The sequence below is a fragment of the Panthera pardus genome, unplaced genomic scaffold (assembly GCF_024362965.1).
Source record: "Panthera pardus isolate Hobbes unplaced genomic scaffold, ASM2436296v1 HiC_scaffold_11, whole genome shotgun sequence".
In the NCBI taxonomy this organism is placed as follows: domain Eukaryota; kingdom Metazoa; phylum Chordata; class Mammalia; order Carnivora; family Felidae; genus Panthera; species Panthera pardus.
Genome location: NW_026526666.1, coordinates 76,670,729 through 76,790,096, shown reverse-complemented (window position 1 = coordinate 76,790,096; position 119,368 = coordinate 76,670,729). Strand labels below are relative to the sequence as shown.

The 119,368-nt window shown below is 43.4% G+C and overlaps 4 protein-coding genes and 1 long non-coding RNA gene across 12 annotated transcripts; 1 reads left to right on the top strand and 4 right to left on the bottom strand.

Moving 5' to 3' along the window:
- Positions 1 to 32,282: 32,282 nt before the first annotated feature.
- On the bottom strand, positions 32,283 to 47,144 carry RRAGC (Ras related GTP binding C). The gene is made up of 7 exons (XM_019430182.2): positions 46,799 to 47,144; positions 44,817 to 45,020; positions 43,626 to 43,825; positions 40,942 to 41,056; positions 39,812 to 39,954; positions 37,967 to 38,115; positions 32,283 to 33,820 (listed from the first exon to the last, which is right to left on the bottom strand). Exons 1-7 carry the CDS (start codon positions 47,033 to 47,035, stop codon positions 33,669 to 33,671), a joined length of 1,200 nt encoding a protein of 399 aa, XP_019285727.1. The 5' UTR covers positions 47,036 to 47,144; the 3' UTR covers positions 32,283 to 33,668.
- A 123-nt stretch (positions 47,145 to 47,267) lies between these two features.
- Positions 47,268 to 76,848, top strand: LOC109255465 (uncharacterized). Its single transcript, XR_002075249.2, has 3 exons — positions 47,268 to 47,612; positions 71,235 to 71,392; positions 74,800 to 76,848. It is a non-coding gene; the product is annotated as an uncharacterized LOC109255465 (long non-coding RNA).
- On the bottom strand, positions 50,296 to 57,970 carry MYCBP (MYC binding protein). Of its 2 annotated transcripts, XM_019430194.2 has the most exons (5): positions 57,847 to 57,970; positions 57,579 to 57,651; positions 53,127 to 53,175; positions 52,753 to 52,882; positions 50,296 to 51,522 (listed from the first exon to the last, which is right to left on the bottom strand). In XM_019430194.2, the coding sequence occupies exons 1-5, from the start codon at positions 57,928 to 57,930 to the stop codon at positions 51,478 to 51,480; spliced, it is 381 nt and encodes a 126-aa protein (XP_019285739.1). In that variant the 5' UTR covers positions 57,931 to 57,970; the 3' UTR covers positions 50,296 to 51,477. The 2 variants fall into 2 exon arrangements, with proteins under 2 accessions (XP_019285739.1, XP_053753245.1); XM_053897270.1 differs by lacking the exons at positions 53,127 to 53,175; positions 57,847 to 57,970 and having other exon boundaries at positions 57,579 to 57,815.
- On the bottom strand, positions 58,139 to 61,279 carry GJA9 (gap junction protein alpha 9). Its single transcript, XM_019430181.2, has one exon. It carries the CDS (start codon positions 60,717 to 60,719, stop codon positions 59,181 to 59,183), a length of 1,539 nt encoding a protein of 512 aa, XP_019285726.1. The 5' UTR covers positions 60,720 to 61,279; the 3' UTR covers positions 58,139 to 59,180.
- RHBDL2 (rhomboid like 2) lies at positions 66,807 to 119,137 on the bottom strand. 7 transcript variants are annotated; one of them, XM_019430186.2, is made up of 10 exons: positions 118,882 to 119,137; positions 114,915 to 115,008; positions 101,335 to 101,474; positions 95,436 to 95,702; positions 91,399 to 91,547; positions 87,957 to 88,069; positions 74,980 to 75,080; positions 72,420 to 72,480; positions 68,371 to 68,432; positions 66,807 to 67,365 (listed from the first exon to the last, which is right to left on the bottom strand). In XM_019430186.2, exons 4-10 carry the CDS (start codon positions 95,679 to 95,681, stop codon positions 67,186 to 67,188), a joined length of 912 nt encoding a protein of 303 aa, XP_019285731.1. In that variant the 5' UTR covers positions 95,682 to 95,702; positions 101,335 to 101,474; positions 114,915 to 115,008; positions 118,882 to 119,137; the 3' UTR covers positions 66,807 to 67,185. The 7 variants fall into 7 exon arrangements, with proteins under 7 accessions (XP_019285731.1, XP_019285730.1, XP_019285733.1 ...); XM_019430185.2 differs by lacking the exon at positions 101,335 to 101,474 and having other exon boundaries at positions 118,882 to 119,136; XM_019430188.2 differs by lacking the exons at positions 101,335 to 101,474; positions 114,915 to 115,008 and having other exon boundaries at positions 118,882 to 119,136.
- Positions 119,138 to 119,368: the final 231 nt, after the last annotated feature.

Here is a 119,368-nt window from a genome sequence, read left to right as displayed (position 1 = left end):
GAATTCAAAAGAGGAGGCTGGAGAAGGAGCCTGTGCTCCGGGTGGCACCTTTTAAGAAGAAGCTAAGGAGCCCTGAGGTTCGGGTGTATGCGTGCAGGCACCTGGTGTCCCAGCATCAGCGGGAATGACTGTCACTTTCTACCATTCATGCGCCATGTGTGTGCTGAGCACTGCAATTGCCTGGGGGTGACAGGAGAGAGGGGAGGGGGCCAAACGTACCACAAATCAAGTCAGTGTGACACTGGCATAAGGATAGACAGACAGATCAATGGAATAGAATCAGAAGTCCAGAATTAAGTGTTGACATTTGTGGCCAGTTGATGTTTGACAAAGGTGTCAAGATATCTCAGTGGGGAAAGACCACTTGTTTGAACAAAGGGTACTGGTACTACGGGGTAGCCACACCACGGTGTACAAAAGTTGACTGAAAAAGGATCGTAGGCCTAAATGTAAGAGCTGAAACTGTAGAACTCAGAAGAAAACATGGGAGTAAATAGTTGTGGCCTCGGGTTAGGCAGTGGTGTCTTAGATACAATACCAAAAGCTCATAAGCACAAAGAAGAGAAGTTGAATTGCTCCAAAATTAAAAGCCTCCATGCTGCAAAAAGGAAGGAAGGAAGGAAGGAAGGAAGGAAGGAAGGAAGGAAGGAGAGGGAAGGAGGGAGGAAGGAAGGAGAGAAAGAAAGGAAGAACAAAGAGAGAAGGGGAGAAAAAAAGAAAGAAAGAAAGAAAGAAAGAAAGAAAGAAAGAAAGAAAGAGGAAAGGAGAGAAGGAGAGGAAGGAAGGAAGGAAGGAAGGAAGGAAGGAAGGAGAGAGAGGGAAGGAGGGAGGAAAGAAGGAAGGAAAGAGAGAGAAAGAAAGAAAAGAAAGAAGCAAGAAAGAAAAAAGAGAAAGGAAGGAAAAAGAGGAAGGAGGGAGGAAGGAAGGAGAGAAAGAAAGGAAGAACAAAGAGGGGGGAGAAAGAAAGAAAGAAAGAAAGAAAAAGAAAGAAAGAGGAAGGGAGAGAAAGGGGAAGGAAGGAAGGAAAAGGGAGAAAGAAAAGAAGGAAAGAAAGAAAGAGAAAAAGAAAGAAAAGGAAGGAAGAAAAAGAAAGAAAGAATGAAAAAAGCAAGAAAGAAAAAAGAGAGAGGAAGGAAGAGAGGAAGGGAGGAGGAAAGAAGGAAAGACAATCCCCACAAATAGGGCAAAATATTTGCAAATTGCATATCTAGTATGGAACTTGTATCTACAATATATAAAGAACTCTTACAGCTCAATAACAAAAAGACAAATAACTGAATTTTCTAAATGGGTAAGGAATATAAACAGACATTTCTCCAAAAGAGGTATACAAATGCCTAATAAGCACATGAAAAGAAACTCACATCATTAGTCATTAGGGAAATGCAAATCAAAACCACAAGGAGATACCACTTCGCACCCACTAGGATGGCGATAACCAAACAGACCCACAGCACAGGCAGAAATTAGAGCCCTTGACACTGCCAGGAGGAACACAAAATGGTGCAGCCATTGGAAAACAGTTAAACAGAGTTACCATTGACCCAGCATCTCTACCTCTAGGTATCTATACTCAAGAGGACTGAACACATAGGTCCACACGAAGACTTGTATGCGAATGCTCACAGCAGCGTTTTTCACAATAGCCAAAGTGGACAAAAAAGTCCGTCAACTGATGAATTGGATAAATCAAATATGGATATCTGCACCGTGGAATATTATTCAGCCACAATAAGGAATCGAGTACTGACCCCCCACTACAACATGGAAGAATTTTGAAAACATGATGCTAAGTGGAAGAAGGCAGTCAGAAAAGCCCACGTATTGTATGATTCCATTTATATGAAATGTTCAGAAGAGACAAATCCATAAAGACAGAAAGATTAGTGGTCACCAGGAGTTGGGGAGAGGGCATTCGCTCAGATGGGGACAAGAACAGATAACAGGAAGTAACGTAATAAGTGCAAACTTTCTTTGGGGGAGTTGAGGGGGGGTGGTGGTGAAAATGTCCTGGAATTAGACAGTGGGGACAGTTCCACAACCTTGTAAATATATAAAAACTACTAAATGGTAGGCTTTAAAAGGGTGAGTTTTATGGTATGTGAATTATATCTAAATAAAACTATTTTTGAAAAGAGGAGGGATTCGAGCGTTACTTGTGCCAGTACAAATCATTTTCAAAGTTAGGCAGGTTGGGGGACAAGGAGGAAGTGAGTTCCAGGCACAGGGAACGGCACGTGTGAATCTAAGATCTGACGGCAAGAGAAGAGCCACATGGTGGGGGGGGGGGGGGGGGGGGGACATGGAGGAAGTCGGAAGGGCCGGAGAATAGCGTGCAAGGGGGACAGAGGCATGCACTTGCACAGACCCGGACTCACACCCTCCCATACCTTCTACCATCTGCAGCTGCCCATAACCTGGTCTCCCTCAGATCCCTCAACACACTACCCTCTCCTACCTCTACACGTGCTTTTCCTTCTGCCGGGACCTCCCATCATCCTTTCATCCACCTGGCTGATACCTTCCTGTGCCGCCACAGCCTCTGGAAACCAGCCCTCCAACCTCCCCACTGCCCCACCCACCCCCGGCCTGTTCCATCCTCCTCCAACTTAGCACATCTCCACCTCTGTCCTCCCAGAGCCCCAGAGCCATTGAGTCCCAGGGGCCATCGATGCCTGCCTGGCTTCCCTCTGGGGGCCGTGTGGCTAAGGTGGAGTGTGGCAGATACTCAGTGCAATCTTCAAACTCGAGTGTCCAAGGAGTATATGTCTTTTCTTTAAATAAGTTTAAGCCCAGCTCTGAAGGCCCAGCCCTCTAAGCCATGGGCGATGTTACCACTCACTTTTGGGGTTCTCCTTGCCCCAGGGTTGCTCTGGGTCTTGGGGTCTTGGGCCTCAGAGAAGCCCCCCGGTCACCAGCAGTCACCTGCCCTACTTGTTCCCAAGGACGTGCCTGGGAGGCCCAACCTCACAGCCCCACCAGCTCTGCTATCTCCAGGCCACACAGCCGGCCTTCTGAGGTCATGTTATCTCTCTTGGAAATGGGGCCCTGCAATTCTCTTGGAGGGACCCCCTGCTCTCTCCCTTTCTAGCTCCATGAAGTCTCCATCTTCTCTTGATGATTTCCAATGCAATCCCCACTCTGTGAGACACCATTTATTCAAGGAGCCTTGGCTTTTATTCTTGCTTTGCCCTGTGCAAGAATCCATGAGGCAGAGGAATTCTAAGGGCCAGGCTACTGGAGCACAGAGATTGGGGAATAGAAAAAAAATAAGCAAGATGCACTTATATGTCAAAAATAGATCATGCCACAAGCATGCACCAAAAAGCCTTAATAGGTTGTGAAGGGCCAAGCCTTGGGTAGAAGTTGGGTACAATGCCAAGGCCAGCCTGTGTGGGGCTTCGCCTACCTCCACGTGCAGATATCACTCGGGAAATTTCCGCCAAAGCAGGCCATTGACCAATAATAATTTGTGGAATGGATGAACGAACAGAAAGGTCTGACTTCTTCAGTCCCAAACAGCCAGCTTTCCTGATCGGCCAGCAAGCAGGGCTGACAAAATCCAACATTAGATGCTTAACACCCACCATCGGCCTCTGGCCCTGTCTGGTTTCTGTGTTGTTCTAGATCAAGGGCAGGATCTGCAGCCTAGATGCCAGTGCTGACCACCCCCAGTGGGGCTGCTACTGAAGAGAAAACACCTGGTTGAGCCATCTTGGGAACACCCGTGGTAGTACTCGCGTTGAGCGAGTGCTTCCTGAAGCCAGGAACCCCTCCTTGCGTCCACACTGTATTGCATTCAATCTGCACCTGAGTCCTGCTGCATTCTTCCTTTTGCACTGAGACAGCTATAGCACCGAGAGGTGGGTCCAACCTACACCTGTCTGTCTCCAACGCCTGTGCTCCTAACCACCCTTCCACCGACTGCCTCCAGTTGTTTTAAAAAAAGGTCTGGAAATTTACCCATGATGGAAGGAGCAAACTCAGTAGCTTTGCAGGGAGACAATTACTGGCTTCCAGCAGTTTGAGGGAAGGGGCCGCCCCGTCCGCCCGGCATAGGCCCACAGCCAAAACCAGCAGGGCCCTTGAGTAGGTGCCACTGCCCTTGACACCATCCTCACGTCTAAGACTGCCCTGTGGTTCTGGGGCTCAGCATACAAGGTCAAAATGCCCAAGACAGTCCTAACCACATCATCCCTCTGCCAAAACACCTTCAGTGCTCTCCCATCACCCCCGTAACAAGACCCTCCACCTTTCCCAACTCCCGTGGAATAAGCACCAGCCTAGCGGCTGGAGACCTGGCTTGGTTTTCCTCCTGGGTCCTCGGCTTCCCCAATGAGAGTTGCATCTCTCAGCCCTTGCCGCTCAGATGGCTTGACTCCGGGCACATCTCTGCAGCCTTATCTCCCAGCGAGTGCCCTCATACTCCACCCAAACTGCTTTCCTTCCTTTCCTCCTGCCCTCTCTCCCCTAGGTCTCTGTTCTCATTGTCCCTTCCCATAAAACCTCTTCCCTCTTATCTCTGCCCACCCACATTCTCCTCCCCCTCCCAGCTGTAGCCCAAACATCACTTTCCCCAAGAAGCCTGCTCTGATCCCAAGAGGAGTCATCTCATCCCGTCTGAGCCCTCCCAGCCCAATGTCCACCACCATCCCGAGGAACACAGCTCCCCTACCTTCTTTTTATGGGGCTTTATGCCCATACGAGGCAGGATATTGTTTGGGTTAAGGGCGAGATTTGGAGTCAAACAAACCTAGGTTCAAGCCCTAGTTCCCTCAAGTGCGATGATCTTGGGCAAGTGACTTAATGGTCCTGAACTTCACTTACCTCATGTGTAACATAGGAATAAAACAGCACCTCCCTTAGAGGGTTGTAGAGAAGGTTAAGTAAGACGATGCGTGTAAGAACTCAGGAAGTAGCTGGTAATACTATCGTCTGGTCTTTCTTTTTCTGCAAGCTCCTTGAGGGCAGACATACCGTCTTTCTCATCTCCTTACGGAAGCTGAGCACAGGGGCTTCCTGAACATGGTTAAACATTTTTACAATAAATGAAACAATCAGAAATAGTTTCAGGCTCTACACCTATGTTCATAGCAGCATTATTCACAACAACCAAAAGGTGGGAGTAACCCAAGTGTCCATCAGTGGATGAGTAGAAAAACAAAATGTGGCATAGTTATAAAACAGAATAGTAGTCAGCCTTAAAAAGGAAGGAAATTCTGACAGATGTATGGATGAACCCCAAGGACATTATGCTAAGTGAAATAAGCCAGTCACCTAAAAAAAAAAAAAAAAAAAATCTATGACTCCACTTATATGAGGTACCTTGAGTAGCCAAATTCATAGACATGAGAAGTGGAATGGGGGTTTCTTTTTTTTTTTTAATATGAAATTCATTGTCAAATTGGTGTCCATACAACACCCAGTGCTCATCCCAACAGGTGCCCCCCCCCCCCGCTCCAGTGCCCATCACCTGGGAAAGGGAGGTATGGGGAGCTGTTTAATGAGTACAGAGTTTCAGTTTTGCAAGATGAAAAGCATTCTGGCGATTGGTGGCACCCTGTGAATGTACTCACTGCTGACTGTACACTTACAAATGAGTAAGCGGCATTTGAGGGGGGTACCTGGGTGGCTCAGTCAGTGAAGCACCCGACTTTGGCTCAGGTCATGATCTCACAGCTTGTGAGTTCGAGCCCCGCATTGGGCTCTGTGCTGACAGCTCAGAGCCTAGAACCTGCTTGGGATTCTGTGTCTCCCTCTCTCTCTGCCCCTCTCCTACTCTCTCTCTCTCTTTTTCTCTCTCTCTCTCTCCCTCAAAAACAAATAAACATTAAAAAAAATTTTAATGTTTTAGTACAAATATTGTTTTAATGTCTGTGAGCCACCCATATATAGATACGCTCAAAACGAGCTCATTTTTCTTCTCCTTTCTGCTCCGAAGGGTGACATAGAGATCATCAGCACATGAGGGACCTGAGCGACCTCCTGATTACAGGATAATATTCATACAATGAGGTTAAAAGCACTGGCTGAAAAGTTCTTTCATAAAACCTGCTTCATGAGAAGAGAAAATAATTTATGAGAACATGAACAATTAGCACTTTGTAAAAAAGAAATAATGCACTTAACTTGATCCCTATATTTAACATCAATTAAAGATTATCCTCATGAATGAAACTCGACCTGGAAATTAACAAGGGATTTAAATTGCATTATGCAAGCGACAGAGAGAAGGGGGGGTGCACCAGTTCAGGGTTTCCAATATTCGGCTAAAATGGTATCTACACAATGAGGCCCTGGCCACTTCCTTGCATTTCTGCCAGCTGGAAGATATTGTTGCAACATACAGGAACATTTGTTTCAGCTCCCAAATCCCGTGATAAAAATCCCTAGGTAGCTGCAAGCAAAAGGTTGGCATCCTTCATTTTTAAAAATAACTTCTGGGTCATTTTTTTTTTAACCGATAAAACTAACCAAGAGATTCCCTTAAAAAAGCATGTCTGCACTGGTCCTAGATTTGAATCTGGATCATTTCCATAGAGCTATCCAAGCGAGTCTATAGGGCAAGGCTAGATCAGAAATTATATTCTGGGTCACCTGGTTCCAAGTCACAGAGCACTTTATTCCCTAAAATGAGCAGCTCAAAGGGTGTGAAATGGGTCTTAGAAAACAAGTGTGGACTATATTTATGTGTGTGTGTGTTTTTTTAAATAGTTACCATGTATTGAGCCAGACTCCATGCTAAGCAACCCAAAACCCATGAGGCCAGTCCAATTACCTCCATTTTACAATGAGAAGCCTGGGAGGCTCACATGGGCAGACGTGAAACTGAGACCTGGGCGCCTCTGTTTCCAGAGCTCACTGGTAATGGCTATCTGTCACGGTGGAGGGCAGATAGGGTGACAGAAGCACAGACCTTCAGAGGACAAGCACAGGACCCCTTCCCCAAATGCTCCAGAGCCTGTATCTAGAACCAGAGACTGAGCTCTCTCAGTCACAAAGCATCCTACTACTTCCCAGGGTTAGGGTTAGGGTTAGGGTGACATGTCAGGACCACAGCTCTGATGCTGATTGCTAAGAATTGCCCCACTGGGACGAAGCAGAGAGCTTCTTGCCATCTTCCAGACCCCCTGGAAGAAAGTCTTTTTCACAGCCCAGGAAGTGCCCCTGGGAGATTTGGCTTTGGTTTTGTTTTGGCTTACTGGTGTGTGTGTGTGTGTGTGTGTGTGTGTGTGTGTGTGTGTGTGTGTGTGTGTCCTATCACTGTCACTCTTGCCACATCCAAGTTTTCTGGTTATTGTTCCCAGTGTTGGATCTGGGGACAATTTACCTCTTCGCTGAGAAGGAAAGAGGGAAACTCAGCTCTCACAATCCTGGCTTAGTGTGTGTGCGTGCAGAGCACAGGTTCCCCCATTGTTATCTTGGGAAGAGAAAGCAGATGTTAACCACTACCCCTTGAGAATTCACCTTGCTACGCTGTAAAATTCTGCATTATTAACATTCCAAAATCCTTCCACTCTTGTACGCATTTTAGATGGGAGTGAATTTTTGAGAATTCAAAAATGTGGAAAGAATGGAGGTGGCAAGAGTTTATTAAATTGGCCCAGGGCAGTTTTGAAATTTGAAAGTTTCTCACTCTCCGTGGCTCTGGGCCAACTCTGCTGAGCAGTCCGTGCAGAGCCTCCTCATGGAGTAGCCCTCTGCATCCTCACAGAAGGTGAAAGGCAGGTACAATGTGGTACCAAGGGAGAAGAGATTTATCCGGGATCCTGGGGCACGCCAGGAAGAGAGGACGGTGGAAAAGGAAGACACTCCAGGTGACTTCACAGTAAGTGCACTAAATATTAGTTACATGAACGCATCATTTCTTAAGACAAATACTTCTAGGGCAACTTCTCTTTTATGTAAGCCAGCAGTGAAATGCAGCGGTTTCTTTCTCTAACCTGGCTGACCCATTGGAGAGTGACAGAATGGTTTTGGGTTTGCTTTTCAAACAAAGAGAAGCAGCAAAGCCAAATATCCACTCATTGCAAAACCGTAAAATAATTTTGAAGGGTATTTCCCAACATACAAATGTGCTTTGCAGCAAGATGACTCCAAGTTTCTGCAATAATAGAGGAGAGTAATTAAGTCCAAGGCTTTGAAGTCAGAACTTAGGCGGAGTTCTGCCTCTGTCCCTTTCCAGCTGTGTCACTTGAGGCAAGTTAATTAACCTCTCTGAGCTTCAGTTTCCTCCTCGACCAAGTGGGAAGAATGATAGCACCTACGTTCAAGGGTCTGCTCTGAAGATTAAGGAAGATAATGGAGATTAAATGCACAGTACCTGACACATACTAGGTGCCCAAGAAACGCTGGCTGCCCTGCATTATTATTTGCATCATCGTTGCTGTTAATGCATTTTTTAAAGCACTTTGGGCCCCAGGTGCAGTAGCATCTACCCATCCTGCCCTCAAGCCCCAGCTGGGGTTTGGTTTTGCATCATGAACTGGACCCAAGGATCCCCTGAATGAAGCAAACTGCAAAATAAAGGCCCCTTCCCACAGGAGAGGCTTCTCCCCAATCTACCCCTAAATCCAATCTACCCAAACTCCCCTCCCCACCCCAGGGTTTGATTTCAGAAGTCCCAACTACAGAAGATATACAAAGAACATTTGAGGGAGGGAGAGGAGAAAGACAAAATCGAATCGAAGTCCTACAATTAACTGATTAGCCACAGCCTCCGATTGATGGACTTTTTCGTGTACTCTCTTTTAAAGAAGAGAGGGACAAAAAGCCAGCCTCTGTGATCTGTCTCCCAGGAGGTAAGTTGTTCCCTAACCCAAACACAAAATGCCACCCAGAGAAAACTCGGGCGAGTCCCCGCCACCTCCTCCACGTCGGAGACGTGAGGAAGGAAAACCCACTGTGGGTCTGTTGTAAAAGGTTAGGCCCGAAACCCCGGAGCCCGGAAGACGGGATGGACGTTTGTGCAAGATTGCCACGGATTCGGATGGAACCAAAGACGACGGGTCTCATTAACGCACAACCACCGACCTAGGTAAGGGACCCCGGGCCCGGCCTCCGCGAGCGTTTGGGGCCGGGAGCCTGCGGCAGCCGCAGCGCCGGGGGTGGGAGGCCGAGCGCGGCTCCCTGCAGAGGAAGCTGTGCAAGCGCTCCCCCGCCTGAGTAGACAGCCATCCATCACTCCAGGAGAGGCAGCGGTGGGGACGTGAACTCGGTCACCTCCTCCCCCTCCCCCTCCCCCTCCCCTGCAGGCGCGGAGCGGCAGAGGCGGTGGCGGCCGCGCGGGGAACGGAACGCGCTGCAAACCGCTTGGCTACCCCCCTTTGCAAGACTGACGCCGCCGCCGACACAAGTTTTGCCATTCCCCACCCCCCCCCCCCCACAGCCTCTCCCGCTGCCAGTAAGGACGGCCGCTCTAGGTGCTTGCGCGCGGTCAAAGGGGACCCTGCCCGGCGGCCCCGGAGAGGCCCCTCTCCGCCCGAGCGCGCCCCGGGGCCTCGGGGACACTCGCCTTCCCCCCTCCGTGGCTGGCGGGCTCGCCGCGACCCCGCCGATTGCACGGCTGTGCGGAATAATTACCGAGTAATTTGACGGCGGGCCTGACAGGTGCCAGATCCGAGTCCCCTTCGAAATCGAAATTGGCCGCCTTCTGCCAAGGCACGGTTAACGCCTCGGATCCCCTTGGAGTCGCGGGGCTCTCGGTGGCGGGAGTGCTCTGAACCATTGCGGCCTGAGCCGACTTGACAGCCTCCATTAGAGAGCGTCTCCTTCATGGAAATTGTAATCTTAACAGAGGGGCAAGTGGTGGGTACTCCCTCCACCGCCAGGCAGGCCACCTTCCCCGGTGACAGGATCAGTGGACGTTCACACCACCATTCCCTAACTCCGAGGCCGGCCCTCCCTCATCAGACCTGGCCTGCAGGGCCCCACTGGGCCAGGCATGGCCTAGAGGCCCACAGGAGAGAGAACGAAGCCCATTGAATGCCTGACCCCGCTCCTAGGCCTAATGGTCCATTCGCTCTGGGACAAAGCCTCGATGCTTCTCAAATCAATGCAAACTGCAGAACTTGGCGAGGACTAAATAGAAAAGCCTTCTGAGCAAGACTTGCTGGCAGCAAGAATCCCAGACTGAAACACCTGGTTGCCCTGGAGTGACCTTGACAGAGGTGTTCCCCCTCTGGGCCTCAGTGTCCCCATGTCCAAGCCCCAAGGCAAGGCCCCCGTGTCCCAGAACCGGAAGCCGTGTCACCGACAGATGCATAAGAACAGCCACTAGGTCAAAACAAGTTCGGGTTGAGCCCCCTTCCTTCCTAGAAAGCACAAAAGCTACCTCCAGAGGAAGAATTTCCCTGGAGAAGGGAGGTGGGAGGTGTTTGCAGACCTCACCTGCCCAGGAGGCAGCTCCCAGCAGAGTAATGGAGGATCCTGGAAGGCAGACACCCTAAGAATTGGAGCCTGAAAGAAAAGGGGCAATAAAATCAATCCATACTTCCTATCATACTCTCTAGGGACAACAGGACTGACCCCAGCCCCCTGGGCCCCACCTTCTCTCTAATCTGGGAAAGGCAGCGTTTGCCCCACTGTCACCACCACCAGCACCAAGGCTGCCTCCTCTGCACAAACGGCCGCCTCTCTCCAGTGGCTGGACCGTGGGGAGGGGCAGGTATGACTCCATCTGCCATTGTGGCTCTTGGGTGGGAGGACCGTCGCTGTGGCTAAGAGGCCCGCGGTGACTAACCCCAGGTCGCTGCCCAGCTAGTGCGAGACTCCTCACAACCAAGTCTGGGGGAGAGAGCAGGGGGCAGGCTTAACCCCAGGCCACGTCTAAAGGGTCCGATCGGGTTAGGCCAGGTGACCTCCAGCCGCCTATTTCACCCCGCTTGGCCTCGAGGGCCGGCCCAACCAGGCCCTGGACTCGCGTCCCGCATTGCCCAGGGGGTCGCCCCGGGGCTGGAAGCGCCCGCCGCCCCGCAGCGCTCCCGGGGCCCTCGGACCCCGCGCAGCAAGCCCTCGCTCCAGCCCAGGCAGGGCTTTCCAGCAACTCTCTTCCTTTGGTCGCATGGACCCTGCAACCCCGGGCCTGGGTGCCAACTGAGGCGCCTCCCTTGGAGCAGCCCGCGAAGCCAACCGGTCCGGAGCGTGGCGGCGGCGCCCGCTGAGTCCCCTCGCGGCCCGCGCTGCGCGGCGGAGACCAAGGCTGCCATCTAGCGGGCGCCACGGGCCGGCGCCGCGGGGGGACTGGAGCCAGGCTGGGGCGGAGAGGGCTCCCGGCGTTTGCGGCAGCGAGGCTGGGCTTGGAGGCCAAGGACTCGGTTGCAAATTCAGCACGAGCTGTGTGACCTTGGACAAGTCTCCGGCCGTCTTGGAATCAAACCTCCTTTCCCGGTGATAAGGGAGAGGATAGGGCTTCTCCGCTCGGGGTCGTCGGGAAACGCGAGACCCCCAAAGTGGCGCACCTCAAGGCCACCCCCTCGGTGCGTCGGCTCCACACCCCACGCCGGTCCAAAATGAGCCTTGAGCTATAACGCCTTCCCCCAAAGACGAGAGAGGAAGGAGGCGCTGCGGGAAGGCAGCAAAGCAGGAATCCGCACTGAACAGCAGGATCCTTTTCTAGGAATTGTAAACCTAGAATTGTAAATAAAATGCTAATGATTTATTCGTGCTCAAACTCCGGGGGCTGCGTCGCAGCTTTTGAAGACAATTCCAAGAGAGGCTTTCCAGGAAGGCGGGCCTCCCCGCGGCGCCTTCCAGGGCTCTCGGGGGCTCCGGGCCGGTGGTTATCTTCTGAGAGCTCTGAGCCTTCCTTCACTGAGGCCTGGATGGGGTCAGAGGAGGACCCATCCTTCTCCTTCAATCCACAACTGAGCCAAACCCCTCAACACTCACCCATCATTCATTCAACAAATATTTACCCATCACCAAGTACCTATTAAGCCCTTCGCTGAATACTGGTGATCAAAACAGACCTGAGATTCACATCTGGTGGGGAAGGTTGATTTAGTGAACAATCGCACAAATAAATACATGCAAATCACAGTCAGTGCCTCAAAAAAAAAAAAAAAAAAAAAAAAAAAAAAAGTACAGATTTTTTTCGAACTTCCAGTATGGATACCATGAAAGTTCTGAGAGCTCCCGTGGGCCCTAAGGATGATGGCATAGGCATGATCCTGCAATAAGCCTTTAGTGTCCTAAATATTTTAAGGCATTTATTTAAATAATGAGCTTTTAAAAACAAAAATAATTCAAACAATATGCATATGTATCTGCAGCTGCCATGATGTCTGACCTGGCTGGGTAAAGCAGGCTCACTGAGCACCAGCTGGTGGGAATGTAAAGCAAAGAGAAACGAAGAGAAAGGGCAGACCATTCTCCAGCCAGCCCAACCCACCAAAGCAGCAGAGATGGCCTCACTTCCAGCTTCCTCTGCGGACTAAGCAGGAGGTGTGCAAGACCCTCCTAGAGGCTCAGAGCCACCCAGAGAAGCTTCACAGTGGCCACAAATCCTACCCTTCAGAAGGGGAGACCCAGAGCAGCCTCACCCAGCCGTCCAGCAGTAACCTGCAAATGCACATTACATACTGTTTTTAATGAGTATCTCTTCCCACACTCTCTTTCACGTGACTTATTGAAAACTGGTGAATCTCTGGGCAACGCTGACCTTTTTAAGGTCCTTTTGAATGTAAGACACAAATGTCCTAAGGGTGATCAGGATTCCTGCCTACACCATTAAGCTGGTTTCTTGCATTTGGGGGAATCTCTGTAAGTCCAACGAAATAGTTCCTTGGTCACTGGTCACCCAAGACCATGTTGTTGAGGAAATTCAGCCACCCTGCGAAGGGCCATTCTGAATGACGTTCATTCTTTCGTTATTGGACAAATATTTATTGATCTCCTGCTAGGGACTGACTCTTTACTGGGCTTTGGGGATATAAGAAGGATCAAAGAGCCTCTGCCCCCGGGGGGCTCACAGTGCAAGTGAAGCACCTCAATTTGCAAAGTGAGGAATTCTGGGGTTCCCTCCCCTGCCCAGCAGTGGATCCCAGCACAATCCTGTGAAGCTGAAATTAGTGTATGTTTTGAGGGAATTTATAAAACAAGTCCCGAAAACTATAAAAAGAGATCGGTATTTGGTCAGGGCAACCAGAACCAAAATATAAATAAAAAAATCAACCAACCAACCAACCAATCTCCTTGGGGTACCCTTGTCCCAAAACCCACCCCAAAGACTGAACTATATCAAAAATCACACTTTATTTCACAGGGCAGAGTTCCAGTGGTTTCTTTAAAATAATTTTCATGTAAAAAAAATTACTAGTAAAAAAAATGAATAAAATCCAGCTATGGGCAATAACACGGGCAAATGTCATAATGTTAAATCAAAGAAACAAGACAAAAAGACCACACACATCACAGGTGGTTCCATTTATATAAAGTTTTAAACTTTGCTTTTAAAGCAGGAGCTAGCAAGAAACTATTTGGGTTGAAAATTTATGAAGAAAAGCTAGTCAGTGGTCCTCATAGTCAAGATAAGGATTACTTCTACGAAAGAGGGGCTTTGAGATAAAGGAGGGGCACACAGTGGGCTTGTGGGGGGGGGGGGGCTCTGACAATACTCTATTTCTTGAACTGCATGGCGTTTGCAAAGGTATTTCCTCTATAAATGATTTGCCGGATTGTATCTGTGTCTTATAGACTTTTCTATGTCTGTGATATAAAAACATAAAAATACATATTAGAAAGCATAGTCACAAGAAAAACATATTCAAGGAAAGGAAGAAAAGGACTACCTGGCGTAGCTTTTAAATATATTATAATTTTTTCAAACTGAATTCTTCAGTTTGGGTGTCTATACCCTGCCTGAATTCTCTATAACCACTTGTATCAACGCTTTTCAGTCTTTCATGCAGCTGCGACAGATTCCTGACTCAGTCCTACAGACAGAGGGAAGGCAAAGAGCTTGGCCCAGGAGACTTGAATTCTAGTTCTGCAGTGTTTCCAATTCGCTGTGTGACCTTGGGCAAGTCCCTTCCCTCCCAGGGCCTGTTTCTTCTACTGCACAGCGAGGAGGTCCGAGATGATTCCCCAGGCCTGTAATTATGTGAGAGGTGCCCAGTATGTTGGGTGAGGTTTTCTCTGTTCTAGAACCCTCTTCCCACCTCCTGCAGGACCCACCCCCAGAGCCCAGAAAATCCTGCAGGGAGATCACACTGCAGAGCAAGCAAGAATCCCAAAAGCCAGGCCATCAAACAAACATCCAAGGTGGCAATCTGAAACTGCCTCAAAGGCTGTTCCCAGGGGGTGGGCACCCCACCTCTCACCACCTCCTAGAACCCGTACACAGAATCAGTTCCATCGCTTCGTTCCTCCCCTCTGCAGAGCCAAGAGCTGTCTTTGGGCCTGATGTCCCTTGGGGACGTGAGTGCCGCTAAAATCCCATTGATTAATCGGGTCCCACCCTTGGATCAATGGCTGGCATTAGGCAAGCTTAGCGCTGTTTTATTAGTCTGGCTGCCCTCTTGCAGCTGTTATAGATGAAGAAATAAAATGAGGAGGAGAGGGAAAAAGGACAAAATCATTAGTCTGAAAGGAGCAAAAGAGCATCTTCTCTGTTTTGTATTCAGATTCAGAGCTGCACTGGGAGCACACACAACAATCCATTTTTATGCTGTTTCCAGAAGTTCAGCTCAGCCTCCCGATTTCCCATTTTGCCAGATATCTGAGATCCCAGGAGTATTCTGTCCGAAGCAGCTACCAGCCCGGCCTCTGAAGCCACTTTCCAGGACCCCAAAAACACCTGAGGTTCCACTCATTGATTCATCTGTTTCTCACAAGGGCAGGAGGCTTCTGCCTGATGTAGGACAACAGGCCGGACTACCCCCCAGATAATCCGTCTCTCAAGTGTCATATTTGCTCTAAAGGGATTGGCCCTTCACAGGCCCTGCAGAGAAGCCTGCCACACGGTCCCCCACCCTGCCAAAGCTTTGGTTCCAACAGAGGAAACCCACAGCCTCTGCTCACTGAGGCTCTCCAGAGAGGCGCTTTGAATTAAGACCAGAAATGCTTTTAAAAGACTTGGGTCTCTGGCCTTCTAATGATGACCTCTTCCTTAATTTTGTGATGGCTTCATCTGCCTCCTTCAATCATCTAGGTAGCTATAAAAAGCTAAACACCTCCTACTAACCCCATTAGGATGAAAGCGGAGGGTTTTATTATTCATTTTTAACAGGAAGAAACTCAAACCCCCCAGGAAGTGTAAAAGGTAGGGTTTTGATGTATCTGGAATGGAGAGGTTGCGACAAAGCGGACCCCCGGACAATGGGAAAGAGTAGGGTGACCCGTCTCTGCAGAAGGGAAATGAGCTCGGGCAGCCCCGACCCACTCCTCCAAGGCTCCTGAGCTCCGCGGCGTGCACCGATTTCAGACCCTGCCTGGGAATCCAGGAATAACCCAAATCCCCTAGAACACCGTCTCCCGACAATTATCTGTTAAACATTTGCAACTCGCACACAAAGGTAACTAAACGGAATGGTTCCCTCCAGGACCGCACCGTTCGTAACAGTAATAAAGCCCCTGCCACAGACAGCGTCATTATCCAAACGCCATTAACATCAATATTCGTATCAAATGCCATCTGGCAAAAGAGCTTTTGCAGGCCTAAGCTCCTCCTACTCCGGGACTTGAAGTCTGGTGGGTGGGGAGAGGAGGGCAGGGGGCCCACTCAGCCTGTGCTCAGGGCCTGGCCCACAGGCTGGTTCCCAGAGGGCACCAAGGTGTATGGGGGGGAGGGGGGCGGACAAGGAGGGCGACAAAACTCCAAGCCTAATTTATTCACTGTCATTGACTTTTCTTCAAGTCTTAATTATGAGGATGCAACTAAGCGCTCCTTCACATTGTCATAATAGGAAACTGATTGAGTATTTATATAAAACCTCGGAGAGATCATTGTTTTGAAGAGAAACGGAACTTAACCTCCCGCCGGTCCTCAGAGCTGCCTGGCAGACAGCGTCACACACAGAACCCTATACTTAAGTTGAAAGAGATTTCTGCGGGGAGTAATTACCTGACCCCAGAACACTGGTTCTTCCTGGAGAGAGAGGCTGGGGGGCGCGGGGCACAGCTGAGCTCCTCCTCTGGGCCGGATCCTGCTGCCCCAGCCACTGAATCCGTGCCTCCCAGGTGGCCTCCTGAGAACCAGAGGCCGCCTAGCCATGTAGCCCGGCGTCCCTGAGCCTGAGTGTGTGCAAGAGAGAAGACAGAAGCCTTCTAGTGTTGGGGTTTCACAAAGTGGTGCTGGCCACAGGCAGGAAGAAATACAGGAGCAGGCTCCAGGGAGATCCTAACAAACCGTGAGCCTTGTCTTGCCCTGTCAGTTTCAGCTGTTACACTTATGAATATCTGTAAATAAATATGTGCTGCATGGGGTTAGGGTGAGATTCAGATGAAATAATAGTAACGATAGTAACAATAATAATAGCAGCTATCTAATGGGTTCAGGGCACGCCAGGTATGAGCCTGAGGGCTTTGCATTGTATCTTGTGGAATCCTCCCCACGACCATGTGAAGTTAAAAAGTATTTATCCCCTTTTCATACCAGATGAAACAGAGGTTCAGAGAAGTTAGGTAATCTACCCGAGCCAAGTAAACTAGTAAATGGAAGCTGGAGTTTGAGCCCAAATCTACCCAACCCCGGAGCCCAAGCTCTTGACCACCATCCTGCCCCACTACCAAAAGCATTTTGTAAGTTCTGATCAGCTGAGCACAGGATCTGGAGGTAGAAGGCCAGGGTTCTAGTCCTGGCTCCACTGCCTTCTAGCTGTGTGACCTTAGGTTAGTCACTTTGCCTCTCTGGGTCTCCGTTTATCTGGCTGCCTCCCAGAGAGGCAGTGATGCTCTTACGAGAAGAGGGCTGAGCCTGACTGCTCTTCCTAGTGGGTAAAGGCCTGCTCCGATGCAACGAGCTTCCCTATCAGGAGCAGAGTGGATCAGCCGCAAACAGCAGGGAAGTGGCAGCAGCAGAGAGGAGCGGCTTTGGAGAAACCCCAGGGAAGGAGGCTCTGCACAAGCCCAGGGTCTGGGGCAGCCAAAGATCAGAGTGACCATCTCCAGGCACTGGGGCTCTTTAGAGAGATGCTGCTTGGGCCGGGGGCTAAGGACACACCTCTGGCCCCACACAAGCCCACTTGGGGGGAACCACACCCTTGGTCAGAACCAGGGACCAGGGCAGTGGTAACAGGATACAATTACCCTTCACAGCAGCTGCAGTATCTTGCATCCTGAGACGTGATGGGCCACCAGCAGCACTTATCTACTCGGATTTGCACCCTCTCGGTGAACGTGAGGATGTTAGGAGGCAAGAAGCTCTCTCTACCCCGACTTTAAATCCTGCCAGAAAGACACAGGACTCAATAAACTCAAAAGAAAAATTTTAAGAGAGTTTCCTGGGGCACCTGGGTGGCTCAGGCAGTTGAGCGTCCAACTTCAGCTCAGGTCATGATCCCGCAGTTCGTGAGTTCGAGCCCCAGGTCAGGCTCTGTGCTGACAGCTCAGAACCTGGAGCCTGCTTTGGATTCTGTAACTCCCTCTCTCTTTGCCCCTCCCCTGCTCGTGCTCTGTCTGTCTCTCTCTAAGACAAATTAAACATTAAAAAAAAATTTTTTTTAAGTGAGCTTCCCAACACTGGAAGCATCCACACACCCGGCCAGGGATGTCCCAGGGAGGAATTCCAACATCGGGAGGGAGGCCTTCGGTCCTAGGACTTTGGTCCTAGAGCGGCTCTTTGTACTCACCCAGCACAAAGCCTCCTTACAGGAGATGGGGACCTGCTTGGAGAGGGGACAATGCTTTTCTCTGGGAAAATGGAAGTCTTAGACTCCGGTGCGGTACTGTTCACACTCTGTCCCCTATGATAATGTCAAACAGTCCCACACCCCATCCCCCTCCCTGCAGGCCCCCTGGGGCTGACATGGTGGATGGACCCTTGCCAAGGAGCCAGAACAGAGTAGATCCAGAGGCCAGGACAGAGCTGGGGTTCCCTGGTGTGGGAAAGCAAAAGGAAGGCAGAGTCAGAACACAGCTCAAAGAGTCCAGAGCAAGGAGTTGAGTCCAGCAAGGCAGTCCAGGATCTAATGGGAGGTCCGAATGCTTGCATCAAATGGCAGCCAGCATTTAGAACTCGCCTTGATGGCCAGTGAGGACATGACTCAGGGCTTGGTCTGCCTTGTTCAAAACACCCCGGGGAGGGTGGGTGCTTGGAGTGACTAAGAGCGGCTGTGGCCACCAAGTACCCTAGACTGCCCACAGAACCCTCTGTAAACCTCGGGCACATCTTCTCTGACTCCCGTCTACTAATAGCACAACCTCGGCAGAGGGAACTTTTTCCTTTTCTGCTTTTCCCTAATGCATTCAGGCAGAAGAGCCATTAATACTTAACAAAGACGGAAAAATCAAAGGAGGAAGACAATTTTTTACTGTATTTTTTAAACATTTGGGTAAGAAAAGTCAGATGTCAAAAAAAAATCCCCATTTACATCTTTTAAAATGTGAGCAATTAATATTTTCCATGGAGGTTCATGCTCCCTCTCTTCATTCTGTTTGCAGGGTATTGTTAAGCCATGCTTTGTAATTTGTTGCATGTTTAAATATTCAGTCTGTATTTCATTTGGGCTACACGTTTAATTCAGCCAACATGTTCATTTTAAGATCAATACTGTCATAACTATGTTGAAAAATTAAATTATTGTAACTTTATTTACATTTCTTAAAAGTACTGTGAAAATTATTCTTAACCAGGACCTAATCAATGTTAGAGTCTAAAAATATGCCACTCTGCATGAAGCTATAAAAAGATTAATGTACATTTTTTTACAAGAAATTAGTAGCTTAATGAAGTGGATAAAAACGCTGTCACAATTTTTATTGGATCTAAATTGCATAGTAGTGGAGGTACAGTAAGTGCCTTCCACATAATGACATAATGAGTCATGACTGGTGCTGGAAGGCTAATTTGCCCTTAACTGACACAAAACCAGAGAATTAACATCCCAGTCGCTCTACGCCAATAGCAGATGCATTATTTCATTGCACAGCAGGGTTTTTAACTAAACTCTTAACTGTAGAAATATTGATCTATTCTTCTGTGAAATGATGAAATTGAAATTTTTTAAAAGGACGTCTTAAATTATGGCTGCGGCAGTGACATTTGCTTTCAGAGTGCCATGCCTGTCGACAGATGCAACAAGAGAAACTTGGTGAGGCTCATACCTGTGCTTTAGAGGCTTTGATCAGAGCAGAGAGGAAGGGGGAGTTTTGTATCAGAGCAAATGCTGGCATTTGAGAGACTGACCGATCATCTGCAGGTGCCCAGGTTCTGGAGTGAATGCTCTTGGACATTGTCCTAGCCCCTAAATTGGTTTGCTTGGAAGACAAGATTTAGTGCTTGCAGGTTGTTTTGAGTAACACACTCACCAGAACGGTGGTACTCAACTCAAGTTCCAAGTACCAATTTCGTGGTGAAGAACAGAATAGGAAGTAGCTGGAGGAGCTAGAAACCCTTCTAAGAGACAAGTCTGAAGTTAAAGATGCTGTACTGCCCTGGTTTCCATTTTGTCATTTACCCATCCATTCATTCATTCATTCATCTTGTATTTATTGGGCACCTACCAAGTGCCAGAGATGGACAGAGTAACCCCCCTTTGGTGGCTGCTGATACTATCAAATAGTGCCGTGCAGCTTCTCTGTTTAACCAAATGAATCAAAGTTCATCTTGCTTTGAAATTTTCATAGTAAACCTGGGACTAACTGCAGGTGCTTTGAGCTATTACCACCCGGGAATTTAGAATTTAAAAAAAATGGTGTACTAACAGATAGACATCTTACACCTCTTGCGTGTCTCTGTTTGACCCCTTGGATTAGCATTAAAAAAAAGAGAGGAGGGGAGGGGCACCTGGATGGCTCAGCCGGTTGAGTGTTCTGACTCTTGGTTTCCATCACGAGTCGTGATCTCGTGGTTTGTGAGTTTGAGCCCCACATCGGGCTCTGCACAGACGGTGTGGAGCCTGCCTGGGATTCTCTCTCTCCCTCTCTCTCTCTCTCTCTGCTTCTCCCCACTGTCTCTCTCTCTCTTTCTCAAAATAAATCACTAAACATTTTTTAAAAAAGAGAGAGGGAGAAGCAGCAAAATCTGAATTCTTTATGCTGGAGGACCAAGGAAACCAGATCTATTTAACTCAATGCAACAAGCCTGTATCATATCACATGACCTAGGCCCAGGGACACAAAATAACTAGATGTAATTGGGTCCAGCCTATAGGCCAGTGGTTGGGTCCAGCATGTAGGCCAGTGGTTCTCAGCAACACTAATTAACATTAAATCACCGACAGCCTTATTTAACTGGTTTGGAACGGACCTGGTATCACTATTTCTCAGAATCATTCCAAGTGATTCTGGAGTATGGCTGGGGTGGAGAACCACCTCTCAGGAAGAGAGCCACAGACTGGGCCAAATGAGGATGCATAAAAGAAGGGCAATTGGTTACATTGGAAACTGCAGACGATAAATTTGCTCCCCTGCTCTGAGGCTAGGACCATGCTCTACTAAGAAACCAATAAAATCTCCTCCTCACCTTCTCTTCAATATTTATAGGATTTTTTAAAATGCATGTATGTATATTGTTAATTATAGAAAAGGATACATATTCATTGTAGAAAAAAATTGGAAAACACTGTTAAAAAGGTAGGGGGAAAAAGGGGCTTTTCAAATCCCTGTTCTTTTAAAGAGGTATAAAAATCAGTTTGAGGGGCTCCTGGGTGGCTCTTGGGCGTCCGACTTCGGCTCAGGTCATGATCTCGCGGTCCATGAGTTCGCGGTCTGTGAGTTTGAGCCCCACGCAGGGCTCTGTGCTGACAGCTCGGAGCCTGGTGCCCGCTTCAGATTCTGTGTCTCCCTCTCTCTCTGCCCCTCCCCCGCTCATGTTCTGTCTCTCACTCTCAAAAATGAATTAATTAAAAAAAAATCAATCGGTTTGAAACACCCTAAATTTGATTCTTAAAGCAGGAACGAAAGGTCCTGTTCTTGTACCCCCATCAACATTGAGTATCACCACTTAGAGAAATGTCCATTTGATAAAGAGAAAGGGAAGCCCGTTGCTATTTTAATTTGCATTTCTTCTCTTCCTTGTGGGGTTTTATCATTTTTCATATTTTTGGCTTCTTTGTACATACATGTCACACACTAATATCTTTTCCTTACTTTCTTTTGGAATGTGTTTCTTACTGATTTGTAAAACTGTATTAAAAACGTTAATTTTGGGGCACCAGGGAGGCTCAGTTGGTTAAGCCTCCGACTTCGGCTCAGGTCATGATCTTACTGTTGGTGAGTTCAAGCCCGGAGTCTGGCTCCTTGCTGACTATGTGGAGCCTACTTGGGATTCTCTCTCTCTCTGTCTCTCTCTCTCTCTCTCTCTCTGTCTCTCTCTCTCTCCCTCCGTCCCCCACACTCACACGCATGAGCTCTCGCACTCTCTCTCTCAAAATAAGTAAATAAACTTAAAAAAAAAATAACTTTGCAGATGTCTGGCTTATTCGGTTGGAAGAGCACACCTGACTCTTAATCTCGGGATCGTGAGTTCAAGCCCCAGGTTGGGTGTAGAGATTACTTAAATAAGTACATAAATAAATAAACTTTAAAAAAAAAAAAAGAATGTTGACTTTGTGTATTACACCTCAGCAAACAGGTTTGCCTAGTTTCTCCTGTTTTGTTTATAGTAGTCTATTTTGACATTAAAAAGTTTTCATTCTTTTTTTTTTTTTTTAAATGAGTCGAAAAGAAACTTGGATGATTAACTGACTGAGCCACCCAGGCGCCCCAAGAAGTTTTTCATTCTTATGTTAAAAAAAAAAAAAGGAACAATAAACAGAACTCTTCATTAAATTGCCTCTACTATCTTTCCTTTCTCTCTTCCCTACCCTCCTTAAGTCCTGACAAGCCCCTGGGACTTGGAGTCAGAAGATCAAGGTTCACTCTCCAGCTGTGTGATTTAGGGCACGCCCTTCACTTCCGGAGCCTCTCCTTTGCCCACCTGCATGCTAACTTTTGTCAGGATGAAATTCACCACTCTAATGGCGAGAACTTTGCTAGCTTATTCACTGATATATCCCCAGAACCTAGAACAGAGCCTTGCACCCATAGGCACTCAATATTTGTTGAATGAATAAGCATCTGGCTTGGACCCTAGCCAGAGCAGGCAGGCAGGCAGGCAGTAAATATCAGTCACCAACAGCAATCCCCGACTGCGCTGTTCCCAAGAGGTCCTCAAGGATCGGAAGCTGTATCTCCCAGTCCTGCTGCTTGTACTTTTCCTATGATGCCCCGCCACAGTGAAGTATGGACTGAGTGTGGAGTGCAAGGCCAGGCCTCTCCTGAGCACCCCTGATGGATACAAAAGAGGGCTAACACACAGACCCGGCTCTTCAGCCTGGCGATGGCCCTTGCCGGATTTCATTGTACATATAGAACAATTAAACAAGGGGAGGAGATGGGCCAGGAGATCAAGAAGGGAAAAGCAGGGGCACCTGGGTGGCTCAGTCGGTGAAGCATCCGACTCTTGATTTTGGCTCAGGTCTTCATGATCTCATGATTCGTGAGGTCAGGCTCCAAGCTGACAGTATGGAGCCTGCTCGGGATTCTCTTTCTCTCCCCTCTCTCTCTGCCCCTCCCCTACTCCATGCACAAGTACTCGCTCAAAACAAACAAACAAACAAAAATAAATAAATAAATAAATACATACATACATAAATACATAAATAAATTGGCTTAAAAAAAAAGGAAGGGAAAAGCAGGATCAGGGAAGGCGTGTTACAGAAGGAGGTGCCCACCAAGGGATTTGAAGGGCGAAGACACACAGGGGTCCCCCCTCATCCACGGTTTCTCTTTCCGAAGTTTCACTTCCTGCAGCATCCAGTTACAAGGCGGTGGCAGGGAGGGGAGCGGCGATTGTCAGCCATGGTCCCAAAGCAGATGATCCTCCTTGCGACGAATCCTCGGGTCAGTAGTAGCCTATGTCACAACACCTACATCATTTCACCCCTCTTCATCTCCTCACACAGGGATTTTATCATCTCACATCATCACAAGAAGGGTGAGTGTGGAACAGTAAGATATTTTGAGATCTCTACACCACATTCACACTACTTTTATTACATTATATTTTTATAGCTGTTCTATTTTATCATTAGTTATTGTTACTCTCCTGCTGTGCCTAGTTCGTAAATTACACTTTCTTATAGGTGTGTACAGATAGGAAAAGACATAGTAAGTGTAGAGGTGGGTATTATCTGTAGTTTCAGGCATCCACTGAGAGTCTCCTGTGGATAAGAAAAGCTATTGGTATAGGAGGGAGGAAGCTGGTAGGCCAGATGGTAAACCATGACCTAGGCTTACTTTTATTCCTTCTTGACCACAAGGCAATTATGTTTTATATTCATGATTTCCCTCATCCGGACGATTTAACTTGCTCATTGACACTTGTACCATATGCTAATGTATTGGGTTTAAGAAAATCTCTCCTTTTATACTTTTACATATACCAGGGGGAGAAATGGAAAACCCAGGAAAATGTGTGAAATCCAGAACATTCAGCCAAGTTGGGTTTTTAATTTCTGTTCTAAATAAGACTCCTAAGTGGTTTGTGTTCAGCTTACAACTGGTTCTTGACTGTTTTGAGTGCAGACCGCTTGGGGAATGAGGGGAAGGCCAGGTTCCCTTAGTTGGTACATGTGATTTTGCACACAAATTCAGGACTCTCCAAACACTTCCACTGACTCCCACGGTCATGCAATGAGCTTCCTGCATTAGAAGTTTGCCTTGGGGGCTCCTCCTGGGTGGCTCAGTAGGTTAAACGTCTAATTTTGGCTCAGGTCATGATTTTGTAGTTCGTGGGTTTGAGTCCCACGTCAGGCTCTGTGCTGATAGCTCAGAGCCTGGAGCCTGCTTCGGATTCTGTGTCTCCCTCTCTCTCTCTGCCAGTTCCCACTCGCACTCTGTCTCTCTCTCTCTCAAAAATAAACACTAAAAAACTTTTTTTAAAAAAAGAAGTTTGCCTTGAAGAATATCTAGCAAACCCCAGACTTCAAATTCTGTAATCATTATAATTTCCATGGCCTGAAAAACATTATTCTGTTGGCATTTCACAACTGGCTACAAAAACTGGATTTTTTTTTTAAGTTTATTTATATTTTTGAGAGAGAGAAAACGTGAGCTGGAGGGGGCAGAGAAATAAAAAGAGAGAATCCTAAGCAGGCTTCCCATTGTCAGCACAAAGCCCTATGCAGGGCTTGAACTCACAAACCATGAGATCATGACCTGAGCCAAATCCAAGAGTCAGATGCTTAACCAACTGAGCCACCCAGGAGCCCTGAAACTGGATCTTTCTAGTTCACTTCTTTCCAGACATTATTTGCCTTCTCACTCACTACCAAACGGAGCCCCGGCCAAGAATCATGACCTACGTAATGCATCGGTGTATATACATCAGGACAACACCAGCGGCTATAACACACAAAGCTCATAATCCCAAGACCTCACATCAGAGACGTTTATTCACTGCTTATGTAACATCTGATGCAAGTGCTTCTGGTCATCAGACGGCCCTTCCCAAAAGGGTGATCCAGGGATCCAGGATCCTTCCGTGTCGAGGCTCTGCATTTGTGACAGTGTTGTACTCATCGGCAGCAACCCGGCAGAAGGAGAAAGCATCGTCCCCCGAGGCTCATGCCTGAGAGGATTTTGATGGGCTAGGCCCGGAAGCGGACGTCACTTCCGCTTGCATTGTGCTGGCCAGAGCTTGGCCACCTGACCCTCCCTAATTGCAAGGGAGGCTGGAAATGTTTAACCGGGGTCCAAGGAGAAGAGACAGCCTGTTTGTTGAACAGGTGTCCTCCCTCTGCCACAAAGGGTGCCTACAGCTACTCTGAAAGAGCTCTGGGGAAAGCTGTTGAGAGTCCTCAAGTAGACATTTTCCTTCCTCCTTTTGTAGACTCAGCCTCTAAGGTGCTCTGCTACTACTAAGAAGGCAGACCTTTGCTCTGGCGTCAGACAGATGGGACTTCAAGCCCAAGCTCTACCGGTAACTAGCAATATGTCCCTACACGTTCCTTAGCCTCCCTGTGCCTCAGTTTTCTCACCTGTAAAACGGACGACAATAGCTCTAACTTCGGGACATCGGGTAGATTATATGAGAAGGCATAAGTAAAGCTCTTAGTACAACGGCTGGTGAGTTGTAAGCACTCAAATATTACAGTGCCAATGCTACTGCTAATAATTATAACAAAAAGAGTACTCCCATTCTTCTAGGCTTTGAAAACGAAGAAAAAAATCTGAGAGACAAACACAGATTCCTGTAAGAATTGAGATAAAATGTGGCAAGGGTCTGGCCTGGGGTAAAATTAAAAAAAAAAAAAAAAAAACAACCAGTTAAGCACTTTTATAACCATTCTCTTGAATCTGAAAGAAATCAAGAATAAATAATTTAAGGATCCAATAACACATTGCGAGAGCAGAGTCGAGGACCTACAAAAGCATAAAGTGGCCCAGATCTCCAGTTTGGAGGTTTTTCAAAGTCACCAATACCCCTAAGCAAAATTAAGGTCTCTTTATTCTCATCCTCAGGTATCTGCGCTGCATTTCGCATTTCACAGTCTACCTGGTTTTTTCTTGCTGCAAGGATTATTCTGACTTCTTTCCCAGCCATCCTCCTCCTGCTGATTGACCATGGCTTTCCCCAGGTTCTGCCCCCGCCCCCTCAGTATGCCAGCTCAGTCTTCATTCGGCTCAGCCTTCTTCCCCTCCATCCAGCTCCAGAGAACACTTGCCCTGAGATCCTGGGCCCCCTGACACCTGAATGAGTTCCTTTTTGCCAAATAGCTTGCCTTTCTCAATTACGCCGTTTCCATCAATAGACGGCCACTGGGGTCACATAGTGAGGAAACAGAGCCCAAAGAACCTTCGGTCTTAGACACCTAACCAGAAGGAGCTACAGTGCAGCACAAAAGCACCCTCCAAGTACAGAAATGGCAAACAGTTCCATTTCCAAAATCAAGACAGGTGTTAGGGAAATAGCCAGTGGGGCTGTAAGCTTACTTCTCAGTTCATCTTCCAAAGCTGTAAAGCCAATGCCTTTTCTGGGACAAAGCCCCAGAACAGAGAGTTCCAGCACAGCTTTTCAGAATAAGATAAGCCCAGTCTGCTCAAAACAATTAACACTCCCTTCTCAGCTGACTCGTTACCTGGAACACAAAGCTTGCTTGCCTATTTAAATAGAGAGAGGAGAGAGGACATGGAAGGAAAGGGAGTACTATTACCAAAGTGAATGTAACCAGCACTTGTCTTTAAAAATAACAAAGACAGGGGCGCCTGGGTAGTTCAGTCGGTTGGGCGTCAGATTTCAGCTCAGGTCATGATCTCACAGTTTGTGGGTTCGAGCCCCACATCGGGCTCTGTGCTGACAGCTCAGAGCCTGGACCCTGCTTCAGATTCTGTGTCTCCTCTCTCTCTGCCCCTCCCCCACTCATGCGCGATCTCTCTCTCTCTCAAAAATAAATAAACATTAAAAAACTTTTTTAATAACAACATTGTAGAAGATTAATATTCCATTTTAGTAGCCCAAGCTTTTTTGTTCTGCAGGTTATGTTGTTTTAAACCACATTAATTGGGGTGCCTGGGTGGCTCAGTCAGTTGAGCGGCCGACTTCAGCTCAGGTCATGATCTTGCAGTCCGTGAGTTCGAGCCCCACGTCGGGCTCTGTGCTGACAGCTCAGAGCCTGGAGCCTGTTTCAGATTCTGTGTCTCCCTCTCTCTGACCCTCCCCTGTTCATGCTCTGTCTCTCCCTGTCTCAAAAGTAAATAAAAACGTTAAAAAAATTTTTTTTAAATAAATAAACTAAATTAATTGCCGTGTGCCTTCTGATGTTTGGTCACTTTAGCTCAAAAGATGCTTTTCAAAGTGTAAGGGTCTTGGGGCGCCTGGGTGGCTCAGTCGGTTGAGCGTCCGACTCTTGATTTCGGCTCAGGTCATGATCCCAGGATCGGGGGGGGGGGGATGGAGCCCCGAGTCAGGCTCCATGCTGAGTGCGGAGCCTGCTTGGGATTTTCCCGCTCCCTCTCTCCCTCTGCCCCTTTCCTCCCACTCACACACACACACTCTCTCTCTCTCTCAAACAAATAAAAAACAAACAAATAAATAAAGTGTAAAGGTCTTAAAGTGGAAGTTATAACACTTGTGTAACAACATATTGGGAGTAACAGGCACTTTGAAGTGGGGTCTGGTCGGGGGGGTGGTTTCCTTCCACTATTTTCCTTCAGTTCAGTTCCTCATTATAACTGTCCTTTTGCAATTTTCACAATTATATTCTAAACAGTTCTGAAGATAAGTTGATGTATCTAGTTCTTTTTACATTAAAATCTGTCTTTGCAGGGGTGCCTGGGTGGCTCGGGGTTAAAGCATCTGACTTTTTGGCTCAGGTCATGACCTCACGGTCCGTGGGTTCAAGCTCTGCGTCGGGCTCTGTGCTGACGGCTCAGAGCCTGGAGCCTGCTTGGGATTCTGTGTCTCCCTCTCTCTCTGCCCCCAACCCCACTTGTGCTCTATCTCTCTCTCAAAAATAAACATTTTCTAAAAGTTTTTTTTTTTTAATCTGTCTTTCCAGAACAGGGTCACACCTGGGGATCGTAGAGAGATGCTATGGCCCCAGAAGAAAGAAAAACAAAGGCTGTGGAAGAATAATGTATTGCAGCCTTTTCCCTTGCAGTGTTTTAGCTCTCAAGAGTGAAATAATTACAACAGACCTCATTTGAGGCAAAGGAAACTGATGAAAGCAGGTAATTTAATTCAGATATGTGGCTTTTCCTTCCATGAGAGTTTTTTTTTTTTTCCATGAGAGTTTTTAAGAGCACACACATCCACGACAGATGGCTTAGGAAGCACGTAGTCCTGTCTGCTGTATGTGGAATGTGGAAAAAGCCGCCTTGTTAAAGCCCCTTTGTAACTCATAATCCCCCCGAAGTGAATGATGTTATGACCTCTGGCCTATCCCGCCCCTTGTTAAAAAGCTGATGGTAGGGGCGCCTGGGTGGCGCAGTCGGTTAAGCGTCCGACTTCAGCCAGGTCACGATCTCGCGGTCCGTGAGTTCGAGCCCCGCGTCAGGCTCTGGGCTGACGGCTTGGAGCCTGGAGCCTGTTTCCGATTCTGTGTCTCCCTCTCTCTCTGCCCCTCCCCCGTTCATGCTCTGTCTCTCTCTATCCCAAAAAAAAAAAAAAAAAAAAAGTTGAAAAAAAAAAAAAAAAGCTGATGGTAGTAGATACAAAAAGTGAAAAATCACAAACTGCTGCCCTTCTAAAATGTCTCAGATCAGTCCTGAATGTTATTTCAGGGGAAATAACTTCAGCAATTCTTTGGATCTCTAAGTTGGATGTACACCTGGGTGATCCAGACAGTTTAAACTTTCAGGCAGAGCAAAAATGTAGGAGCAGGAAAGCTAAACGCTGTGTTTAAATAGTACAACACCGCCACCTAGAGGTCAAACCCTCCGGGATTGGACACAAGGGCCAAACCAAGGGAAAAGTTAGGCATGTCGCTACGGGGACCAGAGAGGCAACCCCTCCTTCGCATCAAAGTGGCAATGAAAGGCGATTTAAATGAGCACAGGCTTTTTTTTTTTTTTTTTTTTTTTATGAGATATTGAGGAAGTGCTGCGTAGTAGAAAAATATGCCTCCCCCATCACAACGGACAACAGCAGGTGCTGAGCAAATCACCAAGAAAAGGGCGGGGAGCAGACAAGGTGCAGGGATGGGGGAGTAGATGAAAAGGCAGTGGTTAGAGTGCTTTTTACGGAGGATCTGGCATTACAGGTCACGGGAAGCTGATTCCAGGTTGAAAGAACCGCGATTGTGAAAATATACAGGCTTTACTCTCTTACACAACCAGGTCACCGAAGGTCGTATTAAGACACTTGGAAATGGACTCCTACTTACAAACCCACCGAAAACATTTCAGTAAAGTGCCCTTCAGTGTATTCATTACACACTGCTTGAGTAGGCATTCCTTTTTATTTTTCCTTCCCTTGAGAGAGGGTAAGAGCGAATGAGTGAGCAGGGGAGAGGGGCAGAGGGAGAGAGAGAGATAGAGAATCTTAAGCAGGCTCCACACTCAGTGCGGATCTGATGCAGGACTCGATCCCACAACCCTGAGATCATGACCTGAGCCAAAATCAACAGTTGGATATTCAACTGACCCATCCACCCAGGCACCCCGAGTAGGCATTTTTTTAGAGGGTCACGTAAGCTTAAGAACATGGGGTATAAACCAACGTAAGAAGCTTCTCTATTGCAGTGTTCTCAGAACCTTTAATATTTGACTGAAAATAGTCATTCTCCAAAAGACTACAGAATGTTACTTCCAAAATTTGACTATAGGATTCTTTTTCCCCAAAACATTCCCCTGGCAAACCCTGCCTCCCTGAGGGAAGCAAGGCCAAGTGGTGGTTTAGAGACGCAAGTTCTAGGGGCGCCTGGGAGGCTCAGTCGGTTGAGCATTTGACTTCGGCTTAGGTCATGATCTCGCGGTCCGTGAGTTCGAGCCCTGCGTCGGGCTCTGTGCTGACAGCTCAGAGCCTGGAGCCTGCTTCGGATTCTGTGTCTCTCTCTCTCTCTCTGCCCTTCCCCTGCTCATGCTCTGTCTCTCTCTCTCTGTCAAAAATAAATAAACATTAAAAAAAAATTAAAGACGCAAGTTCTAGAATCAAGCTGCATGGATTCCAATTCTAACTCCACCATGGAGTCCCTCTATGCCTTTTTTTCCACCCTCAAAATAGGAATATGGTACCTCCTTCACAAGGAATAGAGTACCTCCACGAAGTAATACACATATACCCCCTAAAATAATTGATAGGAGTGGCTACCCCTTCATGTCTCTCCTGGCAGCTCCTCATGTCCACAGGCTTCCAACTCTGGGCCAGCAGTTCAGGGAAAATGCTATTCACAGAAACACTCCAGCCAGGCCCAACTTCTGCCCAATTCCCTTTAGAAGCTATGTTCCTTTGGGGGTCTCTGGGGGACACAGGGGAGTGCTTTAAGTTACTTTACTAGCTTAGATGGAAAATAATGATGTTCACGAATAACCTCTTTTGGATAAACTAGAAAGGCTTTCAGCATTTGCAGAACAGGACAAATAGAGAACCTTAACAAAATCCACAAATCACAGGCATTGCTTTCCCCAACTATAAAGCTTGTAAATATCATAATTCTAGTTTTAAAATCATTTCTCTGTGAATGCACAGAACTCAACATGTAGGAGGTAGATTAACTGACAAATACCTTCAGCATCAATATTGGGACTTCATTGTGTGTGTGTGTGTGTGTGTGAGAGAGAGAGAGAGAGAGAGAGAGAGAGAGAGAGAGAGAGAGAGAGAGGTTGCAGTTCTCTCTGAGGTAGCCTGGAACAGATAAGCAGGCAACCCCTTCCTAATAGTTTTATAGGATTCTTCCATTTCCTTTCATCCTGAGTTGTCTCCCTCATTCACTGTCTCTATTTCACCCTTTTTCAACTTTTCTCCTTAGTCACTCCTGAATTTATAATTTTCCATAGCAGTAGGAGAAAATTTTTTCTTGGGCGCCTGTGGGCCATGGTGTACTCATCTTGAGGCATTATTTCTGTTTAACCGATAGAAGCCTGAGGCCGGAGACACGGGCAGGCAGCCCTGGGCCGTCACATCTGGAACGCAGGCCCCATGGCACACTAACTACATCGAGGACTTCGTTGGCCAACCTTGGTTTTCCAAGGCAGTGCCAGTTTACACCCATCACTCTGGCATAATTATTGATGGCATCCCTTCCACTCTCAACAGCATCCTGGGTTGGAGTTTAATTTATATGGTCATCCCATCTGTGATTCCAGACAAGGATTCTTTACTCCTCTGGACTTCAGTTTCCATAATTTGAAAAAGGATACAGGATGAGGTATTTTAGGAGGTCCTTTTTGTAATGTTTATGTGCTTTCCATTTCAAAGTCTTAAAACTGAATTCTAAAGTCATCTGATCATGAAAATTAAAAGATCTTTCAACTTCGGGGCGCCTGGGTGGATCAGTCGTTAAGTAGCCAACTTCGGCTCGGGTCATGATCTCACGACTCATGGATTTGAGCCCTGCGTCGGGCTCTGTGCTGACAGCTCAGGGCCTGGAGCCTGTTTCAGATTTTGTGTCTCCCTCTCTCTACCCCTCCCCCTCTTGCTTTCTCAAAAATAAACATTTTTTTTTTAAATCTTTCAACTTCTATCCATCTTCCTCCCTTCTATAAATGAATGTATACCCCAATCAGTTTAGATCCCACCTAACTAGATCAACATAACTGACATTTAAGCGTCAATAAGAGTATCCTAGGGGACACCTGGGTGGCTCAGTCAGTTAAGCATCTGACTCTTGATTTCAGCTCAGGTCATGATCTCACAGTGGTGAGATCAAGCCCCGCATTAGGCTCAGCATGGAATGTAGAGCCTGCTTAGGATTCTCTCTCCCTCCTCTCCCTGCTCCTCCCCCACTCGTGCTTGCACTCTCTCTCTCAAAATCAACAAACACTGAAAAAAATAAAAATTAAAAAATGAGTATCCAGAGCCACCTGGGTGGCTCAGTCAGTTGAATGTCCAACTCGTTTCTCCTCAGGTCATGATCCCAGGGTTGTGGGATCAAGTCCCATATCAGGCTCCACACTGAGTGTGGAGCCTGCTTGGGATGCTCTCTCTACTCCCCCATCTCCTGCTTTCCCCCCAACCCCCCCATCTCTAAAATTAAAAAAAAAAAAAAAAAAAAAAAAAAAAGAAAAGAAAAGAAAAAGAAGAGTATCCCAGTCACTAGAAGAAATGAACAAACTGGAATTGGCACAAATTTTGTATACGGCGTTGTACTTAATTCATCTCCTCACCCCTTCCTGGCTTTAGATATAACACATCAGTCGTGCCAACCCTGAATACTCCCCACCATGAGAGAAATCTGTTGGTATGAAACACAACCAAAAAACCACGTTCACGGAGGCCTAGACTTCCCCGCCCTAAGCAGAAAGGGGCCAGGAGAGAGGTCTGGACACAGGTATGAAATTCCTGCATCAGGACAGAGCTTGAAATCCTAAAACATATGGCATGTCAACCATACGTGGCAGCAAAAGAAATGGGTAAAATGAGACAACCCAATGCTCCATCACCCCACCGTCTTCGTGGCTGAGGCAAAATAAAAAACAGGTTTTGGAGTAAATACATTTATTGATACCCATTTTATATACTTCAGTGAAATAATCTATAAATATAAAAGCGTTTTCTTTTGGATATCGCCATGGTCCATGTAAATACTCAACAGTCAGAATCATCTGCAGGAAGCACTTCAAGTCACACTGTTAGGTTTACAGACCTGAATATACATATTTCATTAAACAGTGGCACTTATGTACTCAAGTGGTCCAGTGGCTTTGGATACAGGACTACTGGGCATGTCGAGTAAAAATAATGTGTAACTTTAAATCAACGGACAGGGTATCAACCATCAACAAAAAGAAACAATTACGAATTAATATCCTAAGTGAAGAAAGTACCACAGTTGACACTTGGTGTCAGAATACTGGAGACAAAGTATGTTTAATGACACATGTTGTGGCGCCATGTGCTCTCTCCGACTCCCAGTGGACGGCCCACCAGTGCCTTAGGGTCATTCATGGTTAACAAAACAGCAATTCTTAAAGAATCTCAACAGCTTAGAACAAAAGGTGTGTAGCGGCTGGTACCAAGTTTAAAGAAAAGGGAGCTAAGTATTTCAACGACATGATGAAATTTCTCCTCTGGGAGGAGGAGCTTGTGGGGAAAACAAATTTGTTCAATTCCCATTGTTACACCGACCATGATCACTTATCTAATGGAGGAGAAAGAACCCAGGTATCTGGTACCCAAAACACAGGTGCAGATCTGTCTTCTGTCTTAAAGTTTCTTCCTCAACACTCCCCAGAGAACTCATGCAGCAGCCACTGTGGAGCCTTGCTCTAGACCTGATGCAGCATAAAACCTTCTCATTTCTTCGGTAACAAGTACAGGAATGTCCTTTGCTGCGGTCAGACCATGTGTCTTCTGAGTTAGCAAGCAAATGCATTTAAAAGGTCTTAGGTGTGCAACGTCCAAACTTGAAATCTGAGAGGCAGTGTTAGAACTTAAGCAAGGCAGGATTTTTAGAGACTACTCAAATGAAAACCTAAGTGAAGCATATAAAAATTCAGTTCTTTCTATTATTTCCAACTGGTAATTGACAGCAACATTCTCCGGTAAGGATGGGTAAGTGGTGTTATCTCCAGGTCCAAAATATCCCAACTACTTAACACAGGACCCCAAAGAGGAGAATGACACACTTGAGTTCTGGGGTCTTTAGAATTCTTTCTTGCCATTTAAAAAAAAAAGAAATAGTAGCTTCAGCTGCACACCACTGGTTGAAGGGGTTTTCATCCAAATGAGAAACTCGACCCCTCGTCTCTAGTGGGACAGGCACCAGGATTCCCACAAGCGGCAACTCCCATGTCCTGTAGCACGTGGCATCTGACCCTGGAGTGAAGAGTAAGCTGGCACAGAGCCCCGACAGCTGGAATTCAGGCTAGATGGCATTTCGCGGCGTGCCATTGTGTGCCAATGCTTTCAGGCTGGGGGCACTGGTCTGGTGACCACAGCTCCTGTGAGAAGTCACACCCACCTCAAAAACCTCATGAATAGCTTTTCGGAAACAGTGGAAGTTGTAGTCTATTAAACCTGCAAGAGAGAAAAAGAAGATCAGGCCCCCTGAACGTCAATGGTGAAATTATCCATTAGGAAATATTTAGCGACAAAAGAAAATAATTGGTATGTATTTAAAAAAAAAAAACACATAGGAATTTTATGAGGAATTTTCTATGCTAAAGCATGTGCCCAAACTGTTAACACCCGTTACCTCTGGGGCCTGGGAATAAAGCAGGTCAATAAATAAAACAACCAGGAAGGTAAATGTGCTAAGAAAGCTTACAATAAAATCTAAAGTGAAAGTAACACATTTTTCAAATTATCAGGCTTTGCCTTTTACAAGTCTTTCGGGTAGCCAACGAAGGGCTGAAGGGGACGGCTCGGCGAGGCAACCTGGCACACTGCTCGGGAGAGGCCTGGGGTCTGGGAGGCACCAGAGAGGCCCGTCAGGCAGCCTCCACCTGCTCCTCAGCAAGGCAGCGCCTTCTGCATCTGTTTCCTGAATGGTTTCCAAACAAGATTTTGGTCAAACAGTTCTGTTTTGTGACAGAAAGGGCTAGTTACCTACCGAAAACCCATTCTTCCTTAGTAAAAGAAACCCAATTTTGGATGAGCACAGTGGTGCTCAGCTAAAACATTACATTTCCCAGCCTTCCCTGTAGTTATGTACAGCCACATGACCAATTCTGGCCACTGAGATAAGTGGAAGCATGTGGGACCTCTGTGAAATCTCCTTAGAAGGAAAAGGATGCATTCTTTCCCCAGCCCTGTTCCTCCTTATTGTGTGGAATACAGAGTTCCAGGAGCCATTGTGGACCATGAGGTGACCTTGAGCTGAGAACAGGAGCCAGTGAGAAGAACAGAGGTCAGAAGAAGCATCAATGCCCTTGAGGACACTGTGACATACAGACAACCACACAAGAAACCAGTCAAAACAACATGGTGTCAGGGGCGCCTGGGTGACTCAGCTGGTTGAGGGTCCAACTCTTGATCTCGTCTCAGGTCACGATCTCATGGTTTGTGGGTTCAAGCCCCGCAGCGGGCTTTGCGCTGACCACACAGAGCCTGCTTGGGATTCCCTCTCTCGGTACGTTTACTACTTCTCTCTCAGTACCTCCCCAACCCTCTCTCAAAATAAACAAACTGCTTAAAACACACACACACGATATGGTGTCAAAATGACTATAAATGTCAAAGAAGTCTAAAGGAGGGAGAGCCCAGTGCAGGGCAAAAGCAGCCAATGAAAAAGCCTCAGAGAGGAGGCAGAACTTTGGGGGTACAGGCAAGACTTAATTAAGCAGGAAAGAGGGGCAATATCACCAAAAAACCAGCAGGGAGCTGGCAGTGAGAAGACAGCACAGGTGGAAGACACTGGCATGACTGCAGACAGGGACAGAGAATCCTCACTGGGAAGCAGCTGGAATCAAGTATGAATAAGGAGATTACAGCCAAATCTGGAAGGTCTTTCAGACTCAGAAAAAAAAAAAAACAAAAACAAAAACTATAAAAGTTTTGATAAGTTCAATTACATTAAAATGGACTTCTGTGAAAATGGTAAAAAACTGACAATCAGGGAGACTTGAACACTAGCCAGAGATTTGGTGATATTATGAAACCACCGTTCATTTTTTTTTAATGTCTATTAATGTTACTGTTATGTTCTTAAAAGGACACTGTCTCTTAGAGATACCTGCTGAAATCTGTATAGACAAAATTATTTGATCAAGCCAGAGGTTTGTTCCAAAATTATCCAGTAGGAAAGAAGTACAGAAATGAAGTACAATTGGCTATGATTTTGATAATCATCCAATCTGGGGGATAAATAAAAGGGGTTCATTATGTTATCTTCACTACTTTTTTGACAGTTTCCACAACAAAAGAGTAAAAAATAATAATGATTTGGCTGGTAGGATAAACAGAAAAGCAGGAAGCAGGAAGATGGGCACATGGACATTCACTGTGTTATTCTACTTCTGTATATATTTGAAAGTTTCCATAACCAAAAAGTGGTTGTTTTTTAACTTTTTTTTTTGAAGTTTTCTTTAAGTAATCTCTACACCCAATGTGGGCTCCAACTCATGACCCCAAGATCAAGAGTCACACGCTCTTCTGACTGAGCCAGTCAGGCACCCCCTTTTTTCCAAGTTTGGCTGTTTTTTGTTTGGTTTTGTTTTTTAAGATTAGAATGGAGAAAAACGAAGAACTTATAAGAACTGGCATAAAAGCTACCTGCCATGAAGAAAATGTCTGCCCTAACTAGTAATTAAAGTAAAAATTAGAACCAAATAAGATACCATTTCACACCTACCAGATTGACAGGCATTATCAAGGACATGAAGTGACAAGAACTCCCACACAGTACTGCCAGGGGTGAAACCAGTAAAGCTACTTCGGAAGGCAATGTTTAATAAAGCTGAGGTTGTATGAATACATCTCTGTAAACTCCACTACTAAATACATCCTAAGAGAAATTCTCCACACGTGCAAAGGCAAATGTGTTCATTTGTCACACCTGCGTATTTGTTGCAAAACTGTATGTGATTTTAAAAATAATCTAAACGTCCAGCAAAAAAAAATAAATTGTGGTATATTCAATCCATATAGTATGGTGTGGAGAGAAAATGAATGAACTGAACATACATGTTATTGATACAAATAAATCTCAAAAAAGATCTTGAGTGAAAAGAACAAGCAAGCTGCCGAAGACCATTTACGTTTTTACATCATTTACACAAAGATACACAATACGAAGCTCTATGTTAAGGAAGATACAAAGTAAAGAATAAACCATACATAGGAAAACTAAATACTACATTCAACATAGTGCCAAGGAGACTTCAAGCGAGAAATACATAAAAGACAAGTATGTCTCTACCATGTTTTAGTTCTGAAGCTCATGAATACACACGTTTTTGTTTTACCCCAAAATGTTGTGTCTCTGATGTGGTTAGGAACATTAGTGAAATGATATTCATTCATTCAATATTAAATTACTACTAAAAATGCAGAAGGAGCAGGGACTTGTTACAGTGAACAGCAGAGAGCTATTATAGATCCATGAGAACTCAAACAACATGATGAAAGTCGTTTTCTGAAAGCTAGTCTGCCTTTGGAATAAAAGACAACACATACCAAAGCTCTGAAAACACATGCCAAGTGCATAACCTCAAACAGGACTTTACTGCAAGCACCACAGGCCTGGATTGGAGTCACTGACAGTAGAAACAGAAAGGAAACCCAAGAAACAAATAGTAAGATTGGGTGAAAATTCAATGTCAACAGTACAGGAAAAGAATAGAAAAAAGAGAACACAGAATACCTTCTGTGAAATGATGTGCAAGGGCCCCATCAGCAATGCCACCACACAGTTACCTGACTACAAGATATCTGAGCTTGGACACCAGAAACCGTCATAACTAGTAACAAAAGTAGGTAGCCAAGAGGGTCATGAAACAGAAGTGAAAGTATTCATCAGTTTTGACACCACGTACAATAATAGTCAAATGAAGTGAAAATGTCTTACTGACAGCTCCAAACGTGGAACTGGAATATGGGCCCAAGTCAGAGCTGGAGATGTGAATATTTCAATCAGCTACATAGAGAAAATTAACTGAAGCCACGGCTTGGATGCGCTGGCCAGGGGAGTAAGTGAAGGAGCGAGCAGAAAGACTTGGCTCTGAAGAATGCTCAGGCTGAGAAAAATGGCCGGAAGAAACTTGAGAGGTGGTCAGAGAAACAAATACATAAAATAACCTGGAGAGCTAAGCGTTAGGGAAGCACACAGAGAGGAAAACTTCCAGAAAGGAGGGACTGGCAGGGCCATATGCTTCCGAAGGCTGAAGAGGCTACAAAATGAAGAAAGGCCACTGTGCGTAGCAGGAAGGGACCTGGGAACCTGCCAAAGAAACCTCGGTGCACAGACTCGGGTGGAAGCCAAACAACAAGCACTTGGACATGTATTAAAACGACCCCAAATAAGAAAGGCTGGAACTAAACACTTGATTCAACATCAAAGATCGAAAGAAGGATAAAGTCTGGACTATACATGGAAAGGAAGGGACAAGAGTAGTTTGAGCTGATAATCCTCTAACACTGCAATATTATTTTCCCTTATTTCAAGAGCCTAACAAATGAGGACAAAGAAATTCCAATAAAAACAACCTTTTAAAATGCCATTACCTTTTCGTTCAAAACTTTCTTCCCTAAGAATGCAGACCAGTGCCAAAAATTTAGTCACTTCCTTTAAATAAAGGACAGTTGTATTATTCAGCTTGATAATTGCCATAGATTCTTTGTCATAAGCACTTCCACTTCCATCTTCCTTTAACCTGTTTTAAAAGAAAATACTCATTACAGGTTTCCCAGCGAGGTGTTCTGTCACATTTAATTTGCACAATGACGAGTCTTTCTACCCAGTTTCCCAAGTGTCTTTGGAGAAAAATTACTGGCTTAAATATGCCGGAACAGAGGTTCTCATTTAAGAAATACGGTTCCCAGACTAGGATGCAGTATTCCATGTGTTCACACCATCACCTTGTTTACCGAGGATACACGGAGTTCAACAGGTTTCAAGTCTTCCTCGGTCATAACTCATCTGCACTGACCGCATGCAAACAAAAAAGGCCCCAACATAAGAGGGCTGCCATCGGGGAAAAAGGAGGAAGCATAAAAACTAAAATGAAGAGAGTCTGTCAAACACACCATGGAATCCTAATCCTCGCTTACGAAGCGAGCCTTCAGGTCTGAAACCTATTTTATTTTACTAGAATTGTCAGAATTATACGTAGTTATCCTTCAAAAGATGTAAATCAAGAGTCAAGTAGGAAGCAAATATAATAATAAAACACACCAAAGTGCGTGCATGGATTGTATGAAGAACGGTAATGGAGATTTTCTCTTTTATAACATGCCTTATGATGTATAATGTATTTTACAATGTACTTTACACTGAAAAAAAAAAATTTTCTGCAACTAAATTTGATTTTCAAATCATAAAAAAAGGGGTTATTAAATTTTATTTTAAAGAAAAAGCAAATGTTCTATTTGTCCATTTTTAAAATTAGGAATGGGAACAAGAAACTTTCCTGAATAATATAATAAACAAAAATCACATTTTTACTATGGGGAAAAAAAAGAACAAAGGAGAGCCTGTAAGCACAACAGTGGAAAATAGAAATAGAAGACAGGTAAAGAACAGGTAAGAGAAATGCATTCTCCTCCTCAGAGGCAGCTGGAGAAAGACGCGGACAAATCAGGCTGAGAGACCAAGGTGAAGGGCAGGAACAGAGCAATGAAAAAAGAGTTCAGATCAGGTGGAGAGAGGAACAGATAAAGGACACAGGTACCAGAAAACAAAGGTAATGTCAGAGCGTCAGAAAGTGCCTTGAGAGTCCTGATGTTAATACGTGAGGGGGATCAGGGCTCTTATAAGCAACAGAGGCTGTTGGCTTTTGAAATAACAGTAATTCTCCAGAGTTTTCACTCATCCTCTGGACTATTCTATAAAGTCACACACTTTTTTAGACATTTATTTTGGAAACGTAGATGTGTGGGTCAAATTTTTCTATTTGCGAGTTCTGACATCCAAAATTCTGATTTCCTGTTTCTGAGCTCTATGAAAGATTAAGGATCCCTCATTCCCACAAAGCCTGAAGTTAAATTAGGAACCAGGACTTACTCTGTTATTCCAAATGTTTTTAATAAATAAATCTACTTTTTTGATCTAGCTAAGTCCCTAAGGGAGAAGACACAGTGCAAAGCCCCCAAATAATGGCAGAAACTTTCAGTGATAATGAAGTCTGGCATTAGCACACCTTTTCAACTGCTCTTATCCATCCTCTCTGAAGGAGTAAGATATAGCAGTCCATCTACAGAGAAATCACGTTCCAAGTTGAAGAACTATGGTCAGAACAATTCCACTCCACACAGTACCTGCTAGAAGCCTCAGAAATTAATCCCTCTGACAAACTGAACAGGTAGTTTTCCATCTGTCTGAGATCTTGCAAAAATATGTACGTAACTTACCCATATATACAAGATACATCAATTACAACATCAATCATGTCACAGCAAAGTTCATAAGATTGCATATCCACAGGTGAACTGTCTGTTGCAATGTAGATTTTGCTGACAACATCGAAGAGAAAAGCTTTTTCAATACCTGAATTCTTGGAAAAACAAAATTGGGCAAGTGTCAGTTTTAAGAATCAAAATTTGTAATTTACCTAATATCCTGAATAACACACAAGGACATTTTTAAATGTACAACCCCATACCAAAAAATCAAAAGGTATTTGGTTCAGAGACACTTCTATTATCCAAGGAATAAAAGTGGAATTATTTCTCTGCTCTGATTTACTAACTTGATTGCACTAAATCTGTTTCTTCTTCCTCCTTTACTTAAATGGATCATTTGCTAAGATGCCACCAAAAAAATTAAAAAAAAAAACCCTCCAAAAATCAAGCCATCCTACATTTTCAATAATCCTTTCTTGTTACAATAATCAATCTCTGATTTGAATGACCTTGCTACCAGAAAGGCTTTCCGTGGCAATTAGCAAAACATAAAAGAATTAATATTATGTCAACATCTAACATACCCCAAAGCCCAAAAGAACTGGGGATCACTACATGCTGAGTCCTTCAAAGTAATGTCTGGGAAATATAAAGGTTGAATGTTAAATTTATTGAAGGAATATCCTGTTTTATTAAGCTGAATCCTCAAAATAAGAAAGGTGAAATATGATACTAAGATTACAGTTAGCAAGGAAAGGAAAAGATCAATTTTTCAATGTGACCTCCAATAAAGCAGAGATTAAGCAGGCGTCAAATTCCCAAAACCCAGTCTTTTCCAGTTACTACTCCTCACGCAGGAAACAGATATTATGATTTTTTTCATGAAGATTTTTTATTAATTAAGAAATCATGAAGAAATTTTTCATTATCCATTTAAGACCAAAAGGGTGAGCACTAAAGTGCTCAGAAAATAACTCAAGCCATTTTTTTAATGTTCTTATGATTTATTTTACATGTTAAGTGTGTCATTAGTCTTTCGGCCTGATTCAGACTAATTCAAGCCAGTTTTTGGAGACGTTGATAACACAAATATATTCAAGAAAATGGAATCAGAGACTGTAGTGAATTAGCTCACTTACTGATATAAAGATATTTAATAGGTTTTCCAAAGTCGGCAGTTGTGGGATGAGTTTCTGCACCACCTTACTAAAGGCTTCAAATATTGAATGGTCATAGATACTAGTCAAATAAAAGCTGAAAAACACAACACAGTTTGATTATTTTGGAAAATAAAGTGACAATTATCATAAAATATAAAATTTTAAGTTTCTTATCATTTCATTTCAGGAAGTTGAGACAAAGCCTTTTTACACAAATGCAGCTTCCCCACTTGGCTTGTAACCATCCATCCCGTTACTGCATTTACACAGAGGGCAATTCCCTAGTACCCAGAAAAGCATTTCCAGATGCAGAAACCTGAATATTCACCTAATTCTTTGCAACCTGATCCAAACAGCTTGATTTCTTAAGCTAATAACGGGCAAAAACCAAGATAAAAACCAAAAGAGATGACAGAGAAGGGTGACATTTATTAAATAAGAATGTAATTCATGTCTCTACTAAAATGTCATCTCCTCAGAAAGCTCTTTCCTGACCCCCCCCCACCTAAAACAGCACCCCTTTCACCTAATTTAATTTTCTTCATAGCACTGTTAAGTACCTAAAATTACACTATACACTTATTTGTAAGTACTTTTGAGCTGTCTTATTCATCAGGATGCGGGCTTCATGAGGACAGAGATTTGACAGTCTTGCTCATAGCTATAACCCCAATGCCCTGAACAGTGCTCATAAATATTTGTTCAATACACAAATGAACACAATTGATGCTTAGAATTTATATAAATAACATATTTAGAAAGATAGGAGCTAGGGCCCTATTGAGAATGGAACAGGAATCTGGTAGCCTAAAAGGACATACAGCGGAGAAGTAATATCTATAGATTTAACAAAACACATGTGAGAAAGAGACACTTTTTAACATTTTAAACAATACAATTTCACCTGCTTTTTAGGTCAGGAAGTATACTTTTCATTACACAGTTGTTCTATTTATTTACAAGCTTATATTAAAGTCAGAAACACAGAACTGTGGATTTCACACTTTACGGGTAATTTAAAAATACTTTCAAGGAGCTGACCTAGGACCCTAACCCTACGCAAGATGGGGCTTGCCTTTAGATGTTAGAGCAATGAAAGAGAGAGACCAAGATGAGCCCCTAAAGGCACTAAGGACAAAAGAGCATTTTATTGTTTCCTGTAGGCAAGAAGGTTAGCAATATGAGAAGATCCTGCAAGGTCTGTGACACCTGGAGGTAGATGGGGACATGGAGAACCTGAGACACACAGGGCATTTAGTAAGCTGAGTTTCTAGTAACTGGAAATCAAATGAAGCCTAATCCACAGGTATACTAGTAATTAACAAAAGCTAGATGCAGAATTCTAGAGGTTAACAAGGCCTAAGGCCCTATAAGGAACTAGAGAAAGGGATGGCATGTACCACTGGGGTGGGCTGCCCCAGAAAGGGACACAGAAGTAGTGTAAAGATTAGAATTCCCATGGGCACTAGGGAACACAGGACAATCACGGCCTAAAATCCACTGTTAATAGTAGATTCCCAACAAGTAAGAGTGAGGAATTTAATAGGGATGCATTTTCATTTTCTCTTACAAATATTGAATAATTTTTTCAGTGTGACTTACTAATAAATATTTTAAAATTTTAATCCAGGCAAACTATAGACCAATGAGGTTTTTTTCTACAGGACCTCCTAGAAAAATAACTGAAAGACCTTGGAGCCTGAGACCCTAGGGAATATTAGGGATAGGGATGGGGACTGGCTTGAGCCTATAAGGAAGTCACTGTAACAGACCAGGGATAAGGAAATAGCTACACGTGTGTCTCCCCGCTTCCTCTTTAAGCTTTTACATCATCAAGAGAACATTTTCTTGGGTACTTTTTATCACTCGTATCTACCTATACCACCAAAAAATTACAAAATATAGAATATTCCTCATATACTTTCAGAAGACAAGCACATAAACCATCAATCCTATCTAGTAGGTGTTTTTTTAAGTAATAGTTTTTAATTATATTTAACTATGAATCAGTTCTTTAAACTTAACAGGAGCCCTAAACAGATTTATAGACTAAACTCACCTAACCCAAGCTTTAGAGATTCATAAAAGCATAAACTGGTTTTAAAAACATACAAAAGATACATTAGAGTCCAGATTTGAAACCATATCCTCTTTAAAAGACCCTTCCTACTGAAAAAAAAAAAAAAATATATATATATATATATGTATGTGTGTATATATATATATATATATATATATATATATATACTGTTAAGAATCAAGCTAGCAGAGTTCTACAACAAATGTGACAGAGAGTCTTTGAATGAAGGCAAAAAGAAAGAAAAGAAAAAAAAAAAAAAAGATGAAACCAAGAGAGGGAAGTCCCAAAGCAGATTTATGCCATGAGGAAACAGGCTGATCCCAGTCTCTTGAGATGAATTTCTACAAGCACCAACGAAAACACTTAACATGACTTCAATCTCCAGGAAAATGCAAAAAACCAGGAAAGTAACTTCTCAATAACATCAGGCTCCCAAAACTGAATTCGACATAGAAGAGATCAAGAACATTACAGCTTTGGGAAGGATATACCAGTAACAGAAAGCTACGTGTTTGTAATGACAGAGATGGGAATACATTTACACATTTTTCAGGGCTCTCATATCAAACACACATGTTGTTACCTAAGGTGGAGTTTTTCTAGCCCAGCATCTGCAAGGTCATCATTGGCCCTTTGATGAATGTCCCTCTGTGTTTCTATTTTGTGATCATCAGACAGACCATCAACTTTGTGAATAAAAACCTCAAAATTCATGTCTGGGTTAACTTTGTAGGCTTTAGAAACAGTAATGTGAAGTCTTGTTAAAGCCTCCATGTAGTCATCCTGTAAGTCAGAACAAAATATTTTTTTAAAAAGAAATCTTGTAAAAGTCAGTAACGAGTTAAGAAAGCCTCAAACCACCTCTTTCCCCAACCATAGAAAATATATTATCCTAATTATTCACAAATACTCAAAACATTCAAATACACTAACATACTTTAATCTCTCTAAATCTTTAATCTCTCCAGATAAAAAAATGTAATTACCAAGTTAAAGCTTGCAATTTTTAAATGTTGGTAATATAAGGAAATGGACATGTCTTCCCAAGAGAATTTTTTAAAAGTAATCCCAGCTCTGCCATTTATTAGATGTGTGACTTTAAGCAGGTTGCTTAAACTTGTGATCTGAGTTTTCTTCATAAAAATTGGCCTTACCATACCTACCTCACGGTATCGTGAAGAATAAATTAAATTGGACCAGGTATGTGGAAGCATCCATTACAAAGCCTGTCACTCAGAAAGCATTCCCGACTGATGTTTAAGCTTATATAAAGTAAGCTTCTTAAGGACAGGGACATGTCCCATCCTTCTCAGTGCCTTTCATGTGCTAGGCCCTCAATAAATGCTTGTTGAGCTAAACCCAATTTGGACAGCCAAGGAAACCAGTCACTTTAATATATACTCAGTTCTCCTCGTCCTCCTTATATTAAGGGCAAAGAGGAGATTTTTCCAGCGAGTGACATCACTATTATAATAGTTAATGAAGGACAGCAATATCCACTACGAACAAATAAAAGTGGAAACCTGCTCATTAACTGGAACTCAAAGATAATAAATAAGCCACTATCTCCTAATCACCTCTTATTCTGCACTCGCACAATGGCATGCCTGCTCCCAACACACCTCTGTGGCTGCATCTCTCGTACCGCAAAGACTTCTACAGGCAAAGAAATAAGCAGCAAGAAGCACATGATAAAAGAAGATAAACAACTTTCCTTTGTTTCTACATCTTTTGACAGCAGAAAAAAGAAGTAAACATCATTATTCCTAACTACCTGTGCATCAATGACATATATCAACGCTCCGGTTCCCCTGAAGATCATCTCGTAGTCAAAAGTTGGGTCAAAAAAGTCCATTTGCCCAGGAAAATCCCAGATCTGGAAATTCACAAAGGAGCTATTGGAAATGTCATCTTTATAGATCTTGTTGGTACTTTCCAAAAAGAGGGTCTCGTTGGGTGACATTTTATGAAACACCACCTGTTAAAAGAAAGAAAATAATTTTATAACTATTCAACTTTGTATTTCAAGGTCAAAGTTCCACTCTGAATTCACATATAAAAAACGTGATCCTACAGCAAAAATGTTTAAAGAGATAAAAAAGTGAATGGTGTATCCATCAGTACTCACTACCCTTTGGCTTCTGAGAGATGAGAAGACACCAAATTACTTTCCATCAGGCCTATTTTGGAGCTAAACTTTTCTGCTATTTTCTCTGCGCCATATTCAATCCTAGTTGTAGCAATGTCTCTCGTGTTAGTTTTGTTTTCTGTTAAACTTATTAATTCTGCCAAAATCTGCTTTAAGATTACAAACACTTACAGCTAAAGTTTAAGATTTTTGTTCATTGAAAACTTACTGGGATGCCTATATCAGGCTCTGGGAAATCATTAGAAATGTAACTGAGTAGACTCTGTCTTCACTGAGTTTGCAGTCTTGTGGAAGAAATAAAACAGACAGTAATTATACCAAGTAGAAAGTGATATATGGGGGGAAATAGTGATACATGGGGGGAGGGGAGGTGACAAGGAAAAACAGCTCCCATGAAACAAGAAATAGTAAAGGTAATGATTGAGAATCAGGATAATCACAATCCATACAATTCTAACATAAAGCTAATTTGTCCCTGTCACTTTCTAGAAAAGGAAAATAGGTGGTTACTCCCAAGGTCTAGTCAATGAGTAACAACTGAGAAGAATGAAATGCAGTTTGCTAAAGCCCTACCATAAACGTACTCAAATTTTGCTACAATAAGTGAGATGATAAATAAAACCCAGCAATCCAGTAAATTGGGAAGTAAACACAACACAGTAATCCAGTAATTTCGGAAGAAGGCTACTTTTTAAAGCCATCACGTTTACAAAATATCACAGATTTATTGTGGACAGACCTTTGCAACAGACTGGAAAGGGCAACAGACCGGGTATCTGGCGTTTTAATACCAGCTCACTTGTGTGTTGTGTGTGTGTGGGGGGGGGGGGGGGGGGGGGTGGCTAGGGGAGGTGGTCAATCTTGCCTCAATTTCCCCCTTACTAAGAAGGGTCTAGCCCTCCATCTGTTCCTGGCAGACCCGGAGTGAAAGCAAATGGGCTGACCTAGGTCTGCAAATACTCTCGAGGTCTCAGAAGATTTTTGTATCGGCACACATACGGGAGGACTTCACGAGTAACTACACTCGCCTGGCCACCAGTACTAAAATTGGAGGAATAACAGCCCCCGAGCCCCAGGAAAGTTAAATTCTCCTTCGTAGTAGTAAGAAGAGCAAGCATTAAAATGGCCAGTGACTTAGTCACAGCTCTTCCAGACGCTGCTCCCTGGGGCTCACCTGGGAAGCCCTGCAAACTCAGGCCACCTGAAGTGAGAGGAATACACAAAAACCGGGTAGGGGAGGGAGTCGGACAAGTTCTCCAAGTTGGGACCGGAGTGTACGTCCCAGTTTCGGAAAAGCACTCAGGGGCTGGGTCCCAGGGGGCGGAGGTCCCGGGTGGTGGCACCGGCACCTGCCTCCCTCCAGCCAGTCTCGCTTTCGGGGACCCGCTCGGCCTCAGCTGACTTGGGCGTGGACTCCCAGGTCGGGGTCCTCCGCGGGCCGTGCCTCTGGCCCCGCTCCCCAGAAGACAAGAAAACGCGCGGTGGGGTAGCCCCACCGGCCAGCCCGGCCGCCGCCCTCCTCGGGGCCCCCCACCCCCGCCCGGCGGCCACCCGAGCCCCCGGGAGGGGGAGAGAGGGCCTGGGGGACCCGGCGCGGCCCCACTCACCTTCTGGATGGAGGACTTGCCGCTGCGCCGGAGTCCCATGAGCAGAATCCTCGGCTTGGAGCTGTCAGCGCCCCCCGGGCCACAGCCTCCGCCGGCCCCCGCCCCAACCCCACCGGCCGCGGCTGCCGCCTCCTCTTCCTCCTCCTCCACGCCGTAGCCGAAGTCCTTCGGGAACGAATCCGCCGCGCCGTAACTGCCGGCCAGGGGCGTCTCCTCCGCCCCGTACTGCAGGGACATGGTGCTGGAGCCGCCGCCGCCCGCGCCCTGACAGGCCAGGCCAGGCCAAGCCAGGCCGCCGCCTCCCCACTCCGCCGCCGCCGCCGCCCCCGGCAGCCGCCACCGCCGCGCGGCCCGCCCCCTGGAACCCGGCTCTCATAGGCTCCGCGCCGAGACCCAGCCCCTCATTGGCCGCCCGAGCTGCCACTCGGGAGCAGCAGGGTAGGTGGTGCCCGTCACGTGCCCGGAATCACCTGACTTGGAGCCGTGGAGGGGGGAGGAGGAGTCACGAGGAGGGTGGCCCGGCCGGCCGAGCCCTCTGCCCTCCGCCCTAGCGAGCACCCCGGTCCTGCCCAGCCACGCGCGGTGCTCCTCGCCGCTCCCCTGCCTTCTTAGGAGCTCTGGAGGCCATCGCAACGAGAGATGCTCTCTGGGCATTTGGGGGAAGAACTAGTTGTGCTCCTACAATGGTACTCGCCCGACCAGTATTTATTGATGCCCGCGATGCCCTGGGGGGACAAGGGACACAAAACTGAAACCGACTCGGACCCTGCCCGCCCTCAAGTTGCTCGAAGATTGATAGAGATCGGATCTCTGCGTAAGTAGCTTCGGTACGAGGTATGAAATGGAAAGGTCAAAGGTGAAGATAACAATGTTCGGGAGTTGGGAGGGTGAGAAAGTCTGTAAGGAGGTGGTGTCTCAGCAGGTCTAGATGGATGGATCTGGTAGGTAGGGAGGAGGAGCCACTCTGAGTGAGGGTAAAGCCTCAACCAAAGGCAGAGTCAAGGGTGTGATGCAGTTCCTTCTAGCAGGTAGCGGGACCCTGAGAGGAGAGCAAATGCAGCCAAGCTAGAACTGCTTATCCTCCTTCAGCAAAACGGACAGTGGATACCACCACCACTTTAAACTCAATAGGACTCAATTTTCCCTCCTTCCCACCTAGTCAGTCTACTTTTCATGTAATTTACCCCCCGCCCCCAATAGAACATTGCATCTTCTATGACCTTCAGTTCACAAACCAAAGGAATGAATAATGAAAGCAAATTAAAGCCAATGCTTTCACCAAATACGTTTGAGATAGCTAGAGGAATTTTCATCCTTGTCAGGAGTTAGAATTGGAAATTTGACGAACCAAGATCCTCTTAAAATGGAGGTGGTGGTGGTGGCACTGAACTTCCAAAGAAACGAACTTCTAGATTGTGAAAGGAAAGCATGTTCTTGTAAGTCTGGGACTTGGCTACGTCTGAATCTGTAAGTGGAAGGTAGGACAGACACATCCTTAGAAGTCATCTAGTCCAATCTCTCGCCTAAAGAGAATCCACCCTATGACACCTGTGGCTGTTGATAATGCAACATGCACCTCAATAGTTCCAAGGGAGGAGAGCTCACTATCTCAAAAGGCAGCCGCTTCCACTGAGGTAGGATTTTGTTTGCAAGTCTCCTATTCAGACCAAAAATCACACTCCTTGGAGCTTAAAATGGATCACAGGAGTAGTCTTCATCTTTTTCATGACAGCCCTTCAAATATTAGATTGCAGTCTTCATTATCCACTAAATCTTCTCTGTCCCACATAAAACGTACTCTGTTCTTTCGACCATCGCTTCTATGGTGATGTCCGATAGAACTTTCTGTGAGGATAGAAATGTTCTGCAACGATGTAGAAGCCAGTGTGGCCTGAGCATTCGAAATGTTGCTACTGTGAGGAACTGAATTTTTTTTTTTAACTTTAATTGCCAGATGTGGCTAGCGGCTCCCATACTGGGCAGCACAACCTTATATTTTCAAATGCCCTCTCTCTATTGATCGCTCACTGTCTTTTACATGCATGTGAGTTTGTCAACATCTACCAAATGTCTGGCACCCACAATGCAAAATGACCGATACAGCCATCAGGATGACTGTTTAGCATCTGGACAATACTTCTATTATGCTTTACAGAATGGATTTTTTTAATATATATATCCAGAGTATATGTGGCTCATACTGATAATCACTAGAACTAGTATTTTGTCAGCAATCCTAGTGCCTAGACTTGTATTACTGCTTTTTTTTTTTTTTTTTAACCTAAACATAAGACTTGACACTTCAGCTTGTTGGTGCAGGCCCAGAATTTTGGGTACTCCAAGTTGTTCTTTTCAAGTTTGTTTCAATATAGTCCACTAACCAGCCAACTTTGTGGCATTTACAGATTTGGCATTACACCATGCGACCCATGTGTAGTCTTTTACAATTTACAAGGCGCTTTTCATCCATTATATTTAATTTGAACCTTACAACAACCCTGTGAGGTAGGCAAGATATGAAATCTACATTGTATGGACAAGGCAGCTAAAGTACAGCAGGAACTGAATGGATGAGATCCTTTTTCTACTCCACTGAGCAACTTCTTGTATAGTCTCTTCATCCAGATCCTTGATAGAAATGATGAAGAAGATCTCCAGAGGCCAGGCTGACTCTGAGTTCTTAAATAGCACTGACTGGTACAGCAGTTGAAGCAGGTCAGCTCCCCCCCCCCGCCCCGCCCTCCGTAAAAGTGCAGTTAACCAACCCACAGGTTGCCATTCTGTCCAAAAGGATAGTACAAGAGACAGTAACCTGAGTTACATAAATATTAATACTAGTCCCATGGGAAAAAAGCAAATGAGGGTTGGCTGCCAGGGAAAAAAAAAAATCTGCTTGTCTGTATTCCACAAAGGGGCTGTCATACCAGTTGCTTAAAGAAGCCAAGTCTCCCTCTCTTCCAAAATTCCCATGGGGCCATGTTTTATTATTCTTATGATTCTCAGCACTTCCTATCCCACATTGTAATTGCTTATGTATATGTCTTATAACTAATTTCAAGTCATTTATCTTTATAATACCCAGCACTCAGCCCACTGCTGAGCATGTAGGAGGCCCTCAAATTGGTAAAAGATAAACCAATTCCAGTGAATGTTCTTCCAGTAGTGTCTGGCCCCCCTCCAAAAACGAACTTGTGACTAAAAGAGACAGACCATTGCCACATTCTTGCCAACATGACTGATTAAAATGCCCTTACAATTAGCCTGGTCACAGTTTCCAGCAAGTGCTGACGCTTTTGCTAGTTAAATCAGCTGTCATCGGTTCGCTTTGTTTTCTACGTGTGTTTTGACCAAAGCGTAAAGACGGGTTCTCTAACAATAGGGTTAGAATATATGAAACAGGATTCTTAATAATGTCAGTCAGCAATAAGGAAAATAAGTGACCAATAAAATGAAACACCTGATTGTAGGTCTTCTAAAAGAAAGGAAAAAGACTAACAAACAAGAATATAGTGCTTTACCATTTACAGATCTTCACATACATTCCATTTGACCCTCACAACAACCCTGTGAGGTAGGCAGCACAGATACTATTCTCATTTAACATATGAGGAAAGTGAATCTCAGAGCAGTTGACTGATGTGCCCAAGGTTCTACAGTTAGTAAATAATTTGTATTAATATCAGTCTTTGGCCTAAAAATTCAGCACCCAACCTCCCCTCATACTTGCCCTACCTACTTCACAGGGATAATGAAGATAAAATGAATTCAAGGCTAGAAAAATACTTTGAGGGGGAAAAAGCACTGTATAATTATACCCGCAAACTATAATTTTCCACGATATATGGCTCATTCCCCTTCTTATCCCAGCTTGTGCATGAACCCAGAATTTTAGATTGCCTCTGTTCTGTGCTCAGCTAAGCAACAAGTAAGGCAGGGGAACAGTGTGATCCTGCTTTAAGTTATTATAAATTACAGTCAGGATAACTGCTAGTATGGCAAATCGAAAAACAACACAGGCCAATGTGCAGCTAGGACCCACTGAAGCACAGAGAAAGCAAGGCAACGTTATCAGGTAGGGCATGATTGCATAGAAGGACACGTGGTGTCAGAGTTCACACTGGCACACACACGGTTATCTAAGGCAGAGTGGTGGCAAAGAAGAGTTATTTGTTCCACGTTATATAAACAAGAGCAGAAGATTCATGGGAACCCGTGCAAAAGCATCTTCTGTCACACAGATCTTTCCAGCTGCCTACAGAGGATATAAACAACAGTGTCGGCTTCATTTTAAAGAATGAAGGTACCTGTGCTCATATCCTGAACTAAACCAAGGAACAGCTCCATGCTGAACTTCCTTGGCTAAAATACCACCAGTACCATCATTCCTAGTCAGACTAATAAACAGAATGTCTTTTAAGGTAATGAATTAGATGGCTGTGTTTAGATTTTTTTTTTCGGGATTCACTTTGGATTCTCCTGCTTTTAAGACCCAAAGAAAGTTATATTGAGTTTTTATTGGTGATTCTAAGTATATGTGTTTATAACAGTTAAAGTGTGGTAGGTGAATTCAACATATTAAAAGAGTTCTATAGCATCTGTTCAGAAAAGATTATATACTATACAAACTATTCAAGTCATACAAAACCATTTTGTCAGTGTCTTTTCAATTGAGAAGATTCCTATTCAGCACGCTTCTCCTCCTGAGGTGGTTCATACTGAGCAAGCTATAGGGCAAAGACAGAGGAGTTTAGGTGAATCTTATTCTAAATTGGGTAAAAAAACTTCATAATAACAAAACAAGTTAACTATTATATTCAACTTAATTATTGAATCAGTAACTTTATAAGAATATTCTACTCTCTTTAAGCCACTTAAAATTAATACACTTTAAGATTTAATGCAATCAGGTCTGAGGAAAAGTCTTTTTCGTATAAACCTTTAAAATTACTGGGAACCCAAAACTGAATTCCAGTTCATACCGCACTGCTCAAATACTTGATAGGCAACAACCTATCTGTATCTTCCCAAGGATGTTGTGGCTTCTGAAAAGGTACTTTCTTCCTCTTTACCAAAGTTTTACTGAGCTTTCTCTCAAAAAGCAAAAAAAAAGAATAATGTAACATATATTAATCTAGCTAGTCAATGAAAAGCAGCTCATGTCTGACTTAAAAGGTCTAACTTAACCAACAAGTTAACTGGTATTTGTGTTGTGGAATCTTGAATAATTTAAGGTACTGCATTTTCTATTATGCTAAACTGGTTCTCTGCAAGAACACTAGGCTGAGATTGAGATTATTCGAATTAGCTGTCAGATGCGAGAAGAGAGACTTCGCTGTGCTTTAGTTCCCTCACCTACAAAATGGTCTGTGTCCCTATCTCACTTATTTCGCAAGGTTGTTGAGAAGATAAATCACATTATGAGAACTGCCTAATGTAAAAAAGTTATGTGATTCAGAATGTGGTAAAACCTCAGAGGCTCAGAGATGACTAATTTGAAGCTTATGAAGATTCTCACAGGAATTTAAACAAAGAAAAAACTTGAGCAATAGACAAAATTCAGTGCAAACAAATTAACACATTACAGGGCCACCACAATACAACTGTGCACATTGCACACTACACAACTGTAAGAGGTGCCTTTCGCAAAGCAGTGACCCTACACTGATCTACTTACATCAACTGCTTATGATTCCCCAAAATTTCCATTTACTCATAAGCAGCATTAACCAATGTTCTCAAGTTTTTCTTGATGCAGGTTCCCAAGAACCTCTTCTTGACTACACTTTGCTTATCCTATTTACAATCTGTGGTTTTCTCCATAGGGCGTCAGTTCAGCCTTGCAGTTGAGATTATTTCTCCTCCTCCCTCCCCTACTATCCATTTTAGTGAGGTTCTGATCTTATAATCATTAAAGGTGAAATTATTTTTAACATGAATTCTTTTAAAACATTTACCTTTGTTTTCAGTTTTTTATTTTCTTCTACAATAGCTTCATATTTCTCTTTCATTTCTGCCAATTCTAGGCGAAGCAGCTCTATTTCTGGATTTTCTGGGGTAGCAGCTCCTAAGTGATGCTTTAAAAAACTAATATCAAAGTTAAGAATTTACTTGAGCTGAATGAAACTAATGAAATAGCTCAGAGTAGTATCAATGTCTCTGATCACAGTCACCGCGTCTTACCACCAGCATTTACCCAGAGATCATCATCGCAAAACTTAACAGAAAGTAACTTTTTCAATCATCAAAAATATTTTAAATAGTATCTATGTGAAAAAATAAGAGTTCCAAAAATAAGTCCTTTTTCTGACTTGAAAGATGAAAAGGATACTCCAAAGCACTATTAGGTTTCTCTGGTTCTTCATATAAGGCTACCAATACTGCAAATCAAAAAGCAGAAAAAGCAATAATTAAAGTCTTAAATTTGAATGACTGAAATTATATTCCACAGCCCAGTATTAAGTGCCTATTATACGCTAAGCACATTGATAGGACTGCCATGCCATGGCACACACAGCAGATAACCTCCCTGTTCTCAACAAATTTATACTCTAGTGCAGAAGATAAGCAAAGGACTAAACCAAACAACAACAAAAAAAAAAAAAAAAAAAAAAAAAAAGAAGAAGAAGAAGAAGCATCAAGTGTCAATACAGGATGATGGATTATGGGAGCACATTGGAAAAACACCTAACTCAGCCTAGGGCACCAAGGAAGGCGTCCTAACAAGGGGAAGTAAGACCTGAGACCTGGGCTATGAGGGTTTCAGATAAAATGGGAAGGTGAGGGGGTGGGGAGGGCAAGAGAACACATATTGAGGAACTGAAAATTCAAGTATGGCTAGATGGAGCTGTGAACAATGTGGCAGGAAAGGAAGCTGGCAAGGTGGTCAGGAGGCCGACCAGGGAAGATCCTGCAAGTTCAGTTGGACTTTGATCCTAAGAACAACAGGCATATAATTAAACAGTTTTAAGCAGGAGAGTGACAGGATCACTCTTGACTGCTGTGTGGAAGATCCAGGGTGGGACAAGGATAAAGGCAGGAGGAGCAGTTTAAGAGGCAGATGTGGTAATTCAGCTGAAAAAGATAGTAACCTGCACTAGAGTTGATGGAGGGGTGAAAACAAAGATAAATTTGAGAAAATTTTTGGAGAGCATCAACAGGGCTATGATAATTACTGGAAGAAGCTTTGAATTGAAAATATGCTTCAAGGATAGAGTTTCATACACAACATGCTAAATAACCACCAACGAAAAACTTCACCAGTAATCAACATGCTTAAATCAACATTAAAATACATACTTCAGTTCATATCCAAAAGCTTACATCAGCACTGACTTGTTCATCTTCTACTGAATAAATTCCTCCTAGGATTTACTACTCAGATATAAATCTCTCTAAACCAGTGGTTAAGTTTTTTTGTGCAAAGAACCCTCTGAAAAGTGACAAAAGCCAAAAAAATGTAACTACACACAAAAAAATGTGCATCTTTAGACCCCAAGTTAAGAAACTGTTGTAAGACAACACTCTTCCTTTTTAGTTTTTTAGCTCTAATAACTCATCAAAATATAGACAGAAAAAATCAAATGGCAATGACTTAACAATCAGCACTGAGTTCTGATAGTTACTCTTCTAAGTGTACTTACAACACTATTTTTTGAGAAGTCGGTATGTCTACATCACCACCACCCTCTCCTCCCCCCTCCTTTCAGTGTTTTTCTTTACTTTTTCTTTTTTTTCAATATATGAAGTTTATTGCCAAATTGGTTTCCATACAACACCCAGTGCTCATCCCAAAAGGTGCCCTCCTCAATACCCATCACCCACCCTCCCCTCCCTCCCACCCCCCATCAACCCTCAGTTTGTTCTTGGTTTTTAAGAGTCTCTTATGCTTTGGCTCTCTCCCACTCTAACCTTTTTTTTTTTTTTTCCCCTTCCCCCCCCCGCCATGGGTTTCTGTTAAGTTTCTCAGGATCCACATAAGAGTGAAACCATATGGTATCTGTCTTTCTCTGTATGGCTTATTTCACTTAGCATCACACTCTCCAGTTCCATCCGTGTTGCTTTACAAAGGGCCATATTTCGTTCTTTCTCATTGCCATGTAGTACTCCATTGTGTATATAAACCACAATTTTTTTTATCCATTCATCAGTTGATGGACATTTAGGCTCTTTCCATAATTTGGCTATTGTTGAGAGTGCTGCTATAAACATTGGGGTACAAGTGCCCCTATGCATCAGTACTCCTGTATCCCTTGGGTAAATTCCTAGCAGTGCTATTGCTGGGTCATAGGGTAGGTCTATTTTTAATTTTTTGAGGAACCTCCACACTGTTTTCCAGAGTGGCTCTACCAGTTTGCATTCCCACCAACAGTGCGAGAGGGTTCCCGTTTCTCAGTGTTTTTCTTTAAATAACATACTCAAACTTGTTTTTTTCTTCCACTGATTTCCACCGATCTCTGCCAACTAACTTTTAAGACATGAATACTCTTACCTTTTCTACCTCTTGTTCCCCACCCCGTTTCTTTCAGCTTCTAAATTGGTCAGTGGTACTACAAGGTTGATAATTACAGAACATAATGTAAATAGCAAGTTTCCTGTGCTTTTCTATAGATGAAATATACTTCCTTTTAATCAGACAAGAAGCATGCCATACCCCGCGTTTCCCTTTTTTGCCTTAGCAGCCGGGATTTTTAGAGGTTGAAATGGTACTCAAAATAACTCAAATGCCTCTTTTTCCAAATGACTTATCTTTATCTTTAGCCATATAGTGTTTTAATGTTAGAAGCAATTTCAGATCCTCTTGGAAATAAGCCGGATAAAAATTCTAAATTAAATATGTGTAAAGTACATATGTTTGAAGCTGAAAAACATCAGATTTTAAATACGTCACATCAGTAGGTACTATGTTGTCTGGCATTATTTAGGAGACTGGAAATCTGCAGTGGTTGAGGAGTTAGATGCCAGTGGATGTGAGCAAGGGAAAAGAAGCCTTCAGTGGTTTCCAGTCTCATGAAGGAAGATCCATGTATGGCACAAGGCTGTACATCTTCAGTTACCTCCTGCCAAGGTCACTTCTCTACCTTTTAACATTCTTTTACTCTGTCTAGCCACTCCGGCCTCCTTGAACTTCCTGGAACTCTTAACATCACATTTCATTCAGGTCTCTACTCAAATGTTACTTCTTGAGAGAGAAGTAACCACCACCTCTTATGAAATGGCACATCCATAGCTCTTTATCCCCTTTGCTGGTTGGTTGGTTGGTTGGTTGGTTGGTTGGTTTGGTGTTTTGTTTAGAGAGAGAATACAGGCAGGAACCGGGGGGTGGGGGGGTGGGAATCAAGCAGGCTTCACACTCAGCATAGAGCCCAACACAGGGCTCGATCCCACAACCCTGGGATCACAACCTGAGCCATAATCAAGAGTCGGATACTCAACCAACTGAGCCAGCCAAGCGCCCCTCCTTTGCTATGTTTCTTATTCATAACACTTGACACTGGCTGGCACTATGTATTTATTTATTAGGTCTCCCTCAACTAGAATATAAAGCTCATTTAGAGCAGGGACATTTTTTTCCACTGCTGTATCCCCAGTGTCTAGAACAGAGACTTGAATAAAATGGTTAAATGAAAGAAATGAACCCACAGAATTTTTTAAAGGGGGGGGGTCAAAGAAATTTCAAGCATTTGTGACACTTCAAGAGAGGACAGAGCATAGCACTTTCATAGATACTCCTGTGTGTTTGCTGAAGTGTAATTGCAACGAGATAGGGAAACTGGTACCTGAATCTAACGTAGGCAGCAATTCAAAATTACCAGCCCATGCATGGGAATTAAAAGCCCTGCTTTCTGCTAAGACCCAAAGTTGTTATTCTCCCAGAATTGTCTCCTAACCTTTGCTTCTGGCCAAAGAGCAGTTACCAAATTCTTTCTTTCCCAGACACCTCTCGTGTGGACCCACGTCATTATCCCTGACAGCTCTTCTGTTCTACACCCTTGCAAGTTCTAGCCAATGAGTTGAATGATGCATAGCAGGCATTCACATTATTGCTGAGCTAATGAAATAAGTAGTACCCCCAACCACCTCTTGGAACTCTCCAGTTTCAAGCTCCTTACTCATCTTAGGTCTTGAACCCCCCCCCCCCCCAGAAACAGATACAGTGTAATAGCTTCTATTTTAAAAAGTGAAAACAATATAACCATTTTTATGTGTCCTCAAGCTCTTTAAACTGTAATCCTACTTATGAAATCTGCACAAAGTAGGAATTGGTATAGCCTACGAAACCGGGGTTGAAAAACCACAGCCAAATTTACTATGAATCGCCTACTTTGGGGACTGAGTTCATTTAGTTATTTCATAGACAGCTTTGAAATCTGGTTAATCTTCCCACTTGCCCTTTTTTCGAAGGAAAATGCTTCTTTACGTAATTTGGGGTCCGCAAAAACTGTAAGGAGGGAGGAGTTAGGATCTCAAGGTCTTTATCAAACATACTGGCTGCGGCCACTCGAGGCAAAGCAACGGAAGTTGGAGGGACTTTGCAACAGCTGCAGGAGTTTCACTCCCCGCCCGGAGGGTGGTAGCGTGAGCAAGGCTATCCCACTCGAGCGGCGTCCGACAGCCAGCAGCCAGACGTGCGCCAGTCCCTACTGGACCCCGAGGCCCACCTTGCTGGACCCCAGACAGGTCCCACCTGTTCTCCCTCCTTTCCCACGCCTTGGCCCGACAGGGACGCAGCGCCAAGGAGCACGACGTGGACACGAGGAACCCTCTCCTAGCCCATGCTCACCCTTGGTCAGCGTGTCCAGCACCCCCGACTTCTCCAAGTACCTCCGGAACTGCTCCCGCTTCGAGTCGGCGGCCTGAGGAGACACGGCGGGTCAGTAGCCGAAGCCCAGGGGCCAGAGCAGGAAGAAGGCGCTGGGAGTCCGGCAACCCCGCCTCCGCCTCGCTACCGCAGGCCCCCAAAACCTGCGCGCGCACCCCCATTCCCACCCGGAGCCGACCAGCGGCTGGCTACCGCCCGCACGCCCCCAGCCACGCCGCGCCCCCCTCACTTTGTAATGGGCCATAGTGACAGCGGCAGCGGCGTAGCTGGCGCCCGAGACCGTGGCTGGCGGGCTCTGAGCAGCACTGCTCATGCGCGGAAGGCCGCGCGCGCCTGCGCACTTGCGAACCACGGTGTGCGATCGCGGGGGTGTGGCCTGTTTTCATGGCGACCAGGACGCTCTGGATGCCCCATAGTGAGCTAAGCCGAGGGAGGCTGCGTACGCCCGCCTCTCCGCTCCCGGCTCAACACCTCTCCTTCCTCTTCCGGTCCTCGCGGCAATTCGGTTGCCTAGCGAGAGGCGAGGTTTTGGTAACTCGGGGAGGGTGTCCAGGTGGGGCCAAGGATGGGCGTGGCGCCCGGGGGCGCGGCCTGCGGAGTCCGGGAGCGCTGGGACTAGCTGGGTGGGATCTCCGGGCAGCGGTGTGGGAGCGGACCAGTCTCAACCCGGGCCTCATCGTTATTAGGTGTGGTAGCCTATACGTGCTGGCTTCTTGGCTTTCGTCCCGAAAAGGTGCGCACGACCGACGCAGGGCGCCCCTTGGGTTTCCAGTGGCTTGAGAAGAGCGCTTGGAATCGTATGTTTCGGCTCCAGCTTTTACTTTTGCAGTTTGTTTTGTGGCCGGCTTGATGTGGGCCTCTGGAGGGTGAGCAGTAACGTGCTAATAATAGGCCTTTTGAGCTCTTTCTGTGTGCCTGGTACTGTACTAAACACAACGTTTCTTATTTTAATTCTCACACTATCCCTGTAAAGTAGCTACAGTTAGTAAAGTGTCGAGGTTAGAGGACTAGGGAGTGTAGAGATACAACTCCAATCTGGACACTGAATCACGATGTTTTAAAGCCACCAATCTTTTTAAAATTTTATTTACTAAGTAGCAACATTTTGATTATACTCAAGAGACATCAGGTTGCAGTCTATATAAGGAAACGAAATTAAGTCCCAGGGACAAACAATTTAACCATTGTCCGGAAATAAAAGATTAGTAACTAAAAGGGAGACTTACGTAGAATCAGTATAGTCTCCTAAGGCTCTGCTCCCATCAAGGAAAAACGGAGTTCCAAACCATTAAGCCTGGATTCTTAACGTGACGTTCCCGGAATCAGTTTTCACGAATTCTGAAGGGAGCCTGTGAAAAAAGTAATCCTGATCCGGTAGCCCTCCTTGAATTTAAAACTGCCCCATCACCATTTAGAATTAATGTGTTTTTCCTTTTTGAAGTAGGTTTGCAATTGTCTGCCTAAACAGCTCGTCTTTAGAGCTGCCCTTATTTGTTTTGCCTGCTCCACCACCACCACGCTAGGGTAATAGAATATGCAGGATGTCTAGAAGTCAACAGCTGTTCAGATCTGAAGGTCTGTGGGAGCCCGCCTACCGATGAGGTTGTTTGTCAGCAGCGCTAAATGATTTGGAGGGCAAGCAGTAGAATTATTGCAGCTTCTGATCAAATCAGATTCTAAGGACAACCGTCCCAAAGAATCAGGAGTGTCTGGAATGTCCAGACAGTCTCCCTGGGAAGGAGGAAGGGTTCTGTTTGTGCCCTCTCTGAACTGGCCCTTGAGGTTTCCTTTAGGAGGTGACGTCCGATTTTCACCTTCAGTAGAGGGACCCCATGTAGCACTAAGCCACCTCCGTTTCCAAGCACAGTTAGCTGGCAGAGAGAAAGCTGTTTGAGGCGACTGTCCCACGTGGTCATCTGGATCTATAGCAACACCTGGAATAGAACCTTGACCTCTAGAGTAGTGGTTCCTTTTGCTGTCTTTGCCATCGATTTCTTTCTTTCCCTTTAATGGGTTACCCACTTCTTTTCTAAATATTTTGCGACTGTCTTCATTATTACATGAGCTGATGTGTTGAAGGTGACTACGGGTTGCGCTAAGTGTGCACATCTCATTAGAAAGTACAGTTTCTTGCCCATCCAAAATGCATTTCTCATCATTTCCATTGTGATGGTCAGGATCTGCCTGAAATGCAGGTGAATTTAAACTAGGGCACACTGCTGTGTGTGTTTGCTTTTCCATCAACAAATAATAATCAGGTGCAGGAGAGAGTCTCTTCAGTGAATTTGCAGATGTGCTCTGGTATTTGGCAAGATTTTGTTTTGACTTGTTCACAAAGAATTCATTGTGCTCATCCTTCAGTTTATATCGTCCCCAAAGCCCTCTTTTAATCTTTTTAAAACCTAGGTGGAAAATTTCTAGAATATTTAAGAAAAGTGAAACAGTGGCTATAGACTGCATAAATAACAGGAATATTGTCTTTTCTGTTGGTCTTGAGACAAAACAATCAATTATATTTGGACATGGGTGGCTGTGGCATTTAAATAAAGGCTCTAAATGAAATCCATACAAAAGGTACTGTCCAATCATGAACCCAACCTCTACCACAGAGCGAGTGAAAATGTGTATCACGTAAGTGCAAAGCAAGGTCCCCCTGAGTGGGGCTTTGCTTAGTTTCCTTTGTTCCAGCTGACAAAGTTCTTGCTCCAGTCTCCTCCTGTCCCAGGGCATTTCACACTCCACCCCCTTCAGTGCCCCTCTCAGCTGAGCTTTCTTCCTCTGCCTCTCTTTCTCCAGAACTTTCAGTCGGTACAAAGCATGGCCCATATAGACCAGGGATGGTGAAGACACAAATATCACCTGCAAGATCCAGTATCTAATGAGGGAGATGGGAAAGGCCTGGTCATAGCATACATTTCTGCAGCCGGGTTGTTCTGTATTACAGATGAAGCCAGACTGCTCGTCGTTCCAGACATCTTCAGCTGCTACACCCAGAACAAGCATTCGAAATATGAACAGGATAGTGAGCCAGATCTTTCCAATTATGGTGGAGTGGATGTGAACTTCCTCCAGGATGCCTCCAAGGAAATTCCAGTTCCCCATGTTTATTTAGTCAGCCATCTTAGCTCTGAACCCCATCAAATAGGAGGCAGATACATTCTTCCATTCTGAAGGGCATGCTATTTCGTAAAGCAAACCTATGGCCAAAACATGAACAAAGCATCACTCTTTTAGTGTGCTGGTTGCTTTAGTTTTTTCCTAGAGATCTGTGATAATCTTATGAAGAATATATTTAAGATACCAGGAATTTTAAATCACTTATGTTTAGACCTCATACTGCAACAAAGAAGGGGAGAAAAGATACCTGGAGGAGGGGTTGTGTATATTCTGTATGAAGAACAGAACTGTAGATGGGGTGCCTGGCTGGCTCAGTCAGAACAGCATGCGACTCTTGATCTGCGGGTCATGAGTTCGGGCCCCACATTGGGTGTACAGATTACTTAAGTAAATAAAAATTTAAAAAATAATAATAAAGAATAGAACTGTAGGATTCCCTACAAGAAAGGAGTCTTGTTATTATTAGCTGAAGCTTACTGTTTTACTTTGTTAAACTGAGAACTTCTGAAGAGCTTCCTAAAACTACTGACATGATCTTACAAACCTATTTATTAAGATTATATAAAAATTATAGCCAGGGCACCTGGGTGGCTGAGTCAGTTGAGTGTCTGATTCCAGCTCAGGTCATGATCTCACTGTTCGTGAGTTCAAGCCCTGCATCGGGCTCTGTGCTGACCGCTCAGAGCCTGGAGCCCACTTCAGATCCTATATCTCCCTCTCTCTCTCTGTCCTCCTCCCTAGCTCGTATTGTCTCTCTCTTTCTCAAAAATAAATAAACATTAAAATTTTTTTTAAATTATAACCAAAGTCAGTGATTTTTAAATCTCATTTACACACAAAGGAAAATGAACGTGTTTCATTTAACAATTCACTAAGATACAGTAACGAAACCAGAGGAAATGGATCTGGCTCTTGCTATAGGAATTTAGATTTGTTTTTAATCCACATTTAAATGTCTAAATTGCTTTCTGGCAGCTGTTGAGCATTTTCAGAAGTCAGAAATTTCAGTAATATTTATGAATATTCATAAAATTCTTAATTATCTATGAAAAATTTTGTACATTTTTATCATCTTAAAATGAACTCCAAAAATTCTCAACTATTTCTGTACTACCAGAATGTTATTAGATAGTTCTTGAAATAAATGGATGGCTGATGTGGTGGTTGTATTATACATACTTTCATTGTAATAATATTTGACATATTTAAGACCTATATCTTGCTTTTGAGGAAGGAGCAGGTGGGTAAATCATAATTCAGATGCTTGGATTATCAGATAGTATGTTTCCATAGTAAGGTAGATATACTAGGGTATCGAAGAGGAAATATATCCCATGGGAAAGATTAAAAAGAGGGAATGGTTTCATCACTTAGGTTTAAAATATCAGTGTGGTGTCTACTCCTGACAATGTGTTGCACTGTATGTTAACTAAAATTTAAATAAAATTTTGAAAAAGAAATTAAATTGAAAAATATATATATCAATATATATCCTATATCCCTCGTCTAAAGGGAAATGTTACATATGCAAGTAAAATCCTGGGATACTGTAGCTACACAATATGTTCATCATAAAAATCTTATGAGGTAGATATGTTGTTTCCCCATTTTACAGACGAGGAAACTGAGGCACACCTTAAATTACCCAAGGTCACACAGCGGAAACTGGCATTAAAACTCAATCAGTGTAGGGGTGCCTGGGTGGCTCAGTCAGTTAAGCATCCGACTTCGGCTCAGGTCATGATCTCACAGTTTGTGGGTTAGAGTCCCACATCAGGCTCTGTGCTGACAGCTCAGAGCCTGGAGCCTGCTTCCCATTCTGTGTCTCCCTCTCTCTCTGCCCCTCCCCTTCTCGTGCTCCGTCTCTGTCTCTCTTTCTCAGAAATAAACATTTAAAAAAAAAAAAAATCAGTGTAGCTCTAAAATCAGTTCCTATTCTACTAAACTGTTATTTTTCCTCTTTGCACTGAAACATTAAGAAATCATCTGTTTTCCCTTAAGTTTATTTAAATTAGGTATGTCAAATAGTGGTAGTTGGGCTTTTTAAACAATTAGTCCAAAAGTCTTTATTTAGTTCCTTTTCTAAAAGCTTCATACAGTTGAAAAGATTCAAAACCATCAATGTTCTAAAATTTAGTTGTATTCCTGAGATAGAGAAAATTTCTATTTAACTTTATTATGTTAATAATAGTATATTCTTTGATCCAACAATCCAAAACACTTTCAAGTGTAAGAAATTGGTATTATTTGTGTTGTTTATAATACTCACAAATTGAAAATGTCCAAAATAACTGTCAATACAAGACAGCATTGCACTTAATAAATAACAGTACATCCATGGTATGGTACTATGCAACCAATAAAAATGATAAATATATACTAATATAAAAAGACATTTGATAAATTGTTTCAGTTTATAAAATAGAACAGTATGACCCCATAATTATATATTTTTTATAGGTAGAGATGCGTCCAAAAAAGCCCAGAAGGATATTCATCGAGATATTAACTATGATTATCTCTGGATGGTGTGATTACAATTAACTTAATTTTTTGTAATATGTATTTTAGTTTGTTTTTACCATGAGCACTTTTATAATCACACACACAAAAAAATGTTTTTCTTCTCCTTAAGGGACAAGAGCATAGTATTTCCTGAAAGAAGGAGCAGTAAATTATTCAGCTACAAATCTTAGGTTCTGAAGCTTTTATAACAAATGACATGAATACTAGTCTACATAGATTCAATCCCAGAGAACCCAAAAGCAAAAAATAAAAACATTTCAAACAACTCTTTCTTAATTTGCTAAAACAGAGATTAACACAAACCTGTTTAGATAAATCTGAGAAGCAAATCATGCTTATTCTCTGAATGTGCCCCCCTTTGCAGGTGTAGAGAGGTTCAGTTCAGCGCACTGAGTCAGCCATCAGCTAAGATCCTTTTGTGCTCCTCCTATGTTGGCTGCATCCAACAGAACTTTTGCAGTGATGTTGAAATTAACTCTGCATTGTCCAATAAGGTAGCCACTAGCTATGTATAGTCACCGGGCACTTGTGCTGTGTCTGTGTAACACGGGAACTGAATTTTTTATCTTATTTAATTTTAACTAAAATTTAAAAGCTTCATGTGCCTAGTAGCTGCTTTATTGGACAGGACAGATAAAGAATATTTCCAATATTTCCAATAACACAGCAGTTTAGAAGACTACAGTTACGAGCCCCAAATTAAGCTGAATAGGTGGTTCCTCTATAATTCAGAGATGCTAAATTTAGAACACCAGATGTTTGGGTGATTTTGTTTTTCTTTACAGTAGTTTTGCCTCCTGGGGAAATCAGATATCACTGTTTTTGGTTATGTGAACGATGTGGCTGGTACCAAAAAGTCTTTCTGACTAAATAGTAACTTCTTAGTCATCAATCTTAATAATCAATGGGTCATGTCCAATTTCATAGTTAAATGAATTCTGTTTCTCTGTCTAGTTTTCTGTTACATACAGTTACATTTCCATTTAGGTCATTAAAGGTCTCTCTTCAGAGCTAGTGACCTGATGGGTTGGCCATGACAAAGGACTATTTCTTTGCTGGGCTTTTTTTTTTTTTCCTAAGATATTTTTTGTTTTTAAGTAACCTCTATTCCCTAGCATGGGACTCAAACTTACAAGCCCAAGATCAAGAGTCACATGGTCTACGAACTGAGCAAGCCAGGTGCTCCTTCCCTGGGCTTCTTTGCCAACTAACACATACTTTTCAGATTAAATGCAACTATTTCATAGGGGAAAAAATTATACATATATATTCATATTTGTATTTATGTATTATATAACACATATTATGTGTAATACATAAGCTACGCATAAATTATTAATAAACTTGAAAAACACTAAGCCTCATTAGTAGTCAAATACAAATTTAAATGAAGTATTTCTTTAACTATCAAAAATGCAAATTTTTTTAGACATTGGCTATTTCATCTTAATGTTTTATTTTAAAGAGAGAGAGCGAGTGAGAGAGAACACAAGCAGGGTCGGGGCAGAGAGAGAGGGAGACACAGGATCCAAAGCGGGCTCTGGGCTGACGTCTTTTTCAAAGACATACCTGCTCTTGGCACAAGTGTAAGGAATCTGTTACTGTCATATACTGTCAACAAATGGATGCAGCTACTTAAAAGGCAGTTTTTTGTTGGTTTTTTGTTTGTCGTTGTTGTTGTTTTAAGTAGGCTCCATGCTCAACGCAGGGCTTGAACTCAACAACCCTAAGATCAAGGCCTGAGCTGAGTTCTCAAAATAAATAAATAAACTTAAAAAAAAAAAAAAAAGACCTGAGCTGAGTTCAAGAGTCGGACGCTCAACCAACTGAGCCACCCAGGTGCCCCCAAAATCTATCAAAATTAACATAGCATTTCTGCTTCTGGATGTTCAAAATATTCACTCCGCAAACATACTCAAAGGCACACTGCATGTACTAGGAAGGTCACATAGCACTGTAGACAATAGTACAAAAGCAGCAACAACTTAAATGTCCAGTAGAGACGCGGTTAAATAACTACAGTACAACTTTCTCACTCAGCAACTCCGAGAATAGGGTCCCTATGTCACATTGTAAAGCAAGTGACCGAACAATCCATGTAGTATAATCTCATTTATCTCGTTAAAACATACATTTCATATGTATGTTTAATTAGCTAAAACAGAGAGATTAACCCAAAGCTTAGTTGAGGTAAATCCGAGAAGCAAATTCTCCTTCGAAGTTCGATCACAGTCATCTTCAACTTGTTTTCTGAACTTGTCCCTTTGGGGGTACAGAGCAGATTCAGTGCCATTCAGCGCAGTGAGTGATTAGGCATCAACGAAAATCCTTTCTGCACACGCTGGACAGAAAAAGGTCTGCAAGAATACACACCCAGCTGTTGACATCGGTCACCACCAAGGGAAAAGAGCAGGGTTTGGGACGGGAAGGTAAAAGGGACTCTTATCTTTTAAGTTCTTGTCCGAATCTTTGTTTAAGCAAAAACACATGCATATTCTCACGCTCAAAGAATATGTTTTTAACAAATCTCAGATCCTTTTTTCTCAAAATGTTGAACTACTTTTCACAATATATCTAAGTAAGTATGGATGCTCCTTTCAGAATATAGCAACGTGTTTAGCTAGTTGTTTATAAATAAGACATGTTGGGGCACCCGGGTAGCTCGGTCGGTTAAGTGTCCAACTTCAGCTCAGGTCATGATCTCACCGTTGGTGGGTTCAAAGGTTCATGGCCCACGTCAGGCTCTGTGCTGACAGCTCAGAGCCTGGAGCCTGCTTCATATTCTGTGTCTCCCTCTCTCTCTGCCCCTCTCCTGCTCACCTCTGTCTCTGTCTCTCAAAAACAAACATTTTTTTTTTAATTTTAATAAAAAAATAATGAAACAGGTCAATGATGAAAGAAAAAAACATGTATTCCCTGTGTTCAGGTGGCCCCAAACTACCATTTTGGAAAGAGAATGGCCAACAATCCAGGTTCTATAATAGGAAAGGAGACAGGCTACTCAGCTTTCAGACATGACATTTTACCTTTTGTAAATAAATTCTGCCCACTCCCAGGAAAGCCACCAGCCATGGAAAGGATGAAAATATCTTATGGGTGAGAATACCAAAAGTCCAGGTACCCAGTGTGCATGAGAAAGCCAGTTCTAGGTCCCTTGGGATCCTAGACATACTTCTAGAATCTTAAACTAGCAGTCCGGGAAATTTTCAGTCTTCTTTTATAAGGTATTTCTACCATTCATGGGGTGCTCTCAGTAATGTTTGTTCGTACACTCCAAGATACTCTCAACTTTAAGTGTTTGGGGAACACAGCATCATTAGACCAGTAAGGAAGGAGAGTATGGGCTTTTGAGTCATTACCAACCTTTAAATCCTGCTCCCTCCTAGACAAGTTACTTGATTTTTCTTTTTAAATGAGTTTCCATGTCCTCCTCTCTAGATGCAGAGTAATAGCCACCTTTCTGGGTTGTTGAAAGATTAGCAATAATGTATATAAAGCACCTCATCCACCCCAAAGGTGATTGAAAGTGATTATCAATAGTCTGGCACAGGTACGAAAAGTTTTTATTATCAGCACAGTACAGTATTTGTGGATTATATCAAGCAGTCTCTGCAACATATCCTCCAAGGAGACCAAGTCTCTTTTAGAGGATACATACAATGCACACCGCATGTCTGGAAAGAGCCTACCCCTGCTTTTTCTGTCCCTCCCCTTTTCTCTCTTCCTTTTCCCTCCCTCGGCATTCAGAAGCCCCTTCCCTAACCCTGATTGCTTTGTAAACAGTCTTTGCAACTGATGACTTGAATCATGTTTTGACCTCTTTATAAAATTGTTAGCATTTGCAAGGACTTCTCTGTCTCTTCGTAGACTTCAGGTTTTTTTCCCAGATAGCTCTTTTCATTATTTGGCTTAGACTAGAGGCAGGTCAGTTTGCTGGGGACAGGAAAATGTTGAAAAACACAGCAAATAAGACACACGCTGAATAAGCTGCAATTGCTATCCAAAATCTTGGGTCCTTCAGCAGTGCCTTATCAAAGCAGCTAAACACAGTGTAACCTATGGACATTCCAGCGAATCCACCCGCAATGTGGGCTGCAAAAGACACCTTGGGAGGAAGGGGGAAGAAATGGAAATAAGTGAAGAACATGCTAATTGCATATTTCAATTGCATCTCTTTTACTAAAAAAACAAGTACCATCAGAGTCAAACAAGAGCCTTAAAAGCCTGAGGAACAAGGCAGTGAGGCAAAAGAGACACAAAGCTGCATGTGCAAAGAGATGTTCTAAAAACATACAAAGCTAAAACATGTTATTTCATCAACTCTCCCAAGTATACAAGAGAGCCGTGTTTCTCATTCTCTATCATCATCGCATCGGGGATGGTTCTACATAATCCCGAGAGAATGTGTTGCATTGCCACAAGGGATCTCTGTGGGAGCGCTGTCTGACCCCACATAAATGGAATGTCAGAATGAGAACATAGATAACACACACACAAATATGCAAACAAACTACCAAATTCAAAGACTAATCACCACGAAACTGGAAATCTTTGTCAGTTTTCTTTGTATTGCAAATTCATCCAGACCCAAATCTTCTTTGCTGTTTTCAATCTGCTTTTTATTCTCTAGGGACAGTAAAATCCCTTCTCTCCTGTTTTGCTACCAGTAGCCACCAGTAGGTCAGGTGCAGGGAAGCAGAGCCGACGTCAGGGCTCTGAGACAGTTAAGTGAAAAGGACAATCCAAAAGTCTTCAGGAATTTGCTTAACTTCCAAATGGAAATTTGGCTGCCCTAAGTCATAGACTTGTTGTCCCCATTTGCTGACCCTTTTAAGCTACTGATAAACAATTTTCACTTAAAAAAATAATAAGCTGGTGGCGCCTGGGTGGCTCAGCCGGTTGAGCGTATGACTCCTGATTTCAGCTCAGGTCATGATCTCACGAGTTCGTGAGATGAAACCCTGACTTGGGCTCTGAGCTGACAACATGGAGCCTGCATGGGATTCTCTCTCTCTCTCTCTCTCTCTCTCTCTCTCTCTCTCTCTCTCCACCGCTCCCCCCTCTCAAAATAAACTTAATAATAATAATAATAATAATAAACTGAACTCACCGGTGACCCATTTGCAGGGACAAAGAACCTTCTGTAGAGAGCAAATCCCATATCCGACACAACTAGAAAGAAAAACAACCTGGTGAAGCCCCAGAATCGCCACAACAGTGCACCAGATGTTTTTGATTCCTTTCTGACAATGGTAGCTGCTAACATTTATGGAGACTTACTCTGTGCCAGGTGCTGTAGTGAGAACCTTATGAGTTTTCATTCACTAATCCTCACAACAACCCTAGGAAATAAGTATATCACTATCCCATTTTACAGATGTATTCATCCAACAAGTATTTATTGGTTGTCTTCTCTGTGCCAGAGAAGGTGGTAGAGATACTGCAGTGAACAGCCCTGCCTCATGGAGCTGACAGTCTCGCGGGGGAGGCACACAAATAAGTAAAACACACAATACATCAAATGGTGGTAAGGGCTATAGAGAAAATGCAATGAGAGGAAGGAGGACTAGGAATGCTGGGAATAGGATGTAATTTTTAATAGAGTCGGGGACAGTCTCACTGAGAATATGACATTTGAGGGAGATAAGAGAGCAAGCCGTGTTGACATTTGAAATAAGAGTCTTCCAGGCAGAGGGAAGAGCAGGTGCAAAGTCCCTGAGGCAGGAAATGTGCCTGGGGTGCTGGAGGAATCCCAAAGCAGAGCTGCTGGCTGGATGGGTGGTTTTCAAAGTGTGATTCCCTGCCCCTCCAAGCATTAACATTCACCTGGGAACTTACTAAACATTGAAATTCTCAGGCCCACCCCCAGCCTTATTGAACCAGAAACTCTGAAGATGAGGCTCAGAAATCTGTTTTAACAAGACCTCCAGGTGATTCTAGACTACAGTTTGGGATAAAATTATAGGTGAGGGGCGGGGGACCAATCATGGAAGGGCTTTAAGGAGCCAGTGTAAGTACTTTGACTCCAAGTGGTAGGAAACCTTTGAAAGCCTTTGAGCACAGGAGTGATATGATCCGACTTACGCTTTTAAAAGATTATTCTGGCTGCTATATAGGAAAGAGCGTAAAGGAGCAAGGCCAGGGGCAGGAAGACCACCTAGATTATTGATATTGCCGCAATCCAAGTGAGGAATTACCGTGGCATCTTATACATAAGGAAACAAAAACACAGAGGGTAAGTACTTGTCCAAGGCCACACAGCTCAGAGGCAAGGGCAGGATTTGAACCTTAAGAAGTCTGGCTATGGAGGGGCGCCTGGGTGGCTCAGTCGGTTGAGCGTCCGACTTCAGCTCAGGTCATGATCTCACAGTTTGTGAGTTCGAGCCCTGTGTCGGGCTCTGTGCTGACAGCTCAGAGCCTGGAGCCTACTGCGGATTCTGTGTCTGCCCCTCCCCTGCTCATGCTCTGTGTATGTGTGTGTCTCTCTCAATAATAAATAAACGTTAAAAAAAAAAAAAAAGAAGTCTGGCTATGTAGGCTTGCCTCTCACCCACCGCACCAACTGCCTCTAAGAACCACCAGGCCAAGAAAGGAAATGAGTCCACATTCTCCAGTGGAACAGTGAGAGCCCAGAACTTAGACATTCTTCAAATAAGTCAGATCCATGATGCAAAAAGAGCTCCTGGGGTTTCTTGGCCTAGAAGTCCACCCTCCATGTGCCCTGCACTTGGAAACATCTCATGCAGCTGTCACATTCCACACCCCAACTCCCTGTGCTCCACTTAGTGAACCACTGTGTCCTCAGAGATGGAAAGACCCAGTCCTTGCCTTTGGGAAAATACCATCAGGACCATGTGTTCTGCCCAGTTCCCCTTTCAATACTGTATTGATCAGCGTTCAAGTGACTAGACAGGAATTGAGGTCGAGGAAGTATTCAATTTAACTATACATGATGAGTACACATAAATGCTGGATAAATGTGGCTGTGTCCTATTTTCAATCATTTGAATTTCTTAATCCAGTATAAATAACAGAGAACTAGAAAAGTGGAAGAAAACCACTGGAGGAGGGGGTAACAACTGGAAACAGTTCCTCTGGTCTAGTCTTGCACAGTGGGAGGCCTCCTTTCAAAAAGCTTTTGTAACCCTCAGCATGTCAGTTTCTCCAATCTATTTCTCTCTGATCATGTCCTTCCTGCAGATCTCTGCCTAGCTCTTTCTGCTTCCTAGGGGAGTTTGCTTCTGCCTTGCTGCAGTCTACACTGAGACATGTCTTCCCACCTGAAAAGAAGCCCCTATTCCAATGAACCAAGTTATTGTCCTTGCTAAAAGTTTGTCGCTAATTTTAAAAGAGTTGCCTTTATGCGGATTTTTTTGAAGAGTGAAAATGTGAGCTTTCTTTTTTCCAAAGGTTAGCTCAGTTGCTTTGTTAGAAGACATATCCAACAAATAATGCTTCAGGAAGGAAGGTCCTCAAGGCCAGGCCAACTGTCCTTCACAGTTAAGAATAATATTTACCATTTTTTAAACATTTTGTTTTAAAACTATACATTTCGCAAGGAAACAGGTTTAAAATAAAACTGTACTTGTGCTTTGTTAATCTGGCGTGTGTTAACTTTTCTCATCTTTAATAGTAGGCAAACCAGGCGGAAGAATCTTTAGAAATGAAGCATGCCAGGAGGTGGGGAAGGCTAACATTAGCGGCTCTTACCTCCTCTGTAAGATAAAGAAGCCGCTTTATTACTTCCCTCGGGAATGACAAAATGTTACATAAACTATTTTTGGAGATTCCCTGTGCATCAGGAAAGGGTTTTTACTCCAACATTGAAGAGTATTAAAACCATTTCCCCATCAAGGGTTTGAGGCTCATTTTACAAAAGTCATTCATAATTACCTAAAAGAAACAGACTGAAACCCAGGTAACCTGTGTGTAGCAACATTTTTTTTTTTTTTTTTTTTTTTTTTTTGGTCACAGGACTTGTCCCTTGGTCCTGATAGTGACGCTCAACAGCTCAGGTGACCACTCTGCTCCATGGCAACTCTCCTCATTGACCCCAGGCGCTCACTCTCCTTTCTGTGCTCACAACTTTACCTCACATTTTCAGCTTCCCACAGACAAAAATAGTATAGAGAGTATGTATAAGCTATAAACAAGTCACTTATCTTCTCCCAGGATGAAATACTGTTTTTACAGCTAAACTGTCTGTGAACTGGATTTAGTCTCTTTCCTCAGAGGTAGTTGGCCCTGTTCCCAGCAATGTGGATAATTGAACTCGATACCAATTAGCAGAACCATTTTTGCTTACCATGGGGACGGCCCAGATCTTGGGTTTTATCAAGCGTCACCTCCGTGTTGGCCACCAAGTATGAGCCTACAGTCCGACCCCCGGGTCTGCCTTCTCCCCACACCCTCTCTGCGGCTCCGGCTTCAGCTGGAGCAGGTTCAGAGACACAAGGCCCCAGCTCACCTTGGCTCCCTTTGTCTTCTACCCAGTGTGTCCCCGCCACCACCCAAGATCCCCCCTGACGTTCAGACCCAGCTAGAATTTCCACCTCCACTCCAGACTGAGCACTCTTCCTAAATTTTTTCAGCATGTAATTCTCTACTGTAATTCTTGGAGATTTCCAAAGCCACATCCGCTGTCCTGCTAGTTCCCTGACCTCTCAAATCCTTCACCCCCTGCTCCTGTCTTCAGCCCTCAGCCAGCACCCCATGCTTGGATCCTAGATCTGTTTGGGGTTTTTTGTTTGCTTGTTTGTTTGTTTTTAATCTGAGAATTTAGAAACTGAAGAAAAAATAGATTAGGTCAGTGGTTTTCAAGCTTTCCCTCCTCAGACAAGATCATATACAGAATCCAAGGTACGAATGAGAAAAGTCCAGAATATAAAACAGGAAGTTATTGTGGTTGAAGCAGACAAAACATCTGACTCTCTTGACTTCCCCCACTCCAGAAAGAAACAAAAAAGCAAAACCTCATTACTGAGGCACCTCTAAAAACCACCCATGAAGCTCTGTGAAAACTCCTCCATTTACCTTTCTGCTTAAGGCTAGGGAGCCACAATTCTTTGTCACTCCTTGCCAGTGTTTAGGAAGCCTGAGGCTTCCTGGAGGGCAAACCAATAAAATGGAAGGTGCGAAGTGTTCACAAAACAAACTTACTTATGAGGATGATGATCAGGAGTCTGACAATTCCAAAGGCAGGGATCATTTCTCGAAAATTCTTGCAAAGAGATAAATAATAACAGTCATAATACGAGCTATCTGTTGGCAAGTGAAACCCCAACTGTGCTCTCTCTTCGTCTACTTTTTTGTTTAAAGTTTCAGTGTCCAGTATTTACAAAATAAAGCAACGCGGCAACAGCCCAGTTTTCAAACGCATTTGGGAAGTACAATGGTGGTGCCCTTTGGAGAACAAAATGAAGCATGATATTTAACTCTGTGATATAAACTACACATAACTGAATTAGCAGGAAATAATCTAAATATAAATAATATGAAATCAACACTTAACATGTCATAGTTAGAGAGATGATTGATAGATGTCAAACTAAGTCTGAGAAAATATGATTTTTTTTGTTAATATACATTCGATGCTTTATCCTCTTTCCAAATAGGGGCTAGCTAAGGGTCAACTAAACTTTGAGTATTACCTTAATTTTTTTAGATAATTTCCCCCAAATTTAAAATATTGGTTAAAAAAACTTAAAGTTTTAGCTTTGAAAAATCTCAATCCAGTTTACAGTATCCTCCTGTGTTACCAAAGAACTGCTGAGTCAGAAAGATATCTCCACTTTTGGGGCGCCTGGGTGGCTCAGTCGATTGAGCGACCAACCGGCTCAGGTCATGATCTCACAGTTCATGGGTTCGAGCCCCGCGTCGGGCTCCGTGCTGACAGCTCAGAGCCTGGAGCCTGCTTCTGCTTCTGTGTCTCCCTCTCTCTCTGCCTCTCCCCCACTCATGCTCTGTCTCTCTCTGCCTCAGAAATAAATAAACATTTAAAACAATTTTTAAAAAAAGATATCTCCACTTTAAAATTTATTGAGTTACATCTCCCTTCCCTTTCAAGTTATTAATTCTCTTCCTGAAGAGTAAAGATAATGAAATACCCATGTTTATTCTAAATCAATTATTTTCAAACTGTTGGGGTCACAACCTACAGTAGGAAACAATTTGCATAAAAATCCAGGACACATATAAATCAAACAGTATTACATGTGCTATAAACTGAATTTTTTAAATTATTTTATTTACTTTTTTATTTTTTTTCCAAGTAGGCTCCATCCCCAGCATGAGGCTTGAACTCATGATTGAGAATGCACTAAGAGAATTGCTTGAACAAAGATTGAGAATTGCACACTCTACCAACTGAGCCAGCCAGGTGCCCCTCTTTTTGTTTAATTTTTGGTCACAATCCCTGAAACTATGTTCAAACCACTAATGGGATTGCAATCCAAAGTTTGAAAACACTTTTCTAAATGACATATTTTTGGAATAGTTTTATAACTGCTTCATATTTTTCCTCCTAGAGTATTTTTAAAGTATACCTATGTGGTTAATGGGTTAACAACTAATCAGGATTTAACACTAGGCTGAGGCTGTTTTGACAAAGTGGTTGGCAGGGTGCCTTGGTCGCTTAGTTGGCTGAGTGTCCGACTCTTGATTTCGGCTCAGGTCATGATCCCAGGGTTGTTGGATAGAGCCCTGAGTTGGGTTCCACATTGAACATGAAGCCTGCTTAAAATTCTCTTTCTGCCTCTCTCTTTGTCCCTCTCTCCTCCCTCCCTGCTCGCTCTCTCTCTCTCTCTTTCTCAAAATAAATAAATAAATAAATAAAAGTGGTTGGCATTCACAAATACTATACCACGGGAGCATAACATGGTATGCCAACTTTGGAGGGCAATTTAGCATTTATCTATGAAAATGTAAAGCCTTCGTCCAATAAATCCACTTCTAGGAATTTATCCTAAAAAAAAAAAAATCACAAATACAAAGAGATAAATGTAAGAGAACATTCTTACAGCATTATCTACAAGTGTGAGAAGCTAGTCACCTCAATTTTTTTTTTCAGTGAAGGATTAAATCAGGATACAGCTATACAGTATGCTCTGGAGCCCTTGAACAGACTGCAGTGGATTTCTGTGTACTGATATGGGTAGATGGGGCCAAGATAATTCTACATTAAGATGTACAACAGTATCTTTAAGAGTTGGTCCATTTTGGTAGCCTTAATTGTGGCAGGATTTTGAATACAGACAGAACAAGGTTTGAGGGGTGCCTGGGCAGCTCAGTCAGTTAAGCATCCAACTTTGGCTCAGGTCACGAGATCAAGCCCCACATTGGGCTCTGTGCTGTCAGCACGGAGCCCACTTCGGATCCTCTGTCTCCCCATCTCTGCTCCTCTCCCACCCCTCCCTCCAAAATAAACATTAAAAAAAGAAAAGAAAAGAAAAAGGTCTGAAAGGAGATATATGAAACCATTAACAGATACTTATTAGAGATTTTGACTTTCTATTTTTCAATTAAAAAAATTTTTTTTTAGTATTCGTCATTTTTGAGATCAGGAAATAAAAATAAAGATTAAAGATGAAAGAAAAGTTCTGGTGCCAAGAAGGAAGACAAGTGCTCCGCGAATATTGATAAATGAAGATCCCATGATTCCCAAATACCAGTTATCGTTTAAAAGAAAAAAGTCCATAGATTCCATTCCCAAAGTTCTTACCACTAGAACATTCATAAAATAGCCTCCCATCAGAGCATAGACTCCTCCTGAAGCACCCACAAGATATCTGAGTGGGTCAAAAATGGAGCTGGCAAGGGACCCTAAAGAAAGAAAAACACAAAGGATCAGACATAACTGTAAGAATCATGAAAAACAAGTCTATAATGTAGAAGTTGGGACGTTTGGACAATTACCATATTAACAAGCAACAAATTTATTCTGTTTGTCCCTTCCATACTATAAAGGTATAGATGCGTGGGCTAACTACCTCCATTTTTTCTGAAATATTAAACAACATGAAGACAGAATAACAAGAACAAAAAGCACAGACTCTGGAGCTCTGGAGCCAGAATTACCAGCTGTGTGACTTGAGCGAGTTTCTTAACCTCTCTGTGCCTTCATTTCCCTAAAAAATTGAGATATTAATAGAACTTACCTCAATGCATTGTTGGGGAAGTAAATTAGTTGATGTAAACACTGCCTGACGTGTTATGTACTTATTAGTTATTGTTTCAAAATATTGCATACCTTTAGCCAAAACTATCAAAATACCTGAGACATTCCAACATTTTTAAAAATGTTTGTTTACTTTTGAGAGAGAGAGAGAGAGAGAGAGAGAGAGAAAGCAAGAGGAGCAGAGAGAGAAGGGAACAAGCTCTGCCCTGACAGCAGGGAGCCTGGTGCAGGGCCCAAACTCATGAGCCCAGAGATCATGCCATGAGCCGAAGTCGGACACTCAACCGACTGAGCCTCCCAGGCTCCCCGATATTCCAACATTTTGTTATCTAATGGCTAGCTTTCTCATGGAGTCAAGATGTGGCCTTGGAACCCTTCTCAACACAGCATTCAATCAGATCCACCAAGAAAGATGAAAATGTTTACTAACCCAAACAAGACTTTAAAACCACTTTATGCAAACTCTAAGATGTTCTCTCTGTACCGCTCGGTTCTACTACTCAATTTTTTGCTTTGAAGACCCTCCTTCATTCCTTAGGATACTATGTAATACCTACTTCGTGCAAGAAAGACAAAGTGGCCTTAGGAATCCTACAAACAGAGGAGTAAACAATTACCATAAGATGCAGAATAAAACAACTACTGTGATTTCTTAAATGTAATGAATTTGCTATGGAAGCACTTAGGAAGGAATGATTTTTTCAGCAGAGGTGTGGAGGCCCTGGCACTCTGAGAAGGAGGAGATAACATTTTGGTTAAACTCTAAAATATCTTTAGGGCGCCTGGGTGGTTCAGTCGGTTAAGCACCGACTTCGGCTCAGGGCATGATGTCACTGTTCGGAAGTTCGAGCCCCACGTCAGGCTCTGTGCTGACAGCTCAGAGCCTGGAGCTTGCTTCAGTTTCTGTGTCTCCCTCTCTCTCTGTCCCTACCCTGCTAGCATTCTGTCCCTCTCTCTCTCTCTCTCTCTCAAAAATGAATAAATGTTAAAAAAATTTAAAAAAAAAACCCTAAAATACCTTTAAGATTTGGAAGGAAAACAAAGGAGGAGAAAATATTTAGAACTTAGGGAACTGGAAAAGCAAAGGCATAGAAACAAAGGTATATGGATGACTAAAGATCACTGAGTCCAGCAGGGTTAGGGCAGTGGTCCTCAAATGTTAACCTTCAGACTAGGATTGGAGTGATTGCATCTTAATCACATGAGTAACTTATTTTTAAAATACAGATACAGGGCACCTGGGTGGCTCAGTCGGTTGAGCGTCAGACTTCTGGCATAATCTCACGGTTAGTGAGTTACAGCCCTGCATCAGGCTCACTACTGTCAGGGCAGAGCCCACTTTGGATCCTCTGCCCCGCCACCACCACCACCCCAGCTCATGCTCTCTCTCAAAAAATAAAATAAAATAAAATACAGATACAGGGGTGCCGGGGTGGCTCAACTTGTTACACGGCCTACTTCAGCTCAAGTCATGATCTTACGGTTCGTGGGTTCAAGCCTCATATTGGGCTCTGGGCTGGTGGCACAGAGCCTGCTCTCTCTCTCTCTCTCTTTCTCTCTCTCTGCCCATCCCCCACTCAGTCACTCTCTCTCTCTCAAAATAAATAAACTTTGAAAAAATAAACAAAATAAAATACAGATACAAATGTCCACTTCTGGCCATGATGGAGTAACAAGGATAAGATTTTCTCTCCTGCTTGAAACAGCTAAAAGCACTGGACAAAATGAAACAGTGATCTCCAAAATATTGGACATCAGATGAGAAAGGACAGTAAACCCTCAGAGGCAAGAAATAAATGAGGTGACTTTTCCGATCGCCCAGCTTACTGCCTTGAGAGAGAGGATTACAGGCTATAATGTGTGAAGGGGGAATCCAGGTAGATCTCAGTGAACTTTAAGTTGATGAGATAGAGTTTGAAGTCCAGATAGTAGGGTGCCTGAGTGGCTCAGTAGGTTGAGTGTCCAACTTTGTCTTAGGTCATGATCTCACAGTTCAAGGGTTCGAGCCCCATGTTGGACTCTGCACTGACACCTTGGAGCCTGCTTCAGATCCTCTGTCTCCCTCTCTCTCTCCCCCTCCCCTGTTCGCATTTTCTCTCTCTCAAAAATAAATAAACATTAAAAATAAGTAAATAAGGGTCACCTGGGTGGCTCAGTCAGTTAAGCGTCAGACTTCAGCTCAGGTCATGATCTCATGGTTCATGGGTTCAGACCCGACGTCGGGCTCTGTGCTGACAGCTCCAGCTTGGAGCCTGCTTCAGATTCTGCATCTCCCTCTTTCTCTGCTCCTCCCCTGCTCTCACGTGCTCTCTCTCTCTCTCTCTCCCCCTCTCTCAAAAATAAACAGTAAAACAAATATTAAATAACTAAAAAATAAATAAAGTCCAGATAGTGCTAGGCAGCTGGAATTTGCAAGAGAGACCACCAGAGAGGAAAAGAGCTGCACAGAGAGAGGCATGTGAGGAAACTACCTGAGCCAAGGAAAGTTCCACCAGAAAAGAGTAAAGGGAAGAGTAAGTAGCTTTGCTCTCACAGCACCAGAGAAGCTAAGTAACTTTCCAAGTTAGAAAACTGCATAATTCTTGGGGCATTGGTTAAAGTACACAGAAGAGTCCTGCACCAGTAGTGGGTAACAGCACTAAATATGACTCAAAAACACAGTTTCAAAAACAAAAAACAAAACAAAAAAAACACAGTTTCACCTTGCAAATCTTATCAAGGTTTCAAACTACTTCCAAGTAACCATGTTCCAGAACACATTCAAGGAATATTTATAGGAATACAGTAATATTCACCATCCAAAGGTTAAATGTCTAGCATCCAAACAATAACTATCAGACATGCAAAGAAACCGGAAAATACAACCCATAATGAAGAGAAAAATCAATCAATTCAAACCTCCCAAAACTGACACAAGTGTAAGTTTTAGCAGGTAATGCTAATAAATAATTATTACAACTGTATACCATATGTTCAAAAGTTAAGTAGAGACATACAAGATATAAAACACCCAAACTTTTAAAGATGAAAACTACAGTGTCTTGGGGCACCTGGCCGGCTCAGTCAGAAGAGCATGTGACTCTTGATCTCAGGGTCATGAGTTCGAGCCCCACACTGGGTGTAGAGATTAATTATGTACATAAATAAATAAAACTTCCTTTAAAAATAAAGGAAACTATAATCTCTAAGATGAAAAAAAATAAACTGGTTGGGCTTAATTACAGATTAGACATTGCAGAAGAAAAGATTAGCAAACATAAAGATATGGCAGTAAAAGCATCCAACATGAAACACAGAGAATAATATTTTTAAAAAGAAATATAGCATCAATGATCTGTGGGTCGATTTTAAGCAGCCTATTAAATACATAATTAGAGTCCCCAAAGCAGAGGAGAGAAGTCACGTACAGAAAAAATAATTGAAGAAATTATGGCCAAAATGTTTCCAAAGTTTTATGAAAACTGTAAACCCACCAATCCAAGAATCTCAACAAATTCTAAGCACTGGAAACGTGAACAAAACTACATCAGGTCACAACAAAGTCAAATTGTTCAAAAGCAGTGGAAATCTTAAAAGCAGCCAGAGTAAAAAGACATGTTTCATACTGAGGAACAAAGGTAGCAGATTTCTCATTGGAAATAATGCAAATGAGAAAATAGGAGAGCACTGTCCTTAAACTACTGAACAAAAAGTGCAGTCAAGCTAGAATTCTATGCCTAGTAAAAATATATTTCAAAAGTGAAGGCAAAATAAGAACTTTTTTCAGACACACAAAGGCTGAAAGAATGGATAACCAGCAGACCCATAGAAGAAATGTTAAAGGAAATCCTCAGGCAGAAGGAAAAACATCAGATGGAAATACAGAATTACACAAAGGAATGAAGGGCACCGGAAGTGGTAAGAACATGGTCGAACCCACAAGATTTTGACTTATGACTTAAATCCCTGTAGAAGAGGGGCGCCTGGGTGGCTCAGGCGGTTGGGTGTCCGCCTTGGGCTCAGGTCATGATCTCGCCGTTCATGAGTTCAAGCCCCAAGTCGGGCTCTGTACTGACAACTTGGACCCTGGGGCCTGCTTCGGTTTCTGTGTCTCCCTCTCTCTCTGCCCCTCCCCCAATCGCACTCTGCCTGTCTCTTTCTCTCAAAAATAAATAAAAACATTAAATAATTAATTAATTAATTAATTAATTTAATAAGAAACCCTGTAGAAGATACCTGTTTAACAGTTTACCTACTTAACTACTAGAAATAATAAGTGAATTTGTCATCCTTGGAGGATACAAGATCAATGTACAAAAAAAAAATCAACTTTATTTCTATGTCATAGCAATGAGGAATCAGAAATGGAAAATTTTTTAAACAGTACCATTCACAGCACATCAAAAATATGAAATATGGAGTTAAATCTGACCCCCCCCCCAAAATGTGCAAGGACTGACCCTGAAAGCACAGTTCCTAATATTTGAAAAATGATAAATCATACTTCATCGAAACTTTAAAACTCCTATTCTTCAAAAGATACCATTAAAAGCATGACAAGAAAAAAAAAATAAAAAAATAAAAAAAACAAGAAAAAAAACAAACAAACAAAAAAAAATAAATAAAAGCATGACAAGACAAGCAACAGACTAGGAGAAAATATTTGCAAGTCATATATCTGATGAAAGACTTACAATCAGAATATACATTATTATATATAATAAGAAATACAATCCAATTGTAAATGGGGCATAAGATTTTTTTTTTAATATAATTTGAGAGAGAGAGGGAGCACATGCACATGGGGGAGGGCAGAGAGAGAGAGAATCTCAAGCAGGCTCTACATGATCAGCACAGAGTTTGACACTGGCTCAGTCTCCCAAGCTGAGATCATGACAGGAGCCGAACTCAAGATTCAGATTGTCAACTGATTGAGCCACCCAGGTGCCTCTAAATGGGCATAAGATTTAAACAGATACTTTACCAAAGAAGGCAGGTGGATAGCAAGCAAGTGCATGAAGATGTTCACCATCATTGTTAGGAAATGCAAATTAAAACCCAGTGAGATCCCATTATATACCCAATAGATTGGCTAAAATTAAAAAGAACGATGATACCAAGTGTTGCTGAGAATGTAGAGGAGCTGGACCTTCTGGTGGAGGTACAAAATGGTACTATAGTTGACCGTTGAAGAACACAGGTTTGAACTGCTCAGGTCCACTCTTATGCAGATTTTTTTTTTCCATTAAATACAGTACAGTACTGTGAACATATTTTATCTTCCTTATGATTTTTTTTTAAGTTTTACTTATGTGGGGCCCAAACCCACAACTCCAAGATGTTTTCTCTGGTTTACTCTATTGTAAGAACACAGTACATAATACATATACAAAATATGGGGGTGCCTGGGTGGCTCAGTCAGTTAAGCATCCAACTTTTGATTTCGGCTCGGGTCATGATCTCATGGGCTTTGCTCTGAGTGTAGAGCCTGCTTGGGATTCTCTTGCTCCCTCTCTCTCTCTGCCTTCCCCTGCTCGTGCACCCACACATTCTATCTCTCTATCAAAATAAAGACTTAACATATATACATACATATATATGTATGTATATATGCATTATTTGACTGTTATCAATAAGGCTGCAGCTCAACAGTAGGCTATTAGTAGTTAAGTTTTGGGGGAGTCAAATGTTATATGTGGATTTTCAACTGTGTGAGGGGGGTCAGTGCCCCTACCCATCAAGTTGTTCAAGGGTGAACTATACCAGGTATCACATAACCTAACAATCTCACTTACAGATATATATCCAAGAAAGCAACACAGAAACTTGTACACAAATGTTCATAGCAGTGTTATTCATAATAGACAAAAAGTGAAAACAAACCCAAATGTCCATCATTTGACAAATGAGTAGAACAAAATGTGGCACAACCACACAACGGAATATTGTTCAATAATAAAAAGGAATGAAGCACTGATATATGCTACAACATTGGTGAACAATGAAAATATTATGCTAAGTGAAAAATGCCAATCACAAAGGGCCGTATATGGTATGATTCTATTTATATGTAATATCCAGAATGGGCAAATCTAAAGAGACAGAAAGCAGATTAATGGTTGCTTAAGGCTGGGGAAGGGGGTATGGTACAGGGTTTCTTTGGCAGACAAAAATGTTGTAAAATTCAATTGTGATGATGGGTATATAACCTTGTGAATTAAAAAAAAAAAACACCCCGCATTGAATTATATACTTTTTAAGTTTATTTATTTATTTATTTTGAGAGAGACAGAGACAGCACAAGTGGGGGAGGGGCAGAGAGAGGGAGAGAGAGAGACTCCCAAGCAGGCTCTGTGCTGGCATCCCAGAGCCTAATGTGGGGCTCGAACCCACAAAACCATGAGATCATGATCTGAGCTTAAACCAAGCATTGGACACTTAACTGAGTGAGCCACCCAGGCATCCCTGAATTATAGATTTTAAATGAATGAATTGTATGATACATAACTTACATCTCAGTAAATCTACTTTAAAATGTTACCAGTCTCTTAAATGTTAAACATATCCTCTGATAGGACCCAGCCATTCCATTCCTAGGTATTTACCCAAGAAACCCAAAAATATTTGATTACACAAATACTTTCGTTACCCAAAAAAAAACTATCTGATACACACAAATGTTCTAAGTAGCTTCATTTGCAATAGCCCCAAACTGAAAACAACCTAAATGTCCATCAGCAGGAGAATGGACAAACTGTGGTATATCCCTGGCAATAAAAAGGAATCAACTATTTAAAAAAATTTTTTTAATGTTTGTTTATTTTTGAGAGACAGACACAGAGTGTGAGCGGGAAGGGGCAGAGAGAGAAGGAGACACAGAATCCAAAGCGGGCTCCAGGGTCCGAGCTGTCAGCACAGAGCCTGACATGGGGCTCAAACCCACCAACAATGAGATCATGACCTGAGCCAAAGCTGGACGCTCGACACACAAAGCCAGACAGGGGCCCCAAAAAGGAATCGACTATTGATACACGGAATAACATGCGTAAATCTCAAAATAATTATCACAATGGACCGAAGCCAGACAAAAATAGAGTACATACTCTATGATTGCATTTACATAAAATTCTAGAAAATACAAATTAATCTATAATGATCAGTAACTGCCAGGGAAGGGACAAGGAGGGGCAATAGAGAGAGATTCCCAAGGGTCATAAAGAGCAATGGATATGTCTATTATCTTGACTGTGGTGATAGTTTCCTGATTGTATACACATATCAAAACTTACCATATTATATACTTTAAATGTGTGCAGCTTATTATATGTTAATTATACCTCACTAAATAGAAAACAAGACAAAAACACAGATCCCAGGGCCATATGCCCAGAGATTCTGATTCAGTAGATCTGGGTGGGATCTGGGTCGCTTTAGCTAGGACAAACTCTCTAGGTGATGTGATGATCAGTCAGCCTGGGGAACACGGGTGGGACTGCAGAACAGCACTTCTCAGTCTTAAATGTGCATACAAATCACCTGTGGATGTGTTCGAATGCAGATTTTGTTAGTGGGTCTGGTGTGGGGCCCAATAGTCTGCATTTTTAACGATCTCCCAGGTGATACCAATGCTGCTGCTCTGCGGACCACCTTTGCCAGGAGCAAGGATGGGGAAACGAAAGTTATTTGACATATTAAGGAATCTGGAAAAAAAGCAACGGTGTGTACTTATCTCCAAACTCATCAAGTTGTATACATTAAATATGTACCAATTTTTGTCTGTTCATTATACCTCAAAAAAACTATTAAAAAAAAAACATTTTACATCAAGTTCCCCCTAACCTCTTCATGTATAATTTCTTTTTTGGAATATTAATAAAGATTATGCTTTCCAAGAAAAGGGAAGAAGTGAAAGGCAATGGGACCACATAGTGGAGGGTAACAAGCAATCTTGGATGTTTTGACTTTCTTCTGGGCACTGGCAATGTTTTAGGAAGCAAATAATACCATCTAATCTATGCTTAAGGAAGGTGACCCAGCCAACAGTGTGAAGGGTAGACTGGAATGGCAAAGAGATACCTGCCAAAAAGCTGTTGCAAAAATAGGCAGAGGATGTGAACAGGTTATTCACCTTCTCTCTTCTCTCCCTCCTCTGAAACCGAGGAAAGGCTGAATCCACACGTTGAAATCAAGCTGCAGGGGAAATGGGCATTGATGCTAGAGCCAGGCAGGACCCCATCAGCACAAAGGTTTTCGAGGATGTACACAGGAATGGAAAAACAGGTGTGCGAAGCAATGGAAACAGAAGGTCAAAAAACAGGATCCACAAAAGTAGGAGGGAAGCAGGATGGTGAGCTGTGTCACTAAGCATTTGCCAGTTCTATGCCTTTAACACATCTCATGAATGCTTCCTGCTCTGTGGCCCCACTCCTCTGGGACATATGAAGGGAGAACTCCATGCGACAGTGGAGGCAAAGATCACACTCCTGCATCTGCAAGCCAAGGGGTGCCAAGGACTGATGGCCACGGCCAGAAGCCAGGGGGAAGAGAGGAAGGATTCTCCCCCACAGTATCAGAGGAGAGCATGACCCTAATGACACCTTGACTTCAGACTCCTAGCCTCCAGAACTGTGAGGCAGTGTGGTTCTGTTGCTTAAACCATGCAGTGTGTGATTCTTTGTTATAGGAGCCCCAGGAAACTTATACAAGCACCCACTGCAGTAGAAGTATCTGAACTTATTTATGGACTTAGTACATGTATACACGTACTACTATGAACTTAGTACGTGTATATACGTACTACTATACTAATGCAGGTTTGTTAATGGTGGGTACATTTTATTGGTTTTCTTTCATAGACTAGTATTTTTTTTAATATAAAAATAGAATTTTTAAAGGATGAAACATTGAATACATGATATTTTTAAATCATTTCTACTTTATTAATGGTACAAAAATGTGTATCAAGCCATGAAGAGACAAGGAAGAGACATAAATGCATATTGCTCAGTGAAAGAAGCCAATCTGAAAAGGCTACATGCTGTACGATTCCAACTATCTGACATTCTGGAAAAGGCAAAACTATGGAGACAGTAAAAGGATCAGTGGTTGCCAGGGGTTGGGAGTGGGAGGTGAATAGCGGAGAACAGAGGATTTTTAGGACAGGGAAAATACTCTGTATGATACTATAATGATGGATACGTGCCTTTACACATTTATCCCAAACCATAGAATGTACAATGACAAGAGTGAACTTTTTTCTGGATTTTGGGTGATTATGATGTGTCCATGGAAGTTCATCAATTGTAACACATGCCCACTCTGTTGGGGGATGTTGATGATGGGGGGCTATGCATGTGGAGGGGGCAAGGGGTGTAGGGGAAATCCTTATGCCTTCCTCTCAATTTTTCTATGAACCTAAAACCACTCTAAAAAATCAAAATAACTTATAAAATCTTTCAATGAGCAGATTTTTAAAATAAGCCTCATTCTTTTTTTAAAATCCTCATTAAATATCACAACCCTGCAGTACAAAGGTATACTTCTTTTTTTTTATTTATTTATTTATTTACAGATACAGCCAACTGATTTTTGACAAAGGCCTAAAAAATTCAATGAAGGAAGTAGAATTTTCAATAAATTGTTGTGAAGTAATTGGATATCAAAAAAAAAAAAAAAAGAATCTCGATCTAAACCTCACATCTTATACAAAAATTAGCCAATTCAAAAAGGGGTCACATATTTCAATATAAAGTGTAAAACTACAACTTTAGAAGATAATGGAAAATCTTCAGGACCTAGGGCCCAGTGAAGAATTCTTAGATATGACCAAAAGCATGATTCATAAAGGAAAAATTGATAAATCAGAGTTAATCAAAATTAAAAACTTCTGCTCCATGAAAGATTATTAAAACAATGCAAGGACAAATACACACTGAGAAAAATGTACCTGTAAACTACATATTCAGTAAAGGGCTAGGATCTAGAGTATGTAAAGAACTCTTAGGATTCAATGGTTTAAAAAAATCTAATTAGGAAATGGACAAAAGACATGAACAGGTATTTCACTAAAGAGGTTATACAGATAACAAGGAAGCACACAAAAAGGTGTTCAACATCATTAGTCATTGGAGAAAAGCAAATTAAGACCATGATATCACTACACAGAGCACAGCTAAAAATAAGAAAGGTGACAGCACCAAATGCTGGTGAGGATGTGGAGAACGGAATTACTTATACAATACTGGGAGGAATGCAAAATGGAACAGCCATTCTGGAAAACATTTTGGCTGGTTCTTAAAAAACTAAATATGCAACTACCATACAACCTAAAAACTGTGCTCTTGGGCATTTATCCCAGAGAAATGAAAACCTATGTTCATGAAACTCTGTACTTCTGTTCACAAAAATCTGTACACAAAGGTTTCTAACAGGTTTATTTGTAATAGCCCCAAACCGGAAACAACCCAGGTAGTCTCCAACGAATGAAGGGTTAAACAAATGGTGGTACATCCATGCCATGGAATACTCCTCAGCAATAAACATGAATGAACTGTTGGGGCACCGGGGTGGCTTGGTCGGTTAAGCCTCTGACTCCTGATCTTGGCTCAGGTCATGATCTCACAGTTTATGCGTTCAAGCCACATGTTCGGCTCTGCACTACCAGCACGGAGCCTGCTTGGGATTCTGTCTCTCCCTCTCTCTGCCTTTCCCCTCTTTGTGTTCTCTCTCTCTCTCTCTCAAAATAAATAAATAAACTTAAAAAAATTTTTTTTAATTGTTCAAAAAAAAAAAAAATGAATGAACTAATGCTATATGCAACAACCCACATGAATCTCCAGAGAATTATGCTGTGTGAAGACAGCCAATCCCAAAGGTGAGATATATATATATATATATATATATATATATATATATATACACACACACACACACACACACACACACATACATACATATATATGGAATATATATGGAATATATATACACATGTATGTATGTATATATATATATGTATATATACATATATATTCCATTCATACAACATTCTTGAAGTGAGAAAATTACAGAAATAGAGAACAGATTAGTGGCTGTCAGGGGTGAAAGAGAGTGTGGGGTGGGAAAGAAGAGAGTATGGCTGTAAAAATGCAACGTGAGGAATACGTTGTTTTGCACCGTGGCTGTATCAATGTGGATCTCCTGGTTGTGATACTGTACTATAATTTGCGAGCTGTTACCATTGGGAGTAACTGGTTAAAGGATACATGAGATCCCTAGGTATTATTTCTTATAACTGTGATGTAAAAAGTGTAACTAAAAAAAAAAAAATGTTTACAATAAATAAATAAGTGGATGGATGGAAATTCTAATATTTTCTGCTCAGACCAAAGTGGGTCATCTTAAGGCACACCCAGTTTCAGAGATCATAGGCATATGCTGCTAGCTCCTACTGAGGTTTTGGGCCCCTCCAGCTCTTCTCTACATTCTCTTCAAGCTTTCTTTCTTAAATGGAAATTTGCTCATGTTACTTCCCATGATCACTAGTCTGACACATTGGGCCTTCATGATCTGGCTGTAGGTCTCTCCCCAATATATGTGCCCGGACACCAAACTACACATGACTTCCAACTGTACAAAACCCTGTCTGACTGAAATACCTGAGGACAGGCACAACGACTTCTATCTGCTTATCTGTTTTGTTTTGTTTTGTTTTGTTTTGTTTTTTTGAGAGAGCTCATGAGCAGAACAGAGGCAGAGAAAGAGGGAGAGAGAGAATCTTAAGAGAGAATCTGCAACCCAGCATGGAGCCTGATGCTGGGTTCAATCTCAAAACCATGAGATGATGATCTGAGCCAAAATCAAGAGTTGGACACTTAACCGACTGAGCCACCCATGTGCCCCTCTATCTGCTTTTTTTTTTAATCTTTATTTACATTTGAGAGAGAGAGAGACAGAGTGCAAGCGGGGGTGGAACAGAGAGAGAGAGAGGGAGACACAGAATCCAAAGCAGGCTCCGGGTTCTGAGCTGTCATCACAGAGCCCGACGTGGGGCTCGAACCCAGGAACCACGAGATCATGACCTGAGCCAAAGTCGGACACCCAACCAACTGAGCTACCCAGGCGCCCCTCTATCTACTTACCTTACCTCAAATATTTTAATTCTAATCAACTTATTTCTCTTTTTTTTTTTTTTTTTTTTTTTTTAGTTTATTTTACTCACCATCTTGAGATCAAGAGTCACATGCTCTTCTGACTGAGCCAGCCAGGCAACCCTCGAACTTATTTTTTTCTTTTTTAAAGCTTTATTTATTTAAGTAATCTCTACACCCAACATGGGGCTCAAACTCATGACCCTGAGATCAAGAGTCACATTCTCTTTTGACTGAGCCAGCCAGGCACCCCTAATTAATTTATTTCTAATGCTTATCAAATTCCCTAGCACAGACTAGGAGTGCAATAAATCTTGACTGAAATGTTTATTACTTTTTGCTTTGTTTATTGCTTCCTAAGAGGCACGGATTCTGTATTACCCTCAGAACACTAACCTGCAATCACTCCAGCCAGGTACACAAGCCCTACTCGGAGGCCTTTGTGGACCATTTCCAAGGGAATACCCAACATGAGCTGCATAACAAGATTCCCCAGGATGTGCTGAACTCTGTGGAGATAAACACATTATGAGTAACCCACATAGTTATTTCTTTGGGACATTAACAGAGTAGTTACAGACTTGCTTAACTCAAATTCCATTCTCTAATTTTTTTAGGTGACTTTTTAAAAATAAAATCTCAACACAGACCTTCAATATGTAAGATTAAAGGACATTTTAGAAGTATACATTTATAGGTTCTATTTTATAACAGTAACTGACAATGTCAAGCAGAGAGTGATGAGGCTAGCTTAGGGAACATAAACTTGAATTTAGGTTTAGATGACAATTGCCATCTTACGTCAGCCCCAGCATCTGATTTTGTTTCAGTTGCATGGTATTGAGAAAATCCTAATTCACTCATATTGAGTTTAAATTTCAATAGTTTGTTTTGTTTTGTTTTTGTTTTTGTTTTTTTAAAGTAGGCTCCACACCCAAAATGGGGCTTGAAGTCACAACCTCAAGATCAAGAGTCACATGCTCTACAGACTGAGCCAGCCAGGCGCCCCAAATTTCAATAGGTTTTTAAACAACCAGTCTTGCAATCTTAGGCTATTCTTTAATAAAATAGAGATGGCAAGAGAAACCCCTATTCCCACTTCTACATTAAAAAGTCGAAAAACAAAGCTTACCAAAATGAAAAAGAAAGTTTACCCAGTAATATTAGCTAAATTTAGTATCTCCCATTACTACAGTTGGCCTAGAACATAACTGACTATACAGGTGGTTTTTATTATAGTTTTTAAATAGGTAAAAATATTTTTTAAAAAAATTCGTATTGTTTTGCTTGTCAAACTCCACAAGTATCTCTGGAGAATCTCTGAATGTATTTTGGTACATTCCCATATTACAGTAATCCTTAATTTAGTTGCTATGTAGCACAAGACTTTTTTTTTTTTAAAGAAGATTTCAGGTTAAACCAAAAAGGTTAGGGGGCGCCTGGGTGGCTCAGTCAGTTAAGCATCTGACTTTGGATCAGGTCATGATCTCATGGTTCATGGGTTCGAGCCCCACATCAGGCTCTGTGCTGACGGCTGGGAGCCTGGAGCCTGCTTTGGATTCTGTGTCTCCCTCTCTCTCTGCCCCTCCCCTGCTCACGCTCTGTCTCCCTCTGTCTCTCAAAAATAAATAAATGTAAAAAAAAAAAAAAAAAAAGGTAAAAAACAAAATAGGTGTTGGATCTTCCACGAAGTGCAAGAGCTTTCATATTTGTTTTAGGGATTGTGTTTTTGGGTTATAATTTACTTAACAAATTACCCAGCAGGGGTTCTCAGGGCACACCCTGCAGAACAGATTACTTACCTCCATGGCCACATGTGCACCCAAACACAACTATCACTGTCCAAGTCATCTCCAAAGATATCCAAGAAGTAACATGTAACTCAGCACAAAATAGTCTAGCAAGGACAGTTACACTAGTCTTAAGGAGACCTCAGAAAGAGCATTTGGAAATACGTGCACTTTGTGAATTTGAGCAAAGTCACAGGAAGCCATCTCATCTTATCCTTTGGGAACAGCTTGAGGATAAAATGACCAACAGCAACCAAAAAAACCCAAAAACAAAAAACAAAGAATCACCCTCAGCATTCTTTCTGCGGCTCAATAGCAAGAGTAGAAGTGGCATAAAGATGAGATCCTGTCATATACTCGGAATAGAAATCCCAACTTTTCCCAGCCAAATTTTATCTACCCTTCCAGGTACAACTTGAATGCATGTCATCTGTGAGACCCTCCCCATCCCAATCTTTCCATCTTTCTGTTTATGTTACAGTAACTAATCCCATATCCATGCCATTACCACTTGTCTGCCTCCCGTAGTGATGCCAGGAGAGCTAATGTTGACTTTGCCAACCTCTCCTAGCTAGGGATAGCTGTGTCTCATGGTTCTGGCTAATGAGATGCAGGTAAGAGTGGCGCTGACGGGGGACTGGTAAGAGAGCTTCTTTCCTGACAAAAGGGATTGATGTCACCAGCACCTGGTACTACCTTTCCCCTTCCTGCTTTTAATACCAAGCTACAGCTGCCGACTGGCAACCATGAGAGAAAGGTCAAGGGAAAAGCAGAGATGCCAGCACAGAACCAAGAGTCTTGGCTTCATTAAACTGACGAATTAGCCACATACCTCTGGGCTTCTTATATGGTAAAGAATTAACCTCCATTTGTTCGGGCCCCCGTTCGATTTTTGATTACTTCCATCCAAAAGCATTCCTAACTTATACAACCCCATATGTGACCTGTGCTACGCAGCCTTGAGAAGTCTTTCTGAGGGTCTTATTATGTATCAGGCACTGCAAAAATGACATTATAACCATTGTCTAATTTAATCACAGCAACGCTGTGAGGTCGGTACTTACTACCCCACTTCACAGATGTGGAAACTGAGGCAGCAAGATGTTAAGTAACTACCCTGTAATACTATGTGGCCTTGCATTACTATTTAACTGACTGTCCCCCTCATAATAAAATTTAAATGTGGTACAGGAACCACATTTGTTCAGAACGTGGTAGATGGAAGACCAAACTGAAAGTATCCATAGAAACTGAGCAATTAGCAATTTTGTCCTTGACTTGTCAAGCCTCTGAGCCCTGTGTCCTGCCATGGATACCTATTTAGCCACTGGCCAGAGTCATCCTTCAAGGTCCAGGGCTGGGTAGGTCACATAGGTGAAGTTGGCCTCATCTGAAGCCCCAGGCGTTCAGTGGGGAGGGTGGGGGCCAGCAGCAAGCTGCTCACTGTCTGCAGTGGGTTCTGAGTCGTGGGTTCTGAGTGAGGTCATAAAAAGACTACTAGCGTAGAAGAAGCTATAAACGAAAACCAATGCCCATTGCTTGTATTATTCCAGATGGAATAAAACAGTACTATACACTCAGCAAAATGCTCGTGAATTAATTCTTTTTAAGTGTGTGGCAGGGGTGGGTAGGGAGGGACTGATGATTCATGTCCTAAAGGGAACATTTTAACAACATCAAACAACATATGTGTGGGAACATACGTGTGGTTGAGTAATGATCGGGTCTCTTCTCATTACTGTTCCTATATAATTACCAGTATTAGGCAGCCATACGCAACACTAAGTACACTGGACTGGGGGTTAGCACCAATGGGTTGAGGTTCCAGCTCTGCCACGTGGCCACGTGACCTGGCGCGAGCAATACATCCCCTAAGCCTCAGACACGACGCAGCAGTAATAACACCTGCCTCCTAGGGTTCCTGTGAGGATCTGGCTAGATTATGGACATGTAAGTGTCTTATCAATAATAAAGCACCAACCAAATGTTGGGGGTGATGAGTACTCACAGTCAACCTCCTCCGTCAGCGACTTAATAGCATTCCTTACCCAGCATGCACCAGCATATAGGAGATAAACCTCCAGGCTTCCTCCCTCTTCTCAGGACTGTAGATAAAGGGACTCTCCAGGATGCCTGTGTCCAGGGTGATCCACTGTTTCTGAGGCTTCCACACAGCATAGTAAATAAACACTGCCAGCTGACCGGGAGGGGCAGACAGGAATGTTAACCACCTTCTGCAGAGAGTGGCCCCATTAAAGCCCACGGACACTACCTTGGTTCCAAATGATTAGCTCTCAAGGGGGCCATTCCGTAGCAAGTGCTCAAAAGACGAAAGGAATTAAATTTCCCTGCTGCATATCTGCCCACGTAACCGTAGTCATAGCCTACTTCCTCCAGTGAGTAGGAGCGGCCCCACACCAAATATGAAGAAAATGCTTTCTGAGCCCCCTACCCCCCTTAAATACCCTCTGCCCTCATCTTTCCATTCCCATTTGGTCTCTCATTTACACGGTAATATTAAGTCACTGCTGGCTTCCAAAGAATAGGGAAAGGGAACAATAGTAACTTTCAGCCAAGAAGCCTGGCAAACACGACCTTAACCAAGTGATGAAGGTTCACGTCACCAGGGATGCCATGTGGAGGTCCCCTACTCCCTGATGTGATAGGATGAGAAAGGCACTTCACCTCTGCGTGTTCCTCCCTAAAACCCGTAACTCCAGTCTAATCATGAGAAAAACATCAGACAAGCCTGCATTGGGGGATAATCTACAGAATACCTGGCCCATACTCAAGATTATCAGAGTCATGAAAACAAAGCCTGAGAAGCTGTCACAGATTAGAGGACACTGGGGGAACATGACAACTGAATGTGAGAACTCTGGGTTGCAGGATACAGAAGGGATAGAAAGAGGACATTAATGGAAAAGCTAGTAAAAATTGATATTAAGGGGCGCCTGAGTGGCTCAGCCAGTTAAGCGTCCAACTTAGACTCAAGTAATGATCTCATGGTTTGTGAGTTCAAACCCCGCATCCAGCTATCTGCTCTCAGCGCAGAGCCTGCTTTGGATCCTCTGTCTCCCCCCTCTCTCTCTCTCCCCCTCTCTCTCTCTCTGCCCCTCCCCTGCTAACGTTCTCTCTCTCTCTCTCTCAAAAAATAAACATTAAAACAAGAAAGATTTAAAAATACATACATAGAGGGGCGCCTGGGTTGCTCAGTCGGTTGAGCGACTGACTTCGGCTCAGGTCATGATCTCACGGTTCGTGGGTTTGAGCCCCGCGTCAGGCTCTGTGCTGACAGCTTGGAGCTTGAAACCTGCTTTGGATTCTGTGTCTCCCTCTCTCTGACCCTTCCCCACTCACGCTCTGTCTCTCAAAAATAAATTAAAATGTTTAAAAAAAATTTTTTTAAATACATACATACATAAGAACTTTTATTTAAGGGGCACCTAGGTGGCTCAGTAGGTTGAACATCCAACTCTTAATTTCAGCTTAGGTCATGATACCAAGGTTGTGGACTTGAGCCCCACATCAGCATGGAGCCTACTTGAAATTCTCTCTCTCCCTCTGCCCATCTCCCCTGCTCGTGCTCTCTCTCTCTAAAATAAAAAAAATTAGGGGCACCTGGGTGTCTCAGTCGGTTAAGCATCTGACTTCGGCTCAGGTCACGATCTCATGGTTCGTGGGTTTGAGCCCTACATCAGGCTCTGTGCTGACAGCTCAGAGCCTGGAGCGGGGTTTCAGTCTCCCTCTCTCTCTGCCCCTCCCCCACTCGTGCTCTGTCTCCCTCTGTCTCAAAAATAAATAAATATTAAAAAAAATTAAAAAATAAATAAAATAAAATAAAATAATTAAAATTAAAAAAAAAATAAAGCTTTTATTTTAAAAACTGATTTTGGAGCACTTGTGTGCCTCAGTCAGTTGAGCGTCCAACTCTTGATTTCAGCTCAGGTCATGATCTTATGGTTGTGGGATCAAGTCCCATGCAGGGTGCTGCACCGACAGCTCGGGGCCTATTTGGGATTCTCCTCCTCTCTCACCGCCCCTCCTCCACTTGCTCCTTCTCCCTCTCTCTCTGTCTCTCTCTCACTCGCTCTCATTCTCAAAATAAATAAATAAACATTAAAAAAAAACACACCCTGATCTTTCAGGGTGCCTGGCTGGTTCAGTCAGTAGAGTATGTGAGTCTTGATCTCAGGGCTCTAAGTTCGAGCCCCATATTGGGTATAGAGATTACTTATAAATAAATAAATAAATAAATAAATAAATAAATAAACAAATAAACAAATAAATAATAAATAGTTTTTAAAAAGACACTGATCTTTCTGTGAGAGACAAATACCCACAATGGTTGTACAGATTACTTGAAAATCAATCAATCAATCAATGATTTTTAAAAAAGAAACTGATCTTTCTGTGAGAGACAGATATCTTAGCACCCACTCTACGACCCTTCCTGGGAAAACTGCCCTTTCCACAGCACTGACTACAACAGTCATGTTTCGTATCACGTGACCTTATCCTATTATGCCCCAATTCCCCCAGACCCCCAGCACTCACACACCTGATTGGACCATGGGCAGGCCAGCCAATCCATAGGCTGGAAGGATAACCTGATAGAGTGTGCCAGGAGTGTTTACTCATTACCCTTTTCTTTATCTGAACCATAAGAGGCTAGCTCCCTATGATGGTTCATTTTATGTGTCAATTTGGCTAGACCATGATACCCAGATATTTGGTCAAAATCATTCTGGATGTTTCTGTGAAGATATTTTTTAGATGAGATCAATGTTAAAATCAATAGACTGAGTAAAGCAGATTACCCTCCATAACGTGGTGTCTCAACAAATGAGTTTAAAGCCTTGATAGAACAGACTGACCTCCTCTGAGGGAAAGGGAATTCTGCCTTTGAGGGAAAGTATGACTGCCTTTGAACTACAACTACAACTCTTATCCCCCTAGATCTCCAGCCTGCTGGCCTACCCTCGATTTTGAATTTGCTAAGCTTCCACAATTACATGAGCCAATTCCTTAAAATCAATCAAGTTCTCTCTCCATATCTATGTAGAGATGGATGGATGGATGGATGGATAATGTGTGTGTGTTTGTGTGTGTACACACTCGATTACTTCTATTTCTCTAAAGAACCCTGACTAATACCATTCTTGATAAGGAAGTGGAGACATCAGTGGGAATGATCAGAGACTTCCTAATGTCCCTGAAGTCACACCCCACACACGTGCATCTTCTGCCAATTTCTTTTTTTTTTTTAATTTTTTTTTTAACGTTTATTCATTTTTGAGACAGAGAGAGAGACAGAGCATGAATGGGGAAGGTCAGAGAGAGAGGGAGACACAGAATCTGAAACAGGCTTCAGGCTCTGAGCTGTCAGCACAGAGCCCGACGCGGGGCTCAAACTCACGGACCGTGAGATCATGACCTGAGCCGAAGTTGGACGCCCAACCGACTGAGCCACCCAGGTGCCCCTTCTGCCAATTTCTTTATGAGACATCATGGTGTAGGAGAAAAAGGTAGGTAAGATGAGGCTCAGGAAAAGCCCAGTGCTGGCCCAGTCATACATATGTGACCTTGGGCAATTCATTCCACCTCTCTGAGCCTTGTACTCTTTTCTGGAAAATAAAAGGGCTTACTTGATCAGAGTCTGAAAACACACTACATGCTACCACAGTAGACATCATTAGAGGATTCCATTCTTTTTTTCCCTACTGAAATGCGGCGGCAGCCTATAGTCTATAGAAGCAATCAGTTCATGAGATCAAACCAATCTGTGACCCCAAGATTATTTGGTTTCTAAAGGCCCAACATCTAAAATGAAATGAAGCCACAGAAATAGTAGTCACAGCTGGGAAGGGGACTTGCTTGAAAAATAAAACTCACCCTTGGCTGAAAGTGACTGGGAACACAGGAAAGACCTGAGGAGACTTCAGAGAGGGTGAAGTTGAGTTCCGCGTGGGCTGTGCCTGCCACCACCAAGCTCTCTTCTCTTCTCTAGATGTGATCGAAGCCCCCGTGTGTTTGCAACTCCCCAGGGGTACTTACACTAGTGCCCACCACCCAACTCACTCACCTCAGCAATGCTGATGGAGATGATGAACACAGGGGGTGGGAGGCAGTTAGCTCTCTCCAAGTATGTTCTTCGAACCTTTTCAGGAAGCATCCATTTTGAGACAACCCTGTGGACCTTTTTATTCTTGAAGGGATCTTTACCTCCCCCATCCTCTCGCATTTCCTTCTCTTCTTCCAGCTCTCCTTTCATGTCTCCATCCAAATTCAGAGTCACATCCTCTATCTCCAAATCGCGATCAGCAGCCATTGTCCTGGGTCTTCCCTCCACCTAAAAGGGACATGAATGTCAAGGAAAAACAGATGACTCTATAGTCCTTGGGCCACAGATCTTTCCTGAGCTGTCTGGTACAGCCACTGGTTTGTTTCCTCGGCCTTTCCTGGATATTAATAGAAGGCAGTTGAAGATCTGGTGCCCACATACTCACAATATCCATATCCTCATCCCTAGCATGTAATTGTGACAAAGCAATAGGGTCTCCCCAAATGAGGGAGAGGGCTCCCCGGGGTCACTTCTATCGCCACCACCCAAAGAATGGACTAGAGCCTTGGAATAGAAACCCTACCTTGTATGTCCCTTCCTTCCCCTCTGCCACTGACTGTCAAGTCAACCATCAGCGTAAGAGATGCCTTGGCCATGAAGTGATGCATCTCAGAGCCCAAACCATGCACACCGCATAACTGAACCCAGTCTCGTCCAGCTAAAGTGAATGGTCTCCTTTCCCATTTTAGTTTCATCTCGCTTCTACTCCCAGGCCAAACACAGGTCTCAGATTTCTGACTCAGAATCAAAAATAGTTTACCGAGCATCTACTGTGTATCAGGCACTATGCTGGAGCCTTTCACATCTATTGACTCATTGGACTTCCACAATAACCCCAGGAGGTGGGGATTTGTAGTCCCATTTATGGATAAAAAACTGAGCTGCCCATTCTGCTCCCCAAAAAAGAATCAAACCTACATCTTACCAGCTCTCTTCCTAAACCAGCACTGCCCATTCGGTAGCACACTCGAGTTAGGAAGGCCATTCCTTGCTGGTCCTCCAGGCACAAGGTCAATACCCTTGCTGAAACACATCTCCCCAACGATGCTCTGACATCCAAAGCTCTTGGCTGAGTTCTTCCTAATTTCCACATCAGGTATTCCCTTGAATTCAATCCTCAACATTCAATTATTCAAGTATTTATTCAGTAAACATCTATGGAACACCTACTAGGTATCAGGCCACCATCCCTAGTCCAAAGGGTTGACAATGTAATGGAGGAAACAGAGGTCAATAAAAATCATACAAATAATTGTCTCATTACACTGTGATAGGGGACACCAAGCAGGTGTATAAGATACCAAGGCAGCATGTCTGTAACAGAGACGGCTGATCCACATACTTTCTTATCCCTATGCCATGTACTGTCCTTTCCCTGTTGGTCTGGTTCTGTTATTTTTTTTTTTAATGTTTATTTATTTATTTATTTAGAGAGAGAGAGAGAGCACAAGCAGAGGGAGGGCAGAGAGGGAGGGAGAGAGAGAATCCCAAGCAGGCTCCATACTGTCAGCTCAGAGCCCAATGCGGGACTTGAACTCACAAAACGTGAGATCATGACCTGTGCCGAAAACAGGAGTTGGGCACTTAACCAACTGAGCCACCCTGGTTAACCAGGCACTCCTAGTTCTGTTATTTTTTGCTCCTGGTTAAACTACTTAAATCATTCAAATATTTCTGTGGTCAAAAGTGGGGGGAAGGGCTGGAATAGTGAGGGAAAAAAATGTTGCAAAATAGTTGTAGAGTACAATCCAATTTTTGTAAAAAGTAACATACTGTTAAGACACAGAACAGATGAACAGGAGGGAAGGGAAGCAAAAATAATATAAAAACAGGGAGGGAGACAAAACATAAGAAACTCTTTAAAAATAGAGAACAAACAGAGGGTTACTGGAAGGGTTGTGGGAGGGGGGATAGGCTAAATGGGGAAGGGGCATTAAGGAATCTACTCCTGAAATCATTATTGCACTATACGCTAACTTGGATGTAAATTAAAAAGTAATAATAAAATAAAGTAACAAAAATAAATAAATAAAGTCAACCTCACACACACAAAAAAAGTAACATACTGATACACAGGAAGAAATCTGGAAAATTAACCATGATTATATCTGCATGGTGGGTGGGATTTCACGAGATTTTTGCCTCCTGTGCAGGGGTGGGCCCAGATTTTGCGGAGCCTAAAGTGTAAACAATTTGGGCGGTTTTCCTTGGAAAAAATAATATAAAATTAAAGTTACAAAATATAAAAATTGCAAAAGTAGATACTGGCCTTTGCAGGAGCCCATGCAAATGAAAGAGACCTGAAGTTTATTAGCTTCAGAGGCAGCCTCTGTTTATATTTGATTTTTAAAGGTTTTATTACTATTTTAATTAAAAAACAAAAAACAAATAAAGGTGTGCCTGGGTGGCTCTGCCAGTTAAGCGTCCAACCAGCTCAAGTCACGATCTCACAGTTCATGAGTTCCAGTCCTGCATCAGGCTCTGTGCTGGCAGTGTGGAGCCTCCTTGGGATTCTCGCTCTCTCCTCTCTGCCCTTCCCCTACTCAAGCTTTCTCTATGTTTCAAAATAAATAAATAAATAACTTTAAAAAATAATAATAATAATAAATTAGAAAAGAAATAAATAAAGCCATATCTATGACACCTTGACTTGATCCTAAAGTCTCAACTACTGTACTATTTCTCCCCTCCCCTTTGTGGCCTAATATCTTGAAGGAGGAGTCTGTACCCCTAACCAGATGGTCATCTGCATCCTCCATTGGAACTGATCTCCTGAGTTACACCCTTCAAACAAATCCACTTCAAGGGCACCTGGGTGGCTCAGTTGGTTAAACGCCCAACTTCGGCTCAGGTCATGATCTCAGGGTTCATAAGTTTGAGCCCTGAATCGGGCTCTGTGCTGACAGCTCAGAGCCCAGATGGAGCCTGCTTCAGATTCTAGGTCTCCCTCTCTCTCTCTCTCTGCCCCTGCCCCACTCGCATTCTGTCTGTCTGTCTCTCTAATTTATTAAATTTAATAAATTTTAAACATTTACTAATGTTTAAAATAAATAAACATTAAAAAAAAAGTTAATTAAAAAAATCCACTTAAGGAGTGATGTGAGTCCCAATCACGCAGGCAGAGCACCGCTGGCATTTCAAAGCACATACCCACGCAAAATCTCACATACTCCTCAGAATAAGCTGAAGTAAAAAGAAGGCAAGGGTTGTGTTCCCAATTCTCCTCATCTTCAACCTTCCTAACAGACCTTCTTTCATTCATCTCTCATCTCAACCATATTTTATTCACTGACTTCCTTCTCCCGCCCTCAAGCCACAGGCATCCCCTCTGCGTGCTTCAACAACACTCTTGTCCTGCAATTGGACTTCTCTAACTCGGTGAAGAGGAGCTAGTGGCAAGGTCACTAGAGGACAGGAACACAGGCTTTGACACTAGACAGACTGGGGAATGGCTCCGTCTTATTTTTCTTTGCAACCTCAGGCAATGGCCGCAGGCCTGGTACCATAAACCCTAGCATGGTGGTTGCAAGGGCATGGGGGGAAGGGAGAAAATGGGGAGTTGTCTGATTTAATGGGTGCAAAGTTTCAGTGTAGGAAGATAAAGTTCTGGAGATGGATGGTGTTAAGAGTTTCACAACAATGTAAAAGTACTTAATGCCAATGAACTGTATACTTAAAAATGGCTAAAATGGTAAATTTTAAGTTATGTATGTTCTACCCACCACCCCCAACACACACACACACACACACACACACACACACACACTAAACAATAATGCAAAACTTTCAAGGTCATTGCAAAGATTAGATACAGTGTATCACCCATATGTGCTTCATCAATGATATATATATATATATATATATACACACACACGTATATATATATATATATATATATATATTTTTTTTTTTTTTTTTTTTTTTTTAAATATGACCCACGGAACCAGATGACTGGGATTAAAACACAGCTCTACTACATTATCAACTGTAAACTTAGGTAAATCACTTAAATTCTCTGGGCCTCAGATTACATTTTTTTAAATTGTGGTAATATACACGTAACATAAAAATTTATCACTTTAGGGGCGCCTGGGTGGCTCAGTCGGTTAAGCGTCCGACTACAGCTCAGGTCACGATCTCGCAGTCTGTGAGTTCGAGCCCCGCGTTGGGCTCTGGGCTGATGGCTCAGAGCCTGGAGCCTGTTTCAGATTCTGTGTCTCCCTCTCTCTCTGCCCCTCCCCTGTTCATGCTCTGTCTCTCTCTGTCCCAAAAATAAATAAACATTAAAAAAAAAATTAAAAAAAAAAAAATTTATCACTTTAGGGGCGCCTGGATGACTCAGTTGTTTGGGCATCCAGCTCTTGATTTCAGCTCAGGTCATGATGTCATGGGTTTGCGAGTTCAAGCCCTGCATTGGGTTCTGTGCTGACAGTGCAAGCCTGCTTGGAATTCTCTCTGTCCCTCCCCAACTCGCTCTCTCTCTCTCTCAATCTCTCTCAAAATAAACAAGTAAACTTAAAAAAAATTACCACTTTAACCATTTTAAAGTATACAATTCAGTGTCATTAAGTACATTTACAATGTTATGTAACCATCACCACTATCTAGTTCAGGAACTTTTTCATTACCCCAGACAAAAACTCCAAACCCATTAAGCAATCTCTCCATTGCCATCTCTCTCCAGCCCATGGCAACCACTTTTCTGTCTCTATGGATTTACTTATTTGGGGGACTTCATGAAAATGGAATCATACAATATATGGCCTTTTGAGTCTGGCTTCTCTTAGAAGAAAGTCTTCAAGGTTCATTCCTTTTTTTTTTTTTTTTTTTTTAAATAGGTACCACACCCAATGTGGGGCTTGAACTCACAACTGAGATCAAGAGTCATAGGCGGAGATGATGGGTTAAATAGGTGATGGGTATCAAGGACGGCACTTGTTGTGATGAGCACTGGGTGTTGTATTTAAGTGATGAATCACTAAATTCTACACCTGAAACTAATATTACACTGCACATTAACTAACTGGAATTTAATAAATTTGAAGAAGGAAAAAAAAGAGTCACATGCTCCACCTACTGAGCCAGCCAGGTGCCCCAGGACTTCATTCCTTTAGTATAGTAATTAATTAAGTATAGTAATAATAAGTATAATTAATATAAGTATATAACTAAGTATAATAATTAATATAGTAATTCTATATTTAACTTATTGGGAAACTCTCAGATTCCATTTTAAAGTGGGGATAATGATAGAACTTACCTTGTAGCATTGTTGGAAAGATTGTTGGAGGTAATGGGGGCTCTTGAGTCAGTTAAGCCTCAACTCTTGATTTTGGCTCAAGTGTTTGGCTCAAGTCATGATCTCACTCATTTTCTCTCTCTCTCTCTCTCTCTCTCTCTCTCTCTCTCAAATAAATAAATAAATAAATAGACAAGCATTTTGAAAAATCCTAAGAAAAGATTATTTGAGGTAATGCATGTAAAGCACTTAGAATAGTATCTGGCACATGGGAAACACTCCATAATTTTATTATTAGCTATGGACGGATGAGTGGGTGCATGGATGGATGGATGGATGGATGGTTGGCTGGCTGGAAAGATGAAAGGGATGGGCTGAGTCTAGGGCCTATTTTCATATTGCAAGTTACTGGAAATCAACTCATACTGCAAGTTACTGGAAATCAACTCATACTGAATTTATTCTTAAAAATACTTCATTAGGCACTTTCCACATTACAATAGGTTATATTCAGAAAATTTAGGGAAGAAGAGAATTCCCCTTCCATGTGACTTTTCCCCAGCAACTTTTCTGAAAAGAAAGTCTTCCTCCCTCCCCTACATCTTCCACCTTCCCACTCACCCGGCCTCCCAGGGACAGACACTAAGTCTGGAGACCTAATTATTGCATTAATTTTCCTTGAATGCTGTTGACTATTTCCAGTTTTGTGACTTCTCACGATTGGCAAAACACAGTGTGGGTTGGAGACTCACAGTGTTTAACTGCAAATATTAAAGCATTTAAAAAAATTTTTAATGTTTATTTATTTTTGAGAGACAGAGACAGAGTGCAAGCAGGGGAGGGGCAGAAGAGAGAGGGAGACACAGAATCCGAAGCAGGCTCCAGGCTCCGAGCTGTCAGCACAGAGCCTGACGCGGGCCTCAAACTCACAAACTGTGAGATCATACCTGAACTGAAGTCGGACATTCAACCGATTGAGCCACCCAGGAGCCCCTAAAGCATTTTAAAAATAAGTTCAACTAGTGATGATTAACATTGTGTTAATAAGCTCTACTGTAAATTGAAATACATACACGATCACTTTATGAGGAAATAAAATTTTACAATGTTAATATAACTTGATAGCTATAAAAGGAACTAGAAAACTAAGGCTTACATTTCCTCAAAATTTTCTCTTTTCTCCAGACTTCAAACTTTCCAGAAATTTTACAAAGTCAAGCCCACCACTTTAGGTATTTTAATGAAATGTATTTCCTGTGCTGCAAAGATATCTGCCCCATTCGGTTTAGGCAAGACTCACTGTGGCTGTGCTTTCTTCCTTGGCAGGGAGAGTAGACAGATCTGACATGCAGTTCTAGCTACATCAGCCTCTTGCAACAGATGAAAACGTTGGTGGCCACTGCAGGGTTTGGGGTTTACCTCTCTTCTCAATGACGGTCACACTCTGACTTCCCTCCCCGTCTGTGTGCCCTGTTGCTTGGAGACAGGGGCCTCTCCCTGATTCATCCATCTCTCCAACATCTGCTTCTCAATACTTCCAGTCTCTGACATTCCCTGTCCCTCCCACTCCTGTTTATCTTCTGCTCCCACACCTGAATTTCTGAGCACAGCTCACCACCCTGGAAACATTACTAATCAAACAATGAAAAGACTATCCATACTTTTGGGGCTGTGGGAAACAGGTGCAGCCTTTTGGGAAGGCAACTGGGCAGTAATTGCCCAAAATAGAAAAGCATATAACTTTCAACAGAACCACCCTCCTCCTAGAAATCTATCCTGCAAATGTATCTGAGCAAGTATACAAAGCTATATTTCAAAGATGTTCAGTGCAGAACTATTTACAGCAGTGAAAAATCACAAAGAACTAGAATGTACTTCAGTTGGGTTGTTGCATTTCCTGCCTGTTCCAATCCTTAGGTAGTTAGTTCTTCCTTACACTGTGCTGAAATCTGCTCACCAGCACATTTGCTCCCGGGTCCAATGTTTTCCTCCCTAGGCTAATCTAAGGTTATGGCGTTAATTTTGTCCCTACGTGGGCGTGGCCTGGATATTCCATGGGCTCTACAGGTCAAAGTTGGGGTAGGGTCTCTGGAAGCATACTTTAGATTACCGGAATTTTTGGAGGCCCAATTAAATAAAGCAGGAGTCTCAAAACAAGTCAGCAATGAATACAACACATCATAGTCTTAAAGAGATATAAATGCATCTGCAGCTATCAAATTATTCACTTTGTCACTCTCATCACAGTGTGATATATTGAGAGGCCTTATTTACTGCACTGATTGTGTTTCTTACTAAGCAAAAATCATCCAGGTGTCTTGAGCTTTCTTTAATGTTGGCTTGATGTTGTGCCTCACCTCCTTCCTTTTATCTTTAGCAGGTGGCTGTCAACTCTGTTGAAATCTCTCTCTCTCTCTCCTTCTCCGCCCCACCCCCCCACCCAGATCAAAATCAGGTGGCGCTGCTGTGAAAAGTCCTCATCCTACCAGTATGGAACAACGAAGGTGGACTGTTAAAAAGAATGCTGGAGGAGTAGGAAAGACTCATGTTCTTCAAGTTAAAATGAAGATATTCCCCCTGTGCATCAAAGACTTTCTCTTCATGGTTGCCAAGTATTCCTTTTTTTAAAGTTGGCTCCATGCCCCATGTGGCCCTCAAACTCACAACCCTGAGATCAAGAGTCAACTGCTCTACCAACTGAGCCAGCCAGGTACCCCAGCAAGGATTCTCAAGGAAAGGAAAAGTGGGGAGGCTCAACCGGCTAAGCATCTGACTCTTGGTTTCCGCTCAGGTCATGATCTCACAGTTTGAGTTTGAGCCCTGCATCGGACTTCACACTGTCAGTGCGGAGCCTACTTGGGATTCTCTCTCTCTCTCCCTCCCTCTCTGCCCTGCCCCTCCCCTCCCCCCGCCTCTCTCTCATTCTCTCAAAATAAATAAATAAATAAACTTAAAAAAGAAATTAGAGGAAAACTGGAAAGAACTTCCTTACATCCTGTCTTTGTGTGGAATAAGCATTGCTCATGATATGAATCATGGAGCCATTGTGTTGGCCAAGGATTGGAAAGGGTGGGGCAATGCTCATTTACCCAGAACACTCTTCTGCCTTAAAAAAAAAAAAAAAAGTAGAGGGCGCCTGGGTGGCTCAGTGGATTAAGCGTCCAACTTTGGCTCAGGTCATGATCTAGCATGATCTAGCGGTTTGTGAGTTTGAGCCTCACATCAGGCTCTGTGCTGACAGCTCAGAGCCTGGAGCCTGCTTCAGATTCTGTGTCTCCAGCTCTCTGCCCCTCCCCCACTCACGCTCTGTCTCTCTTTTCTCTCAAAAATAAATAAACATGAAAAAAAAATTTTTTTAATGTAGAGAGAGATTTCCATAAGGAGATTTACACAGGAGACCCTTGACAATGGCAAGAGATTTTTCCAAAGACCTTTCAAGAGCTGGGGTACCTGGGTGGCTCAGTGGGTTAGGTGTCTGACTTTGGCTCAGGTCATGATCTTGCCGTTCACGAGTTCGAGCCCCGCATCAGGCTCTGTACTGACAGCTTGAAGCCTGGAGCCTGCTTCAGATTCTGTGTCTCCCTCCCTCTCTGCCCCTCTCCCATTCACACTCTGTCTCTGTCTCTCAAAAAATGAATAAACATTAAAAAAAATTTTTTTAAAGACCTTTCAAGAGCCTTAGTAAACCATATAGTATCTCCCAAAATTGTGTTAAAATTATGGCCAGAAAATTCTAAGCAATTGCATTTCAGACCCTAAATAATTCTATAATTGCAGGTGTAAGGTTATTTATAAAGTTTGTTATGTGAGAAATATCAATTAACTATGTTCAACACTCTGCACCCAAGGTCCCAAAGAAGAAAAGAAAATAGAACCTTGGTTCATTAATTGTGCCTCTTTCGTCTTTATGTAAACTTTAACCTCTCTCTTGAAGACCAGTTTCTTCACTGGCTGAAGCACTCATTAAAACAACTTGCCAAAGCACTTTTCCTTGTATCTATGTGACGCACATCATACATCTCTTGGTGTCAGGGATCCTAGACACCACTGAACCTGACATTCCATGCCAATGTACCCAAGACTTCTACCTGTGGCAAAACATAAAAAATAAAAGTCACTTTCTCAAACCTCTTCACTTTCTTCTCATTTCTATTTCTGGCACTACCAAGTGATTTATTTTTAGGAGTCTTTTCTACTCCAACAAGAAACAAAGACTTTAGTCACTACATGCAGGTTACATAAAGGCTGTAACTAGTAGAGAAGAGTGAAGTCATGTGAGATGTCAAAGTGGAATGATGGGCCTGGCTCACTAACTAAATGACTAGCAAAATCATTCAGTTCACATTCATTCACAACGGGCCTTTGAGGGTAGCTAATGAAATACGAAAACTGTTAAGTGTTGAATCTGCACATGTCAAGGACTCCCAGTACATTCTTTTGATAATGCTTATATAATGGTCATTTGTCAGAGTTCTTGGAGAATTCCCAATCTCATGAATCCCGCTGGGCAGCAGGGACCACTTCCCACTACAGAAGGTAAAAATTCCCAATCCTAACTGTTCCAGGTCCCTAGGCAACTGGGGCTCAGGTATGTAACTTGGGCTTGACCCATTAGCTGCATTTGCTTAGGATTTTTGAGGCTGGGGCTTCAAGACTGGTTAAGTTCTTTCCAGTGGTGACGATAAAGCAGTGGCAACAGTGTCCACTGTCCAGCCTCGCCATTGGGTCAGTTTGACATCCAGCATCCAAGACCAGCTGTATCTTGGATACAGGCTGCAGCAATGAACATGGAGCTGCAGAAGCAATAGGGCCATTTTCACCTACCTGGCTCTGTGATGATTTTGGTGTAGTTCTCTGCCACAGGGAGTCAAGATGGAAATAGGCACCCAGGAAAGGAAAGGGATTTGCCTCTCTGAAAACCCAGAGGACTAAGTCAGGCCCACCTTCCCTTCTTCATCTCACCCAGGAGAGCACAGGCACAGCCACCCGCCTTAGGACAACTCTTAGGTCTCCCTTTGTCTCAGCTTATTTCCCAAACCTGGTTTCTGCAGCCTTCCAGTGATTTTGTAACCTACCTGTGATACTGTGAAATACTAAAAAACAAATATTTTCCCACCCAGTTCCTGGCACAGAGCTCCTAAAACCTCTGGAATTTCCTGAGTGACAGGGGTGGGAGGAGCATCTTCTATTATTCATAATAAGCCCCTTTCAACCACACCTGAGTTTATGCTAATGAAGTGACTCTTGGAGGATAGGGCTGGTTGCCTAAGGAAATGACCACGGGATTAGAGGTTAGAGGGTTGGAACTTGCAGGCCCACCTCTGGGAATGGAAGAAGGGCTAGAGATGGAGCTTCATCACCAACAATCAATAACCAATCATGCCTATGTAATGGAACCTCCATAAAAACTCTAAGCAAAAGGTTCATAGAGCTTCCAGGTTGGTAACCACAGTGAGGCACTGGGAGAACAAAACACCCAGAGAGGGCATGGAAGTTCTACATCCTTTCCTGTATACCCTGCTCTATGCATCTCTTTCATTTGGTTGCTCTTGACTTGTATCCTTTATGATAAGCCAGTACTAATAAGTAAAGCCCTCTCCTAAGTTCTGTGAGCTGTTCTAGCAAATTATTAAGCCCAAGGAAGTGGGGCGGGGGGAAGGGTCACAGAAACCCCAAATTACAGCCAGTTGATCAAAAGTACTGGAAGTCCAGACTTGCAACTGGGGTTTGAAGTGGGGAGCAGTCATATGAAACTGAGCCCTTAGCCAGTGGGGAAGTTAGTGGCAGAATTGCTTGGTGTGAAAAACCCACATATTTGGTGTCAGAAGTGTGAATAGGAGTCGAGAAATAGTTTTTATTTTCCCACCCAATGTGCTTTCAATAAAATTTATTTACTGATGTAATCAACCTGAATCACTCTCTGCCCTTGCAACCAAGAACCTAATAACACCTGAATAGCCAAGAAACTCTTCTACCTGCGGTCTTCCTGTTATAAGTTAAACTCATTTCTTGTTCTGTGTGAGGGAGACACAGTGCAAGGAGAGCACAGAACCAGGAAACCTGTTCTTTGGTCTAGACTCTGCCACTTCCTGGCTGTGTGAGCTGGAGCCTGTCCCTTCCATGCTCTGAACCATGGCTCTCTCTCATGTGCACAGTGAATTGGACAGTCTGCCCCCCAGACCAGTAGTTCTCTAAACTGGCTATGCCTTAGAATCTCCTTGAGCATTTGTTTTTCAACATCAGTTTCCATACAGCTTCCTGGGCCCCACTCCTGAAAACACTAATTGGGTAGATTTAGCAGATCTCTGACAAGTGACGTAGAGACAGCAGCACCTTTGAGACCACAAAGTAAGGACTCCAGGGTCCAGTCCTCTGACAAACTCTGTGATCATCCAACAGAGAGTTCCTGGCACACAGGAGGAGTTTGGAAAATACTTACACCTGTGTAAAGGGTAAACAAACTCTCTGCAACTTTTCTGTAAATCTAAAATTATTCCAAAATAAAAAGTTTATTTGAAAGAATACTGGAAGGAGGGGAGCCTGGGCAGCTCAGTCAGTTAAGCGCCCAACTTCAGCTCAGGTCATGATCTCACCTGAGTTCAAACTCTGCATCAGGCTCTGCGCTGACAGCACAGAGCCTGCTTCAGATCCTCTGTCTCCCTCTCTCTCTCTGTCCCTCCCCTGCTTGCTCTCTCTCAAAAATAAATAAACATTGAAAACAAACAAACAAACAAACAAAAAACGGATACTGGAAGGAAGGAGAGGGGAATCTATCCAGACCACATTAACCAAAACTCTTACATCACTTTTTGTTGAAAAGCACCTCCCACTACCCTTTTCCTCTACATTCAATCCTATTATCATTCCCATCGCTGACCTGTCAGAGGAGACCCACAGAGCCACCACACCCTCATGGCTACAAAAGGACTCGTCAGCTGACTTTTTGCTCGGCACTGTGAAGATCCGAGTTCTGCTCCCAGCATAGTCCTTCATTTCTCTGTGCCTCAGTGTCCTCAGCTGTCAAACAGACCCCCTTTCTCTCCTTAGTATCTCACAGAATCATTGTAAGAAGCAAATGAAATAAGAGTTGCCATAAGAGTGGGCACTTTACTGCCTGCCAGATTCTATGCTAAGCACTTAATGAGCATTCTCTTCATTAATTTTCACGACCTTATAAAATAGGATAAAAACAAAAAAAATTGTTTTTAATAAAACAGGATAATAACACCCCCATTTTATAGATAAGGAAACTCAGGCTCCAAAGTAACTTGATCAAGGTAACGCAGCCAGTGAGGGGAGAGCTGGGAGAGGAACCCAGGGTGTCTGACCCACAGACCCTGTGTGCTCCTCGGCCCTGTGATTTCTGTGCACCAAGTGTTAAAGAAGCGTACATCTTTATGTTGATTATGTTCATCCCGTCCTTCCCTCTACCCTAATCTCCCTCTTCTTCCCCCAGCTCCCCAAACAGACCCACACCAGAGCCTGGGGGTTTCCAAGTGGCAGGCCATCAGCCCAGAGGATGGGGCTGGGAATCCCCACCATTCCCACTGCTGCCACAGGGAGTCAAGATGGAAATAGGCACCCAGGAAAGGAAAGGGATTTGCCTCTCTGAAAACCCAGAGGACTAAGTCAGGCTCACCTTCCCTTCTTCATCTCACCCAGGAGAGCACAGGCACAGCCACCCGCCTTAGGACAACTCCTCTTTGGCAGAAAGAGACTTTCGATCATTAGTTTGTGCTGTTTTGCTAGTTGCATTCAAATGAGTAGGTTCTAAATATCTGAATTGTTTCTTTAAACAGCTGGCCCCACCCATTCATTGGTACCAGGCCGGCCCTTGCCAAGGCTGAGTCCTGCCTTGATGTGGCCTGGGAGCCCAGGAGGCTGGGCGGCAGGCTGTGCTGGGTGTACCCAATTTTTGCCCAGCCGGACCTGGCGGGGAGGCTTTTGGTGGCGTTGCTAGGCAACCTGGGTAATTGGAGAGGCCACAGATTGGGCTTCTGGGCCACAGAGATTAACAGCCTCCTTCATCACACTGCAAACCATCATTATGCCCAGTTCCAGGGGCCTGCAGCAATCTCTGTGGTTTAGCCTGAAAGAGCACTTTTTTAGCTACAGAAATTAAGAACCAGCCTTTCAATATTATGGGTTTGTGGCTGTGGTTGTTTTCTTTTTGCTACATCTCTGAGGATACACTCAGAACAAATAAGCAAAAGATTTAAAAACAAAAAATGCTTTCACAAACCCCCTTTTCCAGAAGTTTTTCTTATTCCTAAAGCAAAGCAAACTTGCACTCAACTTTGAGGGTAACTAAGGCAGAGACACTCTGCCTCCCGAGGTCTCTGCACACCCACTATGTGTTAAAACCTTCTCCCTTGGAATCCCACACAACCGTGGCTGTGATTCGGGGTGGGGAACCGGGGCCTTTGTCATGGGCAAGGCCTCTCAATAGGAAAATGTCTTTTTGTGTCTCTCCCATTAACAGCAATTGTAATATCCCCCCCTTCCTAGTCTACAGAACCACTTTCACTTATACCATTTCATTGGATCCTCCTAGCTGCCCTGTGAAGATGACATCATTATTATTCCCATTTTACAGACGAGCAATGAAAACAAAAGAGGCAACTGTGATCAGATACCTACCCAGTCACACGAAAGCTGGGACATAAGGCCATTTTTCTGAGGCCATCCTGAGCTCTCCACTATACTATACTACTTTCCCCAGAGCTATCTAAGATATGACATATATATTTGTACCTTATTGTAATATAAGTAATAGTAACAATAATACACACTGGTGTAGAGACACAAGAACCTCATCCTGTACCTCATACTGTCCTCAACACATCATCCTTGTTGATTGTGGTCAGGCTTTCAAAGCTGCCTCGTGAAACCAATTTGACAATAAATTTCACATATTGAAAAAAAAAAATAAACAATAGATTTGAAATAAAAAAAAAAAACTAAAGGATGATAATGATACTTGTAAAAAAACAAAACAAAAACTGCCTCGTGTACACTAGGGAATATGGAAGAATTCCCAGGGATGGACACCCTATTTATCTACGTTAACAGACCTAACATACCAGAGTGCAGGGCTCAAGAGAGACACTGACCCTGAGCCACCTCTTCCTTAATTCAAGGAGAGGACTCTGTTTGATAGCATTATGATACTACTACGTTAGTGCCTTAAGTAAGGAGGCAGAATCATTGCTTTCATTAGATATTTGTAGGTACTTTTCAAAAGGTCTTTTAGTACCTCATTGGCAATGTTTCTTGAACAGTGGTCTTTTGATAATGACCAACTGTGCTAGTGTGCACGGGACTAGGGATTTCTTGGGATGTAGAACTTGGGACGCTAAAATCAGGACAGTGCTGGGCAAACTGAGGACAGTCACCTGTCATAGACCACCTACATCAGAATCATCCGGGGAGGTCAGGTGAAAGTGGCTGGTTCTAATCCTATGGCAGTGGTTCTTAACCTTGGCCACACATCAGAATTATCTGAGAAGATTATAAAAAAAATATTGATGTTTGGGCTCACCCCAGAACAATGGCATCAGAGCCTCTGGAGCTAGGGCCTGGATACTGTATATTTTAATGTGCAACCCAGACTGAAAGCTCATACCCGAGAGATTTGGATTCAGAGGGTCTGGGCTGGGGTCTTGCCCAGGAATCGGCATGCCTTTTTGACAGCTCCCCAGGGGATTCTTCTGTACACCGTGGTTTAATGACCAATGAATTCTTACATGATGTATGCATTCACTGGACAAGCATTCCCTGAATGCCTTCTGTATGTTGGGCTCTGGAAACACAAAGAAAAAAACAAAACAAAACAAAACAAAATACCTCCTGTTTCCAGGCCCTCCCCATCCAGAAAGGAATAAAATTCTACACATTGTTCCAACACGGTATACTGTGATTTAGATTTATAAAGTGAGTCAGCACCAGCAGGGTGATTACAGTTAATCTGTTCACAGAAACCTAGTGTGATACACAGATATAGAGATAGATAGATAGATAGATAGATAGATAGATAGATAGAGTGGGATTTGTTTCTCCCGTCCTTGAATCTGGGCTAGCCCTGTGACAGGCTTTGACCAATAATACGAGGTAGAAGTAGCACCTCCCAAGGCCAAGCCTTAAGCCTGCAGCCCCCACTCTTGTTCCTCTTGGAAACCTGATTCCATATAAGAAAGTTGGCTACTGGGGCACTTGGCTGTAAAGCATGCAGCTCTTGACCTCAGGGTCCTGAGTTTAAGCCCCATGTTGGGCATAGAGCTTACTTTTAAAAAACAAATAAATAATAATAACAGAAGCTAAAGGAGCACGTGGGGTGGCCCAGTCAATTAAACACCCAACTTCCGCTCAGGCCATGATCTCTCAGTTCATGAGGCTGAGCCCCGCACCAGCGGGCTCTCTGCTGTCAACACAGAGCCTGCTTTGGATCCGCTGTCTCCTTCTCTCTCTGCTCCTCCCCAGCTTACGCTCTCTCTCTCTCTCTCAAAAATGAGTAAACATTTTTTTTTTAAAGTAAAAACTAATAATAATAAGGCTGATACCCTGAAGCCACTATGTTATGAGGAAGTCCAAGCTACTCATATGGAGAGAGAGACCATGTAGAAGAGCACCAAGGTGCCAGACCTATGAGTGAGTGAAGCCTTCTTAGACCTTATAGCCCAGCTCATCCACCAACTGAATATAGCCAAGTCAGTGACGCCAGCCAATACCATAGAGGGCAGAAGAACGGCTCAGCTGGACCCCGCCCAAATTCCAGACCCACAAAATCATGACAAAATAAAATGATTGTTTTAAGCCACCACATTTTGGGGTGATTTGTTAACACAGCAATAGTTACCAACATACGTCACCAGAACTAGAAGACAGTCCCATACCATTCTGCCTTCCCATTAGCATTGTCCATCTTGGTATCCCTCCAGAGAGTAGACTGCTGATGTCTTACCTGAAATAGTCTCCATCTCAGTTTCCACTCCTGCCCCCGCCCTCCAAAACAAACACAACTATAAATCAGAGTCTAGCAGAATATAGCAACTCTCTCCTTAAAACCTCTTAAAGGGGAGCACTTGGGTGGCTCAGATGGTTGAGCGACCAACTCTTAATTGCTGCTCAGGGCTTGATCTCACAGTTCGTGGGATCAAGCCCCATGTTGGGCTGCAGCGCGGAGCCTGCTTGGGATTTTCTCTCCCTCTCTCTCTGCCCCTCCCCCCCCTCGCACTCTCACACTCTCACTCTCTCAAAATAAATAAACATTAAGAAAACACCTCTCAATGGTTTCCCACTGTCTTCCAGATAAATACAAGATCCTTATCAAGGCTGGTAAGGTCCTGCACAACCTAACTTCTGCCTTCTTTGTAGAATTTGACCACTCTCCCCCAACCTCTATTTTTTCTTTTATACTCTGTTTCCCTTTTATATATATGTATTTTTATTGGAATATTATTTTGGGGGCGCCTGGGTGGCTCAGTCGGTTGAGCATCCGACTTCAGCTCAGGTCATGATCTCACAGCTCGTGAGTTCGAGCCCTGCATCGGGCTCTGTGCTGACAGCTCAGAGCCTGGAGCCTGCTTCTGCTTCTGTGTCTCCCTCTCTCTCTGCCCCTAACCCCCTCGCATTCTGTCTCTGTCTCTGTCAAAAATAAATAAACATTAAAAAAAAATTTTTTTTAAAGAAAAAAATGAAATATTTTTATTGAAGTATTATTAGTTTCAGGCATACAAAATAATGATTCAACAATTATATACATTACAAAATGCTCACCACAATAAGTGTAGTTACCACCTGTCACCATATAACATTACTGTAGTACTATTGACTATATTCCTATGCTGTACTTTTCATCCCCATGACTTATTTCATAAGTTGAAATTTGTACCCCTTAATCCCCTCCACTTATTTCACCTATCCCACCTCCACCTGCTTTTGGCAACCACCAGCTTATTCTCTGTTTATCCATTTGCTTTGTTTTTTAGATTTCACAAATAAGTAAAGTAGTTGTCTTTCTGTCTGATTTATTTCACTTAGCATAATACCCTCTAGGTCCATCCACGTTGTTACGAACGGCAAGATTTCACTCTTTTTTATGGCTGAATAGCATTCCATTGTATATATCACATCTCCTTTACCCATTCATCTACTGGTGGACCCTGAGGTTACTTCCCTATCATGGCTATTGTAAATAATGCTACAATAAACATAGGGGTGCGGGCATCTTTTTGAATGAGTGTTCTCAGGGTGCCTGGGTGGTTCAGTCGCTTCACTTAAGCATCTGACTCTTGATTTCGCCTCAGGTCATGATCTCATGGTTCATGAGTTCAAGCCCCGTGTCAGGCTCTACCCCAACAGCTTGGGGCCTGCTTGGGATTCTCTCTCTCCCTCTCTCTCTCTTTCTCTCTCTCTCTCTCTGCTCCTCTCTCTCTCAAAATAAAAAAAATAAACAGTAAAAAAAAAATGAATTAGTGTTTTCATTTTCTTCAGGTAAATACCCAGAATAAGAATTACTGGATCACATGCCATTTCAATTTTTAATTTTTTTTAGGAAATTCCATAATGTTTTCCACAAGTTCTTCTTTCTATCCCAGGAACACCCCAAGCTTTCTCCTGCCTCAGGGTCTTTGCACTTGCCGTTCCCTTGACCTAAACCTTTCTCCCTCACCCCTTCACCCCTCCCACACACCCTAATGTATATACACAAGGCTACCTCCTTCATAACAAAGAGCACCTCCCTAGGAAGTCTTCCTTGACCCACCTCTCTGCTCACCCCAGATATTCTATCACATTCCTCAGCTTATTTGCTCCCAGCACTTGTCACCATCTAAAAATATCTGATGTGTTTATTCATTGTCTGTCTTTTCTACTCGAATATGAACTGCAGAAAAAATAGAAAATATGTATTTTTTACTCCAACTGTAGGTGCTCAGTAAAAGTTTGCTAAATAAGCCATCGAGAAATGGAGAAGGAAGGAAGTATGGAGTAATAGAAATCACAGCAATCAGAAAACCCTGATCTTGCTTCACTTCTGCCTCCGCTTACTTGCGGACAAGCCACTTCAGCTCCTGAGTCCTGACCACGAACCTCATCACCACCATGATGCACATGGCCAGTGATGTGTAATGTATACCATATGCCAGAAGTCTTCACATTGTTTTGCTCACGAATCCCCATTAGATTTTTTTTTTATGTTTATTTAGTTTTGAGAGAGAGAGAGAGAGAGAATGAGTGAGTATGCGTGAGCAGGAGAGGGGCAGGGAGAGAGGGAAACAGAGGATCTGAAGCAGGCTCTGGGCAGACAGCAGAGAGCCTGATGCGGGGCTCAGGCTCACAAACCATGAGATGTGACCTGAGCTGAAGGGAGAGGTTCAACTGACTGAGCCACCCAGCTGCCCCCCCCCATCAGATTTTGAAAAAGCTATGACCCTTTCACACATTTTTATGATAATGACTAAAATTATTTTTCACAAGTTAAAATAGTTTCCAAGATAGAATTTTCTGGGGAGTGCCTGGCTGGCTCAGTTGGTAGAGTAAGTTAACTCTTGATCTTGGGGTTGTGAGTTCGAGCCCCACGTTGGGTGTGGAGATTACTTAAAAATAAAATCTTTTAAAAATACCAAAAGAGAATTTTCTGATATAGTCTTATTAGAAACATGCATCTAAACCTTGAAGCTATAGATTTAGCTGATTCAATTTATGAAAAATGTCTGCCATGTAATCCAGTTGTTAAAGTCAGGCCTTACTGTCAAACCAATCTGCCAAACCAGAATAATTCTCTACCTGTAAGAAAATCCACCTTCATTTTTAAAATTTCTACAAATGAGTTTATCTATATCCCCATGACAATTAACTCAGGTCCCAATTAACTCTATGATACAATAGAAAAAGAGCTAAGGCACATACATTTAAAGTAGAGTAGCATAATGGGTAAAAGCACAAATTCTAGAGGGGAGGTTCTGGAGTTCAAGTTCTGATTCTGCCACTTAATAGCTCTGTGACCTTGGGTGACTTATTAAATCTGTGGTTGCTGGGGTGCCTGGCTGGCTCAGTCAGTAAAGCACACAGCTCTCAATCTCAGGGGTTGTGAGTTCAAGCCCCAAGTTGGTGTAGAGCTTACTTAAAAAATAATAATAAAACAAATGAAAAGTAAATTCTAAGAGTCTATAGTAAGGCACCACCCCTTCAGTTTATCTTACCTAATCTCTCAGGAACAAAGCATTCTCCAATTGTCCTGGTTTTTAAATCCCCAAGCAATGCACCATAGAATGATTCAGGACAAATCTAGTAAAGCTAGAGAAGGGAAATAACAAAAGCAGAGTTAGGGTCTCCTGGCTGGCTCAGTTGGTAGAGCATGTGACTCTCAATATCAGGGTCTTGAGTCTAAGCCCCACATTGGACATGAAGAGGGAAGGGAAGGGAAGGGAAGGGAAGGGAAGGGAAGGGAAGCCAGAAGGGAAAGGAAGGGAAGGAAGGGAAGAAGCAGGGAGGGAAGGAAGGAAGGAAGGAAGGGAGGAAGAGAGTTCACAAGGATAACCTAAAAGAATCCAGTCAAGCAGATTGCTGTTAGGAAATACCTATAGAATCTGAAGGTCTGGAAACTGATTCTCTGAAAGCTATCCATGCCCACGTACCCCCAGTTCCATATTTAACACAAACTCCAGGGCATATTCAGAGCCTAATATAATTCCTGGTGTCCCACCTACAATTCCTTCTCTCTCCTTTACGTAAGAAAGCACAAATTAGCAAGCAGTATACCCCAAAATTTGCTCCCAATTATGCAAATGTAAATCATTTGTATATTTCAATACTTTTATTAGAAAGAATAGATCAGGGGCACCTGGGTGGCTCAGTTAGTTAAGCATCTCTTGAATTTGGCTCAGGTCATGATCTCACGGTTCATATGTTTGAGCCCCGCATCAGGCTCTGCGCTGACAGTGCAGAGCCTGCTTGGGATTCTCTCTTTGTCCCTCTCTCGCTGCCCCTCCCCCATTCATTCTCTCTCTTTCTCCCCCCCCCCCCCCCGCCCTGTCTCTCTCTCTCAAAATAAATAAATAAACTTTAAAAAAAAAATGGATTGGCTGTAACCCAGCAAACAGCTGAGGACAAAGCACCAGTAGATCAGGACACAAGGCAAGTTAGGAGGCCCTTCATGAACCATTATGAAGCCCAAAGAAGGAAGTCCTAACCCAGATCCTAAAAAGAAAGGTTCATTTGCTCAGACAGGTAGGAACTCTGTTAGGCCTAGAGATCTTGGTGCCATTTCCGTGACCCCCATGCATCAGCCACACTTCTGAAATACAAATCTGATGGTGTCCTCCTTTTGCTAAATCCCTTCAATAGTTACCCAATACCCTTGGGATAAAATCTAGTGTCCTTGACAAGGCTCATGACCTGAGCCCTGCCTATTTATCCATCCTCATTTCTTGCCATTCTTCCATATATACTCTCCGCTTCAGCCATACTGAGTCCCTAGCGATCCCAGCTCCCACCCTGCACTAAGCCTTTTCATGAGCATCTCTCTCTGCCAGAATCTTCCCTCCCCAATTTGTTCACCTGGTGAAGTTCTAACAACCCCTTCAAGACCCTGTCCTAAACACCTCCTCTGCAAAGCCTTACTGAACATCGACCATGAGCCTGCCATTGGCTAGGCCCTGGATACAGTAGAGAACAAAGCCAACATGGTAGGATTAAATGCCCCTCATAGTTCCCTCTCCAGGCTCTGCTCCTGTCTAGGGCACCATGTCTTCTTTGTGTTATCACCATCTCCTCCACAAGGCTGTGAGTGCCTTGAGGATAAGACTTCAGTTTTATTCATCTTTGAATCCCTATCAGGGAGCCCACAGAATGTATCAAGAAATGTTTCTTGGAGCCATTTAGCCACAAAGGAGTCATGCAATATTTCTTTTTTTTTTTTTTTTTTTTTTTTTGATTTTTTAAAAAGTATATTTATTTATTTTGAGAGAGAGAGAGAGAGAGAGAGAGAGAGCAAGCAGGTCAGGGGCAGAAAGAAAGAGAATATCCCAAGCAAGCTTTGTGCTGTCAGATCATGACCTGAACTGAAGTAGGAGGCTTAACCGACTGAGCCACCCAGGCAACCCCAAACACTTCTGTATTAGGGATATACAAAGTGCTGGTTACACAACTGTGAACAAACAGACATGGTCCCTGCCCTCTTGGGACCAATAGAGCACTTGACTGAATGAATGATGGATGAATAAGTGAATGAATTCATGAATCAGGAAGAGGTGTGCTCCTCCCCGCTGGGACGAAGCAGCCCAGAGCAGGAGATGTCCAGGAATTAAGAAACTGGTGTCTAGGAAGTTGGGAGAATGATCATGTCCTTTTGTTCTTTCCCATACAGCGGAACTTGAAAGACAAGGAGTTGAACAAAGAGCATGGAGTCTAGAGTCTGACCTAGTCTTGAATTCTGGATCCATTAGTTACTAGCCATGTGACCTTAGGCAATCGCTTAGCCTGTTAGTATCTTCATTTCTTCATCTGTAAAATGGGGATGATAATAATAATATCATAACAGGGTTATGATTCAATGAGATAATGCATTTAAAAGCCCTTAGGGGCGTCTGGGTGGCTCAGTGTGGACTGAGCATCAGATCTCAGCCCAGGTCATGATCTCACAGTCCCTGGGTTCAAGCAGCATTGGTCTGTCAGCACAGAGCCTGGAGCCTGCTTCAGATTCTGTCTCCATCTCTCTCTGCCCCTCCCCTACTCACTCTCTCTCTCTCCCTCTCAAAAATAAATAAACATTTTAAAAATGTTTATTTATTTATTTTTTAATTTAAAAGCCCTTAGCCTGAGGCCAGGCAGAGTTGGTTTTAGGAATTGGTAGTTCCCATCACTTGCTCAATGTGAGTGCAAATTCAGAAACTGCAGGAGAGCCTGCTGGGAACATCTTTTCCCTCCACTGCAGTCCCAGCCCTGGTCCAGTTCTTCCCTACCCAGTCCCACCCCCACCCCTTTTGAGCCTCCCTCTCCCATCTCCACCTTCCCCTTCGCTACCCATTCTAGGTTTACAAGTCTGCCTAAGTGCTTTCAAGGCCAGGGGTTGTCTCACAGATCTTTACAACCCTACAGAGAGGGGAGGTGGCGGTAGGGAGGAGCAGGGCAGGGAGGGAGCCAAAGAAGGAAAGAGCACAGGTGTTTATTGAGGCCCCCACTACGTCCTGGGCACCCAGCTGGGTGCCTGATATGCGTTGTCTCCTGCCGTCATAACAACACCACTTTAGGGATGAGGAAGCCGGGGCTCAGGAAGTGAACAGGAGAGCTGGAATATGAATCCAAGTGTCTGAGCAACCCCAAAATAATCTTCCACTCTGCCAGGCTGCCCACCAGTTTATAATTATTAAACGCGTGTGAAATACATACCTGTTTTCCTATTCCCAGAGATTGTGTGCCCCCTCCCCCAGAATCCAGGTATATGCTCAAACAGTGATGAATAAACAAATGAATAATAACAAATGAATGAGCAAAATCCCTCAGATACCGGTACCAGGAAGGAGGAAACAAATAACGTTGGGGAGGCGCCTAGCAGGAAGAAGCTGGAGAGGCTGTTTCCCATGGCTGTGGTGTCTAATGTGGGGAAGGAGGTCTAGCAACTGGCTTGGTTGGAGGGAGAAAAAAGTTGGGGGACAGACGTGGGGAGGGAGGTTGCTTCCTGGGGGAAACATGAAGAAGGGAGAGAGCCAGTGATCGACCAGAACCTTGAAGGAGAGTGGCGTGACCTGGTCCCTGCCAACCGTGTCCCTGGGGGAGAAGCCAGACACAGCCCCCCCCCCCACTCCTGACTCAACATGCTACTTTTATTTATTTATTTATTTATTTTAAGCTTATTTATTTACTTAAGGAATCTCTACACCCAAGGTGGGGCTCGAACTCACGACCTGAGATCAAGAGTCGCATGCTCCCCGGACTGAGCCAGCTGGGCGCCCCTCAACATGTTACTTTTAAAATGAAAGTTGCAGGATCCCAAGCGGCCATCCAGAAGGATACTCCCGGAGGGAGGTTGCCAAGAGAGTACCCCACGCCGGCTCCTTCCCGCAAGAGCCCCGCGGCCTCCGGCCTTTTTGACCCCCCTGGCGCTTCCTGCCCCGCGGCCTCCTCCCCACCGCGGGCCTCCCTCCACCCGTCCCAGCTCCCGCTGCTTACCTCGGGAGGCCGACGGCAGTCCCAGCCGGGACAGGCTGCACCCCCGCGTTCCAGGGCGCCTGGGCCAAGGGGCTGGCTCCCCTGCCCTGAAGTTCCCGCCCTGCCAGGAGCTCCTTGGTCCCTCCCCCAAACTAAAATCGTCCCAACAGGTTCCCAGCCGCCCAGCCCAGGGGGAGGGAGGCTGAGGAAATCCCCTCCCCGCCTTGACACCCGGCCTGGGCCGGGCCAGCCAGCTCTGCAGTCTCACTCCTGGGCTGGCCCTGGATGAATGAGTCCTCCCCTCCGTCTGCCTGGGACTGAGCCAGGGAGCCTGTGACAGGCTCTGCTCTTTCTCTGTGGCCCTGGCATTGAACTCCGTTCCTCCTCCGAGTCCTACCGTCCTGCGCTAGGTCTGCATCTGTTTCCTTCCCTACTCGGCCCCCACGGGGAAGACCTCAGCAGGGTGGTCTTTGGTTGTGCTGTGGCCGGAAGCCAGATCTGGTACTGG

Excerpts from the sequence above, each read along its gene's own strand:
- RRAGC (XM_019430182.2), bottom strand. The coding sequence starts at position 47,035 with ATGTCCCTGCAGTACGGGGCGGAGGAGACGCCCCTGGCCGGCAGTTAC. Across the intron at positions 43,826-44,816 it reads TATATGTCATTGATGCACAG|GATGACTACATGGAGGCTTT; the intron begins GTAGTTAGGAAT and ends TCTGACTTACAG. Across the intron at positions 33,821-37,966 it reads AGAAAGTTTTGAACGAAAAG|GTTTAATAGACTACAACTTC; the intron begins GTAATGGCATTT and ends TCTCTCTTGCAG.
- MYCBP (XM_019430194.2), bottom strand. The coding sequence starts at position 57,930 with ATGAGCAGTGCTGCTCAGAGCCCGCCAGCCACGGTCTCGGGCGCCAGC. Across the intron at positions 57,652-57,846 it reads TCACTATGGCCCATTACAAA|GCCGCCGACTCGAAGCGGGA; the intron begins GTGAGGGGGGCG and ends GTGTCTCCTCAG. Across the intron at positions 53,176-57,578 it reads GCTGGACACGCTGACCAAGG|TATTGGTAGCCTTATATGAA; the intron begins GTGAGCATGGGC and ends TTTGATTTGCAG.
- GJA9 (XM_019430181.2), bottom strand. The coding sequence starts at position 60,719 with ATGGGGAACTGGAATTTCCTTGGAGGCATCCTGGAGGAAGTTCACATC.
- RHBDL2 (XM_019430184.2), bottom strand. The coding sequence starts at position 102,061 with ATGTCAGATCTGTCTACTCTCCCTGCCAAGGAAGAAAGCACAGCCACA. Across the intron at positions 88,070-91,398 it reads TATATGCTGGTGCATGCTGG|AGTTCAGCACATCCTGGGGA; the intron begins GTAAGGAATGCT and ends TTATCTCCACAG. Across the intron at positions 68,433-72,419 it reads CCTGATCATCATCCTCATAA|TTGTGTCGGATATGGGATTT; the intron begins GTAAGTTTGTTT and ends TTTTCTTTCTAG.